Source organism: Saimiri boliviensis, chromosome 1 (assembly GCF_048565385.1).
Source record: "Saimiri boliviensis isolate mSaiBol1 chromosome 1, mSaiBol1.pri, whole genome shotgun sequence".
In the NCBI taxonomy this organism is placed as follows: Eukaryota; Metazoa; Chordata; class Mammalia; order Primates; family Cebidae; genus Saimiri; species Saimiri boliviensis.
The window spans coordinates 37,128,472-37,272,650 of NC_133449.1; the positions used below are offsets into that span (position 1 = coordinate 37,128,472).

The following is a 144,179-nucleotide window of genomic DNA, read 5'->3' on the forward strand; positions in this document are numbered from 1 at the left end:
GTCTCATCTGCATCTAGTGTGCCTTTGTTTTCAAATGACTGTTATAGTGCATATTAAGCATGCTATTATTAACAGTGGTGTCCAGAGAGACAACCCAAGATGGCAGAATAGGAACAGCTCTGGAGTGCAGTTCCCAGAGAGAGTGCAGAGGCTGCTGCAGGTGATCCCCAGGCAAGCAGGGTCTGGAGTGAATCTCCAGCAGTCCTACAGCAGATGGGCCTGTCTGTTAGAAGGAAAACTAAAAAATACAAAGAAATAACTTCAACATTAACAAAAAGGACATCCAATCAGAGACTCCATCCAAAAGTCACCAACTTCAAAGACCACAGAGATAAATCGACAAAGATGGGAAGAAACCAGTACAAAAAGGATGAAAACACCAAAAACCAGAACACCTCTCCTCCTCCAAGGGATCACAACTCCTCATCAGCAAGGGAACAAGGCTGGATGGAAAATGAGTTTGATGAATTGACAGAAACAGGCTTCAGAAAGTGGGTAATAAGAAACTTTTCTGAGCTAAAAGAACATGTTCTAACCAATGCAAAGAAACTAAGAATCTTGAAAAAAGGTTTGATGAAATGCTAATGAGAATAAACAGCTTAGAGAGGAATATAAATGAATTGATGGAGCTGAAAAACACAACACGAGAACATCACAAAGCATACACAAGTTTCAATAGCTGAATCGACCAAGCAGAAGAAAGGATATCAGAGATGGAAGATCAATTCAATGAACAAAATGAGAAGGCATGATTAGAGAAAAAAAGAGTGAAAAGAAATGAACAAAGCCTCCAGGAAATATGGGATTATGTGAAAATACCTAATCTGCGTTTGATAGGGGTACCTGAATGTAATGGAGGGAATGAATCCAAGCTGGAAAACACTCTCAGGATTTTATCCAGGAGAACTTCCCCAACCTAGTAAGGCAGGCCAGCATTCAAGTCCAGGAAATACAGAGAACACTACAAAGCTAGTCCTCAAGAAGAGCAACCCCAAGGTACATAATCATCAGATTCACCAGGGTTGAAATGAAGGAAAAAATGCTAAGGACAGCCATACAGAAAGGCCGGGTTACCCACAAAGGGAAGCCCATCGGACTCACAGCAGATCTCTCTGCAGAAACTCTATAAGCCAGAAGAGACCTGGGGCCAATATTCAACATCCTTAAAGAAAAGAACTTTCAATCCAGAATTTCATATCCAGCCAAACTAAGCTTCATAAGCAAAGGAGAAATAAAATCCTTTATGAACAAGCAATTTCTCAGAGATTTCATCACCTCCAAGCCTGCCTTACAAGAGCTCCTGAAAGAAGCACTAAACATAGAAAGGAACAACCAGTACCAGCCACTCCAAAAATGTACCAAATGGTAAAGATCATTGACACAATGAAGAAACTGTGTCAACTAATGAGCAAAACAACCAGTTAGCATCAAAATAGCAGGATCAAATTCACATATAGCAATATTAACCTTAAATGTAAATGGGCTAAATGCCCCAATCAAAAGACACAGACTGGCAAATTGAATAAAAAGTCAAAACCCATCAGTATGCTGTATCCAGGAAGCCCATCTTACATGCAAGGATACACATAGGCTCAAAATAAAGGGATGGAGGAAGATTTACCAAGCAAATGGAGGGCAGAAAAAGAGCAGAAATTGCAATCCTAGTCTCTGATTCATATACATTAAACAAAGATCAAAAGAGACAAAGAAGGGCATTACATAATAGTAAAAGGATGAATGCAACAAGAAGAGGTAATGAGTCTAAATATATATGCACCCAATACAGGAGCACCCAGATACGTAAAGCAAATTCTTAATGACCTACAAAGAGACCTAGACTCCCACACAATAATAGTGGTAGACTTTAACACCCCAATGTCAATATTAGACAGATCAATGCAACAGAAAATTAACAAGGATATCCAGGACTTGAACTCAGATCTGGGCCAAGCAAACCTAATAGACATTTACAGAATTTTCCAAACCCAAATCCACAGAATATACATTCTTCTCAGCACCACATCACGCCTACTCTAAAACTTACCACATAATTGGAAGTAAATCACTCCTCAGCAAATGCAAAAGAATGGAAATCATAACAAACAGTCTCTCAGACCACAGTGCAATCAAATTAGATCTCAGGATTCAGAAACTAACTCAGAACCACACAACTTCATGAAAACTGAAAAACTGCTCTTGAATATTGACTGGATAAATAATGAAATGAAGGCAGAAATAAAGATGTTCTTTGAAACCAACGAGAACAAAGACACAAAGTACCAGAATCCCTGGGACACACTTGAAGCAGTGTCTAGTGGGAAATTTATAGCAATAAATGCCCACATGAGAAGCAAGTAAAGATTTAAAATCGTCACACTATCATCAAAATGGAAAGAGCTAGAGGAGCAAGATAAAAAATCTCAAAAGCTAGCAGAAGACAAGAGATAACTAAGATCAGAGCAGAACTGAAGGAGATAGAGACACAAAAAACCCTTCAAAAATTAATACAGGTAGTGCTCGACTTATGACCATGGTTGGGACTGCGGAACAGTCGTAACATGACTTGGTCGTAAGTTGAGTAGGCTATATGTGCAGTTGAAATGGTGCACGCAGAGATGGTAGTGCTGCCAGAAGCTGGTCCGCACTGTCGTATGCCCAGCTGGGCGACATTTGCGCTGCCAGACGTGGAGCAGTCATGGCTAGTGATTGTGGTTGTAAAGTCGAATGGCCGTAAGTTGCATAGGTCGTAAGTCGATCAATACCTGTAAGCCCAGGAGCTGGTTTTCTGAAAAGATCAACAAAATAGGCAGACCACTAGCCAGATTAATAAAAAATAAAAGAGAGAAGAATCAAATTGATGCAATAAAAAATGATAAAGGGGATATCACCACTGATCCCTCAGAAACACACACTACCATCAGAGATTACTACAGACTACTCTAAGCAGATAAACCAGTAAACTTGGAAGAAGTGGTTAAATTCCTGAACATTTGCCCCCTCCCAATCATAAACCAGGAAGAAATTGAAACCCTGAATAGACCAGTAAGAAGGGCTGAAGTTGAGGCAGCAATTAATAGCCTACCAACTAAAAAAAGCCCAGGTTCAGATGGGCTCACAGCTGAATTCTACCAGACATACAAAGAGGAGCTGGTACCATTTCTTCTGAAACTATTCCAAACAATCCAAAAAGAGGGAATCCTTCCCAAATCATTTTATGAGACCAACATCACCCTGATACCAAAACCGGCAGAGACTCAACAAGAAAAGAAAACTTCAGGCCAATATTCATGATGAACATAGATGCAAAAATCTTCAATAAAATACTGGCAAACTGATTGCAACAGCACATCAAAAAATAGCAATACCATTACTGGGTATACGATCAAGTAGACTTCATCCTGGAGATGCAAGGCTGGTTCAACATTCACAAGTCTATAAATATAATTCACCACATGAACAGAACCAAACACAAAAACCACATGATTATCTCAACAGATGCAGAGAAGGCCTTTGACAAAATTCAACAGCCTTTATGCTCGATAAACTAAGTATTTTTTTTTTTTTTTTTAGACAGAGTTTTGCTCTTGTTACCCAGGCTGGAGTGCAATGGCACGATCTCGGCTCACCGCAACCTCCGCCTCCTGGGTTCAGGCAATTCTCCTGCCTCAGCCTCCTGAGTAGCTGGGATTACAGGCATGTGCCACCATACCCAGCTAATTTTTTGTATTTTTAGTAGAGACGGGGTTTCACCATGTTGACCAGGATGGTCTTGATCTCTGGACCTCGTGATCCACCCGCCTCGGCCTCCCAAAGTGCTGGGATTGCAAGCTTGAGCCACTGCACCCAGCCGATAAACTAAGTATTGATGGAACATATCTCAAAATAATAAAAGCTATTTATGACAAACCCACAACCAATATCATACTGAATGAGCAAAAACTGGAAGCATTTCCTTTGAAATCTGGCACTAGACAAGGAGGCCCTCTCTCACCACTCCTATTCAATATAGTATTGGGAGTTCTAGCCAGAGCAATCAGGCAAGAAAAAAAATAAAGGGTATTCAATCAGGAAAGGAGGAAGTCAAACTGTCTCTATTTGCAGATGACATGATTGTATATTTAGAAGACCCCATCGTCTCAGCCCAAAAGCTCCTTGAACTGATCAGCAACTACAGCAAAGTCTCAGGATACAAAAATCAATGTGCAGAAATTACAAGTATTCCTATACACCAATAACACACTTAAAGAGAGCCAAATCAAGAATGAACTGTCATTCACAATTGCTGCAAAGAGAATAAAATACCTAGAAATACAATTAACAAAGGATGTAAAGGACCTCTTTAGGGAGAACTACAAACCACTGCTCAATGAAATAAGAGAGGACACAAACAGATGGAAAAACACTCCATGCCCCTGGCCAGGAAGAAACAATGTTGTGAAAATGGCCATTCTGCCCAAAGTAATTTATAGATTCAGTGCTATCCCCATCAAGCTACCAATGACCCTCTTCACAGAACTGGGAAAAAAAACCACCTTAAACTTCATATGGAACCAAAGGAGAGTCCGTATAGCCAAGTCAATTCTAAGCAAAAAGAACAAAGCGGGAGGCATCACGCTACCTGACTTCAAACTATACTACAAGGCTACAGTAATCAAAACCATGTGGTACTGGTACCAAAACAGAGATATAGACCAATGGAACAAAACAGAGGCCTCGGAGGCAATGCCACACATCTACAACCATCTGAACCTTGACAAACCTCACAAAAACAAGCAATGGGGAATGGATTCCCTGTTTAATAAATGGTGTTGGGAAAACTGGCTAGCCATGTGCAGAAAGCAGAAACTGGACCCCTTCCTGACACCTTACACTAAAATTAACTTCAGATGGATTAAAGACTTAAGACCTAACACCATAAAAACCCTAGAAGAAAACCTAGGTAAAACCATTCAGGACATAGGCATAGGCAAGGACTTCATGACTAAAACATAAAAAGCAATGGCAACATAAGCCAAAATAGACAAATGGGATCTAATTAAACTCCAGAGCTCCAGCACAGCAAAAGAAACAATCATTAGAGTGAACTGGCAACCAACAGAATGGGAAAAAATTTTTGCAGTCTACCCATCTGGCAAAGAGCTAATATCCAGACTCTACAAAGGCCTAAAACAGATATACAAGAAAAAAACAAACAACCCCATTCAAAAGTGGGCAAAGGATATGGACAGACACTTTTCAAAAGAGGACATATATGAGACCAACAAACATATGAAAAAATGGTCATCATCACTGGTCATTAGAGAAATGCAAATCAAAATCACATTGAGATACCATCTCATGCCAGTTCGAATGGCGATCATTAAAAAATCTGGAGACAACAGATTCTGGAGAGGATGTGGAGAAACAGAAACACTTTTACACTTTTGGTGGGAGTGTAAATTAGTTCAACCATTGTGAAAGACAGTGCGGTGATTCCTCAAGGACCTAGAAACAGAAATTCCATTTGACCAGCAATATCATTACTGGGTATACATCCAAAGGATTATAAATCATTCTATTATAAAGACACATGCACACGTATATTCATTGATGCCCTATTTACAATAGCAAAGACCTAGAACCAACCCAAATGCATGTAAGTGATAGACTGGACAGGGAAAATGTGGCACATATACACCATGGAATACTATGCAGCCATAAAAAATGATGAGTTCGTGTCCTTTAGGGACATGGATGAATCTGGAAACCATCATTCTCAGCAAACTGACACAAGAACAGAAAATCAAACACTGCATGTTCTCACTCATAGATGTATTGACTAATGAGAACACATGGACACAGGGAGGGGAGCATCACACACTGGATTCTGTTGGGTGGGACTAAGGGAGGGACAGTGCGGGGTAGGGAGTTGATGAGGGATAACATGAGAAGCTATAGGCTATGGGGATGGAGGCAGCAAACTACATTGCCATATATGTACCTATGCAACAATCCTGTGTGTTCTTCACATGTACCCCAGAACCTAAAGTGCAATAGAACCTAAACAATAAAGTGTTGAAAGTTTGTTTAGAACACCACTGATACATATATAATATATATATGAGAGAGAGGGACATGCTTTTGTAGGCTCATCCCTGTTGGCTTTCTCATGGATATCTCTTCCTCTTCCAGGAAGCTTACGATTTTCTTCTCTCTCTTTTGTGCAATTTGTCTGATTTAGGACTTGTGTGTTTTTTCTTAAAAAAAAATTACATTTATCAAACTGAAAAAGAAATATATATTATATATATATTATATATATAATATTATATATGTATCAGTGGTGTTCTAAATAAACTTTCAGGTATATTGTTTAAATATAGCATTACCAATATATTGTCTATGCCTTTCTTGACACTTGATATCTTGCCTTCCTACTATTTAAAATCAAAAAGGCTAATCAGTCAAAAACAGTAGGAGAAAATGGAAAGGCTAGAAAAACTTACCTTAAGAAAGTCAAGGATGGGCTGGGAGGATATGTGGAAGACACTAGAAGGGATAAGAGATTTTTCTAACTACACAATATGTACATATTTGCTTCTTTATCTTTTTCCCATAGTGTCTTTTCCCTCATCAGGTAAAATTATCACAAGAAAAAGAAGGTTGGTGGTATTTTGTTCAGGAAGTTATCTTATTGCGTTTTTTTGATTAATGCTTATGGGTATATCAGTTCAGTTTTCCTCGGTCTCAACCTTATAAGATCAGAGTCCTAGAAAGGGTTAATGAGTTAGTTTGACTGCAGTGTGTCTTCTTAGTCTGCTAATGTATAGTAATTTATGAATATTGCAATTATGCATAGCTATTTAAGATGGAGAATATTCCAAGCATGCTTAACAAATCCATTAGCCATGAAAAACTTTATGTATTTAGATGATTCCTAGGGTAACAGCATTCTCCATTCCACATGTTTTAAGATGTTTTCTTGAGAGCTTCAGTGTCTTACAGAATCTCTGCCTGCTGACCCCAGTGATGTCTATTCACCACTGCGAGGAGGTTCTTTGTATCCAAAATGGACCTTCCTAACGTTGGTTGAGATTAAAAGATTAGGAAGAAAAGGAATAATAGAGCTAGAATATGTTTACCTGTCTTCCAGGATACTGAGGTTTGAGGCGAGACCTGAAGGAGGTGGTGTTAATCAAGCCTAGCACAGGTGTGTGGGGTAAGAAGACAGGAGGAGGAGGTGTAATGGTTAATTTTATGAGTCAACTTGGTAGGCAATGGTGCCCAGTTGTTAGGTCAAACACTAATCTAGATGTTGTAGGCTTTTTGTTTTTTTTAGATATAATTAGCATTAGGCCAGGCCCAGTGGCTCACAGCTATAATCCCAGCACTCTGGGAGGCTGAGGTGGGTGGATCATGAGGTCAGGAGTTCAAGACTAGCCTGGCCATCATGATGAAGCCCTGTCTCTACTAAAAAAGAATAAATTTTATATAAATATATATATTTATATACATATTATATAAATATATATATTTATATATATATATTATACACATGCACACACACAGAAAGACAGAGAGAGTGAAAGCTGGACATGGTGGCTCTTGCCTTTAATCCCAGCTACTTGGGAGGCTGAGGCAGGAGAATTGCTTGAACCTGGGAGGCGGAGGTTGCAATGGGTCGAGATTGTGCCACTGTACTCAAGCCTGGGCAACACAGCAAGACTCCATCTCAGGAACAAAAACCAAAAAACCGTTTAAATCAGTAGACTTTGATTAAAGCAGATTACCCTTCATAATGTGGATCGACTTCAAGCAATCAAATGAAGGCCTTAAGAACAAAGACTGAGGTTTCCTTCTCACCCTGCAGAGAGAAAGGAACTTGAATTCTCCTCAAGACTGCAGCATAGAAATTCTGCCTGAGTTTCCAGCCTTTGCTTCAGACTCAAGACTGGAATATCAACTCTTGCTGGAGTTTCTAATCTGCCCTGTGGATTTGTAGCTTGCCAGCCTCTACAAATTTCTTAAAATAAATCTCTTTCTCTCTCTCTGTTTCCCTCCTCCCTCCCTTCCCCCCCTTTCCATAGATAGATAGAGACAGCAAGCAAGAGAGAGATAGATGTATCTATATCCGCCATAGATTCTATTTTTCTGGAGAGCCTTAACTAATACAGGAGGGGAGGAAGATGTTAGCAGAAGGAACCATGTAGGAACCATACATCCAAAGTCTTTGAGGCAGGAGGAAGCTGGTGTTTGAGAAAATAAAGACAGGGTCATATTGCTAAAGCATAGAAAGCTAGTGTCTGCAGGAATAGCCAGACTGGATTTTGTGTTATGAAGTTATTTAGGCAGAGCTGGGACTTTAAACACAGATGCAAACATTAATTATTTGAATTTGTATAGGAACTCCTTTAAATTCACTCAATCTTCAAATTTTTTTTATTATGAAGTGTTTATGTATTATGTATTCTTATACTTTTCTTACTATCATGTAAGATTTCCATAAATCACTTTCATACACTGACATTTTCATTCTTTCCTCTCTTTTCATTTCTGTCTTCTTCTTTCTATACAGTGTGCTGCCTCTCTAGGCATTTTCTCTTTTGACCTTGAAATTCCTCATGTACGTGATGGGCCTTCAGATTCCTTTTACACTTGAGCATTTCTGTACTCTGAGTCTTTAGTCCCAACTTCATGCTTTGCTTCCACAGTTTATACATTTTCAATCAATTGGCTCCCCATATCCTTCACTGTGATTTATTAGTGCCAGGATCCTGATTTTTTTTTTTGAGAAATATTTATCCTCATTCTACATGGTCTTGGGTGTCTGTCCATAAACGTACCCTACTTTTCTTAAGATAAAGTGTGGGATGTGGAATTTCTATCCTTGAGCAGGACAAAAAATGGTAGGACCTGATTTGTCTCATGGTGTCTTTCTGAAGAGAGACGCCCAGCTGTTCCTGTGAAGTCCTCAGCTCTGCCCTGGTTTCTCTTCTTTCTAAAAACTGGTTCTTCAGTTTTGCCTTCAATGCTGTAAGCTACCACATCTACTCCTAGTAAATCCCTTCTCTGCTGAAGCTAGCTAGTTTCTGTGGCTTACAACCTAAGGAGTCTACTTATCCAGCATGAAAGGAGAAAGGTGAAGAATTCGGTGTGGCTGGAGAGAATGGTATGTGTGGGAACAGTGGGGATGAGGCAGTTTGGGGCCAGGTTTTAAAGGGTGACAGGAAGAGAACTGGGGAATAAAGATGTTCTCTGAGAGGACATAGATGGAATGTGTTAACTGAGAGAGCGAAGCAAGAGCCGGTTGGGTCCATCCTGGAGTTTGTTACTGAAGAGTTTAGAAATTCCCAGAATTCCAAGGGACATGCAATCTGAGGGAGGAAACGTAGATCCTGTGCAAAACATGGGAACTCATTCCACCATTCTGGCCAACAGAAGAGAACTGGTCAGCCTGGACTGTAGAAAACAGAAGACCAATGAATTGGTGTCATCAGAGAGCATTCCCTGCATCTGCTGCATGTACCTGATCACAGCCCGAACCATCATTCTCAAGGCCCCAAATGGCTAAACAACTAACTCACCTTGAGCTAATTCTGTGGCCATAAAGAATCTTATTATAAAGTGGTTACTCATGTAACTTCTAGAGGAGGAATATGTGGCTCAGGTCAAGATGAGGATTAGGACTTGTGTAGCAGGTATGTTTCCATGAAAATTAAACTGCTGACAATTTTGGTTCGTACATGACTCTTGCAGGCTTAGATTATGTGGATCCACCGCTGTGATACTGACTGAATTTGTTAATCTGAGGACGAGGCTGTAGATTGCAGTGAATTCACTCATTCAAGTAATATTATGAAGGCCGAACTTTTCTGCACTTTCCATGAAGCCATGCTTTTTTTCTATTTTATCTTATAGGCAAAGGGTGCCTACTGAAGAAGGTTTTTAAGGTAGTAACTGAAAAGATCAGATTAGAAAGAATCATAATTGTAAGGCAGAGGGACTCTGGCAGAAGACAGCAGGGAGGAAGATACTGTGAGAGGCCTGAGGAAAGCTGAAGAGATCTGGATTAAGGCCACAGCAGTGAGATGGGGTGGAGATGCCAGCTGATCTCTAGATCTCGATGACCTGCTGGATACGAAGGGTGAGGGCTAGGCTGTAATCAAAAATACCAAAAGAACATCTTTGTCACTTTTCTTTCATTAAATAACCTTATCTGAATTCCCACAAACAATGCTGCAATAGTTAAAATTGTGACAGTATGAAAACAGAATCTGAATTAAATTAATGTTATGTCAGCCCATTGCACTAAACCATGAATTCCCTAAGAGGTTTAGCAACATATTGGATAAAGTGAAATTAATCCTTGAGAGCCGCAATTTGACATATGCATACGCTGTGAATCCATAAACTATACTGCGTGCAGTGGAAAAGGAAGCTAAAAATATCCGTAGGAACAAATCTGTATACTGTCCTGTGAATAAAGCCTAGTTCGCAATGCTGTTTTCTTTTGTAGTGTGAAACCAGGAGGAGGCTCTGAAATGTTAACATTGTTGACCTTTATAGTCCGATGTGTTGTTGATTTCACCCCCCAGACAAACTTGATGAGGCTTTGCAATCAGGTCACCATTTAATATGACTCACTATCCTAAATTTAGAAAAGGCTGTGATTCTAATAGCAAATGACAAAAACCAGAGAATTTCAAGCTCTTGCTGGCTGCTCTGGGTTATATTCCCCTCCAGGCAAAGTCAGAGCTGCCAGCCTCGTTAATGAAAATTATGAGCCTGTTAGGAGAAGAATAACCAGGAGGTGCTGCCGATAAGAAGTGAGAGAATTAAAATGCTCCTTAACTTTTGGCTTCAGACTTAAAATAGTTCCTTTGGTTTTAAATATTTTTAAAAGCAAGACATGAAAGTGACTTTCCCTAGTTTGCGTGAAATAAGAGGTTGTGTGGTTATGTGATGAATTCAGGATCATTACTGCAACCCGGCTTGATGCTGGAGAGCAGACTTTCTGCTTGAGTATGTGTAAAAACGGTTTCAGATTTGCTCCTAAGTCATACAATACAGCAGTTCATATTTGACTCTTGAGGCCCAGCCATGGACATTTTGAAAATGGGATCTCACTGAAGCCTGAACAAACCAGGAACGTTTAATCATTTGATTCTTTCAGGCTTATCAGTACTTCACTCTTGGGCACAAAGAAGGCTTTGTGTTACTGAGCTGATAGGCTCTGCTGGAGCAATGTGGTTGGCAGAGAATATGCCACAAACTTAAAGAGAAAAGGAACTAGAAAGCTTGTGTAGACACTGTCAAAATGAGGTGCCATGCTTTTAGCCACTCTGGGTGTGCATCTTTATGTTGAGCAGATCCAGGGACATGAACGTGCTGGCTTTGTTTTTTATGTAAACATTTTCCTCTCCTTTACATTCTCTTCTGATTAGCAATCCTATGTTTAACATGATTCAAATGCTAATAGTCTTAATTTTATGAGAAAACAGCACAGGCTTTTCAGCTTGGGATGTTAAAAGTGATATTTAGTCTCTGTTTTAATATAATTGGGTACAGATAGGATCCATGGGAGCTCAGATTTCCTAAATTCTAATCCCTAACTCAGGTTCTTCAAACTTTTTTTTTTGTATTCGGTGGAGATCTCTGAACTAGGCATTTTGATAGCAAACCCCCAAACACACTGGGCAGCTAAAACATCAATGTAAGTACTTCTATGGTCAGATCATATTTTGCAATGTTCCTTAAACCATGCACAGTTATTGCAATAGTCACTGTCTCCCTTCAGCATGGTGTTGCTGTTTCAGTAGATTTACTGTCCTGCCCACATTGTCTTATATGCTAATGAAGCCAGCACATCACGTTTCTAGTAAACATACTATCTTTCTTTGAATACTGTGCTTCCTAACACATTCTAAATTTGTTACACTCTGTGCCGTACCCGACCCCAAAAACCCACATTCCATCTGGCACACATTGCTAGAATGGTGTGTTTTACTCTGTTGTAGTAAAAATAAACTTTATACATAGATGAAAACTTGGCAGCATACTTCCATGGTTCTTGAGAACGCCTTGGCACACTGCCTTTGCACAATATTGATATCTCAGTTAATCTCAAGCAAGTCACAGAAATTTTGCACCTCAATTTCCCCTTCTTCAAAATTAAATTCAGTTGCTATAGAAATAATGATGAAAGCATTGTGATCTCTTCAAAGGTAATTGTTATGTAATCTTGCTGCAGGCTGGATTCTCCAGAAAACTGATTCTGAGATGGTGATCAGCTCACAGGAAGGGTACCGGGAGAGTATTCTTGGAATCAACAAGTGTGGAAGGCATGGCACAATGAGGACATGGCAGGCAAGGGACTGACTGTGCTTCCATGTAATAAAGGCTCAGCGCTCCATGGGGAGCTCTGAGGTTGGCAGGGTCCTTTAGAGTTTTACCAACTTAGAGTTAGGGGCAAGATCTTTATCTAGTCATTGAATACAGGCTGTCTTCAGCTGAGGCAATTCTTGGAGAGGGCCCTCTGCAGAGGGCTGCCATCTCACAATCTTCCCAGCAGGTAGGAAACCAATTCTTCATTCCTGAAGTGGGGATCTGGGTAGCACGTCACAGTATACATGATCAAAACCAAGCTAGGGGCAGCAAATAAACAAGTTTGTTTTCATCTATGGTTGGTGACTTCCAATGAAGCCAGAATTATGGCATGGATGAGTATAGTGAGAATTCCTTTTTTTTTTTTTTTTTTTTTTTTTTTTACCTCCAGCCCATTACACAAAGTTCTCGTACACCCTGATGCTTTATTCTAGCTTGAGGGATTCTAGCAGGAAAATACCTAAAAGGTCCCTTCTAGGATGTGCTTGATTTTCTTTCCTTCAATGAGCCTGTCTTTGTACACTCAGTACTATATGATCTGGTTACATTTTTCTCTCTAGTATGAATTCTCTAACATTTAAAGTGAAATGTTTATATCACTCTCAAGTCTTGGTTGTACATGCAAAAATAATCAGCTGCCTAAAGAAGAGAGCTTACATATCCTTGAAATATCTCCTAAGTTTTGTAAGGTAGACCACTACTCCTAATCTCTCCCTTTTTATGACATTGATGTTGTGAAAATGTCAGGCCAATTATCTCACAGAGCATTTCTTATTCTGGATGTGCCTGATTGTTCCCGCATACTGTTGTTTAACTTGTTTCTCTTCAAGGTAGGATATTAGGTAGATCTAAAGGCTTGATGAGATTCAGGTTAAACATTTGGGTAGGAATATTCAATTATATCCATTTTGGAAAACAAAAAGTTACAAAACACATTCTGGAACTTCAAAATACATGAAGTAAAAATTGACATCAGTAAGGAAATGTAGGTAATTCTAAAATTATAGTTGGAATTTAAAACCCTAATCTTGAGGGAGGATCGCTTCTGTCCAGGAGTTTGAGGCTACAGCGAGCTATGAATGTACCACTGTACTCCATCCTGGGTGACAGAGCAAGATCCTTTCTCTAGAACAAACAAACAAGCAAATAAAAAAACCTCTCTTTCAAAAATTAAAAAACAAAACAAAACAAAACAGCAAGATGTAAGTAAAAGTATAGGGAATCTAAACAAGACTATCAAGCATCTTGATCTAATTGATATATTTATAAAACATACCCCAATACTGATCAGTAAACATTCTTTTCAAGTGTACAAGTTATGTTCATCAAGATACATCATATGTTGAAGCTTAAAACAAGCCTCAATAATTAAAAAAGATTGAAATTATATAGATTGTATTCTATGATTATAATGCCATTTACTTGTAAATTAATAACAATAAACTATTTAGGAAACCATTAACAGTTTGGATTAAACACATCTAAACAATTTATATATGAAATAAATCTCAAAATAAATTAGAAAATATTTTAAACAAAAAGCAAATAAAAATACAATGTATCAAAATTTGCAGGAAGCAGCTAAAGTGATGCTCAGAGGGAAATGTATAGCTTTAAATGCTTACATTAAAAATGAAAAGCCTAAAATCAATAGCTAAGGATATACTTTAATAAGCTAGGAAGAGTGAAGGAAACCCAAAGTAAAGTAGAAGAAAGAAATTTTAAAAAATAAGAGCAGAATAAACACACCAATCAGAAATCTTATATATTATTGGTTAAAGTATAAATGGTGCATTCACTGTGGAAAAAGGTCTGAAAGTTTCTCATAGAATAAAATATATATATACCCTAGGACTCAGCAATTCGTCTTCTGGGTATTTATCCAAAAGAAATGAAAATATATGCTGTTGACCCTTGAACAACATGAGTTTAAACTGTGCAGGTCTGATTATAGGTGAATTTTTTCTTTCAATAAAAGTTACACCAAGTGTTCCCGCCTCCCCTCTACCTCTCCATCTTTTTCATCTCTGCCAGTTCTGAGACAGCAAGACCAGTCCCTTCTCTTCTTCCTCCTCCTTAGCCTACTCAATATGAAGATGATGAGGATGAAGACTTTTATGATGATCCACTACCTCTTAATGAATAGTAAATGTATTTTTTCTTCCTTATAATTTTCTTAGTAACATTTTCTTTTCTCTAGCTTACTTTATGATGATAATATAGCATATGACACATGTGACATGCAAAATATGTGTTAGTTGACTGTATATGTTATCATTAGGGCTTCTAGTCAACAGCAGGCTATTAGCAAAGTTTTTGGAGAGTCAAAGGTGATATTCAACTGTGTGGAGGGTGGGGACCTCTAACCCCCAAGATGTCCACGGGTCAACTGTATTGGCAAAAAACATTTGTACAGAAATTTTCATGGACATTTCATTCATAATAACCAAAGCCAAGAAACAATCCAGGTGTCCATCACTAAGAGAATGACAAAACAAATTGTGGTATTTTCATAAAGTGGAATACTTCTCAGCAATAAAAGGTGTGAACTATATTTAACAACAGGCTGATTCTTAAAAGCATTATTTTGAATGGCAGAAGCCAAGACCAAAAGAGTATGTATTGTATAATTCTATTTATATGAGGTTCTAGAATAGGCAAAATTAATCTGTGGTTAGAGTGCCTCTTGATGGTGTGGAGTAGGAGAGAGGCTTGACTGGGATGGGTCATGAAATAACTCCCTGGTAATGTTCTGTTTCTTGATATGAACTTGGGTTACACAGATGTATGTATTTGTTAAAACTTAAGTATAATTTAAAATTTGTAAATTTCACTGAATATAAATTTTCCATCAAAAGAAAAAATTAAAAAGAAATATTGAACTCTAATGATTTGCATACAAAAATATTTAAGGGAAACTGTACTGTTGTACTTTCCTTTGAAATGTATGGAAAAATAAGGTAGATTGATGAATAAAGTGTATATTTGAATAGATGTAAAGGCATGACCAGGTGCAGTGGCTTATGCCTGTAATCCTAGCACTTCGGGAAGCCAAGGTGGGTGGATCACTTGAGGCCAAAAGTTTGAGACCAGCCCTGAGCAACATGGTGAAACCCCAGCTCTACTAAAAATAAAAAAATTAGTTGGGTGTGGTGGTGCATGCTTATAGTTCCAGCTACTCAGAAGGCTGAGATATGAGAATCACTGGAACCCAGGAGGTGGAGGTTGCAATGAGCCAAGGTTGCACCACTGCACTGCAGCTTGGCAACAGAGTGAGACTGTCAAAAAAAAAAAAAAAAAAAAAAAAAAGAAAGAAAGAAAGAAAGAAAGAAAAAGCTGTAAAAGCATATAGCAAAACAATCATAGTAAAAAGTTAGTTATACCATCTGGGTAATGGGTATATAAATGTGCACTGTAAAATGCTTTCAACCTTGTTCTTTGAAAATTGTCCCAATACAGTGTCGGGGTAAAAACATTTTGAGGGCTATTGGGGGAAGTTCAATAAGGACTCGGTATTATGTAACATTTGAGAATTATTTTTATCAGTTTTCTTTGGTGTTTTAATGGTATTTAATGGTATTATAGTAAGAGCTTATTCTTATGAGAAAAGAGTTAAAATATTCAGTAGTGAAGTATCATGATGTCTGCAACTCACTTGAAAATGGCTCAACAAAAATTTAGATAATAGGGAAAATAAGGCAAAATGTTACAATTGTTAATGTAGACCATGGTTACTAGGGTGTTTACTGTCCTTTTCTTTTATTATAAGATATTGAAAAAGTAAGCAGTAGAAGTAATTAGATATTATGTCAAAGGGCAGAGACTATAAAGTCTGGAAATGCTGTACCTGAGATATTTACAATTTCCAGAATTTCTTTAAAAGGATCAGCTTTGGGTTGGTAGCTGTAGGGGATTACTGCTAGACCTGGTTCAGAAGGCCAAGTCATCAGCACCCCCTTCTTGCCTTCTGTCTTAATTTATTTCTCGAGAGAGTTTTTGTTTCAGAGTTTAAATGTGAACTTTTTTTTTTTTTTTTTTTTTTTTTTTTTTTTTTTTTGAGACTGAGCCTTTCTCTGTTTCCCAGACTGGAGTATAGTGGCACCATCTTGGTTCACTGCAACCTCTGTCTTCCAGGGTTCAAGGGATCTTGTGCCTCAGCCTTCTGAGTAGCCGGGACTACAGGTGCCTGCCACCATGCTTGGCTAATTTTTGTATTTTTCAGTGAAGAGAGGATTTCACTGTGTTGGCCAAGCTGGTCTCGAACTCCTAAGCTCAAGTGATCTGCCTGCCTCGGCCTCCCAAAGTGCTGGGATTACAGGCATGAGTGACTGTGGCCCCTGAATGTGAAATTCTGAGTTCATGATCTTGACTTTTTGTCCTTATTCTGAACTATGTTGTTGATGAATCTGATGTTATATCTTTTTCACCATAGATTGAGATCTGGGTTTTTAGTGTCATCCTAGTCATGAAACAGTAATGCCTGTACATTGCTTCACTAGAGATTCGCTAGATGCTTAACAACAAATTTATTGCCAAAAATAAATATAGGTGGGACAGCAGATGTAACATAACAAGGCATCTCTCATTGTTCAGGCTTTTGTTTCTGTTATGTGCGGTACCCTGAGAAGTGACATAGAAACAGACCATCCACATGACTCTCTGGGCCCAGGGATGAGGTTGGAGGGGACAGACGTACTCACAAAGACCAAGCAATATGGTTACAGTGCTGTGAATGTATTTGGAAAGTAGTATTTGGTCTCATTTGATGTTTGTATCTATGTCTGGGTACACTTATGGATATGTGTGTTTGCTCCAGGAACCGGAAGGCCTTCCTTGAAAGAATTATGGTTTGCTTCATTTCATTGAAAATTTCCTGGCTAACATATTTTCCTATTATGGAATCTAACTCTGCGAGGATTTTTGTGGGAAAAATAGATAAATTTCTTGATCAAATGTAAAGATAGTGAGTCTCAGAGTATTTCAAGCTGCCTTCTTTTCACCACTCTGTGTGATTTGTGATGAAAAGCTGAGTGCGTTCACAATGGACACTCCAGATAAGTTGGTCCCAAATCTAGTTGTCCCCAAGATTTGCTGGAGAGCTATTTTAAAATGTAAATTCCTGGGTCCACCTAAAATCCACAGAATCATGATTTCTGGACAATGGTCCTTGGAATGTGTATTTTTTAAAAAGGTACACAAGTTACTCGGATAGTAAGTAAGTTTGTGGAACTTCAGACCAGTGCTTCTCAAATTTTAGTGTGTGTATGTGTATTAGTCCATTCTTGCATTGCTATAAAGAACTACCTGAAACTGGGTAATTTTATAAAGAACAGAGGGTTAATTGACTCACAGTTCTGCAGTCTGTACAGAAAGCATGGCTGGGGAGGCCTCAGGAAACTTAGAATCATAGTGGAAAGTGAAGGGAAAGCAGGCATGTCTTACATGGCCAGATAAGGAGGAAGAGAGAGAAGGGGAAGGTGCTACACATTTTTAAACGACCAGATCTCCCGAGATCTCACTCACTATCACTAGACGAGCAAAAGGCAAGTCTACCACCAAGATTCAATAGCCTCCCACCAGGCACCTCCTCCAACATTGAGGATTACAATTTGACTTGAGATTTGGGAGGGGACACGAATCTGAAGCAAATCAGTATCAATCACTGGGGTGTCTTGTTAAAATGCAGATTCGGATTCAGTAGCTCTGAGGTAGATTCAAGAGCCTGTATCTTTAACAAGCTCCCTGGTGCTGCTGCTGGTGTGCAGACCATACGTCGAGTAGTGATCAGGCCCTGAAATATTTTCCCTAAAATGGGAGTCACATCTTCCTTTGTAGAGAGCCTATTTGGCCAGTGTTCAGAATGTGACAAACTATTCTCATCCCCTTGCTTGATATCTCTTTGCTTTAAAATATTTTGCTTGAACAGCTGATGATTCAGGTTAGTGACTATTTACCTTGATTTGCCCAGCAAGTCCTAGTTTATACCTATTGTCTTGGCATATTAATAATAATAATAGTTATTATTTTTTGAGACAGAGTCTCCATTTCCCAGCCTCAAGCAATCCTCCCACCTCAGCCTCACAAATAGCTGGAACTATAGGCATGCGCCACCATGTATGGCTAATTTTAAAATTTTTTGTAGAGACTAGGTCTCACTATATTGCCCAGGTTGGTCTTGAACTCCTGGGCTCAGGTGATCCTCCCATCTTGGCCTCCCAAAGTGCTGGGATTACAGGTGTGAGCCACTGTACCCAGCTCTGACACAATTATTAAAGGGCTCTCTGCAACTTGTACTCTTAGAAGTGTCTCTAGCTGGAAAATAAATTATAAAGTCATCCTTTCCGAATTCACAGAGGTTGAGAAGTGACATGAAATAATATACAGAACATAGGTTGTAGACCCAAAATCCTGCATAGCTTCATATCCTGGCTTCATTATCCCATACTACATGTGCAACCTTGAGCAAGTCAAGCCTCAATAATCTCATGTGTAACACAGAAGTGGCTTACTATGAGAATTTATAGAAATGATATAGAAAGTTTCTATTAATAGCGCAATAGCTAGCATATAGTAGGGACCTATTTATTTAGATCCCTGCCTCTTTATAGGTCAATGAAGTGAACATCTACTCTGCTTTGAAATAGTGAAAATAGAGTGCTGTTATCAACTTAGGATCAGAAGCAGTGGTATTATTAAAGTGATGTATTTGCTACACTTGTATTTCATTGAAACCCTCATGAGCCTAATACGGAATCTATCTCTGAAACAAATAGTCCTATGAGATTTCTATCTTATGTGCACTTCAGCTATGTTAATAGACCTAAATCTTGAACTAGAGAAATAAAGATATTAGTATTTATTGAGTTTTAACTGTGTATTAGATGGAGTTTGTTCCAGTTGGAACAGGTCACTATCATAGTTGAAATACAAGATATAAACAAGTTCAATCCACTATAAACAGAAATAGTTAACATACTTCTGGGGGAATATCTATATCCAGCATTTTAGATCTAATTGCCTCATAAGAGGATTTAGATATGACTACGAACAAGCGGATATGGATGGGGAAGGATAAAACTTGGTTATAGTTTTATTGCAATAAAGTCCCCGTGAAAACACACCCAACAATTAAACAAATTTGAGTAAGATATAATCAGTGATTGCCTCCTTCAATGCGCCCCACCTAGCTTTGTAGACTTGCCTGGGTAATTTCCTTAAACTTGCAGTAATTTTTTAAATAATTAGAATATTTGGGATACCATTTGAGTGTTACAGCAATGTTTTAATTTTTTAGGAAACTACTGGGCATGTGTTCTTATTGAATATCCAAAATAAATTAATGGAGTAAGTTGTACTATTATCTGCATTTTACAGATAAGGAAACTGAGACACAAAAAAATTCAGTTTCATGAGAGGTCACTTTGAAAGTGAGAGAGAGAGAACTGAGATTCAAACTTGGATATGTTTAACTCTGAGATCCTTATTCATAATCATCGCATGTTGTTTCTTTGTGTTAATTAACACTTTCCACATTTCCAAAACTACATTTTATTACACCATAATCTCATGTGTTTAAATTTGGGAACTTGGCCCAGGAGCACGGGCTATGTGAGATACATCTAAATATGAAGTAAAGATAGCAATGCGTTGCATTGACTTGGATTTGGGGCAAATAGAAAGATTACATTAATTTATTTAACAATTTTATTGAGGTATAATTGAAGTACAGTGTGTTAAAGTATATAATTTTATCAGTTTTGATAAATCTACAAGCCCATGAAACTGTCACCATAATCAAGTCAACAATGATTTCTGTCTCTTAAAACTTTTTTCCAACTCCTTTATAAATCCATCCCTTCCTCTGCCAAGATCCACAGGCAACTACTGATCTGCTTTCTGTTACTGTAGGTTGGTTTACATTTTTAAGAATTTCATATAAATAGAATCATACAGTATATGTTTTTGGGGCCACACTTCTTTCAATCAGTGTAAGAATTCTGACATTCCTCTGAAATCTCAATTTGTTGTGCATATCAGTAGTTTGTTCCTTTTTATTGCGGAGTAGTTTTGCATTATATGGATATACCACAGATTGTGTTACAGGACATTGGAGCTGTTTTCAGTTTTTGGCAATTACAAATAAAGTTGCTATGAACATTTGTGTGTAAGTCTTAGTGTGGACATAGGCTTTCATTTCTTCTGGGTAAAAACGTAGAAATAGCTATCCTATGATGTATTTTATATAAATTTTATATATTTTATATTTTAAAGAAATTGCCAAACCATTTTCCAAAATAGTTGTGCTTTACATTCTCAGCAGCAGTGGTCCACACCCTCATCAACACTTGGTATTGCCAGTTTAAAATGTATATATGGGATATATAGGATATATATTCTTGAATATTAGAAAATAGAATATTCTAATATTCTAGAATATATAGTAAATATTAGAATGTGGGATATTCTAATTCTAATATATAGGGTACATATTCTAATAGACTATTCTAATATATAGGATATATATATTCTAGGATATTAGATGTTCTAATATATATAGAGTATATTCTATATATTAGAATATATTTATAGAATATATTCTATATATTAGAATATATTTATAGAATATATTCTATAAATATTAGAATATATATAGAAAAATATTACAATACATATAGAATATATATTATTGAATATTAGGATATACTAATATTCAACATATCTAAGATTTAATATTAGGTATATTAAAAATAAAATAATATAAATATTAAATAATATATCTAATATTTAATAATCTAGAATATTTTAATATAGAGAATATTAAAATATATTTATAGGATATATATTTTAGAATGTATATCTTATATATATTTATATATATATAGAATAATAGGTGAATAATAATGTCTCATTGTAGTTTTAATTTACATTTCTGATGAGCAACAATATGACCTCTTTTCATATGCTTCTGAGCCAACTTTAGGTTTTTTTAGGTAATGTATTTAAATGTTTTACTTACTTTAAAAATTAGATTGTTTGTCTTCCTACTGTTGAGTGATAAAATTTTCAAATACATTCTATGTGCAAGAACTTGTCTGATATATATTTAATAAATATTCTCCCTGGGTCTGTGGTTTGCTGTTTTGTTTTTTTAGTGGTGTCTTTCAAATAGTAAAACACTTAAATTGGTTGAAGATCAGTTATTTTTTTTCTTTTATGGCTCATGTGTTTTGGTTCTAGTCAAGAAATGTTTGCCTACCCCAAGGTGTAATTCTTCTGCACTTAAAAAAATTTTTTTTAGAGTTTTAGGTTTCAAATTTAGGACTGTGATCACTTTGAGTTAACTTTTGTGGATGGTGTGAGATAATGGTCCATAATCACTTTTTTTTTCTGAACAGTGTGTCTAGCATCATTTGTTGAAAATACTTTCCTTTTCCCATCGAATTGCCTTAGTATCTTTGTAAAAAAAAATCAATTGACCATATGTATGTGGTTTATTTCTGTACTCTCTATTCTTTTTTATAAATCTATGTATCTGTCTTTGCACCAGTATCATACTTTCTTTTATTTTATGTATTATTTATTTATTTTTAGAGACAGAGTCTCTGTCTCTGTCTACTCCAGGCTGGAGTGTAGTGGTACAATCATAGCTCATTGTAACCTCGAACTCCTGGGCTCAAGTTACCCTCCTTCTTTAGCCTCTGAGTAGCTAGGACTACAGGCACGTACCACCTTGCTTGGCTAATTGAAAAAAATTTTTTTTCTATAGAGAGAGGACCTTGTGATGTTGCCCAGGATGGTCTCAAGCAATCCTCCTGCCTCCCAAAGTGCTGGGATTACAGGCGTAAGCCATTGTACCCAGCCCATATTGCTTTTATTATCAAATTTTTATAAAATATTTTTTGAAATTAGGAAAGTGTCCCAACCTTGTTCTTCTTCTAACAGATTGCTTTGGCCTTTTGTGTTTTCATGTATATATGTGTGTGTGTGTGTGTGTGTGTGTGTGTGTGTGTGTGTGTGTGTGTGTGTTTTCATATACATTCATATATGTATGTATTAGAATCGAGATTTCAATTTCTAAAAAAATTGATAGTACATTGAAACTATAGATCACTGGGGAAAGTCATCATCTTAATGATACTGAATGTGATAGTTACTTTTATGTGTCAGCTTGATTGGTTTAAGGGATGCCCAGATAGCTGGTAAACAACATCATTTCTGGGTGTATATGTGATTGTGTTTCTGGAAGAGATTAGTGTTTGAATCAGTAGGCTGAATATAGAAGGTCTACCATACCAACACTGGTAGGCATTATCCAATCCATTGAGGCAGCAAATAGAACAAAAAGGTGGAGGAAGGTGAATTCTTTCTCTCCTTGAGCTAGAATACCCGTTTTCTTCAGCCCTTGGATATTGAAGCTTAGGGTTCTTGGGCTTTCGGATTCTGGAACTTACACCAGAGCCCTCACCCTTCCTTTGGTTCTCAGACCTTCAGGCTCAGACTGAATTATACCAGTGATTTTCCTGGTTTTTCAGCTTGTAGATAGCATATCATGGGAATTCTCAGCCTCCGTACGTAAGTGAGCCAATTCTCATGGTAAATCTCCTCTTATGTGTTTCCTGTTGGTTTTGTTTCTCTGGAGAACACTGACTAATACATTGAGTCTTTAAATCTGTGAATATGGCCTATCTTCCCTTTTATTTAGGTTTTCTTTACTTTCTCTCAGCAGTATTCTGTAGTTTTTGGTGTAGACATATTTGACTTGCTTAAAACAATTTTTTGTTGCTATTGTAAATGGAATTTTTAAAAATTTCAGTTTTGAATTGTTGCTGCTTATACATTAGAATACAATGGCTTAAAAATGTCATCCATGTATCTTACTAAACATATTTATTAGTTCTATTAATTATTTTGTGGATTCCCTGAGATTTCCTATATAAATAATTCTATTATCTGTAAATATTATTTTACTTTCTTATTGATCTTTATTCATTTTATTTCTTTCCTATCTTCTTTCATTTTTCTTCCCTCTCCTCCTTTTAAAAATTATTGCAATGGTTTAGGCTCCCAGTATAATATTGAATAGAAGCAGTAAAAGTGGGTCCTCTTGACTTGTTACCAGTCTTAGGGTGCTATTGTTAAGAATGATGTTAGCTGTAGGTTTTGCATGGATGACTATTATCAGTTTTAGAAAATTTCCTAATATTTTTAGTTTTCTGAGAGTTTTTTAAAAATCACAAATGAGTGTTGAATTTTGTCAAATGTCTTTTCCCCATCTATTAAAATGATAACATGAATATTCTCCTTGAATCTGTTAATGAATGAATTATGTTTGATTGATTTTCAAATACTAAAACCAACATTAGTTCCTTGGAATAAATTCTACATGGTTATGATATATTGTCTGTTGAACTCAATGTGCTAGTATTTTGTTAAATATTTTTGAATCTACTTTTCTCCTTACTTTCCTTCTGTATTTTTGGCCTTCTTGTGTTTATTTTATTTTTCTTTTTGAGAGGTTTTAGTTTATTCAGTGTGAAGGATGCCCTGGAGTGGGCCTTTGGTGCTAAATAGTGGAAGCAAAATGTGTATTTTTTAAAAAAAGTAAAAATTTTTAAATGATTCTGTAGGTAAATGTGGGTTGATTATTGGCCGGTGTTCCCAGATAATTACCTTAAATGTTGGGGGTGAATAAACTCTTTACAAAATGTAGCATAAAATTTTTGATTTGTCTGTCTAGTAGGATTCCAGTAGGACCATCCACTTCCCTTTACAGGTATTTAGAACAAAAGGCTTGTACAATCAGATTTTAATATGCTTTAGGAAGCTCAGCCTTTTTGTTGCTAGTTCATTGTTTCATGACTAATGAACGTTGAGATAATATAAACTCTTCAACTTCCCAATTTGGGCTTTATTCTTGTAAGGTATAAATTCCAGATTAGCATGGAAACTTGGTCTGTGATGAACATTTTCTAAGCAAGTTGAAGTTCATTCCGTGCTAGAATGCTTGTGGAATTATGAAACATCAGACTCTGTTGCTACTGGAGATGGGGGGTGGGGTTGTCTGAAGATTTTACTTAAGGTTAAAAAGAAGTTTTTGGACTTTTAGATAATTATTCTAATGAGAGATAAAGATATCAGCTAGAGAACCTTGTGTGCCTCCTTGTACATTGTTGAAAGAGAAGTCTGAAGCAATGTGAGCTTTTCAGCTAAGGTGCCAAAGATTAGTCAAAGAAATCAGGAGGTGTGGGAGGAAATGCATGGACTTTTGACTCAGATGAATGTGGATGTTATTATTGGTTTTATCACCTATGGGCCATGTTTTTGTTTTGGACACTTCAACTTTTGAGCCTCAGTGTTCTTAATATCTACTTACAAAGATCTTTGTAAAAATTAAATAAAACATATACAAAGCACTTTGCATACAGTAGCAATGAAATAGATGCCAATTCCTTTATTTTTATAGGTCAGTACTTAAAATATTACAACAGTATATTCACCATTTTTTGAAAATTACTTCAAAAAAGCCAGACTTTTTTGACAGGTCATTTTTCTTCTATTTATGTTGTTATTTAAGCAGTATTCTTAGTCTCTCTCTCTCCAGACTGGAAGCTCTAGGAAGACAACAAACTTGTTTGCCCGGCTTCTGGTTGTATTCCCAGATATTAGCAGAGAAATCGGTTCATCATAAGCAATAATGTTTATTCCCTAAGTGATGAAATGTTGTTTGCAAGTCATTCCTTTACAACTGTTGGTCTCTGGAAAGCTTCTTAATTGCTTGTTTTTCCCCAAGAGAGGCCAAGATACCAGAGTGCATTGCAATCAGCAAAGGCTACAAAAATGAAAAACACACCAATGGCCAGAGGTGATCCAACTCATTCTTCTTCATTCCAAGAAATAACTCCCCAAATAGAATATTTTTTAAATTTAGGGATAGGGCTATTTTGCCTTGTGGGGTGGCTATTAGTTAAGCCAAAAACAAACAAATAAAAAAGTATTGGTTATGAATGTTGTGGCTCTCAGCTTTTATAACCTTATTTGCTTGATAAAGGAATTTCTTTCTTTGCTATACATTTCTTGAGGTTAGTGTCTGTTTACTTTGTAAAAATACCTGATGTACAATACAATTAAAGCTGAAGCCCCTTCTGAAAAGTTGACAGTTACTGAGATTTTGAATGTAAAACGTTCAAAAGAGGCTTTAAATGATCACATGTAAATCAGATCTCTATGAGTGATACAAGAATAAAAAATTGCTTCTGTACAATGATTGAAACCCAGCGGTCCCCTTTGAGAGGATGATGATGGTTGGTTAGTGTAGCTAGCTGGCTTCTTGACTAGCATGGTAAGCCAATTAATAAAGATACACCTGGCATCTGAGTATTGTATTTTCCTTTCCATTTTTTTTCTTTCAAGAACAAGTATGTTTAAGAAAGCTAGAAAGCAAAAAAAAGAGGGGGAAGAAAAAGCAAGGCAGCTCATTTTATTTTATGTTTTTCGTGATTTGTTCTTAAAGTTTTCTTTTCAGAAAATAAATGCAAGAACGTTTTTAAAACCATCTGAAAAACATGTGTTTCTATTTCCAGCAGGACTGAACAAGTTCTGATATAATTTTAAGTTTAATTGACAGCTCTTAAGTAGAAAAGCTAAACCTTCAAATCCTCAGTCCTCTCTGCAAGTGGAGTTTTCTTTAAGATTGTCAAATAAATATGTTTGGGGAAGATGGTAATTAAGTGTCAACAGATGGTCGTTTTTAGCTGAGATATTAAGTCTCGATGTTTAATAGAATGATTTGCCTGCTGGAATCAGTGAGTGTGATGTAGTTTACTGGTTGGCAAGACATCAAGTTTGTCAAAGCTAATTGGGAACCATGATAGAGATTCGAATTCCTTATATGGCTTTTAGGACTGGGGAAGTGTTAGAAGAAGATTACGACACCACTACTGCATGCCAAAACGCTACACTGCGGCTCTGCAGACTAAAGATTGCCTCACAAGCAGAAATATACTCTTTCCAACAAATGCTGTGGTGGAATGAAAAAGACACTGGATGCCTGCTTCCACTTACTGCTTGCCCTTCCCTGACTTTGTGACCTGGGGCAAGTCTTTGAATCCCTCTGAGCCCCAGTGTCCTCATTTTTCAAATGGAGGAGGGTTAGAATTAAGGTGCAATCCTGTTGTTTTCCAAAGCATTGTCCAGCTGGGGAGGTGGTAGCAGGTGGTGACTCACAGATTCCCTGCCCTTTTTAGATCAAAGAACACTTCTAAGCCTTTATGCAGGACTGGTGTGCTGTGGGTATAGGTACTTTTATGTCCTCTAGTTAGTGAGCACGAAGTACTCCTGGAAGCTTCCAAGCACCCAGGGTTTCAGTCTGCATTCTTCTCCTTAATATGCACTTATATTTCAGGTGTTATAGTTTGAGGATTTGAAAGGTAAGACAGGTGTGAGCTACGGATTTTGGAAGAATCTGGGAGCTGAGCTTATAGCTAAGAATGTGTCAGGGGTGTTTAGCAGCTCTGAGGTATATAACAAAGGCCATTTAGGTGACAGGAGGCTGCGGCCAGAACACTCCCTGCCCCTCCAGCTTATGCCAGACAGGTGGGGGACACGCAGAAAGATGGAGATGTGGACAGCATCAGAGATTTTTCAGCTTTCATATCCCAGGTACTCATGCTATGTTACACACACACACACACACACACACACACACACACACACTTAAATAAAGATTTCCTCAGAAATCTTGAGGTCAGAGTATGCCTTAAAGTTTTTGGTTAGCCCAAGGGTTGGGTGCTGTTGTGAGGGAAATTTCACAGCAAGGAAAATATTTAACTAAACTCATTACCTGGGAACCCCATAGAAAGAAGGGGATATGACCTTGGTGCACTAAAATATAAAACTTTACTCTTTAGAAACAATTATATATAATTTCACCGAAGGAGAAGGTGAGTCATGTCTTCACAGGCCCAGGGTTTGCCAAGTGTGTAAATCATCTGGGAAAACAGTGCTTCTGATCATTTTTAATCCCCAATGTCTGAGGCTCTTTATTGTGGAGTATACATTCCCTACAAGCATTGTCAGGAGCTAGGTCTGTTGTGTAATAAATGAGCACTCACGGACTTAGAGGCAGATGGCAGCTTCCCTGAGAGGAAGCAAGAGACTTAGGGGAGAACAGAAGCACAGCCTGACTCACGATCCCTCATTTTGGAGGGGGGAAAGCAGGGCTCTTCAGGGTGTTTTCCTACCTTCTCATGGCTGAAATCAGATGAGACAATGGATTGCTTCACCCAGAGTCTTTGAATGCTTCTGTCTGTGCCTGAACAGTGGGCCAGATGGACTATCGGTCAGCCCCGGGTGTTGTTTCTTCTGGTTTCAATTAGACCTGAATCTATCAAGTGTATGGCAAATGCCCAGAATGAGGCAAGGACGAGACGCCTTTCCAGCAGGCAATTTCTGTCCTCATAATCAATGTCAAAACACTTCTTGCTTTGTATACAATCCATCTGACTAGTAACTGAACCTGAAACTTAGAAGTTTCTCTCAGTTTACTTTAGAACAAGATTTCTCTATTCTACATGCTGTTAGCCTGTCCGTGGGGTTGCACTGTAGCTTAGGTTAAGGGGGGATTGCAAAGATTTTCCATTTGGAAATCTGAGATGATTGGAAAAATAAATGGCAAAAATCAGGCTTCCAGAATTTACTTTCTACTGAACAATCAGCTATATAAATTATTCCCTGTGACTACATATCCAATGTATCAAAAGCATCCAGGTATGGTATGGAAACAGGATGGACAATCTTACCAGTTAAAAAATAGATACAGGTAAAATATATGTTTTATCTGTATATCTCAAGGTGTGCTCTTTTATTGAGCTTATCTTAAATAATTATATATTGTAATTATTAAAAAAAACAAAAACAAAAGCTGGGTGTGGCAGTAAGCACCTATAGTCCCAGCTATTTGGGAGACTGATGCTGGAGGGTGGTTTGTGTTCAGGAGCTTGAGACCATCCTGAGCAACATAGCAAGACCTCCATCTAAAGATAAATAAATAAAATAAAAATGTTAATGAACAAAACTTTAGTTTGACACATACACGTGTCCACTGTCATCTTTTATTCATGGATGGTTGCTGATGTTTTAATTTTCACATATATTCCATGACTGCATCCTTTGTGTCTTTCAAATCTCCCATCAAATGTCCCTCCTCAGAGGTCTTCCCTGACTAGTTTATCTAACAAAACTTTATCTAAAAAATCTTCACCCCTAGTCCAGGGTACAACTGGACAATTATGGCAGAAGACTACAGTGTGTGTCTTTTCATTCTTTATTATTAAAATAACAGAATGCTCCAATTTGTAGTCAGGTGCCTAACTGCTCAAATAGATGCTACACTTCACAGATGGCCTTGTAATTGTGTGCTCACGTGACTAAGTTTGGGCCAGTGGAAAGTGAGAGAAATGAAAACACATCCCTTGCAGTCATCTCCTTATGGATGCATCATGTGTCACGGCAATCCTCTCTTGCTGGGTAGACATGGTGCATGTGAATTGCTCTGGATGAGTGCATTGGATGAGTACGCTATTCAGAGATGGACAGGAAGATGGATGACACCTTGGTCCTCGGAGACCCTTGTAGATGCAGCACCTTCCACTCCTGGACAGGTCACCTTTGGGAGCAAAAAATATGTAACTTTCATCTTCTTTGAGCACCAGTATTTTCAATCTCTCTGTACTCTAAACAGTACGTTCTCTATCACATCTATTTCATTTTCTTTGTAACAGTTACCCCTATCTTTATTTCTCTCATTGATCTGTTTATTTGTTTATTGTCTGTCATCCTTTACTGAAATACAGTTTCCATTAGGACAGAAATTTTAGGTTAACTTCTGCATCCCCAGTGGCTAGAACAATGCCTGACACATAATAGGTGTTCAATAATTATTTATGAATTAATGAATGATTTAGTAATTAGGTGAGGCGTATCTGTTATGGGTTATGGGAGAGCCCATGAGACTTCTTTGAGTAGATCCTTGCAGGTTTATTAACCACTGGGAGGCCACAGAAAGAGGAGCAGGATGCCATGGTAACTTACTTACCTTTCATGCCTGTTCTGGGAGAATTTTATATTCTAATAATCTGCCTGGCCATTATTTTGTCTTTACCTGGTTTGTTCTAAGAACTGCCTTCAATATTTATGCGGTGAGATACCAGAGTAGTGGTATCTAGCTAGTCATTCATTCCATACATATTTATCGAGGGCCTACGACTGGCCAGGTGAACTGGTTGGGGGAGGTGTACCTTTTTATTCTAACGTCAGGATCAATGTCAACACATGAAATGTACGAAAAGAGGGTTCGTGTTAATTCACACTTGACAAATCACAGAGTCATACAAATGAGGAACTCAGCCAAGAATGATGTTTCCAACTAAATCTGTAACGAGGGGAGTCCACAGAGGATCAGGATGCCATGGTAACTCTTATTTACCCTGCATGCCTGTTCTGGGAGCTGTTTATATTCTAGGTTGATATGCATTCTCTCTCACAATGAATCAGGGACACAATCAGGCTCTTATAAGGGCCATATTCAAAAAGTGGTGAGATATTTTAGATCTGAACTGTACTGACTTGTGAAAGTCAGTAAAATCGTTTAAACTTTCACCGTAATTGGTAAGGGAAATAACTAAGCATGTGAGGTTTATTCAACTTTTTTTTTTTGAGATGGGGTCTCCAGGCTCAACTGCAGTGGTGCGATCACTGTATTGCTCACTACAGCCTCCACCCCGCAGACTCAGGTGATCCTCCCACCTCAGCCTCCTGAGTAGCTGGGATTACAGGTGAATGCCACCAAGCCCAGCTAATATTTGTATTTTTTGTAGAGACAGAGTTTTGCCATGTTGCCCAGGCTGGTCTTGAACTGCTGGGCTCAAGTGATCTGCCCACCTTGGCTTCCCAAAGTGTTGGGATTACAGGCGTGAGCCACCAACTTTGAATAATAAATATTGTTGGGAGAAAATTAGGAAAGGGAGATTGAGGTTTCTGGTTGAGGAAAATGCCACTTGATTTTAGGAGAAATGATTTATTTTAGAGTAGGCTGTAGATTATAGTGGTCCTCAAAATCTTGTTGTACATAAGAATGTGTTTAACTATAGAAAGGTATAATTGCATCATAGACATTTATTTTCTTAAACTTTCCAAGGATGAAAATAGAAGACATTTCAAGGTAATTTGGTGTGGGTGCATATACTCTCAACAGAAAACCAGTGTTTGTGAATATCATGCCTCAGCACCGTCACTTTAAAAACCTGTCAGGATGTCACTATAAACTTGGAGGTGGGCACTTCTAAGTTTTCAGGTTTGAAATGTAAAATATAAACTTTGCCAATATTCAGGCTTATTGTGTTCTACTATTTTAACAATGAGAGAAGTAACGGCAAGGTCTGTACTTTCAGGAAAGGATAGACCTACAGGTCAACAACTAGAAAGTCTTGATATCTTTAGCTCAAAGTTTACTTTTGAATGGATGTCTTTACTCTGACTGGTCGTGTTGGTTTATTTACTTAGCTTTATATGGTATATGTAAGTTAGGTTGAGGGATTGTTACCCACCTCCTTAATGGTCTGCTTTTACTACATGTGGCTCCTGTCACAGGGCATGGAAAACAAGTAGAATAGGTGACTTCTTAATTTTGAATTTTTTCATTAGAAGTATTTGCAGAGTTATTACCTCAGTTTATAACCTACCTGGTCATTATTTTATTTTTATCTGGTTTGTTCTAAGAACTACCTCCGATGTTTATATATTCATACCTAAACACACTGAGAGTGAGACACCATAAAAGTTGGTCAGATTTTTGCAGAGTCCTTGTTTTATGTGTTTTGTGCACCTCTACTTTAGGTAATTATAGGGATTGCATTTACAGAGTCTGGTGTAATACTATGAAAAAACAGGCTTATTTCAAACACTAGCTATGTCAGTCAGTTGGAAAGCCAACATCATTTGCTTTTTGACAACACATAGGCATTCTTTTAAAACCAGACTGAAGCATTTTATTTTAGAGACTTAAGTTGTGTTTTGTGTTCTGAAATCTAGCACCTCTGCGTAATTGAAAATAATGGGACATCTTTTATTGGATTTAGGGAAATTGTTCCCCATGGGAGTCCAACCTTACTACCAAATGAGTAAAAGCTTGGTTAAGAACTTTTAAATATATTATCCTCCTTTAGAAGCGATCAGATAGTGATGAGAAGGACAGAAAGGACTATTTTAAAATTGGACTGAAGGAGAAAAAAACAAGTTTGTTAGTTTCATTCCCCATTCTAGTTATTAGAACCAAGTTAAACCCTCACAATCTTAAAGAAAATCTTTGAAGATTTTAATGAAATATTGTACACATTTAAAGTCTTGTAATGGTACTTTAAGTGTCAGTGTAGCATGTGAAAGTCTTTGTATAGACAGGTAAAATTTCCATTTCTGAGTGATGAAATGTGATATTGTGATTTTACAGTTAAAATTATATTTGTGTATATGTATTACTTATCTGTAAAGTGTAATAAATATATTTGCAATTAAAAAAAAATGTGCTCAAAATGCAGATGTCTGTGCTCACCCCTGGAGATTCAGATTTAGTGAGTTCAGGGCTGGGGGATTTTAAATAAGCTTCCCAGGTGATCTCTGAGCAAGTCATTCTTGGATTACACCTTGATAAACACTGTCCCAGGAAAATCACTCCATTAGCTGGGAGCCTCTGATGGGACTGCAGAGACCCACGGCAGGTTTTTGGAAGCTCCCTGGCACAAGCTTTCAGGGGACAAGCAGCTGCTTTAGTTTTCCATCCTTCATTAATAGAATCTGGAGCCTACAGTAGCTGGCATGCGAGTTAGAGCTATTTTAAACAAAAGAAAACAAATGATGTGCAGCTGGAAACTGCTACCTTGCAACATAAATTCTGCTGCAGTTTGTATTCAGTTTCTTGCAGATGTGGCAGAGCAATGTGATCGCACTTTCTAAAGCCCATAGTGCTACAGTGGCGACCTACAAGAATCTGACAAAGCTAACGTGCCCTGTGGCATATGTGACCATATTATCTTTTCCTTAAAGTTACAACCAGGTAAATATTCAGCATGAGCAAAGCTGACTGTTTCAGCATTTTATTTCAGTAAAGCCTTTATATTTCTCTAACTGCACAACAAAATCATCCCTGAATAGACTGTCTATGGATTTTTATTTCTCTTCATAGGTAATATTATAGCTGCCATGTTGTATTAAAATTACATCATAGCAACTTTACCTTTCTGACACTTGCTTGTTCTAGAGTGATACATGCATGTGGAGAAATCTGCAGAGAATGGCTGTGGCTGATTTTTAATGCCTTCGGAGTCTCCAATCATTGCCTTTGCTTTACCTCTGGAGCTGCTGAATACGCTCCTGTGGACATATTTATGGAGTGTATCCTCAAAATTCATAGACTATATCGTAATTCTTTGGGCGGTGGTATGGATTGAATGTTTGCATCCCTCCAAAATTCATGTTGAAACCCAATCCCCATTGTGGTGGTATTAAGAGGTAGGGACTTAGGAGGAGATTAGGTCACAAGGGCTCTGCCCTCATGGATGGAATTAATGCCCTTATAAAAGAGGGTTGAGGGGGCCTGCTTGCCCCTTCTGTATGTGAAGACACATACAAGTTGCCATCTATGAGAAATGGGCTTCACTAGAGATTACATTTGCTAATAACTTGATCTTGGACTTGCCAGCCTCCAGAACTGTGAGCAATAAATTTTTATTGTTTTGAAATGACCTAAAATATTTTGTTACAGTAGCCTGAACAAACTAAGACAGGCTGTGTTTATTTCTGGTGCAGCTTTCTGGGTCTCAAATGCAGACATTTTGTTTCAGGCCTAGAGTGGGGTTAAAGTATGAACATGTTGGCCAGGCATGGTGGCTCACGCCTATAATCCCAGCACTTTGGGAGGCTGAGATGGATGGATCATCTGAGATCAGGAGTTTGAGACCAGCCTAACCAATATGGTGAAACCCTGTCTCTACTAAAAGAAAAAAAAATGCAAAAATTAGCCAGGCATGATGGTATACACCTGTAGTCCCAGCTACTGCGGAGGCTGAGACAGGAGAATTGCTTGAACCTGGGAGGCAGAGATTGCAGTGAGCCGAGATCACGACACTGCACTCCACCCTGGCCAGCAGAGCAAGACTCCACCTTAAAAAAAAACCCAAAAAACAAAAATGAATGAGCATGTTAAACAAGGCTCATAGATGATTCTGATTCTGGGACAAATAGTCCACAGATCCCACTTTGAGCTGACTACTAGATTGGCACAATAGGGAAATGCAAAGAAGCAGGAACTGTGGTCTCTGCAACTGACACACACAAACAGAGGCAAAAAGGCAAAGACATTTATTACATGCAAGTGATTGAAGAATCCTTAATAATGGCTAACAGTGAATGCATGTATTAACTCATTTAATGCTTAGAGCTAGCTTCTGTTACTAGCCCATTTATAATGAAGACATTGAGGCAGAGAGATGTTAATTATCTTGCATAGAATTGCAGAGCTATTAAATAACAGGGTTACATTTATTAAGACAGGTCTGCCCCCAAAATACTTATTCTAATTCCAACACCATACAGCTTCCAGCTAGTATGATTTCTTTCAAAATCCAAATTGTCAAGTATATATTTAGGTGCTTCTTTAGTGTATGCATGCATGTATGTATGATAATTCATGTGGCAAAAGCATTTTCTCAGTTTTCCCTTAAAAATGATTTTTTAAAATCCAAAGAATCAATTTATAATAATACATTTGTATTTAAAAAAATCAAACATATGCTATAGTAAATTCCAGTCAGGTACTATACCTAAGCACTGAGAATACAGAGATAAAGACCCTTGGGGAGCTTACAGTGTAATGGGAAACAGAGCTGGTCACAGCCCAGGATAATACACTGGACAGTCTATGGTTTGGTATTGGTGACTGGTATGGTGGAGAGCAGCTCAGCTTTGGCAGAAGTGCAGGGCAGTAGCTGGAGGTATGTGGGTGGGCAGGTGTCATGAAGCCCATCCATGACTGGATTCAGATTAAAATGATTTAGGAGACTTCAAGGAAGGAGTAAGACCCAGGTGGGATTTGAAGAATGCATTGGAGAGTCCATGAAAATATGAGTGCCTGTTCTGTGCTCCATCCTCCTATCCATCCTCCTTGGATGGCACTTAGATTTCCACACAGCCTTTCCATGCTTCATGCCATGGGACTTTGTAACCCTGGCCACAACTGCCTAGACCAGGGATTACTGCCCAACTCAAAGGCAACTGTTTAGAAAGAAGGTAAAAAAATCAATCCATTCGTTTGGGGAGTATGAGTGGAAGATGTACCTTGGAAGCAACAGCCAACTGTGTTTGAGGCAGCAAGATGTTAAGCACACTGCTGTCCAAAGCTTGATCTGTGAGTCTGGGCCAAACCAGGAACTGTTTGTTACAGGTATTTGAAAAGGCAAGTACTGAAATGGAAACAAAGAGTTTAGACATTTTTGTAGTGATTGAGCATTGTCAGAACATTCAAGCACATGGCTAATATCTATATTAGTGATCTACTGATGCAAAACAAATTGTCCCAAAACTTGGTGGCTTTAAACAACAATAAACATTTATGATGTCACACAATTTCTGTAGTTCAAGAATTCAGGATATGATTAGTTGGTTGTTTCTGGCTAAGGATCTGTTCTGAGATTTCAATCAAGACGCTGGCTGGGGCTGCAGTCATCTGAAGGGTAGATTGAGGCAGGGTGCTGGGGCAGAGGGGATATTTACTTTCAAGGTGACTCATTCAGATGCCAGGTGGTGGGAGAACTCAGTTCTTTTCCACACAGACCCTTCCATTAAAGTGCATGAGTATTCTCACAACATGATAGTTGGTTTTTCCAGAGTGAGTAATCCAAGAGAGAGAGGACAAGAAAGAGGCGACAGAGCTTTGTATGACTAGTCTCAGAAGTCATGCACAGTGGCTTCTATAATATTCTGCTTGTTAGAAGCAAGTAACTAAGTACAATCACCAGTCAAGGGGAAGGAAGTTTAACTCCACCTTTTGAAGAGAGGAGTGTCAAAAAAAATTGTGGACATATTTTAATGTCAACACAAAATATGTGTTTGTTGAGCAAGGTCTAGACAAATTCATGTGTTGTGGAACTTGCACAATGAGACATGTGGTGTGACCACATATGTACCACTTACTATTCTACAAAAGTTGAGAAAATTTAAGAAGTAGTCTCAGCCAGGCACAGTGGCTCACACCTGTAATCCCAGCACTTTGGGAGGCCGAGGTGGGCAGATCACCTGAGGTTGGGAGTTCCAGACCAGCCTGACCAACATGGAGAAACCTGTCTTAACTAAAAATACAAAATTAGCCAGGTGTGGTGGCACATTCCTGTAATCCCAGCTACTCGTGAGGCTGAGGCAGGGAAATCACTTGAACCTGGGAGGCAGAGGTTGCAGTGAGCTGAGATCACGCCGTTGCACTCCACCCCGGGCAACAAGAGCGAAACTCCATCTCAAAACAAAAAAGAAAAGAAGAAGAAAAAGTGGTACCTAAAAAACAAAAACAAATTAAAAAAAGAAGTGGTCCTTTATCAGGGAGTGGTTTAAAAGCACTTGCCTTGAATCCTAAAGCCATAGTCTCCTATATTTTTACTCAGAAACCAAGAGAATTTTAAAAATTATGCACCCTCCCTTACACATTTTAAAATTAACACCAGAAAAATTGTATTCTAAGTTTAAAACATATTAAATAATATAATTCTGATATATAACAAATATTGACATTTGAAAACAAATGATTATATTTCCCTTTTAAATATATTCAATTGAATCGAAATAACAATTATTTGATATTAATTATCTCCAGTTAAAAACACATGAATAAGCCTTTCTAACATTTGGAAATGGTATCTTTTTTTTTTCTTTTAACTTAGTTTTCCACTTCACCCAGATAAGATTATCTTACTAAAAACTATTTTTTTATTTAAAACCTTTCCCCATCACCCTATCATAGTTCTCTGCTAGAAAAATATGTATATAAATTGAAATCCTAAGATTACTTTTATTTTCTGTAGTTCAAGGCTCTCCATGTTAAAATTTTGGCCTGAATTGAGTTTCATAACAAGTATTATTAGTATACAATTGATCAAACTATTATAAACATACTGATAAATAACTACTAAAGAAAAAGCAAAGTTTTACTGGAGTTGCTTATCTACATGAGATGAGTATAGCTTTTACTCTTTTTAGCTTGTGATTTTTGTGATTTCATTGGATGAAAATGACTTACTGTGAGAGAGCTGAGCATTAATTTTGTACCTATATTTCATGTTTATGAATATTTTCTTATTGTAATGGCACCCAAGTCTTTTACTATTTCTGGCTCATATAACCAAAATTACATAAGGAAACATCCCCTTGTATCTGTAAAATTAAAAATTGCTTTTGATGATCTAGTAGCTGATAACTCAGGTTTAATTTTGTGGAAAAAAATTTAAAACAACCCTGCCTTTGAAAGGGATGTGTTATGCAGTCCTTAGAATTACTGACTTTTTGGTTTCTGGGAAAATATTAAAAAATCATCCTTATCCTTGAAAAGTCTTCATCTAGTATGAACTGACTATTAATTTTGTTTGGTACTCTTAGACTTAAAGTTACTCCTTTTCATCCAATATGTTTAGAAAGTGTTGGAAAATAGAAATGTTGTTCATTTCAATACCTTTTTACCAATATGATATTTTTTCAAATGCTTTTGACTTCTCACCTGTTTTAGAAATACACAATGAAAATTTAGGTGATTTAGTTTATGAAACATATCTTCCATTTGCTCTAATTGCCAAAGCTAGTTCCCTTTGTTAAAGAAATTAGCCAATTGGGCTTACTTTTTTTTAGAAAAAGTTATATTTCCTTTTTTATTGCAATAAATATAGTGATAAATTTATTATATTTCATACAATTTTATAAAATACACAAAAAATAAATTATATAGTTATAGATGACAAATATCATGTCAGGATTAAACTGCTGTAGGTCGCTAAAATTAGTTTTTACCTTATAAGAAAAAGATAAATCAATATTCTGTTTCATGGTACTTAATTTATTATAAAGCAATATAATGTTTAGCCAAATTTATTACATTTTAAAGGAATTGATGAATATGATATAAAGCAGGAAATTCCTTATGTATATGGATATGTATTTAAGCTTGTTCTCATTATACTTTTAATTCCCTCATTTATTTTTTAAAATATTAAAACCATGTTTATATTATGTTATATAATTCCACTATGTAATGAATTTGCACATCTCATCCTGTTTTATTTTTCTCTGACTCTTACTCATGTTATTTTACTTCTGTTTCTGTTTTGTGATTTTTTAATTGTGAGCTCATATTGGCTGCAATTCTATCAGTGGGAAATTTTTGAGCCTGAATTTGGGCATACATCCTCCTAGGAAGGATTTCTGATGCTTCTGCAAGGCATCTATGGGGATTAACTCTGACTCCATTTTAAATTAGGCATTAGGGCATAGTCCATCTTAAATTGTAAGTCTCTATTTGCAATTTTCAGAATTACTGCAAATACTATAGATCTAACATTTATATGAAGGCTGGCTTGTGGTCGTGTATTCACAGGGAATTAAAGGAAACAAAACAAAGCTCCCTCCACTCCAGATCCCAGGCAACATTCCTTACTGTCTGCTTGTGCTTGAAGGGGTTTTCCACCTTGTTCTCTGAAGACATATTTCTTCTTGGGTCTCACTTTTTGTATGTGGTAATCTTACTTATGGCGCCTCTTCCTCCCCTGTTCGAAGGCTGTTTTTTTAGCGCCCTCTACAGGCCAAAGACCTAATTCCTCTGGATTCACACATGCACCCAGATTGTCTGGTCTATTCCTGATCTTAGTGAATTTCCCTTTCATTCTTACAAGTTTGTGTAACTATTTGGAAGGACTTTAAAAAATTATCCTTTTATGTCAGGATCCCTAGTATGCCATATTGCCAGAACCAGAAATCTTAGATGTAAATTTTGTAGTGTTCAGACAGTAGCAAATGTTAGCATGATTAGTTTGACTTGTGGATTTTATTTTGCATGTTTTTTATTGTTATGTACAACTTTCCTCAATAACCTGGTTAAAATATCGTTAGGAAGAAAATAGAAGAATTAAAAGACTCCTGGAAGTGCAAAATGATGAGTTGAAAACTTTCTGATTTGGACGTGGACCAATTATTTTAGTCCTAACTTCCTATTTGGTCCAGGGATGGGCATGTGATTTAAGCAGGCCAAGCTGAGTCCTTCTGTGGAATTTTAGAAAGAAAACACTAGGAAAGAGAAAAATATTGTCCTTTTTTTTTGCATGTCGAATTGCAAAGATGGACTTTTTAATTTGCAGGTGATTGCGTTCTTTGAAAGCCTATTTGTATAGCAGACAATGAAGCTGAGCAGAGTAAAACAAGATGAGAGACAGATGGAGAGGGAGATCTGGCAAGATTGCTTGAGTCCATGAATTCTGGTGTTCCCTAGGCCACATTGACCCCATCCTTCCCAGGCATGTGAATCAATAATAACTTCCTCCATTTGTTTGTTTATAACTTTCTTTTCACTTAAGCTATTTTGAATTGAGTTTCTGTGACTTGTAATCAAAAAGTCCTAACCAGTAGAGCCGGTCCAATCTAGCAACTCACAGAATCACATATCATGAGTATTCATGCTGCTTCACTCAGTTATTCTCCCTTCTCATGTTTAGTAGGTGTTTTTATCCATAAATAGGAGAATATATACATTTATTTAAGAAATTATTGAGCACTAATTATGTGCTTCAATCACACTAAATGATAGAGTTATGAAAAAGAGATAAAACACAGCTTCTGTCCTTGTAGACCTCACTGTCAAAATATAGAAAGGGGCATCTACCTCCCAAGTAGTCCCAATTACTTGGGAGGCTGAGGTGGGAAGATTGGTTGAGCCTAGGAGGTTGAGGCTACAGTGAACTATGATTGCACTACTGTACTCCAGCCTGAGCAACAGAGTAAAACTCTGTCTTTATAAAAATCACCACACACACACACACACACACACACACACACACACACACACAGAGAGAGAGAGAGAGAGAGAGAGAGAGAGAGAGAGAGAGAGAGAACCAAATAGAGTGATATGCAGTGGTGGGTTAAGTGCTAACATAGAGGTATTGGGAAAGGCCTGTGGCAACAACTAGCCAGATGAGAGAGTGGGGCTGGTGATACTGTTTGATGTAATCTTGAAAGAAGACTCAGAGAGATCCACACAGAATGCAAAGGTGGATTTTGAAGGCAGAGAAAAAAGTTGGGACAAAGGCCTCGAAATGTAAAATGGTATGGTATATAAAAGATACCACTGGTGGAACATGGAATATTTAGTATTTAGATTAGTTGAATAATCAGAACTTTTGATAACAAGCAGTTGCTACTAGGAGAACCCAAAGTTGTTCTGAAGTATAAAGAATTTTCTCCACTCTGCTTCACATTCTTTAAGGCGAGTATTTCTGGCAGTAAAGCAACTATGCAGAGTTGGTGCTAGGAGCTATACAGATGCTGTTTCAAACTATAGGTGTTTGGGGCCTTGTTTAACAGTATTTTGGAACACAAAAGAAATCTAGTTAATTTCAAGTATTGTACAGGGGAAAAGGAATTATCTTGCAGCCATTTGGAACTAGTCCTAATCAGCCTTAGTATTTTCCTATATTGACCTTAAAATATCAAAGCAAAACAAGATATGGCTTTATAACCGGTTGATTGAGAAATCGCCCCTCAGTGGAATATAAATACAAAATGATTTTGTTCTAGCATTGACTTCATCCATTGTCTATTGAATTTCTTTCCCCATCATTTGATGATTCTTAAGCAAATTCTGTAACTTTCCAGTTATCTTTTGTAAAAGCCCTAATCTCACTCCTGTTAAAGTCTCCCCTTGCTGCCTCCTCCCAGTGCAGGCTTTCACCATGGTTCCTAGGACTGCCCTAGGTACGGGGCATGCTCTGCTCACTCCCTTCTCATGGTATTCCAGCACCTGCATTGTCCTGGTCTCTGTCAGGACCACTTCCTCTGCCTCCCTCTTCCAGGCTACAATAGCTCAGCTAATATGTGAAGAGAGAAGACTAGAATAAAAGGGAAAATGTTTTTCTTTTCCTCCAGATAATGTGGATGCCATCTTTCTATGATGGTTTTGCTTTTTACAAGTGAAACTTATTCCAAAGCTGGTTTTCTATGGAGATCATGGCTGGGGCCCCCAAAATCACAATTTCTTGATGAGGGGGACTCAGCTTTTGCTTGAGCTTCTAAGTCTTCCTCAGCCCACTTGGTTGTATTCCTCAAAGCCTCTTTGGTGTCTCTTTGCCTCTCTGAAGTCTCTGAGAAGAAGGAGTGAGGGAGGCTTGGTATTGGACGCTTTTATTTGGTAACTCTGGAATGTGGGACTTCTGTTTTCTATTATAAGTTCCAGTCACCAGTTTTAGCACAACACAACAAAAAGTCCAATTAAACATACTTTCAGACTGCTGTATGTCGGAGCATATTGTCTTTGGGTTATGTGAACGGGATTCTCCAATTGAACTGGGTTGTTGTCAGTTCTGGTGCTATGTTTTAAAGGCGATATTAAAAAAGGCTTGATCCTCCAATCCACTAAAATTAGAGCAACTAATTAGGATTGCTAGACAAACTAAGATTATAATCTTCATCATGGATGTGACGTTTAGTAGATTATTAAATACGCATAGCCTGGAGAATAAAAGATTCAAATGTATGATGCATTTTCAAGTAGCATAAGGATTAGAATTTGTTTCCTGGTGATGAGGTTTGGCTATGTCCCCACCCAAATCTCATCTTGAATTGTATCTCCCATAATTCCTACATGTCATGGTAGGGACCTGATGGGAGGTAATTGAATCACAAGGGTGGGTTTTCCCCATGCTGTTCTCCAGATAGTGAATAACTGTCTCGAGAAATGATGGTTTTATAAAAGGGTAGCTCCCCTGCACATGCTCTCTTGCCTCTACCATGTAAGAAGTGACTTTGCTCCTCATTCACCTTTTATGATTGTGAGATTTATGATTCCCCAATCATGTGGAACTGTGAGTCAATTAAATCTCTTTCCTTTATAAATTAGCCAGTCTTGGGTAGATCTTTATTAGCAGTGTGAGAACAGACTAATACACCTGGGAAGTTACAGGGCAAATAATTGTATTCTATGTAAGAATATTTAAAAATCAGAGCTTTCTAAAATGAATAATCTCAGGAGGTGGAGTGCTTTCTATAATTATATTAAGCATTATCTAAATACAACTTGATAGGAATGCTGTCAAGGAGCTTCAATGATAGAATGGATCGTAAATCATGAGTTGAACTTTAAATATCTCTTTCAAACTTTTGGTTCTTTTACTCCAGAGAATAACACAAAATAGCTAACTACTTTAGGCCATTGTTACAATTTGGAAGTTTGGTGGGATCAACACTCATTAAGGTTCTGATTCTCAGCTTTTTTTTTTTTTTTTTTTTTTTTTTAGACAGTCTCATTCTGTTGCCAGTCTGGAGTGCATTGGTGTGATCTTGGCTCACTGCAACATCCACCTTTCAGGTTCAAGTGATTCTCCTGCCTCAGCCTCCTGAGTAGCTGGGGCTACAGGCACGTGCCACCATGCCCAGCTTATTTTTTTATTTTTAGTAGAGACGGGTTTCACCATGTTGGCCAGGATGGTCTCAATCTCTTTACCTCATGATTCATCTGCCTTGGCCTCCCAAAGTGCTGGGATTACAGGTTGAGCCACTGCACCCAACCAATTCTCAGCTTTTTATCTTTTCAGTCAAGAAAAAAACAATATTTGCTGTTTTTATTTGGTAAAGACTTAGAATATTTTGATTAGCAGGAATGTATATGTATTTATTTTTAATAGGCAATACATTTTTTCAGGAAATATGCTCACTTAGGTCTACTTTTTGAGCATAATTTTACTAACATCAAGGCATTTTGAAAACTAGTTTATAATCAAAAGGTTTTATTGGACAAAGCCTCAAAACCAAGGTAATTTCGTGGTTTCAGAAAGAGCACTGAGAATTATTGTTTTTCCAACAGACACTATTCCTGCTCTTGGTATTTCAATGCTAATTCTTGTGAAGCAGAGTATAATTAATATTCCATTTGGATTTTGTTGAATCTGAAAAGTTATTTCAAAGCTAAATTAAAATAACAAACTGGAGACAATAAACAAACTTTTTGAAAATAGAGAGTTTATAGCCCTATTTATATTTGATTAAAATGCTCTATTAATTAAAACAGTATAATGCTGGTATAAATTGAAAGATGGACAGGAAAGAATAGCTCGCTCCCTTTTGTCTATTATGCAAAAGAACTGAATATATTCTTAAGGAAACATCACAAATCATAAAGGAGAAGAGGACTTATTTGTAAATGCCAGTTGCATATACCTACATTGCTGAAAATACAAGAAAGTTGAAAGAAAAAGATTCAGATCCATATTTCATATCATGTCTCAAAATACATCCTATGCGAATGCATTATTAAGGCCCAACACAAATCTAGACTAAAACAGAATATTTTAAATCTAAGGATTAGGAAACCTTTTAAATTAAAAAGTCATAGAAAAGATAACATAGGAAAAGAAAAATGTTTCATCATGTAGAAATACAAAACATAAAGAACTAATGCCATTAAGGGGAAAAACTGGTAAAAATAATTGGCAATATGTGTGACAAATAAAGCACTTAATTTCTTTACCACATAGAGATCATTTAAATTCATAAGAAAAATCACTGAAACTAACTAGACAGAAGGCATAAACACACAATTCACAAAAGAGAAAAATCAAACGGCAAATAAGCCATATGGAAAAATGTTCAGCCTCATTAAGTGATATGAATTAAAATGAGGTATAATTTTACCTTCTAAATTATCAAAGATTTAATCATTTTGAAGACTAATGACACTGACGAGAGAGAGAACAAAGGAAAGCAGTTTGGTAATATTTGTCAGGAGCTTTAAAATGTCAGTATTTGTTGGCCCTGTCTTTCGATTTTCAGAAATTATCCTGAGAAAATAATACAAAGCAGAGCAAATGTTTTGCATTTTTTTGCAGAATATTGGCAATCACAAAAAATTACAAATGACTAAGAAATTAGGCAATAGTTGAGTAAATTATAGCATCTCCATATGACGGAATATTATGATGTCAGTATGATTCTTTCTGTAAGCAATTTTTAATAATATGGGAAAATGCTTATATTATAAGGCTAAGCAAAAAAGATAATATTATGTAAGCATTTGCAATATGCTTTACAAAAAAGACTAGGGGGAGAGTCATCAAAATATTAACAAAAAATTGTCATCAGTGCCAGAGACAATATCGCTCTACTTTGGACCATGTTGGATAAACCCAGCCAAATCCTTATTCTCTGGCTCTGTTTTCTCTCGACATCATGTGGCTTGCCACCCTTCTGTTAACTCATAATTTCCTCCGTCAGATGATAATAAATTTAATTTGATTATCTCTTTCTTTTCATTAATGATATCAGCAGGTAACTTTGATTATGTGTGAGACATTTTGGCTTCTTAATCAGTTTTAGGACTCTCTTTAGATTAAAAAAAAAAAAACCCACACATTTGCAAACCCTATTTGGATGCCTTTCTTCAGCACATGACATTTTATTTTTGAGTTGGATCTGCTAGCATTAGTTTTATAGACTATCACCCTCTTGATTGGTCCCCAAATTCTGGGGCTGTATTTATTTGGAGATCACATATTGCTTTGTGCTGTCTACACCACCTGGTATCTCTTGTTCCCCCTACTTAACACACACAACCTTGATTTTTCCTCATATTGGCTATAGTGTTGAATTTGGCTATTTGGAGAGCTACATGTGTGGGAGGAAATTTTCAAGCAGTATGACCCAGTTTAAAAATTGGGCTTTCCAAACAGTAGTGCAGGTGGGAAGACATCCTTGCTGTTTGCTCATGGCATGCCATGGAATACATCACTTATCTTTCCAAGACATTTCCTCTCCTAGGTGACATAGACAGGAATAATGGATACCTAAGACTTGCCTCCATTTTCCTGATCCAAATAGTAGTGAGGTTAGTTTGGCATGTCTTTTTCTTTGGAAACTCATGTTGACTCCTGGTACTGTGTTCTTTCTGAGTGCTCATCAATTTCTGTTTATGGATCCTGTTTACTAACATTTACCCAGTTAGTTACTAAGATGCAATAGTACTTTTTCCTCATTTCTGAAAATCAAGACATCTGCTCATCTTCAGTTTTGTTCTTCATGTCTTACTCTTCCGGATTTCTCAAGGTTATCATAATCACACCTGAGAGTTATTTTAGCCTACTGAAATGAAATTAATCTGGGTGTAGAGAACTGAATTCATTTAGTGTGGTTAGGTGCTTCCTTTCAAATTTACCTCACATCTAGGTCTTAATTCTCTACTGATGATGCTTGTTCTATCTGTCAGATGGAAGATCATTCTTGATGGAAAAGATAAAGCCAAAGTGAATGAAGTAATTGTTTTCTGATGTAATTTGTTTACATTAAAATATATTCTCTAGTAGATTGAAGCCCTATTATGTCCTTCTTAATCTAAACATAGTTTGACATTTTCTAGAAATCTTAGGTACTTAATGCTTCCCAGAGATTTATGACAACCTTTTTCTGTTACCTTAGACAAATTGTTTTACCTTGATTTCCTTATTCTTTAAAAAGAAAATAATAGTAGTATTTATATAATCAAGTTATTATATGAAGATTGAATAAGTCAGTATTTGTGAAAGGCTTTAAGAGTAAGCACCAGCTATTTGTTAAATAAATATTCTTAAAACAATAATATCTGTGTTCCCTAGAGAACCCTTGTCTCCATTTTTTTCCCATCCCCTATGTTCAGTCATTTAATTATAATAATTGATCAGAATTTATTTCTTCATCAGTGAATGCTATAAAGTAGCCTCAGCTGTTTATGAAGCACATAAAATGTGTTTGTTTGGTTAATTCCTCATTATTAAACTTTACATTGTTTAATCATTTTAATTGTACCTCACTACATTTTCAATGGTGTTTATGAATTACAATTTTTAAAAATGCTTTTATAATCTTCATTTGTTCTGGCTTTTGAATACATTGTCTTTAAAAAAAAATTTAAATAAGTGATACCATTCTCATTCTTAGAGAAAACAATGTTTAGTATAAGGCTTTTAAAAATCTTCCCCACTGATACATATTTGAATGATAACAAAATGGTTTCACTTATATTCCCTAGGTTGCATATGATTTGTAGCCCTTATTTACAAAATGATTAGTACATTTATGTGCTAGAAAGTTCTGATTTTTTTCTGATTACGTAATGTCAATCAATTTCAACTTTTATGTGAAGCATATTTTTTGTCTGGCTTTGAAAAACTGTACATATGTTCCAGACTTTCATTCTTCTATGCTGATTCTCCAACCCTGATTAAATAACTTTAATAACCAGCTTTCATTCCTTTATTATCAACTTAGAAAAATAAGCTAAAATGTATATATTTAGCATTTATATATTTATAATGTAATACCTACATGTCTAAATACAGAAATATATATTTTGTATCTTTTTCCTTTAAGGATATGTAAAATTCAATGCTTCTTCTGTAGAAGAATGTAAAAAATTTTTAGTGATTTAGAAAAATGTAGGTTTTCTTGAAGCCCTTCAGGCAGAATTTGGCCAAATAAAGAATAGAATATCACATAAACTACATAGGAAATGAATCATTAGGCTCTATAAAAGTAGGGTAGATATGTCTAATTCTAGTTAGTATGACAACATGGGGCAAAAGGTGCCTGCTTTCTGCTGGCATATCAAGCCCATCTGAGTGAGCCACAAAGGGAAGGGTTAACCACACTTAATACTTAATGCTAACTGCCTGCTAATGGCCTCTGTGGAGAATTTGTGCAAAAGTGATCTGGGAGCACATTTAAAGCCCTTCTTTTCTTACTCTAGTCTACCTTGTTAGTCTTATGTTCTGAGACCTTCCTGCAGGGGCCTAACATTTTGGCTAAATTGAAGTATTTCCTACTTTCTAAATCCATCCCATGCTTGCTGCTACCTATAACTTAATCAACAATGAAGCTTTACTAATTAACAAACTGATGTCAAATTTTTTTTTGATTGGTGAAACTGGTGACTTTTTAATTAGCATAACAAATGATGTAAAAGAGGACTTATTGGTGAAATTAAAAGTATTCAGTATGTGTAGATTGGCTAAAATACTTTAAAGACACTGTCTCTACCCTTGCATGAATAGAGTTTCAGAATCTGGCAAGGTTTGTCCTGTCCCCTTTGAGATGGTGCCAAAGGCTTTCTCCGTAATTGCTTCTGTATCCAGCCATTGGTTTAGGATAGGATTTCTCAACCTCAGTACTATTGACATTTTGGGCTACATAATTTTTTGCTGCAGGGGTGTTGTCCTGTGCCGTGTAGCACGTGTAACAGCATTTCTGGCTTCTACCCATTAGACACCAGTGGTACACTACCTTTTCCTCCCTATGACAATGAAAAATGTTTCCAGACATTGCCAAATATCTCCTGGGGAGCAAAGTCATCCCAGCTGAAAACCATTTGTTTAAGAGGAGTTCTGCTTGCATGATCCTGACTAGAAGAAATAGAATCCTGCCTAAGGTGTGTGGCTACCTTCCTGCAGGAATGTGTCACACAGGGATGGAGGACCTAAAGGATAGCTGTGACTTCCCAAGTAGCAGAGTAGGTCATCTGATTAGTTTGTGCCTGCTGTGTTTATGGATTCTTGTGCAGACCATCTCTGTCTGGCATACTAGATCTGAGCCTCAATTTCATTATAACCTCGTAGTGAGGTTGATGGTAGTTAGCCAACCCTCTCTACCACAGACTTCTTTGGTGGCTTCTGTGATTTACCAAAAAAAAAAAAAAAAAAAAAAAAAAAAAAAAAAAAAAAAAAAAAAAAAATCTAAGCGTATTGATCAAATTTGATTGATTCATCAAAGACTGTCAATATCTATACAAGAAGTAGATAAGCACTACTTTACTGAAAAGAAATCTTAGTGGAGGCATGCTGGGCTCTGAAGAGCCAATCAATGGTGTGTTGAGATTTGGTGAACCCTATGCTTACTCACAAGAAGTGAAGGCAGTACAAGGGGGCTTCCAGTAGTCTCCTCAGACCAGGGACTACACAAACCCAAACTTTGTAAATTCTGTAGATTTGATAACTTTCCATCTGTATTAGTCCATTTTCATGTTGCTGATAAAGACAAACCCCAGACTGGGAAATTTACTAAAGAAAGAGGTTTATTGAACTTATAGTTCCATGTGGCTGAGAAGGCCTCACAATCATGGCAGAAGGTGAAGGGCATATCTCACATGGCAGCAGACAAGAGAAAACAGAGCTTGTGCAGGAGAACACCTCTTTTTAAACCATCAAACCTCTTGAAACTTACTCACTATCATGAGAGTAGCACAGGAAAGACTTGCCCCCATGATTCAGTTACCTCCCACTGGTTCCCTCCCACAATATGTGGGAACTCGACATGAGATTTGAGTGGGGACAGATACAAACCATATCATTCCACCTCTGGCCTCTTCCAAATCTCATGTACTCACATTTCAAAAATAATCATGCCTTCCCAACAATTCCCCAAAGTCTTAACTCATTTTAGTATTAACTCAAAAGTCCACAGTCCAAAGTCTCATCCAAAACAAGGCAAACCCCTTTCACCTATGAGCCTGTAAAATCAAATGCAAGTTAATTACTTCCTAGATACAATGGGGGTACAGGCATTGGATAAATACAACCATTCCAAATAGGAGACATTGGCCAAAACAAAGGGGCCACAGGCCCCATGCAAGTCTGAAATCCAGTGGGACGGTTAAATCTTAAAGCCCTAAAATGACGTCCTTTGATTCCATGCCTCATATCCAGGTCAGGCTGATGCAAGAGATGGGTTCCCATGGTCCTGGCAGCTCCACTCCTGTGGCTCTGCAGGGTACAGCCCCTCTCCCCACTGCTTTCATTGGCTGGCACTGAGTGTGTGCAGCTTTTCCTGGCACATGGCACAAGCTGTCAGTGGATCTACCACTCTGGGTTCTGGAGGACAGTGACACTCTTCTCATAGCTCCACTAGGTGGTACCCCAGTAGGGACTCTGTATGGGGGCTCTAACTCCAAATTTCCCTTCTGCACTGCCCTAGTAGAGGTTCTCCATGAGAGCCCTGCCCCTATAGCAAACATCTGCCTGGGCAGCTGTTTCCATACATCTTATGAAATCTAGATGGAGGTGCTCAAACCTCACTTCTTGACTTCTGTGTACCCACAGGCTCAAGACACTGTGGAAGCTGCCAATGCTTGGGGCTTCCACCCTCTGAAGCAACAGCCTGAGTTGTACCTTGGCCCCTTTTAGCCATGGCTGGAGCAGCTGGGATGCAGGGCACCAAGTCCCTAGACTGCACAAAACAGAAGGACATTGGGGGGCTGGCCCATAAGACCATTCTTGCCTCCTAAGCCTCCAGGCCTGTGATGAGAAGGTCTGCTGTAAAGATCTCTTACATGCCCTGGAGACATTTTTCCATTGTCTTGGTAATTAACATTCAGTTTCTTGTTACTTATACAAATTTCTGCAACTGGCTTGAATTTCTCTTCAGAAAATGGGATTGTATTTTCTATTGCATTGTCAGGCTGCAAATTTTCCAAACTTTTATGGTCTGTTTCCCTTTTAAAACTGAATGCCCTTAACAGCACCCGAGTCACCTCTTGAGTGCTTTGCTGCTTAGAAATTTCTTCTTCCAGATACCCTAAGTCATCTCCTTCAAGTTCAAATCTCTAGGGCAGGGGCAAAATGCTACCACTCTCTTTGCTACAATATAACAATAGTCACTTTTGCTCTAGTTCCCAATAAGTTCCTCATCTCCATCTGAGACTACTTCAGCCTGGACCTTATTGTTCATATCACTATCAGCATTTTTGTCAAAACTGTTAAACAATTCTCTAGTAAGTTCCAAACTTTCCCACACTGTCCTGTCTTCTGTGCACCTCCAAACTGTTCCAGCCTCTACCTGTTACCCAGTTCCAAAGTTGCTCCCACATTTTTAGGTATCTTTTCAGCAGTGCCCCACTCTACTGGTACCAATTTACTATATTAGTCCATTTTCATGCTGCTGATAAAGACATACCTAAGATTGGCAATTTACAAAAGAAAGAGATTTATTGGACTTATGGTTCCATATACCTGGGAAGGCCTCATAATCATGGTAGAAGGTGAAAGACACATTTCACATGGAAGCAGACAAGAGAAAAGAGAGCTTATACAGAGGAACTCTTCTTTTTTAAAACCATTAGATTTCATGAGATGTATTTACTATCATTAGAATAGCATGGGAAAGACTTGCCCCTCATGATTCAATTACCTCCCACCAGGTCCCTCCCATAACACATAAGAATTCAAGATGAGATTTGGGTGGGCACACAGCCAAACCATATCACCAGTACTAGTAAATGGAAAGGACTTGTGTCTTCAAACAGGGCAAAGGGTCCTGGGAGCCAGTTGGCTGTGATTTGTAACTGGGAACAAGAGAAAAAGAATCTAAGGGAAAAGAGCTGGTGGGGCAGCAACAGAGAACTGGGCCCAGCTGAGAAAGGAAGAAATGCCAGAGTCCTTCTGGGCCTCCCCTCTAATTCTCCTCTGCCACACTTGAGATGGGCCCAGTGTCAATCTCCAAGTTCAGTGCTCAAGCAGACTGAGATGCCAGTTTCCTCTTCTTGCAGGTTTTCCCATTCCAAACCTCTATCACATTGCCTGATGAGGAAGGTTGAAGGACAAGGGAGGGAACAGCCTCAGCACTTCCCCCAAACCATCTGCCATTTGCTCGAGCTTCTCTCATTATCTGCTGGGTAGAGATGAGGGATAAACTGAGGTGGGGCTGGTCTGCTTCTCTGCATACCCTAGAGGATGAATCTGGACCTTCAAAGTTGAGAAAGTAAGGTAGTTAGCATCTCTTGGTATTTACTCAGCTTTAGGGCCAAGTTATGAATTTTAAAGTATCAATTATATTCCATTCAACATGCTATTACAAAAATATCAGAGCAAAAGCTGAAATTCTTCTTCTTCACACACGCTCTCCAATCTTACCTTATTTACTTAACTTTCTATTCTAAAAAGCTTTGAAAGAACTAAACAATGCATAAAGTAACATAGCAGGCACTGGTATACCAATTACCCACTTCTACTCAGAATGACCACAATGTAGCATATTTTCCCATTTTCTCCCAATTTTCAAAATAAAAGGAATATAACATTATAGAGAAAGATGAAATCTCTTTGTTCATCCCAAACCATATCATATACCTCTTCCTGAAGGCAATTACTATCATGAAGTTGGTATATATCCTTTCTGTTTTTTTAACTATGTATTCATTAACCAGTAAACCATACATATTATTTACTTATATAAATTATATGCTATGTGTTTTGTTCTGAAAATTAGTTTTATTCATTGCTATGCCTTTGAGATCTTTGTTAATATAAAAAAAAACTTCAATTTTAATTCTTTGTAGTAATCTATTATATTAATGTTTCAAATTTTGTTTAAGCATTCCCTATTGATGGGCAATTATATTATTTGCAATTGTCATTGTTCTGCTATAAGCAAAAGTTCAGTGAATATATTTATCTATATGGCCCTGAACACACATGCGAGATTTTCTCTAGAACATATAGCTAGAAGTGAAATTATTTGGTCATATACATGGCCAGTTGATATCTATATTCCAATGTGCAAACTTGTCTTGAATAGGAGTTGTGTGTGTGTGTGTATCTTATTTCCATATGACCCATCTGGGTCCCCTGTGGTGAATCAGGTATCCCACTGGTGACTGCAGGTTCTCCTGCAGATCCTGTTTGTGAGTCATTGGACACCTTAGCTCACTTCATGGAAGGCTAACTGTCCACGCTTCCTCCAGGAACTGTGGACAGCAGCTGTGTGCTGGATGAGTTGGAGCACGAATTGCAGCTCTGGGATGATTTGCTTTCATTATCAGGGGAGTCCTTCTCAACTCTCATTTCTCACAGTGACACTGACTGCTTCTCCTTTCCATAGCCTGACTTGAGTTCCTGGATGCTTTGACCATTTTTTGTTGGGAAATCTTTCTCACCTCTCTGTATTTCTATCCCTTTTCTGAACCATGGGAATGTTTATCCTGTTCTTGACTACAGTCATGTCTTTTTAGTGCATTAAAGGTATTTGTCTATTAACACTGTGTGAATTTATTTTAAAGGGAGAGCAGCATATGTAGCTTATGGAGATATTTTGGCCAGAAGTTTAACATAGCCATTTAAACATTTTTGGAGTCTGTCTTTCTAGACTTTTGTTTGTACATTTATACACATGCAGACACAAACATCACACTCACACAAAGATACACACGATATATGTGTATATATAATCTTAAATGGAATCATGTTATACATATTGTTGTCCAATTTATTTTAATAGTATACATTTATTTGGTGCATCTTCTGTCTCTTCTTTCCTTCATTTCTTACATAATATTCCTTGATATTAATATAATTTATTTAATCATTGCTTTGTCAACACTTAGTTTGTTTTGAATGCTTCACAAGTAAAAACTATGCTAACAAGGAATACATATTTTAAGTGTGTATTTGTGTATATACATGTTTTTTTCCCTCTATCTATGCAAGTGAAAATGCTTCTGCCATGTAGATTCTCCAAAGTAGAGCTTCTGACACAAAAGTCATGACTATTTTAAATTTGAGGAATCTACTAAACTGTCCTTTGAGAGGGTGGCACCATCTCATTTTTCCAAACCCTAGACCAGCCCTACCCAGACTTTATTACAATGTGACATTCATATAAATAATGTTTGTACAGCACCCTGATATAAATAGATGTTTCTGCACTAGGAAACAACTGTCTGGGGGCAATCTGGGCCACTAGATCCTGCTCATTGCCCCAAGAGTGCAGAAAGAAATATCTCAGCACCTGCAACCCATTTGTGGCACAATCATGGGTGAGAAACTCTAGTATAGACAACATATTAACACACATTTTTTAACAAGTCCATTTGATGAGTAAAGATTATATGTCAGTATTATTTTATTTTGTGTTCTCACCAGTGAGATTGAGAGTCTTTTCTATGTCTTTCAGCTATTTGTATTTCTTTCTTTGTAATACCCACTTTGCCTTTTCTCCTTCCTTCCTTTCTTTCTTCCTTCCTTCCTTTCTTCCTTTCTCTTTCTTTCTTTCTCTCTCTCTCTTTCTCTTTCTTTCTCTCTCTCTTTCTTTCTTTCCTTCCTTCCTTCTTTCCTTTCTTTTCTTTTCTTTTTTTCTTTTCTTTCTGACAGGATATTGCCATTTTGGTATCAAACTCCTGGGCTCAAGCGATCCACCCACTCCAGTATCCCAAAGTGCTGGGATTATAGGCATGAGCCACCATGCTTGGTCCCTATTTTTTTTTAAATTTCTGATCGATTTGTAGGAACGCATTTTCATATAATGTATATAACTCTTTAAGATATATATTTTGTCTGATACTTCTTTTAAAATTTGTGCGCAGCATATTTTGCGATAAAAATTTTGAATTTCTGAATCATCAAATCTTTCAATCTGTTGTTTCTGGCTTTGTTTGGGGATTTGGAAACTTTCCTCTCTCATCATATTATTTAAAACAATTGTCATTCTTTAACATTTTTATAGTATTAGAACTTAAAGTCCAACTGAAATTTATTTTAGGGTCCAATTTGAAATTGAAATTTAAGTCAGCTTCTTTTGAAATGGATATCCCAAGATCATTTATCAGCCAATTTGAATTTTACCTTTATCATTCTAAATCTCAATAATTCAAGAGTTTGTTTTTTGACTCCCTATTCTTTTCCACAATCCAACACCAATTTCTTCACCAAGACTCCTAATATTATAATATGTTTTGGAATCTCATGATCACTAAGTCTTGTTTTTCTTCTGTTAAAACTGTAATGCACTTCCTCTCTCTCATAATGGCTAAGCTAAGCTGCAGAGAATAAAGGAAGCACAGGAGCCCACTTTTGGGATTAAATGGACGGGAGAGGTTTGATGTATTGTGATTAAACTGTAAATGTGATTGGTGAAGAGACCAGAGCACCCTTCTGAAATGAGAACTGATAATTGAGGACTGGTAAGTATAAGCCCTTCCTGGGGTTCCTGTCACGTGGCATGTGCCCACTGGAATGGCAAAATTGAAGACAAATGTTAAACAAAACAAAACAAAACTTTCTCCAGCACTGACAGCTGGTGGGCCTAAGGATTATTCAGGTTAAGTTGAATTGACTTCAAGTTTGAGCTGACTTAGCCTATGAAGTTGTATGGATGTCTGATCACTAGAAATCCTCAGATCTGCCTTAATCTAAAATTACCCAGTCACTTCCATTGAGTCAAGAAGATAAACCAAATTATTCTAGAAAAACCAGCATTCCTCTAGGACCTCGTGCATTAATGTAGGGTGTGGGCTAGGCGCTGAGTCAAACAATGTATTTCTCTCCTGTGCAATAAGGCAAGTAAAAGCTTTGCCCCATGGGTTAATCCAGTCACTTAATTTCTTCTATTGCATCCACCCCACACCACCCTGTGGAGCACCAAGTCTCTATTCCAGCTCACACACATAGGAAAGGGCAAAAAAAGAAGTGGGGAGTGAAAGCTTTCTTTGAAAAATGAGATGTGAAAGTTGCACATATCACTTCTGCTTCACCTTTTGCCAAAATTTAGTCATCAGGCCACCCCTTCATGGCAGGGATGCTGGGAAATGTACATTTAGCTGGGTAGTCACTGTCCTGCTAAAATCCAGTGGGATAAGTGCTCCCTTGTTAAGATGAAGAAGGGGAAAATGTATCTTAAGAATATTTTGCCATCTCTGCCTCATCTAGCACTATATTTTAATGTCTGCACAGGTAAGAAAAATCCATTTACATAATGCAAAGTCAAACCATGACCTATATACATATTTAGATCTATTTATGTAGCACTATCTATATTTCATCAATTCTAACACATGTTTTACACTATAGCAGCTCAGCTCTCAAATTGGAATGTGTCTTCACAACTGATGATGCCTTATAGCCTGTCAGTCAGAAAGCCGTAATGGTGTGGTTGTTAGTGCCTGCACATTCATAAACCTAGCCATTTAAAGGTAAGCTCTCCAAACCCTTCACACATTTAAAGACCATTTGAGAAAGGAATATGAGTATTGGCCTTGCCTTGTAATCTTCTATTCACACCTGAAAAAATCAAGGATGTTCCAGCATCAAAAATTCCAGAATGGGTATTAGCTTCTTGGAAGAAAATTCCAGAGAAAAAATAATGCTCAAAAGAAATGCTGCATCTCTAATGCTCTTGATAGCATGAAGAACAGTAATACACAGAAAAAATATAAACTTTAATGATTCTGAGTTGAAAAATAAATTATAAGACTTTGAATGTAGATACATAGAACTCTCTATTTAGTGTATTTTTTATGCATACACAAGACTGACATATGCTAAAAGTCTATTCTAAATAAATCCAAAAGAGCTTTTAGTAATATGAAAACATTGACGCTATCAAAATAATATCCCAAACTTGGAAATAGACAATAAAAAAAATTTTTTTTTCAGTGCAGTGCTAGGTTTGATTTTCTATTTACTTGAATATTTTATAACTTTATAGAGGAAGAGTTTAGACTATAGATTTAGTCCAGTAGAAATACAAATCATTTCTATCCTGTGAAATTGATAATTCCAGTGATATGGCTATAGCTTTGTCTGATATTAATCAGTTTTTTGCTCTTTTTGTTCAAATTTAACCCAACAATCTAGTAAATCACCTCTATATACACCCAGCTTCTCAAATGCTCTTTGGACTGATTTAACTTTATACTCATTCTCTCAATAATTTACAAGTTGAATAAAATCTTTGATGTGCTTACTTTAAATTTGCATGAGAGTTTTGTTCTTCCTTTAACAAATCATAGGACACTTGGCAGCATTTCTTTAGCTGTACATAGAATAAGGGCATGACTCACAATTGATGGCATGCTAAGTTCTATGGATTATGGCATTGCTGCTGCATCAATTTGTATGTCATCAGCAAGCTAGTGAACAGGAAATTAGAGTGACCAAATCACAAATGTTGTAGGCATGACATCTCAAAATGTTTTGATGAAGCTTTAGTCTGGAAACAGTCTGCAGTAGGCATATGCCATTATTTTGCCTGCTCAGCATCAGAAATGGATTCCTATGTCTGGGGAATTTCCTATCTGTGATATCCCCTACACATTGAGCTGCTTTCCCACCACAGAAGGTAACCATGGCAGATACTTGCTTCCCCAGCCTCCTTAGACACTGGAACATAGGTATGTTTACACCATCCTAGACTATAAATTAGAAACTGCTGCCTCAGTCAAGCAGGTTCTTCAGGGAATCCTCTCTAGCGATGGCACGAGCTGTCATAGACAGGGGTTCTTAGGGTGGCCATCACTGAAGCTGGAGCATGGGACAAATGCCTAGGGTGGGGTTGTGGAGGCAGCAACAGGTTTTTGGCCTGATTTGATGACCTGAGTCCTCTGAGGTTGTGTGTCCTCTGAATCTGCTTTTCCAGCTACCTTGGAAATTCTGTGAACCCCTCAATCTCCTTTAATAGCTTCTCAGTCTTTAATCAGTGAGTCATTTGTATGAAACCGTGAACACAAATGGAACAGATGTTGAGACTTGGAGAGCCCACAGGAAGCAATGCTTCATGAATAAATTTGGTTTTCTACCTGCCCAGGTGTATTGATGACTCACACTATCTTTATATTTGAGATGACAGACATTTTAAATTTTAATGTAATTAAAGGAGCCCAAAGACCTAGAGAGATAGGAATGTTGTAGACAATTTATTGTGGGGAGGCTGTTTTGTCATTCCCCAACTATGGCCCTCAAGGTGGCCTGCAAGGCATTCCTGTTACGAAAGCTTTGAGAGCTGTCCTAGCACCTTTAAAAAACACTGCGGTGGGGGATAAGATAGCTAACGTAGCCTGGCTGGGGCTAAAGACAGTGAAAAAAAACACTAGTTTCCTAGAGTTTTTCCTGGTTCTCTAACTCTTCCTCTCCTTGATGGTGGCTCTCTGAAGGCTGGTGATGCAGGTGAAAGATACTGTCTTTGAAGTGGCTTCTTGGTCTAAAAGGGGATATCAGGATCCCCATGGTACTGGCCCTGAGCTAATGGATGATTCCTGGGGACTTGGAATGTTGCTGTATTTCCCTTAGTCAAGGAGTAAGGATTTATTTGGTCATGGAATAAATAGAATGTTCAGCCAAGCCCACCCCATAGTACACCCAGGGGAGGGGAGAAGGGTAGAGTCTAGATCTTTAGGGTATAACTGGATTAGGAGTCATCAACATCAGGCAGAATTTCCACATCAGCTCCCTGACCTATGGTAAGAGCCACTGTGGTAGGAATGGCCAATGAAAAACCTCTGAAACTCCTCCTTCACAGAAAAAGTATAAATCAAAAGGGATATTGCACCCTGGGGGAAATGGCATGAGTTTATGTGGTTCTCCAGCCTTCCTGACAAGTCTTAAGCTGCCCTGTATCCTTTTTAAAAATTCTTGTTCTGCTTAAATCCTCTGAAGCCAGTTTCATTTGCAGTGCCCTAACTGATACTGATACATGATTATTTTGCCAAGGAATTGTATAATCAAACCTAAACATAAGAAAAAAGAAGTTTTATTCTTGACAGTTGTGATATCAAAGCTAGGTAACTGAATTTTGAACAGAGAAAATTAGCTCCTGTGATAAAATAGTCATGAGCTTCTGCAGCCACTTGGCAGTTTAAGAAGTAGCCAAGAGATGGGTTGGACACCACCAGCATATTTTACTTATTTGGACAATGTGTGTGCACACCCATTTATTGGACCACAGGCCAAAGCCCTGAGGTTTGGTCAAAATCAGAATGCTACATTATGATGGAACAAGAATCTGGGGAAACATAAACAAATCCAAAATCTCTAGGATTGCCCTACTACAAACAAATACTTGAGCTTTATGCTGCCATTCCTGGAAAAATAATAACTAGCTTCTAATAAGCAAATAGTTCTAGGAAAAACAGACATTTGGAAAATACAATTTGCAGACAGACCAGCAAGCATACATTTGGGGAACCATAAAACCCTCTATAATAAATGCAGTTTAATTTTTTTAAAAGGCAAAATCAAATTATGCTAAAGGAATTAAATAAAGTCCCTTGCTGCAGAAAAGACACTGTTTATCTTTGTTTGTATGATACTAATTTTTATATTCCTGGGTAAAAGCAAAAAATAAGCAGCAGAGGTTTTTTGTTTATTTCTTTGGCTGTTAGTTTGTTTTAAATCAGTCACCAGCAATTATAGATTCTTTCATATTCACGCATTCGTTCATCCAACAGTGTTTTTCAGTGCTTCTCTCTGCTGGTCTCAGAGAAAGTATGACAAAGGCTGGCATATGAGAAAAACATGGTATATTTGGGCAACTAAAAGCAGCTGTTGGAGCACAGAGAACATAAAGGGCTATAGATAAGAAACAACCGGATGATAAAGTCCTTTGAGACGGCATTAGAGAAACCTGACATACAGTGCATAAGGAAAGACATTAAAATACTTTAAATAAGACATGGATGCTATCAGCTTCAGATTTTAGAAAGATCCTAAGCTGCCTCATGGAGAGTGAATTAGAGGGCTCTAGAGTAGGTGCACCCATATTGCAGGAGCTTAGGAGAAGTAATGAAGGCAATAATTGGAAGGATTCAAGAAAAATGTAGGCAGTGAAATTAACAGAAATTTATTAAGTAAGTATGTGGGTATGGGGGGAGGTATGAGCTCAGGTTCTGACTTGAGAAATAAAATCGTTGGTGATACCAATCTCAATTATAAATTATACAAGAAAAACAGTTGGGAGTGGTGTAAATGATGAGTTCAGTACTAGGTGTGTTTTATTCCAAGTGCTTGCAGCACATGAAGGCTAAAATGTCCAAAAGGCTGTTGGATACAGAATCACAAAGAAGAGATCTGAGCTGATGGCATGGCCTTTGAAATCATCAGCATTATCCCACTGGTAGCTGAAACCAAGGGTTGATGGAAGAATAGCAAAGCATATGGAAGAAAATCTTGAGGAACAATAAACGTAAGGGCTGAGGATAGAAAAAGGGGACTACAAAGGTGACTGGGAATCAGTCAGAACCAGAGGTGTCTTGGAGGCCGTGGAAAGAGACTTGCAGGAAGGGTGGGTATCAAGTAAGTTACAGACTGAGAAGTAGCCAATGAATTCAGCAAGTAGGCTCTTTTCTGTGAGTTGTTTTCTGGGGAAGAGAGTCGTACTGCCTATCATAACAAGGTAGTTTTTCTTTTCCTTTTCTTTCTTTTCTACCATCTCCTCTTTCTGCTTCATATTTTTCTTCCTCTTCCTTTCCCTTCTCCCCCTAACCCTCCCCTCCTCCTCACTCTTTGCAGATCCTGCAAATTCTTAAGAATGTTTAAAAATTCAACTATATTATTCACATCCTGTAGTTTCTTTTAGTGAAAACACTTTCTCTAATATATCCAAGACAGACTTTCTTATCTAAGATAATTTGCCCTATCATCTGTGGGTGATTATTTGTTCCAGGGACAAGATTTAGCAGGGCAGAAGAACTCTTGAATAACAGGAATATGGGTAGGGAAAGAAAGAAGTCTGTTGCAGTGTCCTAAATGTGGGAGTTGGAGGGGATTCAGATGTCAGGTTTGAGGAATAAAGAGTATTTGAGTATTGATTTGAGAAAGAAGAGGTGAGAGGAAATAGAGGAGATGAGATTAAGAGACAGGCAACTGAACACATGCAAAATGAGGATGAATGTGCAGAAGTCTAGATCTTGAGAGCAGGGGAGAAAGTTAAGTTTTGATGTTGCTAGAGCAGAAACACTTGAGAGTAGATGCCAAGCTGGTGGCCATGGTTGGGTAGAAACCAAGGACCATGGGCTTTTGCTCCCCAAGGGCACTGACTCAAACTTCTCCTGTCTCACCTAGTTTCTCTGATCTTTGCTATTTGGACTATCTGCTACCTCATTTTCATATTTGTTTATTCACTTATTTATTCAACAAATAGTTGTTGAACATTTGTTATGCATTAAGAAGTCGTTGTTGAACATTCACTATGCATTAAGTAGTAGATATACAGATGGAAAGACAGCATTCCTGGCCTCAAGCTATGCTGTTTAAAGTAGAAATTGAAAGACTCATGAATAGGTCTTCCCCCTGACTATGATGAGTGGTATAGGGGAATTTGGTATGAGTTCTGTTAAGATCCTGAACAGGAGGACACCTGTGTCTTTCTGGGCCATCAGAGAAGCCTTCAGAGAGGAATGAACTTCTGTAGATCCTTCTTCACAGTTTCAGGAGCCTCTTACTTTGAGTAGCCTCTGGTATACCCTTGCCTGGAGAAATGATCTCTCCTCTCTGCTGCCCTCTTTGTCTTACTGAGGCTTTAGAGAGCATGTCTCTTGGAATTTTCGTGCTGATTTTTTGACCTCTCATTCAGACCTCTCATTTTGGTATTTTGTTCTAGTTCTCTATTAGCACGTTGCAGGTTTTGCATTAGATGATATCTGCTCTACACCTACTTCTTGGGTTATTCCATCTCAGGAACTCATTGCCTCACAACCAGAGAATGAATATTTCATCTTTTTAAGTCTGTTTCATACTCCTGTTGGTGGTGGGGAACTCTAACTTCCTTGTATCTGGCCAAACCTAATGACATTGATGATAAAGGACTTGGAAATAATAAATGAAATATGGGCACTGTGTGAACCAGGATGATGTCCTCCTAGGAATGTCTTTCTCCAATTACAGACAACAAGAATCTGGCTCTTAGAACTTCAGAATTAAACATCCAAGTCTACCTATAACAGAGCATTTTAAGTTAGTGGGAATAGTATTTTTGGAAACTAACCAAAATAGTTAGAAAATAAAATGGGTTTATTAGGTGCTTTCAAAAGGTGTACTACAGACATTATTATAAATGAGCTTCTACAAAAATCCACTGTATGTGGTATATGTATGTCACCCCACATTATCCCTTTCTTTCTCACAAGGAGAATTTGTTATAGATTCTGTCTAATAAGAAAATCAGGAAAAGAAAAGGAGATGATGTCCTTATCTCAAAGCTTTAAAACTATGTTAATGAATTAGACAGAAAGTTATGTTAGTGCATTTTAATAGATTATATGTGATTCATTTACAGTTATGATTTTATTGTGAAAACTGATTTCTTCATAAAGTAGGTTTCTATGCATTTTTCCCCAGGAAAAATGAAAGTGGATGATAAAAATGATAAATACTATAAATTAGTGACAGCCTTCTGGATCATCAAAAGAAGATTATTTTAAATGTGTAGAAAACGCTAAAATGGGTCTTTTCCTCTCTCAATTTCAAGTGAGGCAACAATATGATAGACATTAGACACCAAAATGGGTGTGAAACAGATTGCCATATGCAGACTTTACAAAAGGAATACTCAAAAAACAGTTTCACAACTCTGAAACTCTTGAGTGCTTGATTTACTTTGAGAATATAAAAGGGTAAAGAAAGAGGAGACAGGAGGGGCATTATTAGCTGATTTTCTTGGGAGAGAATTATGGCTGTCAGTGTTTCCACCTCTCTTCCTCACAGGAAAAAAGGGGAGTGGAAGGGCTGTTTTCTAATGTCAGGTTGCAGGAGAGGGAGCTTCACAGGGTCATTTGGTGAGTTTTCAGTATAATCCCTTGAAGGGAACTGCAGTTGGAGGGGTTGGGGACTGGTGCCTGGGAAAGCTAAAGAGGCCAGCGGCAACTAGAAGGAGTTGGTCACTTCGTCTCAGCATTTGTCAGTAGGTGGGAAACACAAGTGTTTCTCGTGGACCATAAGTAGAGAGAGATGAGGCCAAACTGTCTTAAGTCTGTGTTAGGCAGCTTCCAAAAGTGACCTATCATGATTCCTGTCTTCTGGTATTCATGCCCTTGTGCAGTCTCCTCCCTTAGAGTGTACGCTGGACCTAGTGGCTCCTTTCTAATGAAAAGAATATGACAAAAGTGATGAGATATCTCTTTCATGGTTAGGTTACAAAAGACTGATTTCTTTTTTGCTGGGCTCTCTATTCTCTTCTCAGCTTGCATGCTTTGATGAAGCAAACTGCCATGTTGGAGAGGCCTACCTGGCAAAGAACTGAGGGTAACCTCCAGCAGAAGTTAGGAGGAGGTAAGGCCCTCTGTCCAGTAGTCTGTGAGGAGCTGAATCCTGATATTAAATAGGTGAGTGAACTGGGAAGCAGCTCCTTCTCAGTTCAGCTTTGTGATGAATGTGGCCCCAGCTTTATAAGAGACCCTGAAGCAGAGTATGTAGCTAAGCCAGGCCAAGATTCCTGGCCTATAGAAGGTGGTAGATAGTAAGTGTGAGTTGTTTTATTTTATTTTGTTTTTTATTTTTTGAGACATGGTCTTGCTCTGTCACTCAGACTGGAGTACAATGGCACAGTCATGGCTCACTGCAGACTTGATCTTCCAGGCTCAAGCGATCCTCCCACCTCAGCCTCCTGACTGGCTGGGACTATAGGCATGTACCACCACACTCAGCTAATTTTAATTTGTTTTTATAATGCTAGAAATGAGATATTGATCTGTTGCCCAGGCTGGTCTCAAACTCCCAGGCTCAAGTAATCCTCCTCCCTTGGCCTTCCAAAGTGTTGGGATTACAGGCATGAGTCACTGTGCCTGGCTGATTATTGTAAGCCATGGTAATTTGTTACACAGCCATAGCTAACTAATACAAATTTGTATTCAAAAGGATACCCTGGGGAATGAGGAAGTTCTAACAGTAAGAGTCTGCATAGAGTGGACCATTCAATAACCAGTACAGAGTGGGAAACAGCAGTGACGGGGACAGAACGTGTCACTTATATCAAGGAAACCCAGCAGAGGAGCCTCCAATGAGCTCTTAGAGGCACCCGTGAGAGAAACGAGCAAAGTCATCAGCAAAGACTTCCTTTGGCCCTCTTTTCCTTCCCCAAACCACCCCCAGAAGGGCTGAGGCCCTGGTCAGCAAAGGAGAAGAAACAAAGAGGAAGTGAGTAGATGGCAACCACACCCCTGAACCCCTCTGCAAGTGGCCTGCTTAAAGCAGCTCCCAGATGAGGAAGGGAAGAAGATTTTGCTCTAACTTGAGTTTAGATATTCATATTTGGGGCTGGACAATTTCTGCTTGTGAATTGAGCTTGCCTTTTGTGACTTAAAATGGCCAGAAAAGCCAGTACTTTCTTTCAGGGACTGGAGAAAATCATCCACACTGAGTATATATTTAAAGTAAAGTTGTCTTTTGATACATCACTAATTGCATCGTATGACATGCTGGCTGCAAATATATTTTAAGTCTTTGAAAATTGGTAGATTAGTTATACTGTTTATAACAATATTCCTATCATTCAATTTTTCAACAATTTTAGGCAATAATTTACTATATTTTTGTATTTTGTTTATGTACCAGGAACACATCAGAATTTTTTAAAGTTCAGGATACAGTCTCTTGGGATTTTTAACATAATGCTTAAAAATTAAAATCTGGATGGATGGGTACACAGAGGATTTTTAAAACAGTGAAACTTTTCTGTATGATGCTATAATGGTAGATGCAAGCAATTATAAATTTGTCAAAACCCATAAGCTGTACAATACCAACAGTGAACCCCAATTAAAACTATGGGCTTTGGGTGATAATTGATGCAGGTCTATCAGTTGTAATAAATGAGTCACTCTGATGTAGGGTTTTGATAAGCTGGCCATGTGTGAGGGCAGAGAGTATATGTGGACTCTCTGTACTTTCTTCTCTGTTTTGCTGAAAACCTAAAACTGCTCTAAAAAAATAAAGCTATAGCTGGGCATAGTGGCTCAAGCCTGTAATGCCAGCACTTTGGGAGGCTGAGGTGGGTGCATCACTTGAGTCTAGGAGTCCAAGACCAGCCTCAGCAACATGGTGAAACCCTGCTCTACAAGAATAAAAAATAAAAAAAATTAGCCAGGCATGGTGGCTCATGCCTGTGGTCCCAGCTATTCAGGAGGCTGAGGTGGGAGAATCTCTTGAGTCTGGGAGCTTGAGGTTGCAGTGAGCCATGATCACACCATTTTACTCCAGCCTGAGTGATAGAGCAAGACCCTGTCTCAAAAAAAACATTTTTTTAAATAAAGTAAAATAAAACCATAAAAATAAATTAATATCTCTCCCTTTTTTGCTGTATATGGAATGAGTTACTAAAAATGTAATAAACTTGTAATAATATCCCCAGAGAACAAAGAAAAAGAAGCTATTGAGTTCGTTTGGATTCAGCAATGAAAGTAAAGAGAATTGAAATCTCTGAGGGAGAGTACTTAGGAAAAAGTAAACAGAACATAACTAGCCTGACAAAATAGAGGATAAAAGAGAAAACATTTACACAGTTACAGACAGCATTTTTTAATTAGGTGAGGTGGTATGCCAGCCAAATGCATTCTATGTCCTCCTCTGCTCTGTGCCCCAAGAGACTGACCTCACTGGACTCTGTTGCCAAGATCCCTTGTCCTTTGTTTTGCAGTTGGATTTGGCTAGTGGAGGAAGGGCACATGGCCACTTGTTGTCACACCCCCTTGCCCTGGCACTGTCTTAAGAGCAGCCATGTTCCTCTATGGTCACACAGAGTCTGGTGGGCTTTCTTCTCCTATGGTGGCTGCTCTCACCAAGCTCTGATAATATTATTTCCTGTCCCCTGCCTCTTTAAGCCTAGTGATAGTAATGGCTTCTTGCCACTGGTAGTTTTGGGGTTCCTCAACATCCACTGTGATTCCTTTAATCCTGCCCACACCTCTGTGAAGACTCCCACTACTACAAATGTCCTTCAAATTCCCAGATGAAGTACATTTCTTTACTGCTAAGACCCTCATTGACACAGGAAGGAGCCAATTACATTCCTGAAAGATCCAGAAACTGCAATAGTTAATGGTTTTATTATGTGGAAAGTATTTGCTTTCTACATCTATCCACATCTTAGAATTATATGACCTCCTTACTTTTGCTTTTTCTATTATTTGATTGCAAGTGCTCCAATAACCTTTTTTTTTAATGACCTTTTGATTAGAAGAGATTATTTTCAGTTTTGTTGCCAGAGTGGACTCTCAACCATTCTTTCCTTGTTGGACTGTTGTTGAGCTGACGCTTGCTGCACACATTCTGTGAAGGCCTTGAACCTGGCCTCTGACCTCCTGAGATCCTTGGCAGTGGCTACTTTTGTTCCACATTTACCTAACCCTGCCATGTCAGGGGGAGTTTATGCTTTGAAGTCTGGATTCAGCAACTCTAAGCTGGGTGTGGGAAATTAATCATATGGAAATAAAGTTGAAACCACAAAATTACCTGCTAACCAAAATTTGCTAAAATGAAATTTCCTTTAAACACCAGTGTTAATTCATTCCTCAGATGAATGCCAGGTGTGACAAATGAATCCTCTGTACTGTGGAGGTTGTCAGATTCAGACCTTATGGAAAGAGGAACGATAGCCAATCCCAAACCTGGGCCCTTTCCAGAAAAGAAAGCTGTGCCTTCTGGCACAAGACCAAATTACCCAACCTGGGATCTGCGTGTAGGATTTTGTCTTATTAATTTCTATGGCATTTTGCCTAAAATGAGGGGCACAAAATATATGTATTTGGTTGGTGTTTCAGATGAATGGAAGTTTAAGTTAACAGATCAAAATTTATACTTAGAATTTTAACACCGTAAAGACGTGGCTGGTTAATAGCTAATTTAATATAGCTAAAAGAATAAAATTTGTTTAAAAACAGGAGGCTCTACTTTCCAAAACAAATTTTGGTGGTCATTAGTGTTAGTTACAAATTTTCTCTCTCTTCTTCAGGATTGCACTTCCTGTCTCTTTGAGATTAGGTGTTGCTGCATGGATTGCTTTGGCCAGTGAAACATGAGAGAAAGTGTCAGGTGTCAGTCCTGGGTGAAAACTTTATGCGTGAGTGTGCTATGCATCACACTTTCTTTCTTTCTGCTATTATACCCAGCAAGGCATGTGATAGCGGCCACTACATTGGCCTGAACCCCTGAGTGAGGGCCAGGGAAGCAGGGTCCCCATCAACTCAAGGTGGTCATGGGGCATGAATGAGCAGTTTGAGGCCAGTGAAATTCTGGGATTATTTTTCCTCCATGTAACTGAGCCCATGCAGAAGTGATGAGTTCCTGATAACTCCATGCTGAAACCCTAAAAATATAGTCTCACAAAAACACTACATGAGGAATACAGTAGTCACCCCTCTTCTGTGGGGGGTACATTTCAAGACCCCCTGTGGATGTCTGAAACTATGACAGTACCCAACTCTGTATATACTATTTTTTTCTATACATACCTACCTATGATAAAGTTTAATTTATAAATCAGGCACAGAGTTTAAAAACTAATAATAGGAGGCATCCAAGATGGCCGATTAGGAGCAGCTCAGGATTGCAGCTCCCAGCTAAAGTACAGAGGGTGAGTAGATGCTGCATTTCCAGATGGATTTTTATTGCCCACAGACCAGGAGATTACCAGGCGGAGGAGCCGCACAGGTCACCAGCATGGCTGATTTGACCCCCGTGGCTGTTTTTGCCAGCGCGGTGGTTCTCTGTACAAAATACACAGGTCCGGGCACTGTTTTAGCTGGCGATTGGAGCTCCTGGGAGACGGAGTCACCCATTCATCTGATTAAAAAGGGGACTGAAACAGGAAGCCAGGCCAGAAGATTCCCAGGCAAAAAAGTGCCACGAATCTCAGTGCAGCTGTTTCAGCCGGTGCAGTGGGTCACTGCAGGGGAAATCACACAGATCCTGGCACCTTTTCAACAGGTGACTGGAACACCTGGGAGACAGAATTGACTATTCAACTAAAAAAAGAAAAATAAAAGGGGCTCTGAGACAGGGAGCCAGGTGATCAGGCTCGGCTGGTTCCACCTCCACAAAAAACAGCAATAGGAAACGCTGTGGACTGAGAGTTTCACAGCAAGCACAGCTGAACCTGGTACAGTCCAGCTCTGTGGGGGAGGGGCATCTCCATTACCGAGGCAGTCCACCACTACCGAGGTAGTTTGCCATTGCTTAGGCAGTCTGCCTTTGCTGAGGCAGTCCACCATTACAGAGAGAGTCTGCCATTATAGAGGAGGGCCACCATTGCTGAGGCAGTTCTAACTACACCCGTATAAACAGGACTGCAGGGAAGTTCACACGACAGCTGGGCGGAGCCCACAACAGCTCAGCAAAGCCTCTGCAGGCAGACAGTGAATAGGCTGCCTCCTCACTGGGCAGGGCAGCCCTGAAAAAAGCCAGCAGCACAACAGAAACTCATAAATAAATCCCTAACTCCCCAGGACAGAGCACCTGGGAGGGGCAAAAAAAGGGGGGTTTATGAGTTCTGCTGCAGCAGACTTAAATGTACTTCCCCAGCAGCTCTGAATGAACAATGGAGCTCACAGCTCAGCACTTAAGCTCCTATAAAGGACAGACTGTCTCCTCAAGCAGCTCCCTGAACCTCGTATATCCAAAGAGTCACCTCATAAAGAAGAGCTCAGACTGACATCTGGCAGGTATCCTTCTGGGACAAAGATAGCAGAAGAAGAAACTGGCAGCAACCCTTACTGTTTGGTAGCTGCTGCAGGTGATCCCCAGGCAAGCAGGGCCTGGAGTAGACCTCAGCAGTCCTACAGCAGAGGGGCAAGACTGTTATAAGGAAAACTAAGAAACAGAAAGAAATAATTTCATCATCAACAAATGGGATGTCCACTCAGAGACCCAATCTGAAAGTCAACAACTACAAAGATGACAGGTGGATAAATACACAAAGATGGGAAGAAACCAGTGCAAAAAGGATGAAAACACCCAAAACCAGAATGCCACTCCTTCTACAAGGGATCACAACTCCTCACCAGCAAGGGAACAAGGCTGGATGGAGAATGAGTGTGATGAATCGACAGAATCAGGCTTCAGAAGGTGGGTAATAAGAAACTTCTGTGAGCTAAAAGAACATGTTCTAACCCAATGCAAAAAAAAAAAAAAAAAAAAAAAAAAAAAGCTAAAATACTCTTCAGGATATTATCCAGGAAAACTTCCCTAACCTAGCAAGGCAGGCTAATATTCAAGCCAGGAAATACAGAGAACACCACAAAGATATTCCTCAAGAAGAGCAACCCCAAGGCACATAATTGTCAGATTCCCCAGGGTTGAAATGAAGGAGAAAATGCTAAGGGCAGCCAGAGAGAAAGGTCGGGTTACCCACAAAGGGAAGCCCATTGAACTCACAGCAGATCTCTCAGCAGAAACCCTACAAGCCAGAAGAGAGTGGGGGCCAATATTCAACATCCTTAAAGAAAAGAACTTTCAACCCAGAATTTCATATCCAGCCAAACTAAGCTTCATATGTGAAGGAAAAATAAAATCCTTTGTGAGCGAGCAAGTACTCAGAGATGTCATCACCACCAGGCTTGCTTTACAAGAGCTCCTGAAAGAGGCACTAAACATAGAAAGGAACAACCAGTACCAGCCACTCCAAAAACATACCAAATGGTAAAGAGCATCAGCACAATGAAGAAACTGCATCAACTAACAGGCAAAACAGTCAGCTAGCATCAAAATGGCAGGATCAAATTCACACATAACAATATTAACCCTAAATGTAAATGGGCTAAATGCCCCAATCAAAACACACAGACTGGCAAATTGGATAAAAAGCCAAAACCCATCAGCGTGCTGTATCCAGGAAATCCATCTCACATGCAAGGATACACAAAGGCTCAAAATAAAGGGATGGAGGAAGATTTACCAAGCAAATGGAAAGAGAGAAAAAAAAAAAGCAGCAGTTGCAATCCTTGTCTCTGATAAAATAGACCTTAAACCAACAAAGATCAAAAGAGATAAAGAAGGACATTACGTAATGGTAAAAGGATCAATACAAGAAGAAGAGCTAACGATCCTAAATATATAAGTACCCAATACAGGAGCACTCAGAAACATAAGGAAAGTTCTTAATGACTTACAAAGAGACTTAGACTCCCACACAATAATAGTGGTAGACTTTACACCCCATTGTCAATATTAGACAGATCAATGAGACAGAAAATTAACAAGGATATCCAGAATTTGAACTCAGACCTGGACCAAGCAAACCTAATAGACATTTACAGAACTCTCCACCCCAAATTCACAGAATATACATTCTTCTCAGCAGAGAAGTGGGAGTATAAATTAGTTCAACTATTGTGGAAGACTGTGGCGATTCCTCAAGGACCTAGAAATAGAAATTCCGTTTGACCCAGCAATCCTATTACTGGGCATATATCCAAAGGATTATAAATCATTCTACTATAAGGACACATGCACATGAATATTCATTGCAGCACTGTTTACAACAGCAAAGACCTGGAACCAACCCAAATACCCATCGATGATAGATTGGACAGGGAAAATGTGGCACATATACACCATGGAATATTATGCAACCATAAAAAACCACTAGTGTCCTTTGTATAGACATGGATGAACCCGGCAAATTCTCAGCAAACTGACATAAGAACAGAAAATCAAACACCACATGTTCTCACTCACAGGTGGGTGTTGAACAGTGAGAACACATGGACACAGAGAGGGAAGCATCAAACACTGGGGTCTGTCGGGGGGAAAAAGGGGAGGGACAGTGTGGGGTGGGGAGTTGGGGAGAGATAGCATTGGGAGAAACGCCAGATATAGGTGATGGGGAGGAAAGCAGCAAATCACACTGCCATGTGTGTACCTATGCAACAATCTTGCATGTTCTTCACATGTACCCCAAAACCTAAAATGCAATTAAAAAAAACCTAATACTCTTATTTTCCAAAATAAAGAATAAATTAGTAAAAAAAAAAACCCCTAATAATAAAATAGAACAATTATAATAATATGCTACCATAATCACTCTTGTGTGTTGGGGCCATTATGGAATAATATAAAGGTTCCTTGAAGACAAGCACTTCAATACAGTGACAGTTTATCTGATAGTCTAGATTGCTACAAAATGTCTAAAGTGTGGGGAGGCAGACAGAGTGGATCCCCTGGACCAAGAGATGATTTATATCCTTGGTGGGACAGAGCAGGATGGCTGGAGATTTCATCAAGCTACTCAGAGCAGCATACAATTTAAAATTTATGAATTAGTTATTTCTGGAATTTTCTATTTAATATTTTTGGAACACATTTGATCTCGGGTAGTTGAAACTGTGGGTAAGGGGGTCTACTGTATTATATTTGGGAGTTGCATTTCTGATCATGGACTAAGCAGCAAATAAACCTAACAATAATAGATATAACCTGTATGTCTTATAAACAATTTTACATGCGAATAGATATATTTATAAAATAGAAATTCAACAGCTATAAAATTTCATTATTTAAAAGTATTTTTTAATTTTTTTGAGACAGTTTCACTCTGTCGCCCAGGCTGGAGTGCAATGATGTGATGTCAGCTCACTGCAACCTCCGACTCCTGGGTTCAAGTGATTCTCCTGCCTCAGTCTCTGGAGTAGTTGGGATTATAGGCATGTGCCACCACACCCAGCTAATTTTTGTATTTTCAGTAGAGATGGGGGTTTCACCATGTTGGCCAGGCTGATCTCAAACTTTTGACCTCAAGTGATACAGCCTCCTCTGACTCCCAGAGTGCTGGGATTACAGGCATGAGCCACCACGCCTGAACATAATTCAAATAGTCTTACGCAATGCACACTTATTCTGTAAGAAACCCCAATTATGCTGTGTCATTAGTTTTGCCTACCGTAAATAGAATTTTAGAAACTTGATTTTGTTGTTGTTGTTGTTTCTTTTTATTGTTTGCCTTGCTTTCCTGAGCTTTGAGAAACTTTGTAGGAGAGCAGGGAATGGAGGTAGCAGGAGGGGAAATGAGTTGATGCCTTCTTTATCTTATGATAAATATTCCTGTTAGGTTCTAAAATCATTTAAGCTACTCTCAAAATTGCATTTGTCTGTTTCAAGAAGTCATGGCATCCAAATAGTTGAAGATCTCGTTGAGTATTTTAGTTCTGTACACCTGTAGGGCGGGGATTCTTGACTTGGATTTGTCTGGTCCACTTTCTTAGCAGGTTTGTTTTCCTCTTTCTTCTTCCCATTAAACAACAGTGAGTTATATTTAAGGTGAAGAAGTTGGACCACAGCATGTCCAAGGGCTGTGGGAAGGAGGGAGATAGTGGCCATTGCACCTCTGCTTTGAGGATAACTGTGGGTATTTATCGACAAACCGTTCTGTTTATTTTTTAGTACTAGATGATAAAGACTTAGCTCCCACAAGCCTCCCTGAGTTGGTTCCTAGTTCTGGCAGCAGTGACCTCTCAGAAAGTTACTAGAAACTTCAAAAAAGCCAAAAGAGAGTCCTGAGTGTTCTTCAGTGAAGTACTAGGTTTAATTTTCTATGGGTTCCCTATTTTAAAACTATGCAGACAAAGATTAACTTGCGGATATTTTTCCGAAAAAAGATGCAAAAAATTTCTGTCTCATGGAAGAATTATCTCTGAAAAGTTTCTTGCCTGGTCAGATATGAATCAGTTATCTTTTTTTTTTTTTTTGAAATAGATACCTAGCTTCTCAAAAAAATTTTTTTTTAAATTAGTCCTAACATCTTACTGTTTACCTTATTAATTAGTAAGTTAAATAAAATATTTAATGGTATTCTTTTTATATTTCTCTGAGAGTCATGATTCTTCATTCTTGCAAGTTATATTTGAAGAAGTCGTGTTTCTGTTATGGGTAATGGGTAGTGAAACACTGATGGAGCTCTGGGAATAGAAAGGAAGTGTAGACACGGATAGCATGTATTTAAATTTTGTTCTTCTTACAGGACCATGTTCTGCTGTGTCATTAAAGCAGACATTCTCTCATTAAAATTTGCGGCCTAATTGTAAATGCTGGCATTGGAAAGATATTGCAAATGTATATTCATTTTATAATCAGGGAGGCAGTTGTGGTCAGCATTCAGCTCAGCCCCAGCTCCTGTGGCCATATGAGATAGCAAATTAGCAGCTGCTCGAGCACAGGTAAAACAAGGCTTGGGCTCTGCACATCCTGTCTATATCCCTCTTTTGCCACAGTGGACACATGTGCACGTTATGTGTGTTATGTGTATGTATCAGGTCGGTGCAAAAGTAATTGCGCTTTTTGTCATTAAAAGTAATGGCAAAAGCCGCAATAACGTTTGCACCAACCTGTACCTATGTTGTATATTTAATTGACAGAGGTTCCTAGGTCTACCTGCAGAGACCAGTGGCTTTAATTTCAGAAAAGGTAGATCAAAGGGAGATGAACTTGTGGGGCATAAAGGAGGCAGAAGACAAACCTAAAAGTTCCACAAAACCTACAGATGCAAAGTGCCTTCAGAGTCAGACATCATCAGTTGGAGCTAGAGGTTACTAGGATATGAGCATCTTCAGAGGTGAGAGACCTGACTTTTTTTTTTCTGTATTAACATAACTTTTAGAAGGAAAATGACAGAAAAACTATGACTGAGGAATGCTTTGAGAGGCTAACAGAAGAACAGAAAAGGAATAAACCAAAAGTGGTCAGAAAGATTTGTCTCCTGATCCAAGCTCAACCCTCTATCCTCTGTGCTCTGGAAAGAGCACTAGCTGAGAATGTAGAGGGGTGTGCTCTGCTGTAGATGACTACAGTGGAAACTGAATCAATCTCAGAAGTTCTCCCCAGATGCAAACTAGAAATAACTCTATCCACTGTGCCTCCATCACAGGGAAGTTGAGGCTAGAAGGAAATATCTGTAAAAAGTGCTCTGCAAATTCCAAGCACCACTCAAATGTAAGTAATTCTATGAGCAGGTGTTTGCAGCAAAGGTAGGCAGGGAAACTGCATTTTCCATCTTCATACTGGACCATGGCAGAAATTTAAAGCCAACAAAGCCAAGTTAAAAGCTGAATTTAAAGCCCACGTCGATATATAATTCACATACCATAGACTTCACCTGTCTTCAGTCTTTTAGGACTGGAAGTAGTTTTCAAATGATCAAGAAACATTTGAGGAAGATAAAAACTAAGCTATTTGAGAGCAGTTTTGCTCAGTGTCTCAGGACAGCAACACCACACCTGGGTTTCTGATGGTCAGTGGATTTAGAAAGGTGTTTGTGAACCTTCATTCCCATAAATGTCATCAGGTCTCTCTTTCACGCAGGGGCTGTATCCAACCAGAGCATTCTGTTTTATTTGGTCTGAGTTTGCTGATGTTCTGTGACAACCACCTCCGGATGTTTTATAAACAATTAGCCTGACAGTTTGATGAATGAGGGTAACATTTGGGTATCATCTGCACTACAATGAAAGACAGATGATTATTTTTGACAGAAAGGATCACCACATCCAATGTAGAAGTGGGGAAGATAGAGCCCCGAGGCTCATACTGTCTAAAGGAGTAGGGCCAGATCAAAACCCACTTGAGAGTAGGCCCAACAGCCCAGGTGATGGACCTAATTTGGGCATTGGAGGCAAAGCTGCAAAGGCACACAATGCATTTTAGAAGCGCCTATGTTTGCAGTTCCAAATCTGAGCGAAACAAAGAGAAAGAAAGGCAAGTCCAGCTCTGGCAACAGTGAAAGCAACAGGCCAGCCTTGGCCCTGAAATTCATTTTAATTTACAGCACAGCTTTTTATTGTTCTTTAAGTTTTGTGTCCTATTTTATTCCTTAATCAATTTTAAACAATTGATATATAACTCACATACCATAAACTTCATCTGTTAAAATGTACGATTCAGTAGTTTTGACTATTTTCGCAGATATGTGCAACCATCACTCTTTCCAGAATATTCTTTCCATCACCCCAAAAGGAAAGCCTGTACTCATTAACAGTCACTTTCCCCCAGACCCTGGCAACATGAATCTACTTTCTATTTCTATGGATTTGGCTATTCTAGACTTCCATATAAATGGAATTATATAATATTTGAAATTTTGTGTTTGGCTTCATTGACTTAGAATAATGTTTTTGAGGTCCATCCATGTTGTCATGTGTATCAATAGTTTATTTCATTTCATGGCAGATTATTTTTCATTGTATGGATAGATCCTATTTTGTTTATCCATTCATCAGTTGATGGACATTTGGGTTGTTTCTGCTTTTTGGCTATTATGAGTAATGCTGCTATAATTATTCATGTACAGCTTTTTATGTTAACATATATTTTTCCATTCTCTTGGGCATATGCCTGGACTAGAAACTGCAGTATAAATGGTAACTCTATGTTTAACTTTTCAAGGAACTATCCATTTGGTTTTTAATGAAATCAGGTGAGTATCAGTGTGTCTTCTCATCTCTGTAAAATACCTGAATTCTTTGGGAAGAAGATAGTGATAGTAGAGAAATGTGTAGACCAAGTGGTTTGTGGAACGCAGTGAGTGATAACTGCCTCTGCAGGTGTCTGAATCTATGACAGCAGCAGAGATGCTGGTTTCTTTTTTGGAGGGAAGCATATCCATGTTGCAGCTAAGGAGCAGGCATATCTGCCACTAGCCAGTGGGGATAGAGACAATGATTTGATGGGTGGAATGATGATTTTCCCTTCTTTTGAGACAGAGTCTCACTCTGTCACTCAGGCTAGAGTGTAGTGGCACAATCTTGGCTCATTGCAACCTCCACCTCCCGGGTTCAAGCGATTTTGCTATCTCAGCCTCCCTAGTAGCTGGGATTACAGGCATGAACCAGCATGTCTGGCTAATTTTTGTATTTTTAATAGAGAAGAATTTTACCATGTTGACCGGACTGGTCTCAAACTCCCCACCTCAGGTGATCTACCTGCCTTGGCCTCCCAAAGTGCTGGGATTACAGGTGTAAGCCACCACACTTGGCCGATTTTTCCATTTTTTAAAAAACATCAGGCAATCCAGAAATGCATTTTGTACCTACTCTGTATGCAGCACACCGTGTGATTGCTATGAAGGGTGCAAAGAAGTAAAGCACAATGACCTTGGCTCGCTAGGACTGGATGGCTTAGTCCTGGGAACCAGCTACACATGTCCTGCAAAAAAATTTTTTTTTTCAGGATTAAAGGAATTAATACATGGAAAATACTCAAAATACTATACTATACATTATCAAATTGTATAGTACAGATTATAAGTTTTCTAGGGAACAGAGCATTCAGTGTGGGCTGTGAATATATGTGGGGGTCCCATATTCATAGTTTCCTCCAGGAAAGGGTAATGTGAAACTAAATTGGGTGTAATTGTACATATGTTATTCATCTTGGAATGGAAGAAGCATCTGCTTTGCTTCCTTTTCCTCCGTTAGGCACTATCCGTCCCAAAATTCATAAGACCAGTGAACCCTGCTGGGACAATGATAGGATTTGTTTTGGTCACATGGTAATTTTGAGCAAAAGGGCCTGGAAGGCATATGGGCCTTGTTCCAATGTTCTGTGAAGAGCAACGTGTCCCCTGGGCAAGTCACCTGACCTTCTAGACTCTGGTCAGAAAAAAGTGGGCTTTTCTGGACACCAGATGCCTCCATGATTTGATTTCTTTCTGGTATATGACTAACACGGAATGATTTAAAAAATTGCTGTGGACTGAACGGCATTTCTGTCCTTTTCTGCAGCTAAATCTGGGTACAAGGAGATGGAGCTGAATCAGTATTTTTTCTACACTTAATTCAATTCAGCACAGCAGGATCTGGATGAGGCAGGAAATGAGGATGCAAAGGAACCCAGGGTGAATGCGAGAGACAAAAGTTCTGGTTCAGCTTAAAGTTAAACCAACACAAGGGTTAGATGGGGCATTATGTAAAACAGCATTTTGTTTCTGAATCAGAGACAGAGACATTTTGGGTAAAAGAGATAGGAGGCATTTGAGCTGCTTAGGGGAGTTCTGTTCTAAGATCATACTTGAATTTCCTAGAAATCAGAGTTTCCATCATTTTCCCAAAGAACACAATGAGGATTTGGCCTCCTAGTCACTACTGATCAATTTAATACTGTATTAACAGTAGTACAAGTTTGTCAAAAAAAAAAAAAAAAAAAAAAAAAAAAGACAAATCTCAGAGTTCTTTGGATTTAATAACATAGTAATTTAGAGCAGATACATTTAATACCAATGTTCAAGGCTAGCTACATATGGAATGGAAAATATTTTTTAAGTTGGTCAAATCCAACACATTGGAAAATAAATGAATCAACTATAAATCTCTAAGAAGGGCAAAGCCATAGGGCTGGACTTCCAGTTTGTTGGAGGTTCCACATGGAGTGGCCCCCAAGTCACTGGAGTTTGAAGTTCCTTTTGAATGTCTGGAAAAGCCTTTGAAAATCAAACATAAGAGCTATTTTATGAGAGCTTACTATGTGTGCCAAGTACCATTTTGGGTATTTTCCATGTATTAATTCCTTTAATCCTCAAAACAATCCTATAAGCATGATGGATGCAAGCTTCTCTTAAATCATTCAGAAAAAAATTTTTTTTAAAAGAGAGCAGGGAAAGAAAGGTAAGGATAAAGCAAGTGGGGAAAATGCTACACAGAAGGAATGTGAATAAAGAATAAACAAGGCTGGGTGCATTGGCTCACACCTGTAATCCCAACACTTTGGGAAGGTGACATGCAGGTGGGTCACTTGAGCCTAGGAGTTTGAGACTAGTCTGGACAAATGGTGAAACTCCGACTCTACAAAAAATAGAAAAATTAGCTGGATGTGGTGGCATGTGTCTGTGGTCCCAGCTACTTGGGATGCTGAGATGGGAGGATTGCTTGAGCCCCGAATGTCGAGGCTTCAGTGAGCCAAGATCATACCACTGCACTCCAGCCTGGGCAACAGAGTGAGACCCTGTCTCCAAAAAAATTTAAAAGCAAAAGTGAGGAAATGGGATTTATTTGTACAAATCTACCTCTAAGCTTGAAATTATGTCAGAATAAACACTTAACAAAAATACCTCTATGAAGAAGATGTTATTCTCATTTTAGAGATGAAAAAAACTGAGGCACAGAGAAATTAAGGGACTAGCTTTCCCTGATACCAAGTGGTGGAGCTGGGATTTCTAGATCATGGTTTAGGGAGGTTGATAGGGAAAGAGAAACACAGAGATAGAAGTACTAATAGTTGTTCAAGTGGTTATTTTGTTCTTTGCTGCCAACTTCATACTACAGACTGAGTATTTGTGTTACAACCCCACCCCCAACTTTACAGATTAAAATTCTCACCCCAAGATGCAGTATTTGGAGCCCTTGGGAGTGATTAGGTCATGAAGGTGAAGCCCTCTTGAATGGTATTAGAGACCCCTCACTTCTTCCACCATGTGAGAACATGGTGAGATGATGGCCATAGGAAGGGAGCTCTCATCAGATGGCAAATCCTCTGGCATCTTAATCCTGGCATTCCCAGCCTCCAGAACTGTGAGAAGTACATTTGTTGTTTATAGGTTACCCAATTTATGGTATGTCGTAAAAGAAGCTCTAACAGACTAAGTCACTCCTGAAGCATAATTTTGATCTCATCACTAAGCTTAGCATTTGGGTGCTTGGGCGAGTCTAGTGGAGAGGCAGGTAGGCTATGGGAAGTGGAGACTGTGAGAGCCAGGAGGTGCCTAAGATCTCATCTCATTGATTGCTTCTTAAAGTGTGGTCCTTGCATTGCTGCTGGCCCAGACACTGTTATGTTTTTGTGGCCAGATAAGTGTAGAAAGTATGGGTAAGCATTTAGAATTCTTATAGAAATTTGACATTGCTGCACCTTCCAAACATCATTTTTCTGGTAATTCATTTTTATTATATTTCACAAAAGATCAGTCTATAATGGATTGGATGGGAGGAAAGAAAGGAAAAATGTGTTCCTTCGTTACATATTTAGTTTGAGAAGCACTGGTCTAGCCGTATTCTCTCTATTTACAGGTGAGACAACCAAGGCTTGGAGAAGTAGAGAGCTGTTTCAAGGTCTTATAATTATACAGTGGGAGAAGAGGATCTAGAACTGGGTCTTTTGCTTCCAGCTTCAGTGCCTAGCAATCTTTAAGGGATGCCATGCCTATTGAGCCCTCACACATCCTAGGCAGCAGCAATAAGGGCAGCCTAGGATCCATCTCTCCTTTATCTGCAAGTTGCCCCTGGGTACCAAAATAGAAACCAGAGCTCTGGCTAAAGACTGCCCAGATCAGTTTTTGTTGGATTCAAGCTCTGGGCTTAGGGAGAGAGAACACCTCTCTGAAAACATTGTTGCTGACATCTCATTGTTCCCTGCCTTTACTGCTCACTTGCTAGTTATAACTTGGAAAAGATTGATCACTGGCTGAGAATAAATAGGAATTCAGGTTATTAGGAACGTTTCCCAAGGATATAGCACCTTTTTAATACCACAGAAGTTCATAAATTTTCCAGCTGTGCCAGAGGCACATGGTTGCAGAGTGAGAAAGCCAACTGGCACTCTAAGTGGAACAAGTGGAAAATTCTGGGCTGTGAAAGCCAAAAGGAATTCTTTACCTTAATTAAGAAAGAGCTCTGCAACAGTGAAAGTCAAGGTAGAGAAGACAAGATTTGGCATCTGACTTCATTAAAATGAACTCTGCTTAATTAGGATTTAGTTAACATAAATTGGAAAAGATCAAGACCAAAGCCCATTGAATTGGGTCCAGTTTAGGAATTAAAACTGAGCAATTCAACTCCTGCCCTTGACAGCAGTTTTACCTTCTTAGTTTTATAGGTAACAAACTTGATCCCCTTCCTAAGGGAATGTGCATAAGCTACTTGCTTCTCTATGGGAAATGAACTCTGGTGATTTTGAGAGATTACATTTAAAGGGCAATTTTGATTTACAGTTCTCTGATTCAGTAAGCGTTTAGCTTTGCATCAACCAAAAGCTTGTTTAGGACCACTCTTGGTGTCTGGCTGCTTGCAAAAGTCAAATCAGTAAGCTATGTAGGACAATATGTTACTCAGATTGAATCACTTCATATTAATGAAATGTTAATAAAGCCAGAGAAAGGGAAATTTTAGAAATCCAAATAAACACCCTTAATGTGATTTGTCTTCCCAAACAGTTCCTTGGATTCTCTTTTCAGTGTGGTCGTGTCTCAAATGCCTTTTAGTGATAACCCTGAATACTCCGCATTTCAACAAGATACAAACATTTCTCTCTTGTGTTCTTATTTGCCGTTTCTGTTAGAAACATGAGAGCCACATCAGCTAGATGGAAATCCTAGAGGAATTTAATAAGAAAAGATCAGTTGTTTGACAATAAACCTGGTAAATCCCCTGTGATCAAATAAATGCTTATACATGAAAGCAAGAATATTGTACTTTGTTAACTATGAAGTTAGGGCTAACAATGATTGGGCAGGAGACCTGTTGTTAGGGCAAGTTGTATTTCAACACAAAATCTAAAAAGTCTTAGATGACAAGGCAAAGATCAGTGAACATGTGAGAGCTGACATTTTCTACTACCGAGGTTGTTTTGTTCTTGGCTTAAGAAAATGGATCTGGGATAATCTAGTTTTTATAAACTCCTGAAAGTGAAGTGGCTTTAGTTCTGTTGTGGTTGTTGAAAGGGACTGACCCTTCCTGTAGCTTTGATGTGCAGTGTGAATTTGGGAAACAGAACTTAAGTTTGCCTTTCAGTGCTGAATGGCTAGAAGCACCATTAGCCAGTCTCATGTATCTGTCAGAAAAAATCAGTTCTTCCCTGGAAAAGCCTCTTCTGTCTCAGGATCATGTGAGATTCACCACACAACACTCACTAAACATGAGATCATTTTTACATAATGAGGGAGTGAGAACTGGAACGTGATTTCATATTTTTTCCCACAGATTTTGCTTTCTACTCTTGTCAGTCATATCTGCAAGGCTGACAGTAACCAGGGGCTGTGGCCAGGCCTGAGGGAGAATGTGTCATTGCTGGCTCTGTTGGTTATAGCGATGTGTCTGCCTCAGAATAGATCCAGTGTGGACGAACACACAGAAAAATGTGTAAGAAGGCTTGTGACTGAAACAGGCCAAAGGTGAGTGCTGGGACTGTCCATCAGAAATATCCAATGACCAATAACAGGATATTCACACAGTCATTTTACTTTTCAATAACTTATCAAGTTGCCAAGCAAATGATTAATAACGGTTTGTCACTAGCTGGCAACTTCTCAAAAAGTCTATGGTTGAGAAGGACACTAATTTCTCATAACCCCAGTCAGTACTAAATTACAATGTCAATCAGCAAATGTGTCAAGCATCAGAGCATTGTGTTAGCAGCAGCTGAGGCATCAATATGAGTAAGACTTACTTCTTACAACAGAAGCTCAGAGTCAGTGGAAGAAAAATATGTAAACACGTTTTTCTAATGCAATAAGATGAGGTCTATAATAAATGTATGAAGAAAGTGTTACAGGAACACAGATGGAGGGTTGATTGATTCTGCTTGAGAAAGTCTGAGAAAGTATCAGAGGGAAAGAGAATTTAGCTTCCTGGAAAGATTAGTAGAATTTACCAAAAAAGGAGGCTATTTTAAGCAAAGAAGTGCATCAGATACAAAGAATGATGTCAAAGATATGCTTGTTATTTTCAGGGCAGTTTCATTGTCAGTATCTCTGTGTGTTCAAGAGGTATAGTCTCCCAATCAATCCAATTTTCAAAACTATTTGAACTCTAAATCTAATTTGAATGCAAATTGACCTCTATGTTTGAACAGTTTCAGATTGCCCCTAGAAACAATGAATGCATTGGTCCCATAGGCACATGCACTGGTCCACAGGCAGAAAGAATGGAGTTCCAAGTCAGTCAGCCCAAGGTTCAACACAAGGAGGTGGAGACTTCAGACTGGAAGGTGAAGCAGGTTCTACAGTCATTAGCAGCAGAAGACAGCACAGAAGACCAGGGAAACTTCACTCCAGTAGAGGCCAGAAGAAAATTCTCACTATGGGATTCAGATTCCTCTTTTGTAAAATGAGCTAGTTTGACTATATCAGTTATTGGCAAACTTTGTTTCCTAGGCCCCAGGGGTTCCATGAAGGTTCTTTAGTGGCTGGTGATGAGAAAGAGTAAGGCCAAGTTGGGAAGGCTAAACCTCCCCCAACCTTCACTTCACTAGAACATTCTGATTTCATTTCTTTTCATATTGGCAATCCACATAAGATATAGTTTGAAAATGATATATTTTACAGTTCAGAAAAAAAGAAAAACCTTGGAATAGAGAATTAAGTACTGGCTCTCCATGATTCCAAGCCTCCTTTACTTCCTCTGAAATCCCACAGAATTTGATTTATGCCTCTTTATAACACTCAGTTTTACCCTGTGTTATTTTTTATGTTTCAAAGATGTGCACTTGTTTTTTTCTCTTCTGGTTTTGTTTTTGTTTTTGTTTTTGTTTTTTCCTCAATGAAGTCAAGTTCATGGTGGCTAAACCTTCCCAGGCATTCTGGCCTTCTTCCTGTTCCTCAGATTCATCAAACTCATACCCTAGGGTTTTTGCATTTGTGATTTTACTCTATCCAGAATATGTTTTCCCAGATCTCCATGAAACTTTCTCCTTCACTTATTTTAAGGGCCTTCTCAAATGTGACCTTACCTGATGAACTTTCCTGAACACCTTATGTGTAAAATACAAGTTGTATTCTCCTTTCACAATCTCACACACACATGAGCCTCTTTATTTTGTTTTAATTTTTCCATAGCACTTAACATCACTTGACATATTTTATATTTCATTATTTGTTTTACATCCATCTCATCCAGTAGAATGTAGATTCCAGGGGCCAGAGACCTTTCTATTGTGGTCACTGCTGTATCCCGGACACCTGGAACAGAGTCTAGCATGGAATTACCACCCACTCACTGGAAATATTTGAGACTCATTTCCTCTCCAGCCAAGACCTCCTGTTAGATAAAGATAAGATACCACTCATAGTGACTGACAGTTCAGCCATGTTTTCTTATTGTCTGTAATGTCCAAATTACTGTGCCAACAAAAACCACCTCCTCTAGTACTAACAGTCTGGATAGAATTGTAAAGAAAGAGCATGGGATTTGGAGATGGAAGATTTAAATTTCAGTCTTAACTGTCACATACTAGTGGGGTGGTTTTAGGCAAGTGACTGAATCTCTCCAAGCTTCAGTTTCCCTACCTGTAAAAATGAGATAATAATTCACCTGTCACATAAGGTTGCTGTAAGAATTGTGCTAAGTACAGTGTGTGAAGAGTGGTTTGTAATTTGTAATGACCACGTTAGATGCGGCTTCTGGAAAATGAAGCAGTGGAGGAGCAGGACTCTAAGTCCTTAAGTCAATACTAGTACTTCTGGCAACTCCCTAATTCCTCTGGAAATGGAGATAAGAATAGCCCTTTCTGTCTGAAGGTGGAGAAGTGAATCAGATTATCTAACTGAAATACCTTCCACTTTGATTTAATGATTTTATGTTTGTGATGAAATTAGTAGAAAATATTGAACACAGAAAGTATTTTTACTGAAACTTCAAGGTTTTCAAATTAATGGTCCCCCTAAACAGTCTCTTTCAGCCCTTTGGAATCATCTGTTACCATATGTAATGGAAAGGCATCTTTATTTCAAGATTTATGCTAATTTCTGTTTCCCCATATTTATACTATGTGCCTTAGCCCCATCAATTCAGAAAATAAATTATGTATCTATGGAATGCATTTGGCACTTAGTTTGAATTGCCTTTCCCAATAAACTATTTGTATTTATTACCATTAATAGAAGATGCTTGAATGCTCAGGAGGTGGTGTGTTCAGAGGCAATGAACACTGAAAAAGGAGTTAAGAGTTTAAGGTCTTGTCATGGTTCTGTCACCAGCTAGCTAAGCAGCCTCAGGCAAGTTGCCATCTCTCTGGGCCTCAGTTTCCATATGCATGAGTATGTGTATGCACCTTTTACACATATATGTATATATACTGTATGTAAAAGGGAGGGGAAAGGTCACATGAAGTGTGAACTGCAGATGCAGGAAGAGAACTGCCTTTGCTTCAGAACACCCCTTATATGGGCATGTTTGGTTATGGAAATGAGACCTACTGGGCATAACTTGACTGGGCTAGGACTGAAACAAAAAGGAATATATTTCTCTACATTATAGAAGAAAAATATTCTGATGAGGTGACTTGGGAAGAGAGAGCTGGAGAAGGGGCTGTGAGTAGGCAGAGGCAGGTGAGGCAAGGCCCAGTAAAAAATAACCAGAGGCTGGGACTCAAATGAAGAAATGAATAGACACTGGGAAACTCTGAGTGGTGGGAAAGGCCAACAGACTTTTAGAACAGGGATAACTGATGTCTGGTGAGGAGACATTTTCCTGATGGACCAGGAGCAGATCCACGGGACTAATGGACACATTTGTGCTAGGTTTGTGCTCTCCTTATAAAACACTTAGTCTCCCTCTTCTAGGCCCCGCTCTCTGCTAGATTTTCTCTTTTCTTAGCATCCTCATGGCTATGCTTGGGGTGTCAAATACCTGGCTCTCCAGTTGCAATTGCATTTTTAAGAACACCTCCTTTCATGGGGAGCAGTGGATGACATCAGTGCTCCCAATTAGATCTCCTAAGATCTTTTTTTCTTTCTTTTTTTTTTTTTGAAACAGAGTCTCACTCTGTCGCCCAGGCTGGAGTACAGTGGTATGATCTCAGCTCACTGCAACCTCTGCCTCTGGGGTTCAAGCGATTCTCCTACCTCTGTCCCCTGAGTAGCTGGGATTACAGGTGCCCACCACCATACCTGGCTATGTTTTGTATTTTTAGTAGAGACAGGGTTTCGCCATGTTGGTTGGGCTGGTCTCAAACTCCTGACCTCAGGTGATCTTCCCGCCTCGGCCGCCCAAAGTGCTGAGATTATAGGCGTGAGCCACTGTGCCTGGCTGATCTCTTCTTCATTATCATTTTTGTGTACACTCATTTACCCCTTTGCTGTGCCTTTGCTTCTACTCACAGCTTCTGAAGCTTTTTGGAGAACTGCTTTCAGGATACCAGGGCCTGTGCGGAGAGCCCATCCAGCCAAAGCACCTGGATATTTATTCTCTATACACTGCTGTGGCCTTGGTGAATGGCCTACAAATGAGGTAGGTATGAAAGCCCAGTGCTCTTGCTTTTCTTGCCTCTGTTACAACTTGGAGGCATAACTTACCCTTCAGAGGTCCCCTGCAGGATCAGGCCAAGGCTACCCTCTGTAGGACTTGCCTGCAATGACACTCTTGCTTGGCTTCCTCCCCTTCCTGCCAGCCTCCCTGACCTTAATTTTTATTTTAGGGTTGGGGGTACATGTGAAGGTTTGTTACATGGATAAACAGGTATCACAGGGGTTTGTTGTACATAATATTTCATCACTCAGATATTAAGCTCAGTACCCAATAGTTATCTTTTCTGCTCCTCTCCCTCCTTCCACCCTCCCCTCTCAAGTAGACTCCAATGTCTGTTGTTCCCTTCTTTGTGTTCATAAGTTCTTACCATTTAGCTCCTGCTTCTAAGTGAGAACATGCGATATTTGGTTTTCTGTTCCTGTGTTAGTTTGCTAAGGGATGATAGCCTCTAGCTCCATCCATGTTCCCACAAAAGACATGATATTGTTCTTTTTTATGGCTGCATTCCATGGTTTATATGTACCACATTTTCTTTATCCAGTCTGTCATTGATTGGCTTTTAGGTTGCTTCCATGTCTTTGCTAGTGTGAACAGTACTGCAAAGAACATTCGTGTGCATGCGTCCTTACGGTAGAATGCTTTATATTCTTCTGGGTATATACTCAGTAATGGGATTGCTGGGTCAAATGGTAGTTTTGAGAAGCAGTCTTAATAAATCACTTGCTCACAATTCCCAAATCCACATCTCAGGGAGCCCAACCTAACAACACCCTCTATCTCCCAAAGTGGGGGCTTTTAACCCTTTTTAGTTCATAGATACTTTTAATTATCTGATAAAAGGGCTGAACAGTTTTCCTTTTTCAAAAAAAATGAGTACTGCTAGGCACAGTGGCTCATACCTGTAATTCCAGCACTTTGGGAGGCTGAGGCAGGAGGATCACTTGAGCCTAGGAGATCAAGGCTACAGTGAGCTATGATTATGCCACTCCACTCCAGCTTGGGTAACAGAGTGAAACCTTGTCTCAAAAAACACCAACAAAAATGTGCACAGGCCTGTAACTGGTTTGCATTTGCTCCCCAGTATTGGAAGTATAAGACAAGCCTCATCCTTGATTTCTGCAAATCATATCTGACTCAGCCTTCCACTCACCAGGTGGTTGAGAAATCTAAGGAGGGCTTTTCTCATTCTTCCTCATTCTTCACTTGGGATCATACATGAAACCTGGTCCAGAAATGCTTGGAAGGGCCACAGGATTTCAGTTCCATACCCTCAGGGTTTTTGTTCTTCACTCAGGGGTGCTGTTGACAATGTATGGCTCTGCTCAGGGATCTTTGCTCAGCCTCCAGTCTGCAGCAGTAGCGTTCAGACTTTCCAAGTGTATCTGCAGGAGGCACACACTCACTCTTAGACGAGGCCTTGATACCTCTATTGTACTCTGTGTGAGCCCCACTACCAGATCTACATGGATAGCACCTTTCCCCTCAGCTTCTACCCAAGATCTGTTTTCAGGAACTACCCCACAGTAGCTTCACAAAGCTATCTCACCCCCACAAACCAGCCATATTCCCTTTGTCTTCCCTCTTCTAGGGTAATTACATGTCTGCCCTCTGCCTCCAGCAAAGAAGTGGATAGAGGTTTTCTACCGGGCAGAACTGAGCCCAAAGAGCACTGAAAAGTGAAGCACAGCTATCTCTCTAGAAGGAGGAAGGGAAAAATTGCCCTTTTACTCATCTAGAGACAAAAACTAATTAAGGCAGACATTAATGTCTCAATAAAATATCCCCCACCCCCATACAATATTGTATATGGCCCTAGGAAGCTCAGCATTCTCAGAACTCCAGGTTGTAAACACCTGACCCAAAGGGAAGGAAGTAAGAAGGAAAGCTGTCACCCGTTCTACCTCTACAAGCCAGTGACAAGGACACTCAACTTTAGAATTAAAATGTCTCTCCTTGATCTAGAATCTGTCTTATGGCCATGGCTTCCCTCTCATCCAGTACTGAAGCTGCTTTTGTTGAAAGAGAAAGTGAGGCAAGACTAATAGAACCTTTGGTTTTACCGAAGTATCTCACTAACAAGCAAGGACGTGATGTTGGTTCCACTTTTTACCATGGTTGGCATCATGTTGCCATTATGACAATACTTGTTGAATCTGTTAAAAACAATGTCATTCACAGGCTTGCCTCATGAGTTGGTGAAAAACCTTGGACAAAGTATTTTGGCCAGGTGATACCAGTGGTAAACATTCCCAACAGTCAGATGGTGGCCAGGGACCATCAGCTTCTCATGAATAGGAAACATGTATTATTCATCTTCATATACCTAGCAAAGAGCATAATACCTTGCACTAACATTATTAATGAATAAATGCTAAGTGGACCTAATTCATTTCAAGTGTATGTGTGTGTGTGTGTGTGTGTGTGTGTGTGTGTGTGTGTATTTCAGACGGAGTCTCACTCTGTCATCCATGCTGGAATGCAGTGGTGTGATCTCAGCTCACTTCAACCTCTGCCTTCTGGGTTCAAGTAATTCTCTGCCTCAGCCTCCCAGGTAGCTTGGATTACAGGTGCTCACCACCATGCCCGGCTGATTTTTGTATTTTTAGTAGAGATGGGGTTTCGCCATCTTGGCCAAGCTGGTCTTGAACTCCTGACCTCATGATCCACCCAGCTTAGCCTCCCAAAGTGCTGGGATTACTGGTGTGAGCCACGGCACCCAGCCTCAAGTGAATTTTATTTGCTGGTTAGCATGAAGGATTATGTTAATAAGCTTTATATCTCCTTTTGGAATAGGACAATATCTTTATATTTGCACTTGTGTACTTCACCATCTTGAATATAATAAAGTCACATCTCTTTAAATATTTAAATTAAAAGGACTCTGAATCTTATCCCACTATTGCACAAACATTGTTTATTACCAGAATGTTTCCTCCTATATAAGAACCCTAAACATTTAATCCAGCCACAAGGTGGTTGCTCCAGTCTTGTGCTTTTATTGGAGTGGGAACCCAGAATCTTCTCTTTCAGGCTAGAGGACTCAGTCTGGGGAACAAGATATTTCAGGAGTATCCACCATGTGGCTGTTGCTGCCACCATGGCTGGAGGCTTGTTATTGTGGTGGAACCAGGCAGCATGAAGGGATGCCTTTGACCAGCTGCTGCCACAGCACATTGTTCCCACCTGTCATAGCCCAAGTTACTGATCTTGCTCCTAACTGCTTGCCAGGATAAGAACTTAGATGCATCTTCTTGAGCTGGAGGACCCCATAACCACCATTAGAAAATAGTTATCCCCTGTCAAAATTGCCTCATGTGCTCACGATGATGCAGCTATTTAAATTTACCCATGTCTTAGTCTGTTCGGGCAGCTACAACAAAATACCACAGAGTAGGTAATTTATAAACAACAGAAATGTATTTATCACACTTCTGGAGGCTGGGATGTCCAAGATCAAGGTGCTGGTGGGTTTTAGTGTCTGGTGAGGGCCCATTCCTTATAGATAGAACTGTCTTGTTGGATCCTTACATGGCAAAAGGGGCAAAAAAGCTCCCTCAATTCTCTTTATAAGGGATGCAAGCATTCATACCATGCAACCTATGTGCACACTTCCCCACAGCTAAGCCCTTGTGTCAGAAAGGCTGGGTCAGAGGTGATGCAGCATTGTGCCTGGACTTATCTGGGCCCCTGCATTGCTCATCTCCATGGGGCACCATGCAGAGAGAATACATGCTGACTAACATCAATCTGGAATTTCCTATGCCTATTTTCACCTAGCTATTTTTTTCATCTATTTCCAGTGCCAATGCCATACTTAAACTGCCAGAATTATACAATAAATAATGTTAAGATAGCACTTTGTTTCTATGACACTTTATGTTTACATAGTGCTGACATATCTGTCATCTTACTTGATCATCTCTTCCTCACACTAGCCTTCTGATGCTTGGGGACCAGTGTTTATATTCAACCCCATCTTATAATGAAGAATGTGAGAGTAGACCAGGTTAACTAACTTGTCCAAGTCTTATAAGTGGCAGGCCTGGAGTTTGAACATAAGTCTTAGTTTTAAAAGGTGTCAGAACCTTCCTTTAAGATGAAATTGAAAGCATAATCCCATATATTGAACAGACAAATATGGAGCTGTTATCATTGGAGGAGTGTGGGATCCCTGTCCTCTCTAAAAACCCTATATAATATGGTTTGGCTCTGTGTCCCCACCCAAATCTCATCTTTAGCTCCCATAATTCCCACCTGTTGTGGGAGGGACCTAGTGGGAGAGAATTAAATCATGGGGGTGGGTCTTTCCCATGCTGTTCTCATGATAGTGAATAAGTCTCATGAGATCTGATGGTTTAAAAAAATGGGAGTTTTTCTGAACAAGCTCTCTCTCTCTCTGCCTGCTGCCATCCACATAAGATGTGACTTACTCCTCCTTGCCTTTCACCATAAGTGTGAGGCTTCCCCAGCCATATGGAACTGCAAGTCCAATAAACCTCTTTCTTTTGTAAATTTCTCAGTCTTAGGTAGGTCTTTATCAGCAGTGTAAAACAGACTAGCAACAAAGTCTCTAAAAGCTATTCCAGGTCCATCCAAAAGTCTATGACTCTTAACTAATTTCATGTGTGCAACTGATGCTGTATTTGATTACCTCCATTTTACAGAAAAGAAAACTGTGGTTTCGAGGTATTAAAATGCCTTTGTTTACTTTCCCTCTGCATCTGCCTGGTTGATGTTTAAAAATGAAACTCAGCCTTAGCATGACAGGAAGGAGGAAGGGAATGTGTTTCCATTTGGGTTTTTACATTTGTGGCTCTTTTCATGATGCGAACATAGTTCACACCAGGCAGGTGAACCAAGTCTTCACACATTCTCCTTTGCCTTTCTTATGCCTGTGTTGTTGAGACTTTAGTGGAAGCCACTCTTCAGAAAGTGAAAGCAATGCCTGCCGTAAAACAGCTTTTACTCATTTGGTCACCATAAAGGAAGGATACTGTACTAATATTCCAGTGGAAATTTATAAAATATAAAATGATAACAGTCATGGCTGCAAAGATAAATCTTGTTGGTCTCAGCATCACATTTATGATTATGGAGGATTCTTTAGGATTTTATAGAAAAAATATTTAAATCTATTTTTAAATCTAATTTTTCCAAAGAGAAATTTGTTCATTGCTCATGTTCTTCAAACATTTGGACCATGTAAGAAAGTGATTGCAGATTAAAAGGGAATACTTCCAGTTTTTGCCCATTCAGTATGATATTGGCTGTGGGTTTGTCATACATAGCTTTTATTATTTTGTGATACATTCCATTGATACCTAGTTTATTGACAGTTTTTAGCATAAAGGGATGTTGAATTTTGTTGAAGGCCTTCTCTGCATCTATTGAGATAATCATGTGGTTTTTGTCTTTGGTTAGGTTTATGTGGCGGATTATGTTTATAGACTTGCATATGTTGAACCAGCCTTGCATCCCCGCAATGAAGCCTACTTGATCGTGATGGATAAGCTTTTTGATGTGCTGTTTCAATCAGTTTGACAGAATTTTATTGAAGATTTTTGCATCTATGTTCATCATGGAGATTGGCTTGAAATTTTCTTTTTTTGTAGAGTCTCTGCCAGGTTTTGGTATCAGGATGATGCTGGCTTCATAAAATGAGTTGGGGCGGGTTCCCTCTTTTTGCATTGTTTGGAATAGTTTCTGAAGGAATGGTACCAGTTCCTCTTTGTATGTCTGGTAGAATTTGGCTGTGAGCCCGTCTGGACCTGGACTTTTTTTGGTTAGTAGGCGATTAATTGCTACCTCAGCTTCAGCCCTTGTTATTGGTCTATTCAAGGGTTCAACTTCTTCCTGGTTTAGGCTTGGGAGGGTTCAAGTGTCCAGGAATTTATCTATTTCTTCCAAGTTTACTGGTTTATGTGCATAGAGTTGTTTGTAGTAATCTCTGATGGTAGTTTGTATTTCTATGGGATCAATGGAGATATCCTCTCTCTCACCACTCTTATTCAATATAGTATTGGAAGTTTTAGCCAGAGCAATCAGGCAAGAAAAAGAAATAAAGCGTATTCAACTAGGAAAGGAGGAAGTCAAATTGTCTCTATTTGCATACGACATGATTGTACATTTAGAAGACCCCATCATATAAGCCCAATCTCTCCTTAAGCTGATAAGCAACTTCAGCAAAGTCTCAGTATACAAAATCAATGTGCAGAAATCACAAACATTCATATACACCAATAACAGACAGAGAGCCAAATCAAGAGTGAATTTCCATTCACATTTGCTACAAGGAGAATAAAATACCTAGGAATACAACTAACAAAGGAGGTAAAGGACCTCTTCAATGAGAACTCTGAACCACTGCTCAAGGAAATAAGAGAAGACACAACAGATGGAGAAACATTCCATGCTCATGGTTAGGAAAAATCAGTATCGTGAAAATGGCCATACTTCCCAAAGTAATTTATAGATTTAATGGTATCCCCATCAAACTACCAATGACCTTCTTCACAGAACTGGAAAAAACCACTTTAAACTTCATATGGAACCAAAAAAGAGCCCGCGTAGCCAAGGCAATCCTAAGCAAAAAGAACAAAGCTGGCAGCATCATGCTGCTGGACTTCAAGCTATACCACAAGGCAAGAGTAATCAAAACAGCATGGTACTGGTATCAAAACAGACACTTAGACCAATGAAACAGAACAGAGGCCTCTGGAGCAACACCACACATTTACAACCATCTAATCTTTGACAAACCAGACAAAAGCAAGCAATGGGGGAAGGATCCCCTGTTTAATAAATGGTATTGGGAAAATTGGCTCGTAATGTGCAGAAAGCAGAAACTGGACCCATTCCTGACAACTTACACTAAAATTAACTCCAGATGGATTTAGGACTTAAATGTAAGACCTAACACCATAACAGCCCTAGAAGAAAACCTAGACAAACTCATTCAGGAGATAGGCATAGGCAAGGACTTCATGACTAAAACATAAAAAGCAATGGCAACAAAAGCCAAAATAGGCAAAAGGGATCTAATTAAGCTTCAGAGTTTCTGTACAGCAAAAGAAAAAATCATTAGGGTGAACCAGCAACCGACAGAATGGGAAAAAATTTTTGCAATCTACCCATCTGACAAAGGGCTAATATCTAGAATCTACAAAGCACTAAAACAGATTTATAAGAAAAACAAACAAACAAACCAACCCATCCAAAAGTGGGCAAAGGATATGAACAGACACTTTTCAAAAGAAGACATATGTGAAGCCAACAAACATATGAAAAAATGCTCATCATCACTGGTCTTTATAGAGAAATGCAAATCAAAACCACATTGAGATACCATCTCACACCAGTTAGAATGGTGATCATTAAAAAATTCAGAGACAACAGATGCTGGAGAGGATATGGAGAAACAGGAACACTTCTACACTGTTGGTGAGAGTGTAAATTAGTTCAACCATTGTGGAAGACAGTGTGATGATTCCTCAAGGATCTAGAAATAGAAAGTCCATTTGACCCAGCAATCCCATTAGTGGGTATATACCCAAAGGACTATAAATCTTTGTATTATAAAGACACATGCACACTCATGTTCATTGTGGCACTGTTTACAATAGCAAAGACCTGGAACCAACCCAAATGCCCATCAATGATAGACTGGACAAAGAAAATGTGGTACATATACACCATGGAATACTATGCAGCCATAAAAAATGATGAGTTTGTGTCCTTTGTAGGGACATGGATGAACCTGGAAACCATCATTCTCAGCAAACTGGCACAAGAACAGAAAATCAAACACTACATATTCTCATTCATAGGTGGGTGTTGAACAATGAGAACACATCGACACAGAGAGGGGAGCATCACACACCAGGGTCCGTTGGGGGAGGCTAGGGGAGGGATAGTGGGAGGGAGGGTAGGGAGGGATAATGTGGAGAGAAATATCAGGAATAGGTGATGGGCGGATGGAGGCAGCAAACCACCTTGCCATGAATGTACCTATGCAATAATCTTGCATGATCTGCACATGTACCTCAGAACCTAAAGTACAATTAAAAAAAAAAAAAAAAGAAAGTGATTGCAGTACTGGTCAAGCATCCTGCCATCAACTGAAGCATAATCAGAGATCAAGCCTGAATTCCTCCATGACCATCTCCATTTAATTGTGCTGTGACATCCACTTAAATAGTCACACTGATGGAAAACTGTTAACATTGTGCAAGTGAAATATTACTTTGAAGAAAATTCCTGACATTTGTTTCATTTGGTTTGCTGGCAATAAATTAAAAAAGGAATCTATAGTATTGGTGAGACTCAGGCTGATATTGATCCTTTAAACAAAATTTTAAAATGTTTAAACGAGATTAAAGACATTTTAGAAGCTCACGTCTTCTGAGTTGATCAGAATAAACTGAGTCTTGCTGTGATAACAGATTCTCAAATCTCAGTGACTTAACCCAGGAAATTTTTATTTGTTGCTCACATCATAGTGTGATGCTGGTAACATGGCTTTCCTGTGTTATTCTCATTTAAATAGAAACTCTGGGATCCGTTCTCCTTCTTCCTTGTAACTAATTCTGCCAACTGGTAATCCTTCCTTTCCAGTGTACAGATAAGGGAGAGGGAGGATGAGGGGGTGGGAAGGATTGCACAAGACCGTTTAGAGACCAGGCCTGGAAGAGAGACGTATTATTTCTACCCACATACCATTGGCCAGAATGCAAGCACATCCCCTAATATTGTCTGCAAGGGCAATGAGAATATGTGGTATTCCTCTGTTCCTGGAAGGTAGAAAGGAGATGAATGGCCATCTTGGCAACTTCTGCCATGTCTAGTATTCATCTTAGAGCTTTCCCTCCTCTCATCTTTAACTCTGTTTCAAAACACTTTAGTTTCTGAGGGATACCTGGGGCAAGGAATTATGTCCAGCAATTATACAAATGTAAAGTAAAATTATTATATATTATTTATAATAAAAATATATTTCTTTGTACCAATCAACTAAATGCTAAACACTGGAGCAATTTTTGAGCATGTTTCTAGAAGTGATAAACATTTATGCACTTAAAATAAGTATATATACATTAATATAGTCAATAAAATGAAATGACTCTGTGTTCTCTCTCCATCGTCCTGGAACAGCTCTGATTTTCATTGATTCTATATTGGAGGGCCCAAGTGAGATTCTTTTATATAAGAATTCCTCTTCTAAAAAGAGGTTTGAGAAGCATTGGATTCACATAGGATGCTCTCTTGGCTCAGGCAAAAGTACCCTCAAGGATCAGAACCATCTTCCATTAAAGCCAGGGGCTAGACGGGATATTTTCACAAAATCCAAGGAGGGAGCGTCAGGGACCTCAGGGAGGAGCAAACCTATCACAGAAAAGGGAGCGTTCTCATATCACATCTGTATTACTCTTGGTTTGAGCCCTGAGTCAGCACAAACTGAAGCTTCAGTTGACCTGAAACACTGTGCTTGGCGGTGTCTTGGAAAATTAATCAGCTTACATGCAAGAACACTTCCATCCCTACATATTGATTTTATAATGTTTCACACCCATGCATTTGGCTCTGAGGTCTGCTTCATTCAGCTACATATTGGAAAGGCCTGAATTCCTATCACAGCCAGGATTTTCTTCAGCTCCAGGGATTTGTTTGGTTTTGGGCCATTTTATCCAAAGTTCTATTCCTTCCATCTTATTTAAATGTTTTATTACCTACTCATAGTTATTCTTAAGGGGAGAAAAAAAAAAAAAAAGAAAGGAAGCTACAAAACTGCATCTCTCTTAAAACAGGAAAACGTTCTGGTTTGAATTTCCTGTCAGATTTTGGGCAGGTTAGTTGGCAACTGGTGATTTGAACACATTTCAGATTTCCGAGTACACTTCTCAGAGAGATTTATTGGCTCCCTCTGGACCCCCCATTAGAGAACAGCGAGACGCAGGGCTCAGCTCAGTCACCCCGTTTCATTCGTCAGCTGCTTTTCTGTGCACATCACCAAGTGCGTGATCTTCATCATCAAACAGCTTTTTACTCTGTCTGCGAGCTTTGAAAAGGGACTCTTCACCGTCAGCATTTTACAGTTGTGGGGAAACGGAGCTCATGAAGAAAGCCTGATTGTCACTGCAGTCCTTGTGATGTCAGTCACTACCTTTCTGTTGTTGTCCTAAGAAGCTTTTTTTTTTTTTTTTTTTTTTTTTTTTTTGAAATGAAGCCTTGCTCTGTTGCCAAGGTTGAAGTGCAGTGGCACAATCTCAGCTCACTGCAACCTCTGCCTCCTGGGTTTAAGCGATTTTCCTGCCTCAGCCTCCCGAGTAGCTGGGATTACAGGCGTGTGCCACCACACCTGGCTAATTTTTGTATTTTTAGTAGAGATGGGTTTTTACCATGTTTGCCAGGCTGGTCTCAAACTCCTGATCTCAGGTGATCCACCTGCCTCAGCCTCCCAAAGTGCTGGGATTACAGGCGTGAGCCACTTCCCCAGAGCCCTTAAGAAGCTCTTTTAAGAGAAGATTTTTAGATATACAAAAAGATTACAAACTTAGTGGAGTTTCTGTATACCTGACTCCCAGTTTACCCTGTTGTTAACATCTGACATCACTATGGTGCATTTTTCACTTTAATGAATCCATATTGTCACATTATTATTATCATAAGTTCATACTTTATCTGGAGTTCCTTAGTTGTAACTAATGTTCTTTTCTGTTCCAGGACTTCTGATCCTTGGCTCACCTTACATTTAGTTGTGATATCTCCTTTCGTTAGTCTCTTTTGCCACTGTATTTTTGCTTTGGTGTGTGTATGTGCACATGTGTGTGTTTGTACTAGCTTGTGATGTAATATGCAGGTCTGGGCTTGCCAAATGGAAAGCTAGTGGTATAGAGCAAATTATAGTTAACTACTCTTTAAGTTGGTGGCAATAATTAAAGAGGGAATATTAAGAAATATGTTAAATATTAGAAGTATTTCAGATGCTAATTTGTTACGATAAAAAGTTGAGAGGAGATCGTTATATTTATAGAAAACTAATAGGTGTCCTAGAGATGCAGAGAATTCAGACCTAAATGCCATTTAGATCCATAGAGACCTACAGAGTTCCCAAAGCAAGTGGTAATGTGTTTCTTCTAGTGATGTTCATTTCTTTCAGGAATGCTGTTTGTCTTTTGTGACTCATAGCAGCCACTTTTACTCATTTTTTTTTTAAATGTCAGATGTGGTGAGATGCTTGGGTCTAGAAAGAGTTTGGTACGTAGATTTGGGCTTCATTGGCTGTTTCCCATGGGAAAGTTAGTTGATTAGATTAAAGATGAAAGACTGTTCCAGTCAGCTGTTTAGGCCATACACAGATGGAAGGAATCTGAGAAGGCAGGGTGTACACATTTGCCATGATACTCGGTCTGGATAATTTAATATGAATTTCCCCCCTTTGTTGGTGAAGGGTTGGGAGTGATAAGGTTGAAGGTGATAAGAAATCTTAAAGTATTTGTTAGTGCCATGGTGTAACCTCTAATCCAACAAACTATTGCAAGTAGGGTTTCCTTGTAGGCTTTGGGAAAATTAGAGAAGAAAAGGAAAGAGAGAGAGAAGCAAAAGAAAAGAGAAGAGAGCGGAGAAAGAGAGAGAGAGAAAGAGAGAGAAAAAGGATGAAATGTTTCTGGCATGCTGAGAATGAAATCTCTATGGGGTAGATAAGATTTGTCTGAGATAACCCATCTTTTATGTTTCAAGCCAAAGTGAACAGAGTCCCTACACTTAGCAGGTGTCAGTAGACAGGGTTTAAGTCTCTGTTTTAATTTTAAAAATTAACTTTCTGACCTTAGAATCAAATGGTGGAAGGAATTTTCAAAAACTTTACATCTTTCTGCTTGCCTCCAAGTAGGTGACTCGGTCACACCCAGCTGATCCTTTTTACTCACTGTCTTCTTGATTTCCTAGGTCTTTTTCATTTTAGCAATTAAAATGACACAATCACTTGGATAGATTACTTGGAAAAATTAGAACAGCACAACGGTCATTGTAAATCGTACAACTGCTTGATTAAACATTAATTGAATAGCGTGTGGCTTACTCAATTTGCTCATATTTATTCTCCCTTTCTTCCCTGCCAACTTTTGACTTACTGATTTATGAAAGTAGAGAGGGAAAAAGAGGAAAACGAATCCATTCTACAGTTTGCTAAGTGATCTGGTAATTTTGGGGTAGGCAATGGAATTGAAAAGGTAGGATGATACATTTGTATTCATTCTCTCTCAAAATCATGAGGAAAATGTTATTTCGAATTTTGGAATATCTGCCACCTCCTCCTCCAAGTAATAATAAATGCAAACACGTGCACGTGCAAGCACACACACACATAACATTCCTCAAAGCTTCAGTTGGGACAGACTTGACCCTGGTCTCTCAGCACCTCTTTGGCTTTTCGTATTTACTTTCAGTTTATAAAGACACATGTGCTGTTTCCAATCTGCTTGGGGTTGGTGTTTCTGTTGGGAAAGTCAATGGCAAAAGGACCATGTGACTGCCAAGGGTAAACACTGCTGAAGGCCACAGCTGCTGCTTAAGGGGGAAGGTGTGGCTGGCTGGAAAGTTCAGGCAATGTGAGGAGGAGAGGTTAGAGATGGGGTGAGAGAAGCAAGGCCTGCTCCTTCCCACCTGCCTCTGTTCAGGTCCTTCGGGAAGCAGACACCAAGGTGGAATTAGGAAGACAAAACATTGACTAGGGGGTGATGCCTGTGAAGGATAAAGGGAGAGGGAGCAGGAACAGCTGAGGCAAGGCTCAGACCATGATGCAAGTCTGCCATTTGTGAAGGGAGAACAGGAAGGAAGAAGAATCAGGCAGGTAGAGTTTCAGCCTGCAGGGCAGCTCTGAGGAAGTGTTGGCTAGGCTAACTGGGACTTCCAAAGCAACAATCTCTCAGCAGAGCAGGCATGCCCAGCTCTAGCAGACCTTTGTCCCCTCTCCCCACACTCAATCACTGGCTGGGAGCAGCTCTGGACAAGCATGGCCCTGGTATGGATGCTGTAATGGACCCCACTGCTGTGACAGTTGTAGGCTGGAAGATAATTACACTTCTCACTAAAGATTCTCTTTTCAAAAGTTGTTTCCATTTTTAAATTTTTTTTTTTTTGTTTATGTTTAAGGTGTACAACATGCTATTTTGATGTGCATATACACACTGAAGTGATCACTACAGTTGAGCAGACTCTCTCGTAAAGGGAGATCTGAGGAGCACCTCCTCATGGATGCCACACCCATGAGTCTTATTATAATAGTGACGGCACTTAAAAAAGGCAACAGAGGGCAGTATGCCTGGTCACGTTGCTACCATTTACCGTCACATCGTAGATGATCACAAGAGGCACAAAACTAAGTTATACTTTCCCTTTAGCTCTTAAAATCCTAAGGTACCTTGCAAAAGTTAGCCTGACCCAGTTTAGTTTTCTTCTAGCTACCACATGTGATCCACAAACCATCTAGAACGATTTGCAGCATGCTGACTCAACTTCTCAGAGCCGGAAGCCCCTTGGCAGGCACGAGAACTATCTCATCTCTCAGATCTGTGTGGAAAGGGAAATTGATTCACTGTTTTCATTCCTTTTTCTTCTTCTGATGTTGCTTCTAAGTGCTGGAGGGTGTTGGCTTTTCTATGACTCAGAAGTATAAATCTTTCCCTAAGGTGAAAGATTAATTCTCAGAATGGAAGAAAGATTAATCTTTCCTAGTTTCATACTTTAAGTATGAGAATTGGTTACACAGGAGCAGTTGATCCAGAATGTTAAGGTGAGGGAGGGAGGCAGGACCATGATTGAACTATAAACCAATAGGTGGTTTCTAAACACCACCCCGCAGGTAAATTCAGCTTAGGAAAGAGCTTTTCAAATACATGAGGCCACGATAGTTCAGTTTAGGCAATCACAAAAAATAATCTACTTATTTACTTTGACCAGCACATTCATATACCCTCCTTGTTTTCTGCCTCTCTACATCCAGAGAATGAAATTATCTTCATGTGAGCAATAAATTGGAGGCTGACAAGTCAAAGACACAAAGGGATATGAAATTCCACCTGTGGATTAACAATTGGCCTCTCCCAGAGTTTCAGCTTTTCCAGATGCAAATTCCAGAGTGGGAGGAGATATTCCACAGTCCACCTCTGGGGCAAAAGCACTTGTAGACATCCAAGGAATAAACATGATGTAGTTGATGTAAGCAGATCTATTTCATTTAAATAAGGAAGGTGGCCAAGCGTCCATGGTGAAGGGATGGGGAAAGTGGGTGTTGTGAAGATTGAAAACTGTTCAGTTTTGCTGAGGACAAATTCTGTGTTTTAGATTTCCTGCTGTCCCACTAACCTGAGCTTCCTGGGGTGAGGGCAGGGTGGAAAGCATGTCAATAGAAAAGAAAAGGAGACAATTTGCTAAATTTATTTCAAATCCCAGCTTCACTTCTCGTAAGCTATTTTCTACACCTGTTTCTTTAAGATCAAGGTACAGTCATGCAGGGAATTTGTTCCAAGACCCCAGAAGATACCAAAATCGTGGGATTCTCAAGTCCCTAGTAGAAAATGGTACAATATTTGCATACAACCTGTGTACATCCTCCCATATATTTAACATCATCTCTAGGTTACTAATAATACCTGATACCATGTGTAAATAGTTGTTATACTATATTGCTTTCGATTTGTGTTATTTTTTATTGTCCATTACCCTCACAAATATTTCTATGAACAGTTGATTGAATTGGCAGATGGGTAACCACTGACACCGAGGGCCTTTGGTATATGGTTCTATCCTTTGTGTGCCACTGATTTTATTCTTTTGATTTTGTTTTGTTTTGTTTCTTGGGACCGGATCTGACTCTGTTACCCAGGCTGGAGTACAGTGGTGCCATCATAGCTCATTGCAGCCTTGACCTGCTGGGCTCAAGTGATCCTCTCACCTCATCCTCCCGAGTAGCTAGGACTATAGCTACCACATCTTCCTAATTTAAAAATTTTTGTAGAGATGGGGTCTTGCTATGTTGACCAGACTGGTAAAAAAAAAAAACTCCTGACCTTAGCCAGTCCTGCCTCGACCTCTCAAAATGCTAGGATTGCAGGTGCAAGCCACAGTACCTGGCCTGATTTTATTCTTAATGACTAAATGGTGGATATCATGGCTTGTAATGGTTTTTTCTTTCTTTTTTTCTTTCTTTCTTTCTTTCTTTTTTTTTTTTTTAGCAGTAGAGCTCTTACTTCATAGACATATGAAAGTTAGAAAAGTGAGGATAGAGAGTCTGAAACTCTGTCTTTTTAGTTTCTCCTCTAGGCGTCTCCACAGACCCCCAGGACTTTATGGGACATAGCTTGAAAATTATTGTTAAACTGAAAAAAGGTGTTGAGTGTGAATTTAGGCCTAGAACATAGAGTCTAGTTCTAGACCTATTATTATTTAGTTTTTGTAACCTTGTGTAAATAGCAATAGCAATAACGGTAGTCATGTAGTACCCTGTAAATGCTTATGATGATAAGAAAGGTTGTTATAATTAGTAACTGGATATATTTAGTAACTAGACCTGATTTGGTGACTCACCAGCTCTGTGAGCCTGAGCAACTCATTTATAAGGGAGTTACGTTTTTTGTTTGTGACATGAGAAGGTTAGACTTGCTTTCTCCCAATCCGTTCCCCTCTCTCTATACAGAGTGATCTTCCTGAAATGTCAATCTGATCCATGTCACTCCTTTGCATCCACCTGTTCGTTGGCTCTGCATGATGTCTAGGATAAAGCCACCCTCTTTAGCATGACTTACAGTGGTCCTTGCTCACCTTTTTTGAGTTTCATTGCCTTTACTCTTTCCCTGCCCCCACCATACACATATTACGCTCTGATGCACACTCACTGAATAATGTGAAGCTCCTGTAAGTGTTATGCTCTCTCTCATCTCTACATCTTTGCTCATGCTGTTCATTATAATGGAAACAGATTTCCTCCCTGTCTTCTCTTCACCGATTTCATTCTCATCTGAACCGGATGTCACCCTCCAGAATGCTTTCTTCAATCCTCAAACTGAGTTAAATGCTTCCTGTATGTTTCCCTTTACCCTGTACGCTGTGCTGTATTAATAATTACCTGTCCTGTACTGGTTTGTCCCAATTGGCTCTAAGAAACTAGAAACTGTGCCTTAGCCATTGCCATATCCTGAGGGCTTAACACAAGCCCCCCTATAATGGGTTCAAATATTTGTTAAATGAATTAAATATTATTCGATTCTTCTTTGAACTTCAGCTTCCTCATTCCTTATATGAAACTAACATGTATCTGCCAGATTGTGTTGAGGATTACAGGACACAGGATATGAGAAAGAATTTTGCTGACAAAATCACTATACCTGTGTAAGATAGGAGGGGAGGGCTTGCTTACTTTTTGGTCTGCAGTTTCCTCTGTACAAGGATTGTCGAACTGCAGCCCACAGGCCAGATCCAAACCACCCCGTTTTTGTACCACCCATGAGTTAAGAATGGCTTTTAGATTTTTAGGTGGTCAGATACAATCAAAAGTAGAAATGCAAATTGTATGCAATTCAGATTTCAGTAGTCATAGTTTTATTCAGAATCGATTAGTCGTGCTCATTTACTTGGCTAAGGCAATTTTTGTATTACAATGGCAGCATTGAGTACCTAGGACAGGCTTTCTTACTCCAAACCAAAACTTCTCTCCCCTCACTGGCCAACCCCTGCTTTGGGCCTGGATTCTGCTTTGATCCCTAAGTTTTAGAAACACTTGATAATTTCTCAAGTATCTAGAAAGAAACAGTAACTTCCTATTGATGCTAAAGCAACTGTATGGGTATATACACAGAACATAGGATACTTCTCCAAAGATATTTTGTATTTGTGCATGTAAAATATGATGAATTTTGGAACAAAATTACTGGGTTCTCCTGCAAACTACCTCATTATGCAGGTTATTTGTTAAAGAAAAGGCTCCTTATGGTTTTCTCTGATGAATATCTGAGTGTGAAATTTGTTCAGATGGGTATGACTTTTTTCTCTGCATAAGGCTTTCTTTTTATTTTTATTTTTTAAATTAATGGAAAGAAACTAAAAGTGAAAGCAGTTCCTATTTTAAAAATGAGGTTCTAGGAGCAGTAAAATTAGAACAGATTCAGTTACACAGTTAAAAGTGAAGAGAAAGAGAGAGGGGGGGAGTGAGAGAAAGAGAAGCTAAGAAGTTCAACGATCATCTAATGAGAAGATGGGCCAGCTAGAAATACTGCAAGGAAGCTGTGCAGAGAGTACCTCAGTGGTCAGCATGGCTCTGTCAGGGAGAGGCCCAAGGACATTTTTGTGGTAGTTTAATTGCTTCCTGCAGAATCCCTGTAACTGTTTGGCATCTGAACCTCTCCTGTTCTCTCTTCGTTGTCTGTGTGGTATAGCTGCGATTGTATGTGAAAAAAAACCTTAATACACCCTATCTAAGCAGAGGAACATGGTGTCCCGCCTCCCAAAAAAGAACCCAATGACCACCTGGACCCTAAGCTGCATTCCTGAGCTTCTCAAAGGATATAGTAAACAAGTTGTCGGGATCCAGAGATTCATGAAGAGCAGCTTCAACATTGTGAAATACTTTTGACATCTTGGTTTCTCCATTTGGCACCAAATCGCACTTTGAGAGAGAACAATGATTTTGACAATGTTATAGACTGGTCTAACCACAAAACCCACCAACTCCTCCCCTCTCTGCCTTCTAAAATTGCCTCAACAAGATATAAAATCCTAACAAATGCAATATTCTAAAATGATGGAAAACCAAATACTAAGGGCAGAGGGGATAGTATAAAACACATATGTGAGCTTTTAGTCTGACCAAGTTCATAACACATGTTGTGTGTATATTCACAATTTGAACCTATAAACTGAAGTTATGCTACTCTGAGTTGGTTTTGGAAAAATTACATATACTTACATATATCTGCTACAAAGTAGTTAATTTTTTAACTCTTTGAGGATTTTTCTTTGATTTAGAGGGTAGGCTTAATCCACCTTGAATATTTCTAGTATTCCCCTTACCTTTTTTTTTTTTTTTGCAATGCTTTTAAAAAGAAGTTTACATTATATCAACTAAAAACATGTGCTTCAATTTCATCTGCCTCGGTACTTCTTCTGTCATAGAATATAGTAAATTCTTGATGCCAATAAACATTTTCCTTTTAGGGAAAGGGACTAGATTTATGGTACAGAATCCCATTAACCTATGTTGAGGTGAAGTATCTGGGAAATGCTTCTTATGTAGTGTATCTGTTCACTGGAAGAATTTCTTTGTTTTCTGTGTCGAGTTACAATTTAGTTCATAATAAGATGATATTTTTTCAGACATCAGCTTTCCAGAATCAGTTTTTTTTTCTTTTTGCCAATGTAAACTAAGTAGCATGTAGTTGACTGATTATTAACCAACAATTTTCAGATGTTGCTTCTTTTCTCTCCTAAATGAATCCCTATCTAAACCAGAAATAGGCAACAATTTTACTATTGAAGCCCAGAAAACCATACAGGAAGTATCAAATAAGAACACCCCCAACTCTGAAAAATCAAGACAATAAAAGAAGAAAGCTAGAAACTGGTTTATCAATGGATTTTTGTGTAAACAACACAGAAATGTACAAAAAATAGCAAGCATCCATGTTTTCACTTCCCAGTATGAAATATTTATCTTGATATATTCTTATGCTTCAGAAAAATATATGAGGCTGGGTGAAGTAGCTTATTTATTTTTCTTGCCTGATTGCTCTGGCTAGAACTTCCAGTACTATATTGAATAGGAGTGGTGAGAGAGGGCATCCTTGTCTAGTGCCAGATTTCAAAGGGAATGCTTCCAGTTTTTGCCCATTCAATATGATATTGGCTGTTGGTTTGTCGTAAATAGCTTTTATTGTTTTGAGGTACGTTCCGTCAATACCTAGTTTATTGAGGGTTTTTAGCATAAAGGGTTGTTGAATTTTGTCAAAAGCCTTCTCTGCATCAATTGAGATAATCATGTGGTTTTTGTCTTTGGTTCTGTTTCTGTGGTGAATTACGTTTATGGACTTGCGTATGTTGAACCAGCCTTGCATCCCCGGGATGAATCCAACTTGATCATGGTGGATGAGCTTTTTGATATGCTGTTGCAATCGGTTTGCCAGTATTTTATTGAAGATTTTTGCATCTATGTTCATCATAGATATTGGTCTGAAGTTTTCTTTTCTTGTTGAGTCTCTGCTGGGTTTTGGTATCAGGATGATGTTTGTCTCGTAAAATGATTTGGGAAGGATTCCCTCTTTTTGGATTGTCTGGAATAGTTTCAGAAGGAATGGTATCAGCTCCTCTTTGTATGTCTGGTAGAATTCAGCTGTGAACCCATCTGGACCTGGGCTTTTTTTGGGTGGTAGGCTCTTTATTGCTGCCTCGACTTCAGACCATGTTATTGGTCTATTCAGGGTTTCGGCTTCTTCCAGGTTTAGGCTTGGGAGGATGCAGGTGTCCAGGAATTTATCCATTTCTTCCAGGTTTACTAGTTTATGTGCATAGAGTTGTTTGTAATAATCTCTGATGATGGTTTGGATTTCTGTGGAATCTGTGGTGATATCCCCTTTATCGTTTTTTATTGCATCAATTTGGTTATTCTCTCTCTCTCTCTCTCTTTTTTTTTTTTTTTTTTTTTTTTAAATCTGGCTAGTGGTCTGTCTGTTTTGCTGATCTTTTCAAAAAACCAGCTCCTGGATTTATTGATTTTTTGAAGAGTTTTTTGTGTCTCTATTTCCTTCAGTTCTGCTCTGATCTTAGTTATTTCCTGTCTTCTGCTAGGTTTTGAGTTTTTTTGATCTTGCTCCTCTAGCTCTTTCAATTTTGATGATAGGGTGTCAATTTTAGATCTCTCCTTTCTTCTCATGTGGGCACTCACTGCTATATGTTTTCCTCTAGAGACTGCTTTAAATGTGTCCCAGAGATTCTGGTATGTTGTGTCTTCATTCTCATTGGTTTCGAAGAACATCTTTATTTCTACCTTCATTTCATTGTTTATCCAGTCAACATTCAAGAGCAAGTTGTTCAGTTTCCATGAAGCTGTGCGGTTCTGAGTTAGTTTCTGCATTCTGAGTTCTAACTCGATTGCACTGTGGTCTGAGAGACTGTTTGTTATGATTTCTGTTCTTTTGCATTTGCTGAGGAGTGATTAATTGCCAATTATGTGGTCAATTTTAGAGTAGGTGTGATGTGGTGCTGAGAAGAATGTATATTCTGTGGATTTGGGGTGGAGAGTTCTGTAAATGTCTATTAGGTTTGCTTGCTCCAGGTCTGAGTTCAGGTCCTGGATATCCTTGTTGATTTTCTGTCTGGTTGATCTGTCTAATATTGACAATGGGGTGTTAAAGTCTCCCACTCTTATTGTGTGGGAGTCTGTCTCTTTGTAAGTCATTAAGAATTTGCCTTATGTATCTGGGTGCTCCTGTATTGGGTGCATATATATTTAGGATCGTTAGTTCTTCTTGTTGCAGTGATCCTTTTACCATTATGTAATGTCCTTCTTTGTCTCTTTTGATCTTTGTTGCTTTAAAGTCTATTTTATCAGAGATGAGAATTGCAACTCCTGCTTTTTTTTGCTCTCCATTTGCTTGGTAGATCTTCCTCCATCCCTTTATTTTGAGCCTTTGTGTATCCTTGCATGTAAGATGGGTTTCCTGGGTACAGCACACTGATGGGTTTTGGCTTTTTATCCAATTTGCCAGTCTGTGTCTTTTGATTGGGGCATTTAGTCCATTGACATTTAGGGATAGTATTGTTATGTGTGAATTTGATACTGTCATTTTGATGCTACCTGGCTGTTTTGTTGGTTAGTTGATGCAGCTTCTTGATTGTGTTGATGCTCTTTTACCATTTGGTGTGTTTTTGGAGTGGCTGGTACTGGTTGTTCCTTTATATGTGTAGGGCCTCTTTCAGGAGTTCTTGTAGAGCAGATGTGGTGGTGATGAAATCTCTGAGTGCTTGCTTGTTCACAAAGGATTTTATTTTTCCTTCACTTATGAAGCTTAGTTTGGCTGGATAGGAGATTCTGGGTTGAAAGTTCTTTTCTTTAAGGATGTTGAATATTGGCCCCCAATCTCTTCTGGCTTGTAGGGTTTCTGCTGAGAGATCTGCTGTGAGTCTAATGGGCTTCCCTTTGTGGGTAACCGGACCTTTCTCTCTGGCTGCCCTTAGCATTTTCTCTTTCATTTCAACCCTGGTGAATCTGACGATTATGTGCCTTGGGGTTGCTCTTCTTGAGGAATATCTTTGTGGTGTTCTCTGTATTTCCTATATTTGAATATTGGTCTGCCTTGCTAGGTTGGGGAAGTTTTCCTGGATAATATCCTGAAGAGTATTTTCCAGCTTGGATTCATTCTCTTCATCACATTCAGGTACACCTATCAGACGTAGATTAGGTCTTTTCACATAGTCCCACATTTCTTGAAGATTTTGTTCATTCCTTTTTGCGCTTTTTTCTCTGTTCTTGCCTTCTCTTTTTATTTCATTGAGTTGATCTTCGACCTCTGATATCCTTTCTTCTGCTTGGTCGATTCGGCTGTTGAAGCTTGTGCATGCTTCACGAAGTTCTCTTGTTGTGTTTTTCAGCTCCATCAATTCACTTATATTCCTCTCTATGCTGTCCATTCTCGTTAGCATTTCATCCAATCTTTTTTCAAGGTTCCTATTTTCTTTGCATTGGGTTAGAACATGTTCTTTTAGCTCACTGTAGTTTCTTACTACCCACCTTCTAAAATCTGATTCTGTCATTTCATCACCCTCCTTCTCCATCCGGTCTGGTTCCCTTGCTGGTGAGGAGTTGTGATCCCTTTTAGGAGGAGAGGTGTTCTGGTTTTGGGAGTTTTCATCCTTTTTGCGCTGGTTTCTTCCCATTTTTGTGGGTTTATCCACCTGTTGTCTTTGAAATTACTGTCTTTCAGATTGGGTCTCTGAGTGAGCTTCTAGTTCATGGATGCTGAAGTTACTTCCTTTTTTTTTTTTTTTTTTTTTAAGCTTTCCTTCTAACAGTCTGGCCCCTCTGCTGTAGGACTGCTGAGGTCCTTTCCAGGCCCTGCTTGCCTGGGGGTCACCTGCAGCAGCTGCAGAACAGTAAGGGTTGCTACCCATTTCCTCTTCTGCTATCTTTGTCCCAGAAGGATGCTCGCCTACTGTCAGTCCGTTCTCTCCTTTATGAGGTGGGTCTTTGGATCTATGGGGGTCAGGGAGCTACTTGAGGAGACAGTCTATCTTTTACTGGGGCTTAAGTCCTGAGTTGTGAGCTCCGTTGTTCGTTCAGAGCTGCTGGGCAGGTATGTTTAGGTCTGCTGCAGCTGAACTCATAAAGCACTTTTTGTTCCCAGGTGCTCTGTCCCAGGGAGTTGGAGCTTTATAAGTTTCCGTTGCACTACTGCCTTTTTTGATTTTTCTTTCAGGTCTGACCCGCCCAGCTAGCAGGACACCTAGCCACTGCCTGCCCGCAGGGGCTTTGCTGAGCTGCTGTGGGCTCCGCCCAGCTGCCCTGAGCTCTTCCCTTCAGTCCTGTTTATATGGGCGTAGTTAGAACTGTCTCGGTAACGGTGGCCCCGCCTCTGTTATGGCGGACTCTCTCTGTTGTGGCAGGTTGCCTCGGCAACGGCGGGTTGCCTCGCCAATGGCAGCCTGCCTCCATAGCGGTGGAGAGTCTCAGTAATGGCGGAAGCCTCTCCCCTACCGAGCCGGACCTTCCCGGTTCAGCTGTGCTTGGTTTGAAGGGCTCAACCCAGAGGGTTTCCAGTTACTGTTTTTGTTTTCGTTGTTGTTGGGGGTGGAGGGGTGGGACCAACAGAGCCTGATCACCTGGCTCCCTGACTCAGAGTCTTTTCTTTTAAGTTGAACGACCGCTCGTTCCAGTCACTTGTTGAAAAGGCGCCGGGATCTCCCGTGCTGCGACTCACTGAGTCAGCCGAATGGCCTGGCTCGCTATTTCAGATGAATGGGCAACTCTACCGTCTCAGGGCTCTGATCACCAGCTAAGAGGGCTCCCAGACCAGTGGCTTTTGTATGGAGAACCGCAGCAACAGGGCGTGGTCACAGCAGCCGGGTGGGCAGAATCAGCCCCATGGGGGCCAAAACAGCCACACCGGCTGGGACTGCGATGCTGGTGACCCCTCTGCCTGGGTATCTCCTGGTCTGTGGGCAATAAGAGTTCATCTGGAAATGCGGCATCCACTCACCCACTGCACTTTCACTGGGAGCTGAAGTCCTGAGCTGTTCTTAGGCGGCCATCTTCCCAGCATATATATGAAAAAATTTAAGTGACAAGTTGAGGCTCTCAATAAGGTTTCCGAGGGTTGAGAACAGAAAGTGATCAACTTAATCTGTTCTGGCACCATTCTGATGCAAAGTAACATTTTGGTCTTACTAAGGGCCAGTCTATTTCTAGTTTACCTTTATTCCTAAGGTGAAGCCCTTCCGAGCCTGGGTTTATTGGTTTATCTAGGATCTTCCTTCCTGGTTAGCTCTAAAGTTCTATTATTTGTCTCTCCATTTTATTGAGATGCTGAAAGTCCTATTTATCTTCTTAATTTCTCTACCAATGCTTATAAAATGACAAATGCCTTAGGTGAAAAATACCACTGATTGTCTCGTTCACCTCAGTATTCTTCTTTTCTTTTTGAAATCTTGGCCCTTCAAGTCCTGGCTGCCTTGGTAGCTCTCTGATTACTTCAAACACACACACACACACGCTCATGTGCACACACACACACACACACACATGCTTTTGATCTGTTTTCTTATTTTGTATTTTAATATGGGTGTCATCTTTCATTCCTCCTTCATTGCCTGATACAGGTAATCACCAAATTCTATTTTACCTTCTAAATATTTCTCTAATCTTTCCCCTCCCCTGTATCTCTACTACTAAGTTACTATTTCAGTTTGGAACTCAAAATTTACTTTGTTTGAGAAATAATGTTCAAAACAATTGGTAAATTCTCATGCAAGCCTACAAAATTCATTATCTATTTGAAATGCGATCACAGCATGAGCTATAAACTCTTCCAACTCCAAGTTCTGAGGCTCTTGATCTCTGAGTCTCTTATCTTTTTTAAGTCTAGAACCCTAAGATTTAGCCCAAACATAAATACTATGAGCCAGTTAGATGAATGAATAAGGGGAAAGAAAGGGATAGAAAGTTAATGTAGGCACCAGTAATATGAGGGAAAAGCTGGCTGAGGAAGGGCAAAACAAAGCCTGTGTACTCTAGCCTTCAGAAAGTGTTCTGGGCTAGGGTTGTCAGATAAAATACATGCAACATTTGGGACATACTTACAATAAAAATTATTTAGATGAAATGCAAATTTAACTGGGCATTCTTTATTCTGTTTGCTAGATCTGTCAATCCTATGCTAAGCTGAAAAAGTAGGATTAAGAAACTAAAGAGTGGGATGTGTAGAGAGTATATAAATAAGAATATATATATAGATAAGAATATAGATATAAATAGTTGGCAAGGAATTTTTTTTAATGTAGAAGCTTTATAGACTAATATGGTGCACAGATATGACCAAAACTGAGTCTTCAGTTGCCATATTGTAATTTTGAATGTGTGGGGGCATCTTGGCATTCCTAAGAAATAATGCTGCAGGTGACATCAGTAAAATGGTAGAATGAGAGTAGTCAACCTTCATCCCTCCCACAGAAACACCAATTTTGTCAACCACCCACAAGTGAGAGTATCTTTGTGGGAGCTCAGGAGTCCAGCAAAGAGATCCTAGCACCTTGTTTAGAGCGAAATAAGTAAATAAATAAATCAAAGAAGAGATGCATCAAAGAAGGTAAGAACAGTTTTACTTTACCTGTGTCACTCTTTCCCCAGTGTGGCACAGCTCAGTGCTAAGAGAGACTACTTTAGCTCTATTTCTTCCATAGGGGAAAGTCAGAACAGTGAGTGCCCAACTTCCTCAGCTGTGCAGTATACTGCAGAAGAGATCCACTTCTCCCTTGCCCAGTTCAGAACACAGAGGGAGTCAGTAAGGCTGAATAATACGGTGGTAGCTATGAGCAGGGAAAAGGGGCAGAACTCACAGCAATCTGGGTATAGAATTCAGCAAAGAGCCACAGTTTCTATTAACTACCTCCCAAATTCCATCAAGAGGGCTAGCCACAAATCATACAGAATGCATAATCTGCAGACCCCCTGACTAGCCCATGTGTGCTTCCAACCTTCTGCATGCCCTTATAGCTGGTACCCTGAATGCACCCCCATGGATATCATGCACAAGCTTCTGCAGATTGTGCATGAACACATGAAGACAACTGATATGATTCAGGATTGGGAGGAGGTGACTAAACTTGAATTTTTCAAGGTACTTCCTAAGGAAGATGAACAGGAGACTCACAGTGCACCTGGCCTGAGTTTTGCAAGATAAAGAGAAGGAATATGCTGTAATTTGAATGATGGCGTCTCCTTAAAAATTTATGTTGAAACTGAATCCTCAATGCAATAGTACTAGGAAGTTTGGCCTTTGGGAGATGATTAAGTCATGAGGACTCTTTCCACTTTAATGGGATAAGCACTCATAAAAGGGGTCAAGGTTTATAGGAGTTCTCTTTTGCCCTTCCATTCCTTCTGCCGGATGAGACTTCTTCTATGGAGAATGGAGCAAGAAAATGTCATCTTAAAGCAGAGGGCAGCTTTTATCAGGCATCAGTCCTGCTGGAGCCTTGATCTTGGACCTCCCAGCTTCAGAATAATGAGAATAAATTTCTATTGCTCATAAATTACCCAGCCTAAGGTGTTTTGTTATAGCAACACAGAATAAGATAACATATTAATATAATCTTGAGACTTTTCTACCCCACTCAAGAGGGAACAAGGGAAGTGGAGCAGAGGCATCTATAGAAAAGTTCTGAGAGACCACCAGAATCCCTATTTAAGCTGACTAGTGAAAGTCTTTCTCTTTTCAAGTTAGTCAGTTAAGACTGGAAGAGGTAACTATTTTTTCAAATGCGAAGACAATAGTGAAAGACTTCAAAGAATGCAAAAAATCAAGGAACACAAAAACATTTCAATAACCATTTCAAAGAAATGGAGATGTATAAATTGCCTGATGAAGGATTAAAAATAATTGTTTTAAGGAAGCCCAGCAAACTATAAGAAAAAATAGACAGCTCAATGAAATCAGAGAAAAGACAAAAACAAAATTAGAAGTTCAATAATGTGATAGAAATTATAAAAGAGATGCAAACAGAAATTCTGGAACTGAGGAATATAATTAATTAAAAAATTCAATAGAGAGCTTCAGCAGCAGACTTAAGCAGAAGAAAAAAATCTGTGAGCACAAAGACAAATTAGATAAAATTATCCAGTTAAATAAGAAAAAATAACAAAAAGAGTGAAGCTTATTAGATTTATGGGACATCATCAAGTAAATGAACTAATATATACATTGTGGAAATCTCAGAAAAAGAAGAGGATAGAAAGGGGACAAAAGCTTACTCAAATAAATAATGGCCGAAAACTCCCCAAATCTTGGGAGAGATATGAATATCTTGGTTCATGAAGCTCAAAAGTCTCCAAACAGGAAAACCCAAGGAAGATTATAATAAGACCCATCACATTATAATAAAATTATCAAAAGTGAAAGCAAAAATTTTGAAGGCAGCAAGAAAAAAGCAGGTTGCAATATTCAAGGGAACCTCCCCATAAGGCTATGAGTAGATATCTCAGCAGAAAGCCTGCAGACTTACTCCTGAGAGAGTAAGATGAAATATTCAAAATGCTAAAGGAGAGGAGAAAACCCTGCCAATCAAGAATACTATATCTGGAAAACCTGTCTTTCAGAATTGAAGGAGAGATAGACTTTCCCAAGCAAACAAAAGCTGGGCTTCCTCAGCTTTGCTACTATGGCTGTCTCACAAGAAATACTAAAAGGAGTTCTTTAAGCTTAAAGAAAAAGATGCTAATAAGTAACACAAAAACATAAAAGGGTTCATATGTTTGCTCACTGGTAAGTCTATAGTCAAATTTAGAATGCTGTAAAATTGCAATGGTAGTATATAAATCACTTTTCTAGTATAAAAGTTAAAAGACAAAGTATTAAAAATGCAGTTGCCCCATTGTTTGAAGAAATTTCTCTATAAAGAGGAAGTGCATTCTTATATTAAAATAAAACAAAAGCTTAGACAGCAGTTCAGACATACAGTCTGTTAGAATAGAAAGTCATGGACAGGGAGGCCTGGTTCTGTCTTTTTCCCCTGCTAGATACTCTTTTCCTATATTGGATGAGTCCTTTAACTTTTCTGATCTGTTTTCCCATCCATAAAAGAAAGGAAAAGATATAGAAGATGGGTGCATTCTGGGGTCACCTGAGGATCTTGTTAAAATGCAGACTCTGACTCAGAAGGTCTGGGGTGGGTCCCAGATCTACATTGCCAATAAACTCCCAGGTGATACTGGTAGGTTAATACTACTACATATTAATCCCATTACTAAAGGAGATCATACACAAATCATGGTATCAATAATCCTGGTTGATAAAAATTCTGGACAAAGAAAGGTTACATTCAGTCAATAAAGGCAATATTAAAAAAAAAATGCAGGTGACCTTTGGATAATGCAGAGGTTAGTGCACTAATTCTTCTCCCATGTCGTCAAAAATTTGCACATAATTTTTGACTCCCCCAACATTTAACTACTAATAGTCTACTATTGACTGAAAGCTTTACTGATAACATAAGCAATTGATTAACACATATTTTATATTTTATATATATTATATACTGCATTCTTACAATAAACTAAGCTAGAAAAAAAGAAAATGTTAATAAGAAAATTACAAGAAAGAGAAAATATATTTACTATTCATTAAGTAAAAGTGTATCAGCATAAATGTCTTCATTCTTGTTGTCTTCATGTTGAGTAGGCTAAGGAGGAGGAGGAAGAAGAGAGGTTGGTCTTGGTGTCTTAGAGGTTACAGAGGAGAAAGAGGTGGAGGAGGCAGGTACACATGGTGTTGCTTTTATTGTAAAAAATTCTCATTTAAGTGGACCTAAGCAGTTTAAATTTGTGTTGTTCAAAGAGAAATTTTAACTATAAAGCTCTAATAGGTTGTTAATAGATATGCAATGTAAAAAGATGGAAATTTTGACATCACTAACATAAAATATGGGGACGGAAAAGTAAAGTGTAGAGCTTTTGAATGCATTTGAAGTTAAATTATCAGCTTAAAATAGACTGTTACAACTATAAGATGTTTTAGGTAGGCTTCATGGTAACCCCCACCCCCCCACACACATTCTAATATATACAAAAAAGACAGAGAAAAAGGAATTTAAGCATACCACTACAAAGCATTATCAAAACAAAAAGGAAGAAACCAAAAGAAGAAATAATTGAAGGAAAACAAAGAAATAATTAAATAAATGGCATTAGTAAGTCTTGTCTATCAATAATTATTTTAAATGTAAACAGATTAAATTCTCTAATCAAAAGAAGATTAAAAAAAAAATCCAAGAATATACTACCTACAAGAAACTCACTCTATCTTTAAGAATACACATAGCCTAAAAATGAAGGAATGGAAAAAGATATTTCATGCAAAAGAGCAGAGATGACTGTACTTATATCAGTCAAAGTAGACTTAAATCATAACTGTCACAAGAGACAAAGAAGGTTATTATTTAATATATAATGATCAAAGGGTCAACTTATCAAGAGACTGTAATAATTGTAAATATCTATGCACCCAACATCAGAGCATGTAAGTATATAAAGCAATTATTAACAGAACTGAAAGGTGATATAAATAGCAATGCAATAATAGTAAGGGACTTCAGTATTCCATTTTCAACAATAAATAGATCATCTAGACAGAAAGTCGACAAAGAAAGAGTAAACATAAATAACACCATGGACTAAATGGATCTATACAGAACATTCTGTTTAACAGCAGTGGAACATAACAGACATATACAGAACATTCTATTCAACATTCTTCTCAAGAATACATGGGACATTCTCTAAGAGTCTCAAAGAGAATGCTGGGTCATAAAACAAGTCTTAACAAATTTCAGGAGACAGAAATCATATCAATTATCTTTTCTGAACACAATGATATGAAACTAGAAATAAATAACAGAAGGAAAATTGTAAAATTCACAAATATGTGGAATTTGAGCGACACCATTCTGAAAAACCAATGAGTCAAAAAAGAAATTAAAAGAAAAAAATACTGGAGATAAATGAACATGAAAACACAGCATAGTAAAACCTGTGAGATGCAGCAAAAGCAGTTTCAACAGGAATATTTATAGTGATAAACATCTATTTTTTTTAAAAAAAGATCTCAAATAAACAACTTTAGTGTTATACTTCAAGAAACTGGAAAAAAGCAAAAGAACAAATTAAGCCAAAATTTAACAGAAGAAAAGTGTTAACAAAGATTAGACCATAAATAAAGTAGACTAGATAAACAACAAAAAAAGATACATAACGTAAGTTGGTTTTTTGAAAATATAAAGAAAAATGGAAAAACCTTTAGCTATACTAGCAAAGAAAAAAGAGAGAAAAGTTGAATAAGTAAAATTGTAAGTGAAAGAGACATTGCAACTGATACCACAGATATACAGAGGATCATAAGAAGTTATTGGCAACAATTATACACCAACAAATTGGATAACTTAAAGAAATAGTAAATTTTAAAACATATCACTTATCAAGATTGATCATTAAGAAACAGAAAATCTGAACAAGCCAATAATGAGAAAGGATATTGAATCAGTAATTTAAAAAATGTCTCCCAACAAAGGAAAGCACAGGACCAGGTGCCTTCACAGATGAATTCTACTGAACATTTAAAGAAGAATTAAAACTAAGCCTTCTCAAACTCTTCAGAAAATTGAAGAGGAGAAAACACTTCCAAACTCATTTTACAAGGCCAGCATTACTCTGATACCAAAGCCAGAAAAGGATGCTATGAGAAAAGAAAATTACAGGCCAATATCTCTGATGAACATAGATGAAAAAAGTCTCAATAAAATATGAGCAAACCAAATTCAGCAGCATATTAAAAGCATACATACCACGATCAACTGAGATTTATTCCTGGAATGCAAGTATGGTCCAACATATAAAAATCAGTCAATGGAATATACCACATTAACAGAATGAAGAATAACAATCGTATGATCATATCAATAAATGCAGTCAGAAATCTGACAAAATTCAACATCCTTTCATGATAAAAACTCAACAAATTAGGTATAGAAGAAATGTACCTCAGCATAATAAAGGCCACGTATGACAAGTCCACACTAAAACCATATGTATTAAAATCAATATGGCTTAAATACTTAAATATAAGACCTGAAACTATGAAACTTCTAGAAGAAAATATAGGACAAAAGCTTCTTGACATTGGTCTGGGCAATAATTTTTTTTGATATGACCCCAAATGCACCAGCAACAAAAGTAAAAATAAACAAGTGGGATTGCATCAAACTAAAAAACTTCTACACAGCAAAGGAAACAATCAACATAGTGAAGAGACAACCTATGCAATGGTAGAAAATATTTGCAAACCACATATCTGGTAAAGCCTTAATATTAAAAATCTATAAGAAACTCGAACAACTAAATAGTAAAAAAAAAAAAGCCACCTAGATAACTTGATTTTATAAATGGGCAAAAGACCTTAATAGACATTTCTCATCCAAAGAAGACAAGGCAAGAGATATCTATGTGTATGTCAGTGGATAAATTGATAAAGTATGCTGTGTATATATAAATAATGTATACCCCATACTTATATATATATACATATGTATGCACACACACATATATAAAGTGGAATACTATTCAACCTTTAAAAAGAAGGAAATCCTGCCATTTGCTAAAACATGGATGAATCTGTAAGATATTATGCCAAGTGAAATAAGCCAGACACAGAAGGACAAATACTGTATGATCTCACTTGTATGTGGAATTTTTAAAAGTTGAACTCAGAAAAGCCGAGAGTAGAATGGTGGCTCCAGTGTGTAAGGACAATGGCTGCATTGTACTCAAGTATAGGCCAAGGTATACATCTGGCACAGCATGCCAGAGTAGGACTGGAGTGCAGACACGTAATCCTGTGCATTATATAATCATAGCTATGTAGCCATAACATGGGAAGGTTCATCACCTGGCTCTGAGCCTCCGTTGTCTGTGAAGTGCATAAATGATGCACCAACAGTGTGAGTGAGCTGCTGAATAAAGCCATGTCACCTACCTGTGGTCTCTTGAGTGTTCTTTCAGCTACCTGCCACCCCGGCGACTCCCCTCAGACCTCAGCTTGGACTGGAACCTAACACAGGGGCTCTGGGAGTGGTAGTGGGGAGATGTTGGTCAAAGGGTACAGAGTTTCAGTTTTGCAGGATGAGTAAGTTCTGGAGATGTAATGTGCAGCATGGTGACTATAGTTAATGGTGTATTGTATACTTGAAATTTTCTAAGAGAGTAGATCTTAAGTGTTCTCACTGAAAAATGAAAAGGTAACTACATGAGCTGATAGACAAATTCATTAGCTTGATTGTGGTAATTATTCCACAATATATGCATATATCAAAACATCATGATACACACTTTAAATATATACATTTCTTTTTGCCAATTATACCTCAATAAAGCTGAGGGAAAAAAGTGATAAGCTGCCATCTATTAAATTTTCTCCCAAGAAATCTGTTATAGGTTTGTGCCAGGAAAATATATCACTGAGTTCAAAAATTATGTAAGTGAATTGAACTCTGTTAGCATAATCTGATGAGTAAAATCCATTTTATTGTATTAAGAAATGTTTGTGAAGACTAACAAATGAATAACTTGCACTAGGTTTTCCCTAGCAAAAGAAACTATCACCTGAATTGTTCTCTTAATGTTGTCCATGTCTGTTTTTGTAACAGAGAGCTGGTCAAACAGCTGAGTGATGTCTGAACGTGTTATCACTCATCACAGCATTATGGACAGTGGAATTAACACAGGAACTCAGAGGGGAAGTGATCAGACCTTAGAGTGAGAACAAAGCAATCACTTGAAAGATGCTTCTGCCACTGTCAGGGGCTGTAGAATCTTTTAGAGGCTCAGGCCTTAATTTATGAGTGAGTGCAAATCAGATACTGTTTTTAAGTGTCCTTTTAAGAAAACTTGCCAGAAATTTCTTCATAAAACAGAGAATCCTTTTGTAATGTAAACCACTCCAAATTTGGGAGAAGGCAATGACAGAGAATTTCAACATTCTGCCAAAATCAAATTATTATCTGAATAACTTGGCCCTTTAGTGAGAAGACTAACTCAGTTAAACAAAAAAAGAAATCTGTAGTCCTAAGTAGAAACATTTACTAGAAGTCAGCTGGTCTTGTACCAGCAGCAAATTTCTGGCCTGGGCTAACTTTGTCATCACACTTTAGGGAGGATCACTGAAGATCCCTGAGGATCCTGGAAATTAATCATCAACAAACTGATGGCTTCTAAAAGTGAAAAGAGTTGAGAGCAGTGATCTTCAAACGATTGCTGCACATTACAGTCACTTGTAAAATCTTTTAAAACATGATGTCCAGGGACTTTTAAGGGCCATACCAATTAAAACAGAATATCTGAGGCTAGGACTCCAGGCAGCAGATTGGAAAATCCCCCAGATGAATCCAATGTGCAGCCAAGACTGAGAACTAGCGGCTTTAAGCAGAGCAAGGATTCTCATCCTAGCTACACATTAGCATCGCCTGGAGAAAATTCAAAGAAATACTGATGATCAGGTTTCACTAAGAACAATGCAGGTAGAGTGTGCAAGTGATAGGGCCCAGGAGGTGTTTAACTGATGCCTTGGGGAGTATAGGCAGTAGTTCTCAAAATGTGGTTCCAGAACCAGCAGCATCAGCATCACCTGGGACCTTGTTGGCAAAGCAAATTCTCAGACCCCGATCCTACACTGAACCAGAATCTCCAGGAATGGGGCCCCAGTTTCTGCATTTAACAAGCCTTCTAGGAGATTCTGATACAAGCTGAAGTTACATAACCACTAGTATAGTGAATAAGAACGTGTCCCTGGAACTAGACTGCCTGGGTTCAAATCTTGCCTCTGTTACTTGCAGAGTAACATGGGCAACTAAACTTTTCTGTGCCTCAATGTCCTCTTCTGCCAAATGGGAATAATAATCGTTGTCCTCACAGAAGGTTGTTAAAAGAGGCAAATCAGTGACATGTGAACAGGGCCTGGTATATGGGAAACATTACTTAGTGTTTGTTAGATAAGCATGTTAATATCCTGTTGTTCTAAAGAGATGTGAGTCTTGGATGATATTCAGCAGGTGCTATTTTTTACCCTAGCAGACCTTTGAAGAAAGATATTTCTTGTGAATATGGTACCTGGCTGGTACCATGAAGTTCTCTTAAGCCAATGGACCAGCAACCTTCACAGGCAGGAGTTTCAACTAGAAAGACTGTCCTCTCTGCAGGCAAATTTCTGCAAGAATATTATTTTATGGGGAAAAATATGAACAATTGTAGATAATTTCACAGACTGTAGGGCTTGTCTCCTATTTGTAAGTGATTTCTTATGTATTTACTCCTGATGGAAATGTGGAGGTGGCTGTCAGGTCATAGGAAAAAGCAGGTCAGCTGTGTTTCAGTGGCTTTCAGAGAAGGTGGAGGGAAATGTTCGCTTTTCAGCAGCAGCTGAATCCGTGTTAGCAGACAGAGCCTTGTTTCATGAAAGCGCATTCCCAGGAATTCCCTTGAAGAATGTAAGAGACCAGCTGGAATGAAACTGGACGCTTTAGGGTCCTGAGGGAAATGTAAATTCAGCAGCTTGTTCTCAAGATGTGGTTCCAGAACCAGCAGCATTGATTCTTCTAAAGAATTGAGAGTGCATTTTGGCTGTGATATCTCTGTACTCTTAAGAAATCCTGCTCAAGAAGATGAAACTTGACTAAGAGCATTCAGTTGTCTTCCAGAAGGCTCCCTTGAGGATCAGGACTCTTTCTGGATGCACCCAAATAATCTGTTGAAAGAATGACTAATGATGGCAGCCCCTCACCTGACAAACTGGACTTTCCCCAGAGCTCATTTGTAATATTTTTCCTTAATCTTAGTTGTGTTTTCCTATTAGCAAGGTTATGTATTTCTATATCACAAATACTAAATGCCGCCTGTAGAACCTAACCTCCATTTATAGTATGGAACATGCAGCCCGTCACGTATTCTTGACCTGGCCTTCAGCCTCTGAATATTTTAATAAAAATCACTCTTTCTTCCTTAAGAAGTAAGGACCATGTTCTTTAAAAGCTTAACACAGTTTCTAATAATTGGTTGCTTTGCTTGATGTTTCTCTGTTTATCTTGGCTGCCCAGAAGCTCAGACTTAAATAATTTAAGAGTCTACTTACCTTGTAGCGGATACAATTAATTCTTCCTATCTTTTATGTGGTTTCTGTTATCTTTATTTATTACCTTTATTTAAACCTTTAAAAGAGTATAGGATATCAATTTATGAAAAGAAAAATATTTTTTTTAGTTCAGTTGAAATACTGTTTTGTAACAAACTATATTTAATGCCCCTATATGAGTTCTAAAACTCTGCATGATTTAAAGCAGGGGTTCTTATTCTGGTATGTGTGTGTGTATGTGTGTGTGTGTGTGTGTGTGTACATACCTCAAGGGAGTCTATAATTTATATAGAATACATAATTTATCTGTATATATACAAATACATATGCACACATACATACATATATAATACTTTATATATAACATATTTTATATATTAAATATTATATATGCATATACATACAGACACATATATTTGTGTGTGTGTGTGTGTGTGTGTGTGTGTGTATGCGTGCACCTGCACTTTTGGAGAGAGAACATCTCTAACTTTCATTAGTTTATCCGAAGAATTTATGACTCTTCTCTTGCCCCTCAGTGACCCAGTTAAAAATTACTGGCTTAAAGGGACCTGGAAGTAAATAATCAAGAATAGGAATGCACAGAACTCTGCCCTCAGTTCTTCCTCCCTAGTCAGTAAACATCATTGTCATTCATTTTTGGCCTCTTTTAGGAATTGTTCTTCTGACCAAGCAAGTAGATGAATTGCTATACATGGAGCCAGTTCAAAGCAAGGCGCAACTGGTGGTTTTAGATACCAAAGAAGGCCCACAATTCAATTATAACCTGGGGGAGGTCAGAGCTCAGCAGGTGAATCTTGCTTCTGAATGAAGCTGAGGCAGAGGGAGCTGACTTGCCTTACTTTTACTGATTTCCCCCAGGGAGGGCTGGGTGACAGGTAGGGTGCAGCTCCCAGGCACAAGGATGCCTATTGATTGTGCTGGGCCAGGCTGTGTATAGGAGTTGATGGGGCAGCAGGACGCTGGGCTAGAGGAAGCTGTGGATACCCGTAATACTCAGGGAGTTGGATGTCAAGCCACGGAAATGAAATCTACCAGAGTATCAATGAGTCACAGCAGCAGCATGTTCTGAGTCCACGCACAGTGTTGTTGCCAGAAGACCCAAGATGGCGTTTTCCAAAGAGGCTTAGTTGGAGTGAGTCTCCTGAGCTGGCTGAGCGTTACCATAAGGCAAGGGGCATGGAGCACATGCGTCATCACCTTCCTCCTCACCAACCGCAGAAATACAGCAATGATCTGCTTAATAGTAAGACAGGTGGCAGCAGCAAGGGCACACGAAGTCACTATTTCTCTTGTTTCCCTGTAAGAGGAACTTGGTAGTTTTTACACTTCTGTCCCCTTATTCCCTCCTCTCCAGAGGAGGAGTGACTTCTCTGATTGGGGAACTTGGGAGCAATGCTTGAGAATGCGGGCTAAGTCTTCTCTGCCCTCGAACTTTGGGAACAGCCTGCCTCAGAGGCCATGTATTCAGGTCTCTTTGATTCCTTTGTACTGTAGTTTTCCCTGAGAGGACTCCTTCAAAGGAGACTTGGGGCTGTCCAGTGCTGCTGTAGATACACTTAATTTTGGGATGTAACACTGGCATACTCATTTGGTCCTCACATCTAAGTCACAGTCTCCAGTGGCTTTAACAGTAATAAAACTGATGTTTTGATCTCCACTTCTTTCTATTGGTTCTGAATATAGGTCAGTAAGACAGGAATGCTTTGTATTGGTGCTTTAAAATTCCAACAATTTCTTTTGAAGGAAGGGCTCTCTTAGTTTAAAAAATCTTAAGACAATCTGATCTCAGTCCCTGTGAGTGGTTAGCAATATTTAGGGTCATAGGAACTGGTTGACATCAGTAGGCAAGAGATCTTTGAGAAATGAGGGGACAGAAGTGGAGCAGACAAAGAAGGGGTCACCCTACCCCAGCAGTTACAGAAGTCCCCAGACTTCACCAACCTGATCTTCCAGCTTGAACTGCCTCTCCATGTCCTCGCTCCCCAGCCAGATTTGATTAGAGAGATGCTAACCAGAGAGTGCCTGGCCCAATGAACATCTAACTGATATATTGAACAAGTAGAATTTAATCTGGTATAATCAAGAAGTCATTTTTTTCTCATCACCGTTCCAGCAAATGCCATCTTGGACCCTTTCTCCTGACTCTTGCCTTTGGGTAAAATCTCAGAAAGACATCCTCTTTTTGGTTATTCTTAGATAATAATGAAATAGTCCTCTAGTCACATCTAGCCACACACACACACACACAAATCTTACATGTAGTAAAAATGCCCAGACCCATATAATAATAACATTTAGAGTAGAAGCTCTGCTCTCCTCTGTGAAGGCTGGCTTTCTCCTAGAAACGTGTATGAAGTGGGGAGGGGAGGCATACCTACCTTCTGTATTTCTATAGAGCATGTTTACCATTCTCCTTTAACTTCCTATGTTGTCTCCATGACCCAGGGCTGAGGCAGGAGACCAAATAAAGATAAGAAAAGTTCTTGCTTGGTGGTCTGGTGCTGGTCTCCTTTGGCCATGTGTCCTTAAGAGATTCTTTTGCTGGGTCCCACCAACTACACCTTCTAGTCTTTTCTGCTGAGGTCACTATACTATTTCCAGAAGGTATTCCTGGGTGGTGTCACCTTTTAAATTACCCAAGTTGACAGTCCTACTATCAGTTCTACATCTTGGAGTCACATACCAGTGGCCTGACATTCAAATCAGAGGAGGCTTCAGCTAACATCCTCTTACAAGTAGTGGCAGAGGGTTGGTGGCCAGGGTGTGGCTGGCTGCTACAGTGTAGAGCTGGCAGAGGTTTTGCTGGTGAGATGCTGCCAGGGGCTGGAAGGAGGAAGTGGGTGGAAGTGTGAGCCTTGCCCTCTCTCGGCTTGTGATAGCCTTTCTCTTTCCTGCTCCTGTTCCTTGCTGTTGGCTGCCCACTCTTTTTCCTTGCATCTCTCAGGCCTTGCCTTCTTCTTTGCAGTCACAACATCCAGATCATCTTTTCCTTTTTTTTTTTTTTTTTTTTGTAGGAATTTTGGCTTCTTGGTGGTACCAGCCTATCTGTTACTTTTGTTCTAATCCAGTCACATCTTCCCCTTTTACTTGCTAAACTGAGAGTATTTTGGATGAATTTGAATTGAGCAGAGGTTGCCTTGGCAATCTATGTACCTAGGGATATTGATTGGGAAGTTCACATGAACTGATATGTAGATATATGAAAGGGTCTGCTGGGCAGAATGAACCAGGGCAGGACAGAAGCTACCAAGAGGATGGGAGAAGGGAGGGGCTGCCATAGGGAAACACAGGGTCTGCCTGCCAGGAGTCCACAGGGTGCAGCAAATGACCGAATTGTGATAGATAAGAATTACACAGAAGGAGAGTCAGCCACTATGAAGTTCTAAAGCATGTAAACATTCCAAGCAAAACAATAAGAGTTGTGAATATCGACTCCATAATCCTTCCTGTTCTAGGATTCTGGGAAAACCCATTTTACCAATTCTCTATAAAAAGTTTCCAAATCACTCAGAGAATAGTGTATTCACCTGAAAAATACCCAGTTATTCCTTATCAGCAGGCTTGTGCTGCTAGCAATGGTAACACTATGCTTTCCCCTAAAGATGTGCAGGATTATGAGCCATGGAACAGATGTTTGAGGTTTATGACTACCTCTGCTTAAGCCTGATTTCTTTCAGTTGCCTTCTAATATGCACTGACTGCGTTTGCTAGAGGCTCCTGTCTTAACATAGTCTCTTAATTTCTCTTCCTTTTGACTATGTGGTTCCAGGAATGCTTGGATTTTAGTAAAATCCTGGCCTTTGATTAGGGCTGAAACTATGCCTCCTCCTCTAATGTTACATGGCAAATTAAATATCCCCAAACTTCAGTTTGATTTGTTTGCTCTGATGACATCTTCTCATTATGGGTTGATACAGTTAGGCTTTGTGTTTCCACCCAAATCTCATCTTTAATTGTAATCCGCATAATCCCCGCGTGTCAAGGGAGAGACCAGGTGAAGGTAATTGAATCATGAGGTTGGTTTTCACTGTGCTGTTCTCGTGATAGTGAGTGAGTTCTCACGAGATCTGATGGTTTTATAAGGGACTCTTCCTCCTTTGCTAGGCACTTCTCCTTCCTGCCGCCTTGTGAAAAAGGTATCTTGCTTTCCTTGCACCTTCTGCCGTGATTGTAAGTTTCCTGAGGCCTCCCTAGCCATGCTGAACTGTAAGTCAATTAAACCTCTTTTCTTTATATAATTACCCACTCTTGGGCAGTTCTTTATAGCAGTGTGAGAATGGAGTAATAGGTGCATCGAAGGGCAATTCATGTCCTTTCTCTCCTGGGTTGGATTCCTGTTGCTAATATCAGGTTTGCTGGAGTTGGAGTTTTTTCTTCACCATGGAAAAGAAAAACAAGGACAGGTGGTTGCATAAAGGCCCCAGTGATTAAATAGAAAGCACCTGTAAAAACTCAAAGTCAAAATTTTCTTTAAAGGAAAGGAGTGTACACATCATGGTTTAAGTTAGCTACCATAGCAGACATGACCTGGATATCAATGATTGGCTTCAGCTGCCCAGCCTGTCCTTAGGGTCAAAAAATTGGGCAGTGGCCTCTGCCAACTTGTTATTAACAAGATATCCTAATATTTTGAACAACATTGCTATAATTCTATTTCTACCTTAATGAAAACAATGACATCACTTACACTTTTTAAACACTAGCCGTACACCCAGCACAGAACTAAATATTTTATGTGGATTATCTTGTTTAATCCTCATAATAACCCTATGAAATAGCTGCTATTATTCTCACGATTGGATGATAAAACAGAGGCTAAGAGAGAATTAATTTGCCCACAGTCATATAGTTTGTAATTGAGTCCACCAGTGGCTGTTGTGACTCCAGAGTCCATGTCTTAGTATTGCCTGGCTGTCTTCATTGGTTGAGTAAAAGGTATCTTCTAAGTTTGTGTGTGCGTTGGTGGCAGTGGGTGGGTGGGGTGGGGGAAATGTTTTTTCCTTCCCAGGTGTTTCAGTTAGCTATCACAGTGATTTATTAGGTTTCATAATTCCATGGGCCGTTCCTGTGCTTGCTGTGGTGCTGACTGCATCGGTGGGAGCTCAGCTGGGGCACCTGAGTTCTCCAGGTGGCCTCTCTCTGTGAGTGGTATCTCATCCAGGGCATCTCCATATGGATTCTCTCCAGCAGAATAGCCTAGTCTTCCTCACAACATGGCAGCTGGGATCCAAGGAGGAGGTTCCCAAGAAAACAAACCCCTTTTGCAAGTGCTTATATTAAGCCTCTACTTGCTAAAGTGTCATTGGCCAAATCAAGTCACATGATCAAGCCCAGATTCGATTGCAGGAGAGAACTTTACCATGGGGTAAATATCAGGAAGTGTCATTCACTGGGGAAGCCACAGTAGAACGATCTGCCTCATTAGTAGTAATAGTAATGATGCCTTTCATTTATTGTGCACTTATGTGCTAGTCAGTGTGTTACAGACTTTACAAAATTATTTTAATCATCATAGTAACTCAACGTATCAGCTTGCTTTTATTCCCATGTTAGAGGAGAGGAAACTGAGGCTCAGAGACTAACCTGATAAAATGACAAGAGTGAATTTAAACACTGATCATTCTAAGTTCCCAATCCAACAGGTAGAAGTATGGTATATAGAAAATAGAAAAAAAAAAAAGGAAGAATGTATTTTTCGTGAATGATAGAATTACATGGAATTTAGAAGTGAAAAGAAAACGTACTAGTCAATGACTTTCATGCCGAGTGGATGGTGTATTTGGGGGGCCTTGCTGCCTCAAGACTGACTTTCTTGTATTTGCAAACAGCCTTTCTAATTCTGGTATTTTGAATAGAGAACAGTCAGTAAACAAAATTGGGTATAATTCAGCTAATCAAAATGTGAAAGAATATAATGTGACTTTTCTTTTAATCAGCCTCTTGTTTTAATCTTTGGCAAAATGAGCTGGTCTTTCCTTTGTCTCTGTTTTCAAAAAGTTCTGCTCCAAACCATTTGGGAAGCAGTGAGCTGGAGAAAGAATGAAGGGGAAGGAGATATACCCTATAATAATGCAGATTTCAAAACATAGCTTAGATTTTTGGAAAATCCCTTCATGAGCATGAAAAGTGCAACAACTATGTTCAGATGCTTTTGCCAGCTGAAAACCACCATGACACTTGATCAGTTGCAAACGTTCTCTCCTTCCCCACCAGCACCCAGGGCTGTGGTCCAGGCAGTCAACACAGTGTTTAGCCTGTCTCAGGCCTGAGGGTGTATGAAGTGTGGGCATTGTTGGGTGAGTTTGGCTGGGAGGGCAGTGCTTCAATGCAAGGGAATCATGTGGAAAGATTCATGGAAACTTATATTAAAATATGATACCTCCAAAAATAATTTCTTGCAAGCAGCAAGAATTAATGCATTGTGAAACAAACAGAGCTTTCACTATTAACTTCAGGGAAGAAAAAAAGGGAGGGTGGCTGGCTCAGTGGAAAATATCAGGCTGTAAGCTGTGATTTTGGTTTTTTTTTTTTCCATGCTAGATGGCACTAATTGAAGAGCTTAGTTGTTTGGGGAAGGAGTTTTAGCGGAATATAATATTTGACCATGTGATTTTTGGTGCATCATGAGGTCCCTATTTTATTTTCACTGTTTACTCCACCATTGTTTTGGTCTTTGAGGTAATTTTGAATTTTAAGCCGATTGCATGGTTTTTCTGGATGGCAACATTTGGAGAAAAGGCTGACTTGGAAGGGCTGCAGAGTGCTGGGGTGGGTGTTGACAGATCCGAATGACATTTGCATGGTATTTCCCTGTGACCCCACCCCACCACCCTTCATCACCCTAGTGGCAGTGGTTTAATGATCCAAAGATCCTGGAAAAGAGCGTTTCTCAACCAATTTCTTTCAAAGGGAAGCCATGGAGGAAGGAGCCATTTTATCTGAGCAAATAGCAAATTCTTACAGGAGCTTGTAATGGCTGTCCATTCTCCCTCTCCACCCTCCAAAATAGACCTTGCGGTGTGAAATGAGGACAGCAAGTGATTCATATGTAGGTGGGTTTATAATTCATTTTAGAAATAAAGCTGAGCCTGTAAATGACAGTCCAGGAAAAATAAGGAAGAATGAGTAGCTTTAAGGGCACATCAGACAACTTAGGCCAAAATTAAAATATTTGGTAGACTTAAAATAAGTCTATATTTATTTTTTGAAAGGTAATATGCAATTAAAGTCTCCTCTGTGGAACAGTCACTTAAAATAGTTTTGTAAGATATTGTGAATTTGTGGAGGGATTGTATGCTTTGGTCTCATCAATGGTTGTATAAAAGAGACTTGACATGTAATGTTGACAGTGACAGAACAGAGGCTCAGATTCTGCCACTTTCCTAAAGTCATGCAGGTTGTAAGTGACTTGAACTTGGAAATTATAGCTCTAAAGCTCATTCTCTTTTCATTAAGTTGTACAGCATCTCACTCTGTAAGACTGTGTAATGATGATAGCCATGGACTGGCTCACTCATGATCTGGGTGGTAAAAAGAGTTTTGGATTTAGAATAACAAGAGATAATTGGATTAGAGTCTCACCTGATATTACTTAGCTGGGTGACTTGAAGCACATCACTAAAATTCTCTGAACCTCAATTTTATTATCTGTAAATTTGAAGGAGATATCATTTATTTATAAAGACCAAAAATCATGAGTGTAAAAGTTCTCTGAAGATGGTAAAATGCTCTACCATGATATACTATTATTAGGCACAGACTATTATTTATTAGGCACAGCAATAGAATAGGAGCTAGGAGAAATTCAGAAGGCTTTTTAATAGCCTGCCTGACAACCTTTTTATTTTCCATCTGCTCAAGAAGCTCTAAGCCCTAGTCACACTGAACTTTTAAATTTTTCCTTAGACCATTTTCTCTCTCATATCTCTGTGCTTCTGCATAATGCCCCTCTACTATAATCTCTTATGTATTTTTAGAGGCTTTTTTTCAGCTCTACTAAGTAGAGTTTTTCCTCTCCTAGGCTCCTTTGTACTTTGCTCACAACTCTAGAATAGCACTCCCTACAGTGTGTTGTAATTCATCTATTTATATATATGCTTCTACCCTTTCCTAAGCTATGAGCTTCTCAAGGAGAGATGCTACCATCTGTATTAAGTGTGCCTGGTACATAGTGGACATCCAAAGGCTTGCTCAGTGAATGCATGACTAGAGGTATAAGAATTACTGTCCTGACTCTCATATTGAGGATCATGACAAATAGACATGAAACTCTAGCAAAGTACACAGGACAAAGGATTCTGTGATGTAGGTGCAAACCCTTAGCAATGCGTAAATTCAGAAGAGAAAGAGATCTTTGAAAGCTAAAGGAATCAGGGAAAGTTTCCTTGAGGATGCGGCATTGCTTAATGATAAATGATGAATAGGGAAATCATTAAACCCAACGGAATTCCTTTAGGGAGAAAATCCTGTTAGTTTGGAAGGTCCTCTGTGGTAGATGCTATATACTCAAGGCAACTACTTCCGGGCAAAACTGTTCTGTAAGAGGAAGAGCATTTAGCTGTTCTAAGAGATAAAGGATGAGGAAAGTGAGAATGTAGGTGGATTGAGGAGGATGGCTGAAGCCCACACACCCAGCAAATCTCAATGACGTTGACTAAATCCTGAAGTGCTTGAACTGAATGGTTTCTTTCTTTCTTTCTTTCTTTTTTTTTTTTGAGACGGAGTTTCGCTCCTGTTACCCAGGCTGGAGTGCAATGGCGCGATCTCGGCTCACCGCAACCTCCGCCTCCTGGGTTCAGGCAATTCTCCTGCCTCAGCCTCCTGAGTAGCTGGGATTACAGGCATGCGCCACCATGCCCAGCTAATTTTTTGTATTTTTAGTAGAGATGGGGTTTCACCATGTTGACCGGGATGGTCTCGATCTCTTGACCTTGTGATCCACCCGCCTCAGCCTCCCAAAGTGCTGGGATTACAGGCTTGAGCCACCGCGCCGGCCTGAATGGTTTTTTTTAAATGGAAACAATGAATAGACTCAAACCAGACATTCCTGGTGAATATAGGAACATGGATACAAAGAGAGAACCAAGGCACAGCTATTCAGAGAACATGAGATGGCCTTCTTGGGGTTCAAAGACATAGATTTAGGGTTTGGGCCAGGTTTAACCAAATCTCTGAGGATTGGAGCTGAGGAACAGAGAAAAGGGGAAGCTGATATGTGGATGACAGTATCAAAATGAGTTGAATCTCCAAAGCAGAGAACTGGCCTTAAGGAATCATCCAAGTTAAAGCAAAATTATACCTTAATCCTCTATATAAACATTCCTTTAGCCACTGCCCCTTAGACCCATAGTTTATAAATGTCAGTCTGCCCAGCATGCTAATGGAGGAAAAGCTTTCACCTAAACACTGTGGCAGTGTGAGTTGTTCATGATACTAAATTCATTTAATTTACAGAACTATCTTTGTTTTGTTATTTTTCTGACATAATTGGTTTTTTTTTTAATGAATTGATGGCTTTTGATGTCTTTACATGGCAAAATTAAAATGTGTCAACTTCATGTTCATCTTCTAAATTTCTTAGAAATTTTACTGGTCTATAAAATCTAAAAGCTGAAGAACCACCTCTTTTAATATGACCCGTAGTATAATTTTAGTTAGCTAGTTTGTCCTGAATTAAATGGAAGATTTATTTTCAGTTCCTAAATTTATTATTGGTGGTCATGGTTGGTGTGGCTTTTTAAGGCAACGCCTTTTTGAGTCACATTATTCATAGCCTCTTCAAATTAAAATTTGTGAGTAGAGGCACTGCCACAGGGTCCCCCAAATGGTGTCTGCAGATGAACAGGGTTTGGTTTTATAGTCAGTATGCCATTCAGCAAAATGAACCCTGCAGTTACTAAAAACAATACCTTGCATTGTATTATTACAAAGCAGTGTTTATACAATGATTACATATTTTCACTTACATAATTATGAAATGCACAATTGTTACTATGCTGTACGGTAATTAGTCACAAATGGCACACATTTCATGTAAATGGCTACAATTCCTGTGACTTTTCCTATTTGGGCTAGCTTCATGAGCATGTGACCTGTATAGTCCCATGGGGTCCCCTTGCTCAAAAGGGCCCCATGTTTGGTTTAAGGTGCTGTGGCTGCTGTTTGTTCATAATTTTTAACAAGGGGACTCACCCCACACATTTCTCCTTTACACTAAGCCCTACAAATTCTGTGGCCATATCCAATTGAGATTGCAAGGATTCAAGCTGGGGTGCGAGGTAGAAATAGAAGGACCAAGCAGAGAGGGAGGGAGCAAGACTGACTCCCCTTAGCCGTCTCAGGAGCCTCTGCCTCCACTCCAACCAGAAGGGCTTCTCCTGTTACTTAGAAGGTCTTGGCTCTTTTATTCCACAGGAACAAGGAGGAAGAATTAACTTTTCAGAAAATGAAAAGTTTTAGTTAGGCTACAGTAATGGGGAGCTGGAAAATGCTATGGATTTGTGTTAAACGTTGGATGTTGGAAACATTGTTTGGTCCCAGATTTCATGTGTTGGAAACTTAATCTCCAAATTCATATGTTGACTGGAGGTGGGGCCTGTCAGAGGTAATTCGGATTAGATAAGGTCATCAGGGATTGGAGTCCCCATGATGGGACTAGTAGCTTAATAGGAAGAGGAAGAGAGACCTGAGCTGGCATGCTCTTTTTCTCTCACCATATGATGGTGAGAAATCAATGTCTTGTCTTTATAAATTACTTAGTCTGTGGTATTTTGTTATAGCAACAGAACATGAACTAAGACAGAAGGTTGACAGTGAGGAGAGAGGCTATTGCTAGTAAGAAATACCTGAAAATGTGGAAGCAGCTTTGGAACTGGGTAATATATAGAAGCTGGACTCTGAGAATAACTCACAGTGGTCATGTGGCCTAGGAGGTGCCTTCAGGGAAAATGGAAGTACTTGACAGAATAAATAGTGGCCGTGAGATAGGCAGTGTACCTCACTCTCCCCTACTCTTCCACAGCATCAGCAGTGAAGGTGATATTGTTTCTTATGGTTTTGTGTTGGTGGATTTCTTTGTGAAGCTCAAAAGAGTGCCAAGTTCTGAACCCAGGTTGATTCAACATGAAAACAAACATTGTTCATGCAGGCTCAAGGAGCCAGAAGACAGGGGCAGGGGGATGGGACAGGGGACAGTGTGCAACTGGGCTCAGAGTGGTGTGTACTCAGTGAGAATTCCAGTTCTGCCGTAATCTTCCCTGTGAGGTCCTGAGAATGAGTGTACAAGGCCATAATGTGGTCCCAGAGTATGGTGGCGATGGTGGGTGTTCCCCACACTTGAGCATAAAGAAGCCTGTGTAAGTTGTGAAATAGCTTCAGAGATTAGTCATCCTTGCTCGGACTTGGTAAAGCTTTTGCATTATTTAGGTTGCTGTTTCACTTTTAACTCATATAGAAGACTTCAGATACTATTGGAAATAGCACTTTTATCATTAGCTATGTTGCCATTTTTATTTTTTCAAGTTTCTTCTTCTTTCTCTCTCTCTCACCATATAAGTATACTCAAAGTATTACCCTCGCTATGAGGTTAACCTGAGACAGAGAGTATGTTGCCAGCTATAAGCCAAAACTCTGGGTAGGGGTGTGAGAAAGAAATATTTTGGCAGCAATATAGCTTAGGAAGTCAATATTTTTTACATAAGTGACAGCAAGTATTTACAAATTCAGGCTACTGTGGGTATTCAGATTTTGAGTGAAAAGCAATCTCATACACTGATATTTACTTTGAATATGTTCTCCTTTTTTTTCCAGTAACCATGACTAATTCCCCTTTACCCAGGATGGAGAGCAAGTTGGCTCTTGATCTAGCCAAATAATAATAATAATAATAATAATAATAATAATAAAAGTTTACTTATACATTCTGGTGGTAGGCATACAGTTAGAATACAGGAGTAAGAAAATAAATGCGACTCTTAAAATTATATCACAGATTCATAATAAATGAATTAAATATCTAAATGTTGTTGCTAAAGTGGCTGAATCACAGATCCACTGTTTTTTACTCTGGTTTTTGCTAGAGGGGCAAAGAACTCATATATTCGGGGTATCATGCAGCAAATGAACTAAATCAAACGGAGACATTATTTGAGTGTTGTTGATGCTGTGAAAGATGAGAAAAAGAAGACAAAAATGTTGCCTTCAAGGAAATTACATTTGTGAAGAAAGTAACAATGCAAAGTCAAGTAATCATAAAAATATGAAGGACACTTTAACAATAGAAGGGAGGTAGAAGGCTGAGCATGGTTAATTTATCAATGGAATGTATGAAAGTGTTTCAGAGAGGCAAGAAATTATTTGGGGCTGGCAGGAAACGGTCTCCCTGGAGGAGGTAGATTTGAGTTGAGTATTGAAAGGGGCATTCTAGGTAGGCAGAAGGCATAAGTGTAATCACAGAGGTCGTGAAAGATCCATGAAAACGAGATGAGTAAGTCAACCTGGCTGATGTGAGGTTTTGGGATGGTGAATAATTAGAGACTGTGCTGGAAATAGCTAGGACACTGGACTCCAGAGGATCTTGATTGGTGGGATAGGAGCTTCTCCATGCACCATGAAGGACCTGCTCTGACACGGTAACTATCTGAATCTCCATTTCCCACTGAACCATCTTAGGCTTCCCTCTCTGCTTTTTCCTTGAAGCCAGGAGTCCATTCCTAATGGGCAGGCCCATCCTTCCTGAAATTCAGCACAAGATAAGGCCTGGCAGGTGAGTATGCAGGGCCATGGTGCAGATTCCTCCAAGCTCATTACTCCAGCTTGGTCAGGGTCTGTTTGGAAAACGGAGTAGTGACAGCCTCTTGCCTCAGGATATGTGGAAGCTCCTTCTTCCCTGTGCACAGTAGAAACAAAGAGGGTGTCTCTTATCCTTCGCTACTCCCAGAACCCACTCCCCTGGTTCCTGGCCAAAGAGCCTGAGAAGCGGTTGTAAAATTGGGAACTTGCCCAAAGGACCAGTGCTATATAGATTCATTTCAAACCGTGAACTAGGCGTTATGGGTGCAGACCTAATAATGAGCCATTATGAGAAAATGAAAAGCACACAGTTTGTGGTGGTGCCCTCAGAGCTAAGTAATTCTGGAGAGTAATTATGAAGCAGGAGAATGATTATACAAACTGCAGACTAAACATTTAGGCCCGGGTGTGCGGCCAGCTGACAAAGCAGACGTAATTAATAGGCAGTTACAGTGTGGAAGATTCTGGAAGGTAGAGTTCTGTCATCTGAAATTTAGTCTGACAGAGGAATATTAGTAAGATAAATGTATCTGGACCAAGCACTCCCGAGAGGAAGGGCATTCTCAAATAATTTTTGTAAAAAGTCCCTGGCGGTGTTGGGCTCCCTTCTGTGCCCTTCATGAAACAGTTCTTGAGTATTACTGTTGGCAAGCGTGTGGGTGGGGGCGATGTCACACGCACCCGCTCCAGCTGTACAAGCAAGCCACTGCGAGGATTAGACACTTGTTCGTTCTTATGAACTTAGGTGTCTGGTCTGTTTCTTTGACTTTCAAAGGCACTTCCTGGCAGAGAGGTACAATTGTGCTTTGCAGGAAACCCTGTACCCGCAGCATCTGTTTTGCAGCTTGGCAGACCGCAGCTGGCCCTGAGCATGGCGTGCTGATTTTCTGGGTCAGGTGTGGCTGTGGTGAGATGGGTCTCAGCCAGGTAAGCCCCTCTAATCTCTGCTGTCTTTCTCCTGCCATAGAGGCACTGATGATTAGAGGGTATGACAGGAATTCTTGCCTGCCTTTCGGTCATGAGGGAAACGTAGGGAGCGTAATGGGCTTCTTGGAGTGCCAGGAGCCCAGTCCCCAGAGCTCATTCTTACAAAACCATGAAGCTGTTCTTTGATGAACTCCAACTTCTTTTTCTCCTATATTCATGTGGGGCCTTTTCCTCTACAAACCCCTCATTCATCCTGTTGATAGATGCCTCCTTCCTACTTTCTAAATGTCCAATTTTATCTTCCCTTGGAATGCCATCGAATTCTTCCTTCCTTTTTCTGTACCCCACTTTCAAAAATAATCCCTACCCCCATCTCTTTAGAGTGTCCATTTCCTCAGGGCTAATCCCAGAAGAAGCATATAAATTGATGAACTCATACTAATATGTGAATGATTGTTGCCCTTGGATGGTTAGAAAATTAAGGTAGTTCTTCATTGTAGAAGATTGTTTAAAGCCAAGTGGTTAAGAATATTCTATATCCTTCCTTTTGCATATATTATCTCATTCATCCTTGTGAAGCAGATAATCTCACCGTCTAGATTTACAGAAGAAGAAACTGAGGCTCAGAACATTTTGAGTAGCCTACTTAAATAGTCTAGGCAGAGATTGAACCCACATCTCTGGCTCCAAGAGGTCTTGATAATTCCCTCACACCTGCTGCTTAACAGCAGATGGAAATATATTTGAATTCTTCTCACCCTTAAGGAAACCTAGTAAATTAATCTCTAAAAATTAGCAATCTGCTCAGGGCATACAGGGAGAACTAGGACCATTGTCACAAATATGTTGTCATATTTGTTGTCTGCTTACTGAATGACCATGTGATGAATCCCTGAAAACCATGGAAGAACTACAAAATTTTAAAAAAAAATAGAGTTACGCTACTTTTTTACTAGATTTTTCTAAAATTATGTTTTACTGCACAACCCTGAGGATAGGCCACATGCTACAAGATGATCCATGATATCCGTTAGCCCAGTTATAACAACTTAGAGTTTTCCTTTTTCCCCCCTAATTGAATGCAATGTTATCAGTCATATTAGTTATAAAAGATAATTGTAAAAACCATGTCTGGTCATTTAAGTCATCTTCTTGTACCAGTTGGTTCCATCTGGTCTTCTGGATGAAAGAACTGTAAAACATTGAGCTGAGTTCTACCCTTGAGTGAGCTTTGTTCTCCAGAAGTTACTTTCTATGATGCCAAATCCACACATCCGGTGAGAAGCAGATGAGGAAGTTTCCCTTGGGATAACCCAAGTGGAGTTGATTCACATCACTCAAGGGTGATGCCATAGTCAAAAAGGGAAACTTGCCTACGCAGAAAAGGAATTCTTGTCTCTCATAACCAAACCATGGGAGGATAGCGTTGTGGCTGGACCTTAGGACTACTTTGGATGAGGAGTCAATGATCACAAGCCTTTGTCTCACCATCCCTGGCCTCTGCTTTTCTGTACTTGTTGGTTCTATTCTGTCTGACAGGCATCCTCCTGATAGTTGAAAACAAGACCAGCAGAAACAACCAACCCTCACCACTCACAGCTTGGACCCAGTGCTCACCCCTAGGACCAGTTGACACCTATAGTAGCTGTTTTAAACCAAAGGAATAAAATGGAGAAAAAAATCATCTTCCGAAGACAAGAAATGCTGCTCATGAAAGAAAGATGCTGTGTAGATTCCCAGTAAATAAGGGTATCTGTAAATGACTCTGGGAATCACTAATAAGTGATGATAAAACTGGTTATTTATGTATTACATAAACATTATGTAGATTTGAAAAACTGATTTGTAGCATATAAAATTTTATATTACTGAAATAGAAATATGAAGCAATGGAAACATTTTATTTTAAAAATATAAAGTTACACTAAGAGACATTAGCTCCTTTGACTCACATAATTTTAAAAACAATGATGGTTTTCTGTGGAAAATAACTCTAAAAAGTTTTGAAAAAATAACAGTAATAAGGAAGAATTTGAGCAATGAAACATTTTATTCACTCATTTTCCTTCAAGTATGTACAATGTAACTATAAAATAATTAGACTAAAAAAGTGGCAGGCACACCAGAACCTTAAACCAACAAATGTAAAGTATAGACATTTTGTTGGTATAATAATAGCACTAATATATATTGAATGTTTACCAAGTGCAGGTAACTATTATAAAACCTTTATTAGTATGATTCGAATTAGTTCTCAAAACAAGTAGTTGGCAAACTAAGGACTGTGGGTCAAACTCAGCACACCATCTATTTTTGTACAGTTTTATTAGAATACAGCAACATTCATTCAGTTATGCATTGTCTGGCTACTTTTATGCTGCAGAATTGAGCTGTAGCGGCAGAGATTATGGACCACAGAGCCTAAAGAATTTGCCATCTGGCCCTTTATAGAAGAAGTTAGTTGATCCCTGCAAAACAATCCAGTGGAGTGTAGGTACTGTTATTTCTGCTTTACCCCAAGGTCACAGAATTGTCAGGGTAGTGATTCAAATCCTGAACTGTTTGACTACAAAGTCCATCATCTTTTTAGATAGTTTAACAGCACAGAGCACAGGCCCTAGAGTCAGACTGTTTGGGTTCAGATCAGATTCTACCACTTAGTAGCTGCATATTGGACATTTTGCTTAAATGCCCTGTACCTCGGATTCCTCCGTAACTCTTCCCATTGATAACAGATGTGGCTGGTCATCCTTGATGTCAGTACAGGCCTTGGACCCCGGCTGTCTGTCCCAGGCCCTACATCTCAGGGGTGCCTCCTTCAACATTCCCAAAGTTCCTCTGGGAACAGCTGGAGTAGCAGTGCCATCTGGGCAGGGTAGCCTCAACTGGGACCAGTATCACTTCCCAACCCTCATGTGGGGTTGACCTAATGCCCCAAGGAGCTTCATAACTCATACTGTGAGTTTATTTTGGGGTCCTTGACCTGTCCCTGACTCCAGGTGGGTGACCTGGTGAGCCACTGCTCCCGGAATAGCCCAGTTTTATTTTGTTGAGTCAGCAGGCAAGTACAGACATGCTGATTTTGATGACACTCACTTACATAAAAGCCCTAAGTTCAGGGCTCTGAGGTTCTGTTCACCCACTGCCAGCCAGCCCTTGACTAGAGACACATGTGGGGTCCATGTGTTGAGTCTCACACCTCCATGTCCAAATAAATAGTGGCTTCCATTCTATAGAACCCCAGGGCAGTGAAGGTGGTATCATTCACCCTTTCCCCTGTGCCTCTCCCATCACTGGCACCAGGAAAGTCAAACCTTTTTCCTGAGCATTCTCCTGGAGCATTGTCTGTCCCCAAAGAATCTCTGACACTTGCTCTGCAATGCCAGCAGACCCTTCTGCTTGAGGCCCTCCAATGTGTTGCCTATGTCAAGGTGCTGACATGTACCCTCTGTGCTTAGGCCATGTTGGTGAGAGATGTACATTTCTTACACAAATAGGATCACTCTCCTTTTTCTACCCATGGACTCCCCCCACCTCCCCATGGTGATAGTGTGTGGAAGGCAAAGGTGCTGTTCTGTCAACGTTAAAAGAAATCACATTCCAGGAATGCCGGAATTACCGGCATTAGGGAGTTCAAGAGAAGATATGGTCAGAAAATGTGCTGTTCTATATTTATGCCATAAATTTTCAGTGAATTTAACATTCTCAGAAAATGAATTAACATTCACATTTTCCTGCATACACTGGGCAAGACTTGACTTTGCGGTCATCATCTCCAAAGCACAGTAACCGCCCGCCCTCCCTCGAGAGCATCATTGGAAGCCAGGATTCTGGGTGGCAGCAGGGGTGACACAGCATCATGAATGATGATATAACCCATATTAAATAAATGATATTAAGGAAATGCAGAGGCCAGAAATTCTGTTTCAATACAAATAAACGCTGAAGAGCCACAGTGTTGTAATAACAGCGTTGCTACCCTTTTCTCCCATTGAGAAATGTGGAATTAGCACATCCAACAATAAAAAACGCAGAGGATTCTGGCATCTATACAGAAAGTGATGGTGCCTAGACACTATGAAAAATCTTCCCTTACACTGAACAATAAGCAATACAAAAATACCTCTTCTTTACCCATTATTCGAAGTCTTCATTGATAAATCATGACTCAGCCCTCTGAATTCTGTAAAACATTAAAAAAATCAAATTCTTTATACGGACAGGGACTTGGCAGAAAATGTTTTCCAGGGACACCTACCATAAAGATGCCCTGCTTGGTGTCACCTCGTTTTCTTTTCTGTGAAGTCACTCTTGCTTTCTCTTGCTGCTGCTGTTTCTCCTGTCTTTCTTCACGTTGGTACTTTCCCATATGTTTTTTTCTCATTTGGGGTGTGCTTTCCTCCTTTTCAAAAATCACCTTGTGCTTTGTAATATTTGTAGCCCTCAACTTCTTTCCAAGCTGGTAATTTTGCCTTTCTCTCTGTCTTTTTGGTCATCTGCCTGTCTTAGCCTGTCAGACATTCTCTCACACTCTCTTTCATACCTGCCCCCCCCACACTCACTGTCTACATATACATTACACCATGCACATATCACATATACACACAACTGGTATACATTTTGTTTTAATGTACAAGCAGTGTGTTTATACAGAATTTGTCCTTGTCTTTAAGAACTACAAAACTCACGAAATAGAGGGCTACATATCTGATACAGGAGAGGGTCCAAGACTACTTGCTTTCATTCTCAGATCTTGTCTGGATAATCAGGTTACAGTATGCTAAGGACATTGAGATGCCCAGGTTGGCACAAGTGGAAATTCTTTTAGATGCCTTATTTGTGTTCTCTTGAGCATCTGTGGTTAGAACTTGATTCTTTACTTGCCTATGGATCAAGTGTCCTGTGGTTTGTGACAGCTGCAGTGCTGGATGAGATAACTGGGGGTGGTAGGTGTAATTCATCCCCATGTGTCTACATTCTGACATAGAAAGTTATTGAACTAAAATAACATTTCATTTAAAAATATTTGGAAGCCTAAGATCCAATTTTTTTTTTTTTTGCTTTTGATCAGGAGGCACTATCACCAATTTTTACATGTTGTCCCTATTTGTTTTCACAGATAATTTATATTTCTTGATTTCTGACACTATTTGGCTGTCCTAGAAATAGCTGATGACAGCAATTAGAATATACACTCGGTCACTGATGATGTCCTATCCTATTATGTGTTCATGCACAGCAGGGCAGGCTATCTGAAATGCATTTGCTTTAGCACATTTAGATAATGTGTGGGAAAGGTGACAGGTTTTTATTTTCCTTTTTGCCAGTTTGTACATTAGTGTTCCTTAAGTGGCAGATTAAAAATTTCTTAAAGCACTAATACTGATTAAAAATGTTTGTTTAGGCTTGTTCAGAACTCCAAGTGCTTTCAGGATCCAAGTCACATTCTTGTCCTTTAAGCCAACAACATTTTAAAAGCCTGTAATGGCTGTATCTTATTGAAGCAAACAATAATAACTTTCTATAGGGCTATTTTCTTTTATAAGATAAATAACTAAAGCTTGTAAATATGGAAAAACAATCCAGATCCGTAGAAATACTTGTAAGTATATATTTTTAAAAAAATGCTTCAGTCCTATTAGTCTCTGTATCATTTTAATACATTGGTAAAATGCATAGCACTCTGTTCTTTTTTCAAAACTCTTTTTCAGAACTTACGGCATTTCTGTACCCAGTAAGATTGCTGATAAGCCATTTATTGTGGACTAATACATTCTTGTTTTGCAAGCACTAATTTTAGTCTCTGCTTTTTATCCGTTTAGTCATTCCTTCATTCTTCATTCAACAACAGTTCCTGTGCTGGGCTGAGAGTCAGGTTGGAGGAATGTGTTCTCTCACCAGGAGGATGCACTTGGCTGTATCACTGTGAGAGACGCACTGAATTGAGGGGCCTCGGCAAAGTGCAATGCAGCCCAAGAGGAGGGAATGACTGATTCTAACACAAGTTTCATAGAAGTGACAGAGGTTTTAATGGGTTAGGAAAAGAGAAAAGTTCATGCAAAGACACAGAGGCTGAAAAGACTGGTATTTGGGAGGTCTGCAATGGTAAATGAGGGAGAAGCTAAACGTGTGGCTGGTGGCATCAGTGAGAGAGGATGTGTAGATTGAAGCCAGAAGGCAAAAGGACTTGCATGTCATTTTCAAGAGTTTGTTTGGACTTTATCTCCTAGCTATGGAGGCCTTGTAAGGACCTTTAGGCAGTGTGGTGACTTAGAGTGGGCACTGTTGGGATCGGAGGCTCTTACAATAACTGTGAGAGGGAATAAAAACATAAGGCAAAGACCTTCTGTGTGATTATAGGCAAATTCATTATGCAAAACAGCAGATACAAAAGATTAATGCATAAGTCTTCATAGCCCCTCTTCCTCTTCTCCCCCACACCCTCCAGGAAAATTCTGGCAGAGCTATGGATTATGAGTTAGATTTCCTTTGGAGTTCTTTAAGAGAATAATATAAATATTCTAAATGCTTTAATTCCTCTTTGTTACTGCATCTTGATTTGTTTTTTCACTGTAACTGCAGTGAAATCATTCCTCATGGAGTTCTAGGTTATTAGGGTGACATAACATAGTTTTTAGAAGAGCCAGTATAATGTCAGGTGGCCCAATGGTTAATGCCTACTTGGTGGCAGTTTGAAGACCTGCTGGTTAGTCACATCTACAAAGAATAAGATAGGCAAGATCCTAAAAATTCAAACCCTGTCTGGTTTCCTGCTACCGCCATAAGTTCCTGAGGAATATGCCAGGAAAAGAACATGCTACCAGCTGACACCTCACATAAGTGCCTATTCCAGGTCATGAACCTGGGCCAATCTGTGGACAAGATGTAAGAACCCTTTGCCTCCTCTGAACTCAGAAGCAGTTGAGATGACATGTTCAGATGTTCTCTCCTGGACTCTACGTGGTTTCTGCTTGGTTTTCTGAGAGAAGGGAAAAAGGATGCTGCTTTCCAATGATAAGAAGGCCTCCATCCAATCTTATCCCATCAGCTGCTAGGAAGGGAAAGGAGAGAACTGCTCTCTGTTTTAAGAAAGTTGAGCTTTAAAGGAAGAGGTTCTGAATGAAGTACCCCACTCAGGCTGCTTATCTTCTTTCCTCTTCTGATACGGTTTGGCTGTGTCCCCACCCAAATCTCATCTTGAATTGTAGTTCCCATAATCCCCATGTGTCATGGGAGGGACCCGATGGGAGGTAATTGAATCATGAGAGCAGTTACCTCCATGCTGTTCTCTTGTTAGTAAGTTCTCATGAGATCTGATGGTTTTATAAGGGGCTTTTCACCTCCTTTTCTCTGCACTTCTCCTTGCTACCACCATGTGAAGAAGGATGTGTTTGCTTCCATTTCTGTCATAAGTTTTCTGAGGCCTCCTCAGCCCTGCAGAACTGTGAGTCAATTAAACCCCTTTCCTTTATGTTTAATAAATTACCCAGACCCTGTTATGTCTTTATTAGCAGCATGAGAACAGACTAATACAGCTAACCCACTGTACCCTTAGCAGCATAGATATAATTCTGCCTTCTTGGTAGGAATTGGGGTGTTGGGCAGAGTGAGTGTTTGACTTTCATTTATTCATTGGATTTTATGTCCAGGTTGTGCCACTAGCACAAAGAGTTCATGAAGGGCCTTGTATTACCAGCTTTGGAATTTGGGCTTTATATGGGCTTTATACGGTTTCTAAAGGTTGTGAATTTGGGACTTTATGGGTTTAGATATTCAGTTAGAGAAGGTTAAAATATTTTTTAATAAGGTATCTAAAAAACAGTTTTAGATCCCATCACCCACAACATTAAAAAAAAAAAAAAAAAACCATTGGCAGGGGTCATACTAAAGACAGTGAAATAGTTAGGAATCTGCTGCTATATAATAGAAGCAAGGTATGATGAGGACCTGAATGAATTCAGTGGCAGTGGGACTGGAGAAAAGAGGCTGGGCATGAGAAATACTTAGGAGGCAAAAGAAGAGGGTTGTACGAAAAAAGGAGTCACCTCCCAGGATGGGTCCTGAAAAGCTGGCTGAATGGTATTGTCACTCACAAGCACAGGAGAAGGAGGAGGAAGCATATTGTTCATGGTGGTGAACTCAATTTGAAATACAGCAAATTTGGGGTTCTGGCAGGTTAGACAATCAGAGATGTTCAGAGCTCATCTGAATATTCAGGTCTGAAGCCCAGTAGTTGTATCTGGGCAGAAGATGGAGATTTAGGAGTCACCAGTAAATAGCTTGCAGTTGAAGCTGTAAAACCAGACATCACCAAACAGAAGAATGAGAATGACCCCCGGGTGCATGGTAGCAATGGGTCAGTAGCAGAAGAACCAGGAAGGATTCACAGTGGTGTAGTTGGGGAGAGAGAAGGCAAGTGAGGAGGAGCAGTGCCCAGGAGAGTCAGGTGCTGCAGAGAAGGAAGGGAGGTGGGTTGGGGAACATCTGTGTCTTTATGAAAGTGGTTCATTGGTGATTGCTGAGCACAGCTTCAGTGAATGGTGGCAGTAGATCCAGAGGAAAGTGACTTCAGTGAATGTGAGGTGAGCAAATGGAGACATTGGTGTAAATGCCCCTCTCAGGTTGTGGAAGTGGCTCACAGAGTTGAGACAAAGGTGCGTTTGGTTTCTAGAGGGAGGGGCTTGAGCATATTCTCTGCAGAAGCCCGCTCAGTCAGTGAGACTGGTAAAGACTGTTGTCATGTGGTCAAAGGCAGAGTCTCAGTTCTACTCCTTCTCTTATCTCTGTCACACTAAATACTGTTCGCTCTTTCTTAAATCACCAGTTGGCTCCTGGGGCTCCCAGGCTTTTCTGGGTTTGCCCCAGGTTTGTTCACCTCTTGTGTTAGTCTGTTCTCATGTGGCTATGAAGAAATACGTGAGACTGGGTAATTTATAAAGGAAAGAAATGTAATTGACTCACAGTTCTGCAGGGCTGGAGAGGCCTCAGAAAACTTTCAGTCATGGCAGAAGGGGAAGCAAACAGTTTTCTTCACGTGTCAGCAGGAGAGAGAAGTGCTGAGCAAAGGCAGAAAACCCCTTATAAAACCATCAGATCTTCTGAGAACTCACTATCATGAGAACAGCATGAGGGTAACTGCCCCATGATTCAATTACCTCCCATTGGCTCTCTGCCACGACACGTGGGGACTATGGGAACTTTAAATTCAAGATGAGACTTGGGTGTGGATGCAGCCAAACCATATCTCTCCTGCTAGAGATAAACTATTTGCTACACCTCACTGCCACCAGGGCAGTCATGCCTCACCTGGTGTGACATTTGGTATCCCGACTTCTTGACCCACTTGTGCCTTCAGAGAGGACTTGGAACCCTCATGAGAGTTGCAACGTAGTCCCGTAAATAGGGGCCAGTGAGATGATGTGCTCTGAGGAGAGGCTTCCCACAATGCAAACCTTAGGTGTCAGATGTGCTATGAGGCCACTGAGGCGTTTTACCCTCAGCACCTGTGGCAGGTAGGTGGGGCCTGGGCCAGCCACAACAGCTCTTTTATTTCCCCCTAGTGCTGTCTCGATGTCATAATTTTCTTTGTGTGTCACGATGTGGGAAGCACTGCCTGGTGGGGCTTCACCTCCAGCATACTGGCTGTCTCTCTGTCACTTGGCTTCCTGAATGGTATTTAAATGTCCCTTGCATCACTGTTGGGTCTCAGCAAACCCTCTGGCCTCTTCTTCAGTTTGCCCTCTGCATACTGGGAAGGTCTATTCAACTTTGCCTGGCATCTGTGTGGAAGAAGCACTTCTTAGGCAAAGAGATCCTGGAAGACGATTGCCCTAGAAACAACCGAGCATCCTCTCTGCAGTCTTTCTGCTTCTCTTTCATTGTTATCTGGATGACATAGATTGAATCTGGCCTCTGCCCATATCAAATGCTGTCTGGGGCTGGAAACAAGCCTCGAAACCTGTTTTAAATACTTTATTTCCCTCCATGTCTCTGGGAAGCTCCCAGAATTTGGTTTGGTCCCTGGTTTTCAGTCATCTTGCTGAGACTGTCTGGATTTGCTTGAAGAGTTTGGATAAAAAATGGCAGGTTGGGTAACCCTCCCTGTTCATCCCATGTTAGCTCCAGAGCGTTTTCCACTCGCCGTCTACCCTTCCAGAAGCAACAACAAACCATGACTGAGGCAGGCATGGAGTTGGGTGTTAGGGGCAGGCAGAAGGCCTTTGCTGCACTGCTGACAGCTATAGGGAGCCCCAGGTAATGACATGAGATAGCCAGTGTTAGGGCTCTCAGGCAATATGGCCATACCTGGGTCTTTATGCATAAAGATTATGTAAAGGTTTTTATTAAAATATATATATATAAATAAATTATCTAGATTATTTTCCTCTTTTTCTGAAGCTACTTTCTTAAATAAATAAAATGTTTATTTATTTATTTATTTATTTATTACATCTGCCCTAAGTCTGCCCACTATGAATATGCTTAATTAAGGCTACCCCCAGCAATCAACCGTGAGTGACGGTGACCCTCCTAAAGGTAGTCGACTTAGCCTGTGGGCTCAGGCACCACACCTGTGTCTGATTAGATACTGTGTTACCCCGCCTGAACATGTGCCACATGAAAGCAGCTTTCTCTTGTGCTCTTGTAGCAGGAGACGCTTTCTGGTAATGTTAGTGCAGGGCTAGACTTCTCTCCTGCTGATTCTTTCCCTGGAATGTTCTCTTCTTTCTTGTCACCAGTCAGAGCACCACTAAATCAGTGTAAACTCCTCATCTTACAGGGAAGACTAAGGTCCAGGGAGATGGGGTCATCCTGGCCTTATCTCCTTAAAGAACCTAACTCTTCAAAGGGGTCTTCCCTGTTAACCCTCTATATTAGTTGGCTAGGGCTGCAATTGCCAACACCATGAACTGGGTGACTTAAACAACAGAAACTGATTTTCTCACTGTTTTGGAGGTAGGAAGTCCAAGGTCAAGGTGCAAGCAGGTTTGGTTTCTCTTGAGACCTCTCTTGGGCTTGCAGATGGCCACCTTCTTGCTGTGTCCTCCTATGGCCTTTCCTCTAAGTGTGCATTCCTAGCATCTCTTTCCCTTTTTATAAGGACATGCGTCCTATCCTATTAGGGACCCACTCTTATGAGCTCATTCAACCTTAATTACTTCTTCAAAGGCCCTAGCTCTAAATATAGTCCCAAGGAGGGCTAGGGCTTCAACATATGAGTTTTAAGAGAACACAATTCAGTCCACCACATTATCCTTAACATTCTCCATTTTTCTGTATTTTCTCTAGTACTTGAGTATTGCGTCAGTTTCCTATAATGGCTTTAACAAATTACTAAAAACTTGGTGGCTAAAAACAATAGAAATTTATTGCCTCACAGTTCTAGAGGCCAGAAGTCTGAAATCAGTATCACTGGGCTGAAATCAAGCTGTCAGCAAAGCTGTACTCCCTCCAGAGGCTTTAGTGGGAAATCTGTCCCTTGCCTTTTGCACTTTTTGGTGGCTGGCAGTATTCCTTGATTTCTGGATACATCATCACTCCATCCTCTGTGGTCATATTGTCTACTCCTCTTGTCAAATTTCCCTTTGCCACCTACCTTTTTTTTTTTTTTTTTTTTTTTTTGAGACAGAGTCTCACTCTGTCACCCAGGCTGGAGTGCAGTAGTGCAATCTTGGCTCACTGCAACCTCCAGTTCCCAGGTTCAAGTGATTCTCCTGTCTCAGCCTCCCAAGTAGCTGGGACTACAGGCCCACACTACCACATCCAGCTAATTTTTTGTGTTTTTAGTAGAGGTGGGGTTTCACCGTGTTAGCCAGGATGGTCTTGATCTCCTGACCTCGTGATCTGCCTGCCTCATTCTTCCAAAGTGCTGGGATTACAGGCATGAGCCACCTCACCTGGCCCTTTGCCTCTCTCTTATAGGGACAATAGTGATTAGATTTAGAGCCCACCCAGATAATCCAGAATAATGCCCCATCTCAAGATCCTTAATCCTATCTGTAAGGTCTCTTTTACCAAATAAGGCGATTTTATAGATTCCAGACATTAGAATCTCCTATCTTTGGGGCCCATTATTTCACTGACCACAGAGTATCGTTCATAATATATCATTTGATGTTTTATATAGTCGAGTTGACCTACAAGAAGAGCACCTGTTGGATGGGCAGGAGACACAGAGGTGTTTCTGCTGGGCATGTTTGGCAGGATCACACCCTCCTTACCATAATCTAGACCCTTGCCTCTGTCCTCCACCATGACCTTCGATTGAGGGGAGGAGCTGGGGACTAGAGGGCCAAGGAGTCTCCCTGGGGAGGTGAGGTTTCAGATGATCCGGGCAGGAAGAAAGAAGAGATTCTCCCATGCATTTTTATCTCATGGCTGGTTAGAGGGGTGAGCACCCCGCTCCTGGGAGCCATTTCACTTTGAATACTTTGTTTGCTTCTGGTTAG

At 39.2% G+C, this 144,179-nt stretch overlaps 1 long non-coding RNA gene across 1 annotated transcript; it reads left to right on the forward strand.

Moving 5' to 3' along the window:
* Positions 1–69,539: 69,539 nt before the first annotated feature.
* On the forward strand, positions 69,540–117,867 carry LOC141580242 (uncharacterized). The gene is made up of 3 exons (XR_012512398.1): positions 69,540–69,724; positions 79,307–79,497; positions 116,937–117,867. It is a non-coding gene; the product is annotated as an uncharacterized LOC141580242 (long non-coding RNA).
* The last annotated feature ends 26,312 nt before the right edge of the window (positions 117,868–144,179 follow it).